Source organism: Pecten maximus, chromosome 8 (genome assembly GCF_902652985.1).
Source record: "Pecten maximus chromosome 8, xPecMax1.1, whole genome shotgun sequence".
Taxonomy (NCBI): domain Eukaryota; kingdom Metazoa; phylum Mollusca; class Bivalvia; order Pectinida; family Pectinidae; genus Pecten; species Pecten maximus.
In genome coordinates, this window is record NC_047022.1 from 5,471,287 (window position 1) to 5,609,501 (window position 138,215).

The following is a 138,215-nucleotide window of genomic DNA, read 5'->3' on the forward strand; positions in this document are numbered from 1 at the left end:
TAATTATTTCAAATCTATTCAACGTTTGTGAAACGTGGTTATCATAATCTTGAGATATAAAATATTGGAATCTAAGAGATCGCTTGCTCCCCACACCATTCCTGGTGACAAGGCAACCTCACGATCGGGAAATCATGGAAATTAGAATTTACTAAAAACTGGCGTGGTAATGAGTCTAGAATGCATTTCTAGCCCGAGTTTCCTCTGGCCCTGTGGCCTGGTGTCAGGGCCAGAGGACATGGTGTCAGGGCCAGAGGAAACTCCGGCTAGAATGCATCCAGCAGAACATGCCTCTTAACTTGGTGGACTAAAACCAGCATTCCGTGAAGTGATAGTGGTTGAGTCAAAGATGACATGGCGTGCAAATCCTTCACAGTCCTTCCAGTCATTGAAACATACACAGCACTAGTTAGATCATTCTAGAGTACAGTGACACAGTTTGGGGCCCATATCATCAAAACGAAATAGATACATTGGAAACAGTACACTCTGGTACAACGCAGGGCAGTCAGATTTATCTTCAACGATTATGGACGGAAATCAAGTATAACCACCATCATCAATGATTATGGAGAAACTCAACATCACTCTTCTAGCTGATCGACGTCGAGAACACGGCATCATAATGATGTACAGAATTGTAAATGGCCTGGTGGCGATCCCTATTGAAAACAACTGGGACTTGAGAATTAGTTACAGTCTACATGTATTTTCAGACTTTTTTTGTGTTTTTGTTTTTATTGTTGTTGTTTTTTTGGGAGGGGGGGGGGGGGGGAGGTAGATCAAAATTCGGTTAAAACGACACCCTTCGATCGTATATGAACACCGGGGGGTCATTTTTTTACCGTATTTTGATCTAGCCCTCAAAACGTCTGAAAATGTGCTATACACTTTAAAGAACAGTTTCTTTCCCCGCAGGGTCAAAGACTGGAACAACCTTAGTCCCTCCTATATGAATATCAACAATATTAGAAACATTCAATTCGTCCATCACCGCCAAAAACCACAGGCGCTTGCATTGAAAATGTGATTTTCAAAAAAAAATTATTTGACAGTGGTATGTGTAATCTGTTAACCTATTACACAGTACACATACCACTGATATCATTATTTTTTTTAATTCTCATTTTCTATGCAAGCGCCTGTGCCAAAAACTACAAACTTCTCGCAATCAGATACAGATACACATGAATGGACTAAGGGAGCTAACTCCTAATTTCATGATATTGTGCGTCAGGCATGTTGGCATTGTTCAAAGGGTTAGCAATAGACCAAATCATTTATTTAGTTCCATTCTTCATCATTTCTTATGTTACGTTTTATGAATAGATAGTTCATCTGATGTTTAATCTGATATTTTTTATTATCAAAATTGAAAAATCGCTGGTTACAGCTCAGATTGGCATCGTTGAAGGCCAATCCAGGCCTTACCGGGTGTAGGCGGTACCGCAGTACCCCTAACTTAGAAAATGGAGAAAATCGTAATGAAATCACATCTATATCTTGTCAGGGCATATGTGTTAGTGAAGAAAAAGGAAATGGGAAGCGATAAAAAAATCATATTATTAACATGTTTCTACTACCTAAGTGGCTTTCAGAATCAAATTCGGTAAGCAGGCCCTGGTATGATTTCATCATAGTTCTGTAAATTACTTTTTTTTCCATATCAAAGTATTACATAATTTAATCATCAGGGGAAATCATAGTAAAGGAACGTTCTTTAACTACTCTAATGCTTTCCAATGGAAAAAATAAGTTTAGGAATTGTAAAAGACCCCCTACTCCCACCCACACAAACACACAACACTCACCCTCAGACACCTACATAACATTTTAGGTATTTTCGTATTAGTCCGTTAAACGAGCGAGAAATCGGTTTTTGAACTTGTTGTCAATGTTATATATATATATGTAGAAATATAAGCAAATATGGAAGTACACCTGTTTTTTGGGGTTTTTTTTGTTTTTTTTATGCGACAATGCTTCGACCTACGGGTAGTGCCAACAGATTCGGGACTTGCGCGAAAAGGTCTACCGGAACTCAGACAGAATTCTTTTCTGGAATTCATATAGTTAAATCTAATGTTCCGTGATGTATAAGTGTTTATTATACTATATTTACATTTACACTGCAGCCCCACTATATAATTTTACCAAGCTCACTGGAAGGTTACGAGTCCATAACTTCCAAACCTATATTTTAACGTCATTATTATTGTGACGTCATAATTGTCACGTCGGCGATAACGAAAGATGGCTGTTGAAAAGGCTGTTCCGTCTTTGACGATAATAATTTGTGCAGTCATCGAAGGAGCAAAATTCTTGGATATAGTCTTTACAAATCATTGTCAATTGTAAATATAAGCATTGAACTACTTTCAGTTGGAAGTTATGGGCTGATGAATGCCAACTGGACAAAGGCAAATTCAACATGAAGCGCTAGCGCGCTTTATTAAATTTTCCTTTGTCCAGTTGGCATTCATCAGCCCATAACTTCCAACTGAAAGCAGTTCAATGCTTAAATGAGGGAAACTACAAATAAATAGTAATTATTTAACAATACTGACCTTGTATCTATGACCAAAGATTTCCCGATTCTGATAAATATCGTGTGTACAAAATGTACCTTCTTTCTTTTTTTGATACAACTATTGGACATTGATGAGCGTCCTTGTGACTTTGATTGTAACGCAACACCGATACATTTTATAATAAAACTATTGTAGCCTTTCGGTTAATACATTATTTTATTAACCTGAAAAGAATATCAACCTCGGACTTCCTCCTCGGTCGATATATTTTTTCTCATGTTAATAAAACGACGTATCGACCCTATCAGAAGGCTATAGTACAGAAATAAAAAGAGCCAAAAAAATGGTCATCTTTATGTCATGTGACGAGCCTATCAACCTGTTACAGACCTCATTATGAATAGACCTCGGTGGATTTATGACGTCATAATCATTGTGACGTCACAATGTTCAAGTGGCATTCATTAATCTTCAAGCAATCAAATTGAATTTGTACAAATCACACTATTGAATTATGAACTGTGCTATATAATGTCGATTGTGCAAATGACATTGATTTGAAATGAAATTTTACACGAATTGAATATAAAATTTTACACGAATTGAATATGAAATTATGTAGAAAATCGTATTTGAACTCTCAATGAACAGGATATCTATGTTCCTGATTTGAAGTATTCCCTTGGCAATTCAAAATGGATCTTGAAATTTAACACAAAAAATGATCTAATTGCCAAAATGTCTTATAAATAAACAATACTGTGGACTTACCCTTATTCATCTCGAGTGTCCTCACCTGAAGTCCACCATTGAACAAAAAAAATTCAAAGCTTTAGATCTATAACTATTTTTAAAATAAGCCTTGTTAAACGCCGATTAAATTTTGTATACATAATTAATTTTTTAATATCTATAGATTCCCTTTCTGATTTAAAGATGTCGGCAGCAATGTCGGCACATCAAACGCTTACTACAATGTGAAACAATGTATTTCAAGAATTCAGCCAATGTATGAAAGATGGGCCCATTTTTGACCTCGTTATTTTGACCAATGGGTATGTGGGAATATTTTACTGCAGGATGTTCATTTTCCGGTGACGTAATGAAGGACTTTTACTAAAGTTTTGAAAACTGAATGAGACGCAAGTTTGTGACGTGGACATGTACAGTAATTATATAGACTATGGACATTTGTTCTATGAGGTAATTATCACGCTCGTGGAGTAACCTACAAACTTGTGTGAAGTTTACGTCCCTTGTGAAGCTCCGGTTTTTACGGCGCATGCGTAGGCGTAGCCATATTGGAAGAGGAAAAAGAATACAGAAAGAGGTACGCTTGTAAACACTGTGAAAAGTGATGTTTTACGACCGTCGATCTGTTAATAATCTCATTAAGTTTATATAGGAATGGTATACTACTGATTAGCCAGGATAATATTCACACACGGTACCTATTTATTCAAGAATACGACACGGAAGCGATGGTAACCCTCCTCTCGGTCATTCAGATCAGCATCCATTCCTTGGAACGGGAGGGGGAGGTGTATTTGATGGTGATGCTGTTTTAGAATTGTTTACTTTTGCTTATTTGAACATGCATATTTGCATTTAATGTATGTATTCGCTGCAATAACCTATGCGTATTGGAGCTGAGTCACTGAGACCGTTTGACTTGTCGCATTGTCGAGACAGCCTAAGGGTATTTTTTCGTTTCGGAAGTTGAAAATGTCTGAATGTCCATCCCGTACCTGGTAATTTGCATTGTCGGCATAGCACACAGGTATATCTGGGCCACGATGTTTAACCATGTGTATCACTTTTTAACTTTAGACAATTTAAACATAATTTGTTTGGTCTCGTTTACATGTATTGTCGTCCACACATTGATATCCGGTTTGACACTAATCATACCCCACCCATTATAAGGTAACAATATACTTAGTCTTCTGATGGGCCGTTTGGGATGCATGATGTGCTATGTCATACTGACCATTGTTTGTAGGATTTAATTAATCATGTGGATAGTATGCATACATGTGCACCTGTTCGTCCTACAAGCTGCTGTCAAATTATGAATGCATTGACACACATATGCATTCAGGAATGTAGGCTTTGTAGCACATGGTCAATCCTGGCCAAATGACCTTATAAACATGTTTACTCCACTTTGATTTGAATTTAAGTCCCTCTCTGTAGTCACATTACATCTTGTATGATATTTTGATTGTATTGTTTCATATGTTATCCAGCCCTCAAAAAATTTGTTGTTTGCAATAAGAAGATAGGACTGATTTTTACCGTACCCTGTATTGATGATGGTTAGGGAAAAGTGACAGAATCGAAACTGAAGAAAATATTTATACCCTAACAGATATTTTAAATAAATCACAATTAATTTATATAATTCTTTCCAGTCATGAGTGCATTTAGCTTACATACTTTGCTGAAGCAAATATGTGACCATCTGAACTGAGGGTTGACTTTAGTAAATTAAGACAGAACTGGATTTGCCAACTGGTCAGATTTGTTTACGCCTTGTTAATGATCAACTTCCATATTTTGAGGAATGTTGATGCTTGGATTGTAAAATAGTGAAGGCTTCAGCAAGGAATGGGGCCCACATAATAATGCTGTATTCAGCCCAACATTCTACAAAAAGAAGCCTTGTATCTACTAGATATCCAAAGATTCCAAACATATAGGTCTTTTTTTATTTCAGCTGTTGGATATTGACATGCATCTTACACATCTGCATTCAAATTTGAAGCTAGTCAAGTATTTGTGGCACAGTGCTGGTAATAGACTAATACTTACGTTGCTAGATTTATGATTCTATGTATATATTCAGGGTTGAACTTAGACGTATGTTGGGGTACCAATGCAAGGTACCAGTTCCCAACACTAAAAATTAATAAAAGTTCTTTGAACTTTATATGCCAATTGTACTGTAAATGTGGAAATTTACGCGAGGGGGAATTTACGCTAATTATGTGGAGACCTTTTGATTACAAAAAAATCCCTATATATTATTTGGATATCATGATCAATTTGCATAATCTCAATCTACAAATGAAGGTGGAAATAACCACATTTACATGAACAGTAATAAGATTGCAATTATGAGTCAACTTCCCAAAACCAATACTTCTCAAAAACGACCACCGCGTGATCTTTATCATAGTAATAAAACATTTTCCAATACTGATCCGTCTGAATTCTGAAAACTGAACAGATTTTGTGTCCAGAATGGTTAAAATATAACTGAAGTTACCAGGGATAACTCTGGAGGGGGCCATTGAGCCAAAATGGCCCACCAAAACTCACAAATTTCATCAATTTTCTATGTTTTGGCCCATACGTTTTCTGAAATCTTGTCAAAATGGCCCATGATTTTTGGGTCCGGGGTGAACCCTGAGTTACTTCTGTAAACCAGCCTTACCTGAGCGAAAATAATCGACCGTGAAATCAACACTTCGATTGTCTTGATGCAAATGCATGTACTAGGTAAATTGGTAAGTAACACAGGAGCTACGACTAGAGGATCCCGAGCATTATGATTTAATTGTGTATTAATGAAAAGAACAAGATAAAACCATACAAATCAACATGCATCATCGCATTTGTATGGTCTGTTTTTAATACCTTAAGAAAAAAAAGTAGAGTTAGAAAGCTGGAGTTTCACATTTAATTTGCGTGAGGCCCTGAATGGGTTTTTTTCGCTGTGGAAAAGTTCCCATGCAATAAGGAAGCTAATGAAGTAGACCAGGCTTCGTTTCAAAAAGCAATTTGATTCCCTGAATGAGGGAAATAGGAACTGGTAAATGTTTAAAATTACTGTTCTGTAAAACCATTCTTGTTTGTGATGAAATAAATATCCCTTATTGTTCCCGTCAACATGCAGGTCACAGTACTAGTACCAATGACAGCATTCTGAAATGATAAGCGAAATGATATAATTATGGTATATGCTTCTAATCATTATTAGAACTTATCTAATTAGTTTACTTTTAATCAATTCTGCATTCTTTGTATTCGTTAACGTCCATAACATTATCAATGTTTTAAAGATATAGAAGGTCACTCAATCAACAGTTATCCCTGAATCCTATTGTATCACGGCCGGTCAAAATGGATCTTTTCTCCAAACCAAACCCTTTCTAAACTGGTCAGATATTCATGTACTCATGCATGATTGGTTTAGAAAAGTTCCATTGTAGATCTTAAAACAAAAATATTTATGAAAATTGAATTTGCGATAAGCACTTTTATTTGAAACCCATTGACAATTCCATTCAACAAAGCTCTCATGTTTTGTTAATGTTTCTTCCATGGTTTTCACATGTAAGAGAATTAAAATGGGTGGATAGGTGGCACGATGGTAATTCACCTGTCTTTCACCGATGGCGAGGCAGCCAGGTTCGAATCCCTGATTGGCTGTGAAAAAGTATGGGATCACCTAGGCCTGCGCATGCCCAACCTTCTTCTGGTTTCCTCCTAAAGTAAGACATCTGTTTATATAAGTTAACTATTTTCGCAGTTGTTGTAAAATAAATAAAATTTGAAACTGAATTGAAATTAAATCTGAAATTAATTCTGTGGGTTTCGTATTGTGTCAAGCTTAATTATTTCTGCCGGAAAAGGAAATGAATTAGTCGCATGAAACTTGATGGATATAGTACAGAAAGAGATAGGCTTTAATACTCGCAAGTCGAGGAAGGTGTTGGGATAGATACGTTTTGATACCACAAGTGGAGGGCGATATTGGGATAGATATGTTATAATACCCACAAGTCGAGGAAGATATTGGGATAGATACGTTATAATACCCACAAGTCAAGGAAGATATTGGGATAGATACGTTTTGATACCACAAGTGGAGGACGATATTGGGATAGATAGGTTTTGATACCACAAGTCAAGGAAGATATTGGGATAGATATGTTATGATACCACAAGTCAAGGAAGATATTGGGATAGATATGTTATGATACCCACAAGTCGAGGAAGATATTGGGATAGATACGTTATGATACCCACAAGTCAAGGAAGATATTGGGATAGATATGTTATGATACCACAAGTCAAGGAAGATATTGGGATAGATATGTTATGATACCCACAAGTCGAGGAAGATATTGGGATAGATACGTTATGATACCACAAGTCAAGGAAGATATTGGGATAGATATGTTATGATACCCACAAGTCAAGTAAGATATTTTGATAGATACGTTTTGATACCACAAGTCAAGGAAGATATTGGGATAGATACGTTATGATACCACAAGTCAAGGAAGATATTGGGATAGATACGTTATGATACCACAAGTCGAGGAAGATATTGGGATAGATTTAATCAGTCATCATTGTATCTGATCTCATGGATATATATAGTAATCATAAACAAAATACAAAAGAATTTAAACTTAAAAGATTTTTTTTTAAATATAAACAAGAGTTTTTATGTTTATTACTGGAAACCCCATGCCTGGAAGCTGATTTATGTGTGAGAAAATGATGGACCATATTGGGGAATTTTTATTCAGTGTAAAAATTAGAGTCCAATGGAAAATTGAAACAAAATTGCTTGGACGATTATGATCAAAGGATGTACACTGGTCTGTATACTTAGCTAGTAGAGCTGGATGGGTTTTGAATCAATAAAAAAAAAATGACAGAAAAATAAGATCGAAGTTAGGCTAGTAGAATTTTCCCCACTTTGCATGTTGTCTAGTACATGTATAAACTAAAATTTTATCTATTATTACATTTTTTAATTTTTTTTTTGTTTCAAGGTTGATTTTTTTGGAAGAGGGGATATGTAGTGGATTATTCCTACCAATGATTCATGCATTTAAGCCAAATTACCAAAATTTGCATTTTACTTCTGAAGATTTCCTTCCCAAATAATCACTTTCTTAAGGAAAGTATAGGAAAAAGTCTACTTGATATTCCAAACGAATGATGAGAAAAAACACAGGCATATGTACATGTGTACCTGGTGTTCCCTTAGGCGTGGATCTGGAGATAACTTATTTATGCCTTGTGAAACATGTTCTTTAGAAATGAATGGACTTTGGTATATCACAGCCAGAATAAGACTTGAGCATGAAATCCTACACTGGTTGTGATATATCAACATCTATTCACAACTTATTTGTGCATTTATAATTTTTTCAGTATTTTTGTGTAAAACAGCTGCTAGCTGTAGGTTTTGTGTTTTTCTTAGGTTCGAAATTCTCATTGAATTTAAGATGTAAAAACAAAATAGATTCTTTTCTACGCATCACCAACTTCTTTAGTCTCATGATAAATGGATAATAATTTATCAGGATCATTGATAGCTTCTTGTATCTTACAATGTATAGATTATATAACTAAAAAATCTACTGATGGACTGCAGGGCCTTTTTCTTTGGGATAAGGGACTCATTCTTAATTGAAATTGTTTCATATTTAAGCCAAATTCCCCAAATTTGCAGTTTACCCCTGGAAATTTCCGTCTCAATTCACCAATGTTTTCTTCCCAAAATGATGCAAAAAGTCCCATTCCCAAATCAGGGGTCGGGTGGCACAGTGGTAACACACTTGCCTTTCACCTAGACGGCCGGGGCTCTATTCCCCAATCAAATTAAACATAAAAAGGTATGGGTTGGTCACCTGCCCGACCTCGTGGGTTTTCCCTGGGTAGTCCGGTTTCCTCCCACAGTAAGACCCTTCGACACTTCCATCCAGACCAACAAACGTGATTAATATAAGTTGGTGTAACTTATTTTGCAATTGTAAAATATATAAAGTTTACATCTTATTAAATCTTGAAAAAAAGTTTTGGCCTGGCAATGATTTACTCTCCTAGATCTATCCAGGCAGCGATTTTTTTTTGGGTGGATTTGGGGCCGAATACAGGCCCCTTCCCCTAGAGAAATTTTGCTGTATTTTCCCAATTTTTAGTTCATATTTTCCCAGTCAGAAGTTGTAAGTTTCCTTGTTTGTTAATAAATATGAAGAAATGATGATCATAATACATTTCACATAATGTTTTCACAAGCCAATGTTATAATAGATTGATCATAGCTATAGTATGCATATTCAAATGATATTAAAGCATAGATTTGATGATTCTTTTAAGCTTGGAAGAAAGAACATTTTTTCCAACGTTAAAAAAATATGGCCTTATATATATTTTCCCAATGGAAAAGGTACAAGCCCCTGTATAATCAGGGTAAGGTAATCATTGCCGGGTACCTGTTTCTTATATACATGTGAATAATTCAATTGTGATCATTTGATACAATGCCAGAAGTCAATTATTCATAATCTATATTAATCATCTTCAGAATCTCCTCCAATGTCGAGATTCTTGCTCATTTCTTATTTATATACAGTAAAACCCTACAAACTCGAAATCCTAAGGACCATGTCAGTAATTCAAGCAATACAGGGTATTCGAGTTATCTGAGGTTTATCCTGGGCTCTTATATTGATCGTATGTCGATGGGTGCCTATAGCTACTTTAGTACGTAGTAGTTTTGATATATTTCTTGCTGCCGTTAGTTGTGATTTTAATATTTAGAATGCATATATATATATAACACATTTGAATACTGCAGTATGAAAACGAAAGACATATACAAAGGTATAAAATGAGCAATAGTCAGCCAATTTTATTGATATATATATGTATGGGTGATATTACAAAGACCTACAAGGACATTCTTTCATGGCAAATTCAAATTTACGGACAGCATAATACTCTCTAAACAAATGTAAAAAAAATGTAAAATTTTATTGCAATAGTTTCCCTGAATGGTTGCAGAAATGTAAGCGGTCTCAAAATATAAAATATTTATCCACAAAACACATATTCAATCAAAATTATGCTGTAAAGTGTCAAAATCAATATTCGTCTCCCTGACTGAGAAATTTACTGTGTAAATATACAGAATTTTATAGCATTTCCTGCATTACATACAGACAAACAAACTAAAAAGTTTCTTTTGTTTGACATCTTTTTGATGTTTTAAAAATATTTTTTGAAATAACGGTATTTGAAAATTATATTGCTATTATATAACATCTCTGAACAAAATATTGTGATAAACTTTTGGCAATATTACTCCACACACCTAACAATAAAGTAATATTTAAAAAATTTCAGTAAGATTTTTAGCAAAAATTTAGATAAACATCCACAAATCCTGTCGCTATATATATTCTAGTGGTTATAATACCTATAGCTGTTTAAATGGATGTGTCCTGCTAAAGAGGATGGGTGGTATTTATGCGTAATAATTAATTATGATGACATGTGTACAGTGCTATATAGCTATACACATAAGGAAATAAAAAATAAAAAAAATTCAAGGTAATGTGCTCTTTAATCAGGACACAATTTTGACAGATATAGACCCTGATACTAAGTAGTCAAATAAGTAACTTTGAACTAAATTGTGCATTAGATAATGTCAATGTTAGGCTGATAATCCCTTCCGCCAATTGACTGCACAAAGTACTTTCAAAAGTGGGTGAAAAGTCAGTGAAAAACCATCTTCCGGTTGTGTTACAATTGAAAGATAATTCTCAACACAGTGTATATAAATCAGTCTGGTTACTATGTATGCATCATAAATATCATAACTGTGCACTGTCGATATTACTTCATTGATCATAAATCTATTTTTAGTAATTATAATACTTTTGCGAACCAGCAGTTATCTCTTCGTTTGGATCCTGCACATGTACATGCGTATATTGGACCATATACTGTTTCTTGCATTTGTTGAAGAATATAGATATCTTTTAGATTTAAAAAATATATATACATTCAATAGTACGTACGTACACCTGGTAAGAACATTTTGGGCCCCCATATAGAAGTGCTACGCTTATAGTTGACTGAAATATCTCTGACTGGAGAAAACAATTTGAGAATTTATAGGCAGATTTTTATGACTGTCAAACATTCTTTTTAGTACACACACAAGCACAGGTATTTAGCTATAGGTGTATAAGATGCAGACGGCACACAGGTAAAACTGTCCTTATTGTGTCCAACTGCAGATAGTTTCACAAACCGAGAAATGTTATGTAAATAGATAAGTATATATATATGACAGGACATTTTAAGCTACGTTATTGTTTAAAGCAAAATTGATAATCTAGCTGAATTTTTGTCTGTCGTGCTGAGAATTGATTGTCAAAGGGAATATTGTTAAATGATATGAACACTTTTTCATTATCACATTTTGTACGTAACTGCTCTGTTTAGATATCATGGGGTTTTATTACATGTTTTTCTGTATTGTTTCCATACATATCTATTATGAATGTTTTCCTGTGAAATTCTTCCGTAATTTTTTTTGTCAATGATCATGCATATATGTGTATTATATTATGTGTCATTGATTGTCATTGGCCGACTCCGCTGGCTAAGTATTACACTGAGCCAAAGAAGATACATGTCAGGTTTTTAACATCCTATAGTACATACTATAGACTTAATTATAAGGAAGCTGAGGACGATGATTTTATACCCGTGTATATATGTTATTGTTATTGTCTCCCGGACTTTATTGAGGCCTGAGGAAGGAAGATATATGTCTGGGTTTTAACATCCTATGGTACATACTATAGACTTATTTAATTATAATTATAAGGAAGCTAAGGTTTTATACACATGTATTATGTTCAATATTGTTCCCTCTGTACATACTATAATTAGGTCTGCTACAGTCTGCAGGACTTTATTGAGGCCAGAGGAAGGAAGATATATGTTTTTATATCTCTGTATATATATGTTAAAGGTCTGCAGGACTTTTTTGAGGCCTGAGGAAGGAAGATATATGTTTTTATATCCTGTATATGTTAGGTCTGTAGGACTTTATTGAGGCCTGAGGAAGGAAGATACATGTTTTTATATCTCTGTATATGTTAGGTCTGTAGGACTTTATTGAGGCCTGAGGAAGGAAGATACATGTTTTTATATCCTGTATATGTTATAGGTCTGTAGGACTTTATTGGGGCCAGAGGAAGGAAGATACATGTTTTTATTCTCCCTGTATATGTTATAGGTCTGTAGGACTTTATTGAGGCCTGAGGAAGGAAGATATATGTTTTTATTCTCCCTGTATATGTTATAGGTCTGTAGGACTTTATTGGGGCCAGAGGAAGGAAGATATATGTTTTTATTCTCCCTGTATATGTTATAGGTCTGTAGGACTTTATTGGGGCCAGAGGAAGGAAGATACATGTTTTTATTCTCCCTGTATATGTTATAGGTCTGTAGGACTTTATTGAGGCCTGAGGAAGGAAGATATATGTTTTTATTCTCCCTGTATATGTTATAGGTCTGTAGGACTTTATTGGGGCCAGAGGAAGGAAGATATATGTTTTTATTCTCCCTGTATATGTTATAGGTCTGTAGGACTTTATTGGGGCCAGAGGAAGGAAGATATATGTTTTTATATCCTGTATATGTTATAGGTCTGTAGGACTTCATTGAGGCCTGCATGAGGAAGGAAGATATATGTTTTTATTCTCCCTGTATATGTTATAGGTCTGTAGGACTTTATTGGGGCCAGAGGAAGGAAGATATATGTTTTTATTCTCCCTGTATATGTTATAGGTCTGTAGGACTTTATTGGGGCCAGAGGAAGGAAGATATATGTTTTTATATCCTGTATATGTTATAGGTCTGTAGGACTTCATTGAGGCATGAGGAAGGAAGATATATGTTTTTATATCCCTGTATATGTTATAGGTCTGTAGGACTTTATTGAGGCCTGAGGAAGGAAGATATATGTTTTTATTCTCCCTGTATATGTTATAGGTCTGTAGGACTTTATTGGGGCCAGAGGAAGGAAGATATATGTTTTTATTCTCCCTGTATATGTTATAGGTCTGTAGGACTTTATTGAGGCCTGAGGAAGGAAGATATATGTTTTTATATCCCTGTATATGTTAGCTATATAGGTCTGTAGGACTTTATTGAGGCCTGAGGAAGGAAGATATATGTTTTTATTCTCCCTGTATATGTTATAGGTCTGTAGGACTCCAACTCAGATTTCATTCATCTGTTAAGTTATTGGTATATACTTTACTGACCAACTATACAATCTGTTTGTTATTTTGAAAAAGACAATGGGGGGGGGGGGGGGGGGGGGGGGGGGGGGTGGAACCCTGGTAGTTTCTGTGTACCTCAAACTTGTGTGCCAGATCAATTCTATTTCTGTCTACAATACATCATACAGGAGTAATAGATTCTTTTTCTCTATTTACATCATATCATATTCTATCTACATCATACAGAAGTGATAGATTCTATTTCTCTATTTGTATCAGGAGCGATAGATTCTGATTCTCACACAGGAGTAATAAATACATTCTATTAATGTACTGCTAAGGTTCCATGCTGAAAGATGAAAATTACATTATGAATTTGATTATATATTTTGAATACAATGAATAAACAGGATGCACAAGTCATAAATTGATCAAATATTATAATTTATACATGTTATGTTTAATGAAACTATTTTTTTTTCTTTTTTCTCAGATACATTTAACAGACAAGGGCAGATAACTTCATTCACATGATCAGAGACAGGCTCCTGTACCCTTTCAAAGACCTTGACCCTCGGTAGACCAGGCCAAGGTCAGAGTTGAGGGGTCATCATGCCCCATTCCAAGGCAGGAAGCCTCAAAGATCCTGATATTGCAGGACTCTTCTTTTTCAACGATGACCCAGAAAAAATATTTGTCGACCTGCGAGAAATTGGTCATGGAAGTTTTGGTGCTGTGTACTTTGTAAGTGTAATTTCAGAACACTGGGCAAGAAAATGTCATGCGTCTTACACATGGAAAAATAATTTCAGTAATATATATATACAGAAATGTATAACATGTTTATTTATAAGATAAAATATATTGTTTATTTTTAGTTTCTGTCACTGCCCGCTCTGATATTTGTGACATTTTTTCATAGGAATTTTCAATTCGTTCGTTCGTTCGTTCGTTCAATACAATATCATCTACATTTTATATCATGTAAGGGGATTGTGTTCACATGATATGAATAGCCTGTGGCAGGATCTATGAAGTAATATTTAATTATTTAACTAATGATAGGATAGTTGTCCATTTATAACAAAATATCATTAATTTTGTTGTTGAATTGTGACCCTGAATGTTCCAGGCCAGAAATATTGTCAACAAGGAGATTGTGGCCATCAAGAAGATGTCCTACAATGGGAAACAGGCCACTGAGGTGAGTTGTGATTACATTTAGCCCCAGAAAGCTTGTATTAATGATATGGAGTTATTTGTGTGAGAAATTCCCCTGAAATGGCACTTTCTACCCAGAGTGCACTGTGCTGTGCTGTTAAAAAGTCAAGAGATAGTTAAATTGTAGATCCTCAGTGTTCACGATTCACCAAAGTATTCCCTCAGATATAGAAATCCAACCAGTTGGCTTCTCGTTTCACTATGACTTTTCGTTGGAACGGTCCCTCTGACCATAATTCATGTCTTTCCGATACAGCAATACAAGTTCGGTTCAGGTGAATTGTATGTTAGAAGGTACTCTGAAGACAGAGAAAAAGTTTTCTACATTCTCCCTTATATATATTTCAATGACTCGGTTTTCATCAATATATCTTAACTTTGTATTTCAGAAATGGCAAGATATCATCAAGGAAGTGCGATTCCTGCGACAGCTTAAACACAGACATGTTATAGACTACAAAGGGTGCTATCTCCGTGAGCACACAGCATGGGTAAGTGGGTATCGCCCAACACAGACACGTTATAGACTACAAAGGGTGCTATCTCCGTGAGCACAGACATGTTATAGACTACAAAGTGTGCTATCTCCGTGAGCACAGACATGTTATAGACTACAAAGGGTGCTATCTCCGTGAGCACACAGCATGGGTAAGTGGGTATCGCCCAACACAGACACGTTATAGACTACAAAGGGTGCTATCTCCGTGAGCACACAGCATGGGTAAGTGGGTATCGCCCAACACAGACACGTTATAGACTACAAAGGGTGCTATCTCCGTGAGCACACAGCATGGGTAAGTGTGTATCGCCCAACACAGACATGTTATAGACTACAAAGTGTGTTATCTCCTTGAGCACAGACACGTTATAGACTACAAAAGGTGCTATCTCCGTGAGCACACAGCATGGGTAAGTGGTTATCGCCCAACACAGACATGTTATAGACTACAAAGGGTGCTATCTCCGTGAGCACAGACATGTTATAGACTACAAAGGGTGCTATCTCCGTGAGCACACAGCATCACTGGTAACTGTAAAAGTCTGAATTTTGGCGAAAAATCTGAGTTTTAAAATACATATCTGAATTTCAGCCGAAAAGTCTTAGTTTTTCAGATATACATTTTATATTCTGATAAGTTGGGGGGAACTCAGATAAGTATTATAAAATTCCGATTTGCATGCTGGAATTCAGATATGTTGGGTAAAATTCAGATGTTTTCTTATTTGTGCCCTCGGGCACCCCTTCTTGCCGGCGAGAGCAGCACGGGGTTTCACACCTCCCGCGGAGCCGGGATTTCATGGTCCACCGGCACCAGCTTACCTTTACCTGTGCTGTATAAATCATCCGCGTGTGACTCGATCGGTCACCAATATAGACTATCCTACATCGGTCGCTGTAAACTTCAACATTACGGCCGGTAAAGTGTTTTATTTGTGATTGTCTTCGTCTGTTTTCAGTGTAATGACCAGTGTCGTTGTTCCGTGTGTTGCGTGTGTTTGATACTTTTCTACCTCCGATAACAAAAGATCTGACTGGTGCAGTGATGCAATCGGACCGACGACGTTTTGTACAAGGGCATATCACAATCGACAACCAATATCTCTTATTTCCAATTGGTATCTAAGCTTAATTAAAATGATATTCTCAATAAATCTGTTCACGTGTTGTGATCTGTTGAAACAGTCGGTTCGTAACGTAAGTAGCCGCCCATATGTACAGTACTGTGCAGTGCGTAATTAATAAAAATCGTGTGTTGATACCGATATTCACACTGTTATAGACCTAATATTAACTATATATGCGCTGGTTAGCATACATTTAACGTAAAAAACGGACCCAATCCCACATTGTATCCTTATTTTTGTGTGTATTTTTCACCCGTTCGATAGCTTGTTGTCACATGACTAGTTATACGTCTGGCCGAACACAGCGCCAGCAGGCGGTCTATTTTAAGACCGATCAAAAGGCATACTTACGCAGTGTGTCGCCGTAAGTGTCGTGTTCTCTTTGACATTTTCATAATTGTCTTAGGGAGCAGGTTCGTTATATCATAATTGTGTTTACGTTAATATAACACTATTGCCATTTTCTTGTTTCAGGTGTCCGAGAACTGAAAACATCAAACCAACTTTCTTACCAGTTGCCTTTCCTGTATCTAGCCCTGGCGATTCTGACTATCTTTGTTCAGTTCAAACACACTCTTAGAATTTGATCATTTTTGAATAATTTGATATGTGCATCGTGTAAAATTTTGACAAATTTCTTGATATACTGGGACGTATATTCTAAATAAATGGTATACGTAAATATTATACCGACACATATAATGTATCATGCTAATTTTCTGAATAGTACTTGCATGTGTATCGTTTATCGTAATGTTAATACTTTTGTGAAATGTAACAGGACGGGATATATTGTTCATCAGGATAACTTTCTATTAATAATGGGCCGTATTTTACCATATTGGGTCACATTTTGATAATTCATTAAGCAGAACAGGACGAAGCGCACAGCGTACGACTATTAGATTATTTCTCTTATATATTTATATAACAGGATATGTGTTGCATAACATTTTGACAATTTTCTTCATATACAACAATTTGATAAAGCTCCACATGCTAACGATGTAATGTAATTGGTCTCTAGGCCAATATAAAGGAATGAAAACCAAAAGATTATTTTATGTAATGATTCGTCGATGCACAGGACTTAGAATATGCCGGTCAATTTGACAACTTCGTTAAAGCTGAAATAAATGCATCTTCCAAATCCGAAAATAATTAAGGAACGACTTAACCAAATGTTGGTATTTTTTTGTGAGTAGAGTAAACCACATCTGTATAGATTTACGGATACGAGTCGGAATGGGAACGTGTCGTCTGATAAATTAGTCGTATGGGATTTGAATATACAATAGGTTTTTGAATGTCTTTATTTATCACCGTTAGTTGTTACGTCAGTTGTTCCACGGTCTTTTGATTAGATACGTGTCCGTAATAGAACATTAAACATTAGAAACACAAATTAACTTGTCGAACTTGTTGAATTATTATAGTGTTCCATTTTGCAAGTATTATATGATCGATGTCGCAAATGTCCACTTTTTAGCCCACCATCATCAGATGGTGGGCTATTCAAATCGCCCTGCGTCCGTGGTCCGTCGTCCGTCCGTCCGTCCGTCCGTCCGTCCGTCCGTCCGTCCGTCCCTCCGTCCGTAAACAATTCTTGTTATCGCTATTTCTGAGAAAGTACTGATGGGATCTTTCTCAAATTTCATATGTAGGTTCCCCTTGGTGCCTAGTTGTGCATATTGCATTTTGGGACCGATCGGAAAACAACATGGCCGACAGGCAGCCATCTTGGATTTTGACAATTGAAGTTTGTTATCTCTATTTCTGAGAAAGTATTGAAGAGATCTTTCTCAAATTTCATATGTAGGTTCCCCTTGGTGCCTAGTTATGCATATTGCATTTTGGGACCGATCAGAAAACAACATGGCCGACAGGCAGCCATCTTGGATTTTGACAATTGAGTTTGTTATCGCTATTTCTGAGGAAGTACTGAAGGGATCTTTCTCAAATTTCATATGTAGGTTCCCTTTGGTGCCTAGTTATGCATATTGCATTTTGGGACCAATCGGAAAACAACATGGCCGACAGGCAGCCATCTTGGATTTTGACAATTGGAGTTTGTTATCGCTATTTCTGAGGAAGTACTGAAGGGATCTTTTTCAAATTTCATATGTAGGTTCCCCTTGGTGCCTAGTTGTGCATATTGCATTTTGGGACCGATCGGAAAACAACATGGCCGACAGGCAGCCATCTTGGATTTTGACAATTGAAGTTTGTTATCTCTATTTCTGAGAAAGTATTGAAGAGATCTTTCTCAAATTTCATATGTAGGTTCCCCTTGGTGCCTAGTTATGCATATTGCATTTTGGGACCGATCAGAAAACAACATGGCCGACAGGCAGCCATCTTGGATTTTGACAATTGGAGTTTGTTATCGCTATTTCTGAGGAAGTACTGAAGGGATCTTTCTCAAATTTCATATGTAGGTTCCCTTTGGTGCCTAGTTATGCATATTGCATTTTGGGACCAATCGGAAAACAACATGGCCGACAGGCAGCCATCTTGGATTTTGACAATTTGAGTTTGTTATCGCTATTTCTGAGGAAGTACTGAAGGGATCTTTCTCAAATTTCATATGCAGGTTCCTCTTTGTTCCTGGTTATGCATATTGCATTTTGAGACTAATTAGAAAACAACATGGCCGACAGGCAGCCATCTTGGATTCTGACAATTAAAGTTTGTTATCGCTATTTCTGTGAAAGTAATGAAGGGATCTTTCTGAAATTTCATATGCAGGTTCCCCTCAGTGCCTAGTTATGCATATTGCATTTTGAGACCAATCGGAAAACAACATGGCCGACAGGCAGCCATCTTGGATTTTGACAATTGGAGTTTGTTATCGCTATTTCTGAGGAAGTACTGAAGGGATCTTTCTCAAATTTCATATGTAGGTTCCCTTTGGTGCCTAGTTATGCATATTGCATTTTGGGACCAATCGGAAAACAACATGGCCGACAGGCAGCCATCTTGGATTTTGACAATTTGAGTTTGTTATCGCTATTTCTGAGGAAGTACTGAAGCGATCTTTCTTAAATTTCATATGTAGGTTCCTCTTTGTTCCTGGTTATGCATATTGCATTTTGAGACTAATTAGAAAACAACATGGCCGACAGGCAGCCATCTTGGATTCTGACAATTAAAGTTTGTTATCGCTATTTCTGTGAAAGTAATGAAAGGATCTTTCTGCAATTTCATATGCAGGTTCCTCTCAGTGCCTAGTTATGCATATTGCATTTTGAGACCAATCGGAAAACAACATGGCCGACAGGCAGCCATCTTGGATTTTGACAATTGAAATTTGTTATCGCTTTTTCTGTGAAAGAACTGAAGGGATCTTTCTCAAATTTCATATGGAGGTTCCCCTTGGTGCCTACTTATGCATATTGCATTTTGAGACCAATCGGAAAATAAAATTGCTGACAGGCAGCCATCTTGGATTTTGACAATTAAAATTTGTTATCGCTATTTCTGTGAAAGTACTGAAGGGATCTTTTTCAAATTTCATATGTAGGTTCCCCTCAGTGCCTAGTTTTGCATACTGGGACCAATACGAAAACAACATGGCCGACAGACAGCCATTATAGCTAAATCTTAAATTCTATATATAGGTTCCCCTTGTTTGAATAGTACTCGAGGGCTGTTTCTGAATTTACACAGATAAGTAAGACTTAGAGGAAGGGAAAAGTAGGGAAAAGATCAATCTGACATGGAACCTATAAAGATCATTCAATGGTGGGCGCCAAGATCCCTCTGGGATCTCTTGTTTATTAGTGTGAAGGGCTTTCGTCGTAGGGGCTAATGTCCCGGGGGCTAATGTCAAGTGCGGGCTTTTGTCCGTACCCCGTTTGAGTACATAGCAGGGAGCGGTAAAACGGCTGTAAAACGTCAACATTGAATTGTCTGATATATGTGAAAATATCCCGTTTCACAAATGATGTAAAACTAACAAAAATATGTTATTTTCGTGGTTATATAAATAACTTGCTGCAGTTACGAAAGCGCCAACGCTATCAAAAATTACATTTACATCAGGTCAGAAAAGAATGTCTACCGGACGTACCTGACACCTGCACATGGAAAAGAAAAGGTTAGAATTATTACTTCAATGCATGTGCTCATGTGTACACATACTTTTTAACATGTAATTACATAATCATAAATACATGAAACTTTGATGTAATGAATATAAAAATACACTCTCCAATCATCGTTGTTTATCAGCCGTTCCACGGTTGAACCTGTATATATATGATTTTGTGAATTATGTTAAATAATATGTCTGTACTCTAAACTGATGAGCTAATTCGCTCAAAGTCCTAAAGAACTTGAACTGGATGTACCTGACACCTGCACATGGCTAATGTGGCCACTCGTGGATAGCGCTTTGACAGGTAGGTAGAGTACCTTTCTAAAGGACGCCTCAAGTCCGTTTGATCTGATTCGAGTACAGGTAAGGGACATAGCTTGGAGCAATCAGATAATCAAGATGCTTATTGATTAAAACAGCAGTTGTTATTGATGATACGCAGGTGAGTTAAGCAGCTCGATATCAGCATCTCGTTTTCTTCTTATGTAACATTGATCAAAATATATAATCCACACATGCATATACATGACCCCTCCCCGGGTCCTAGATTTCGTTTGTCGATAATTAACAGTCGATTCAATTTACGTTAAAATGTACTATTTTCAGTCAGGAGTATGGAATTTGCCACCCGACATTGTCACTTCTAACCGCTGGCCTCAGGTTTGGCCGAGTTTTGTGGGGACTGTGGAGAAAAACAGAAACATTTGCTTCATAGCAAACTTTTTATTTGGCTATTTAGTTATATCATTTGTACACCACCCAAGATGTTTTCTAATTAATTACAAATTACAATAGGCGAATTAATAATCGACCGAAGAGTTCATAAACATAAGCAACAATAATGTTCCGTTGTTTATCTACTAAACTTGTGTAACTATTCCGTGTTTTATGTCTATATGTCATCGTTTATAATTTTAATTGTGTCAAGACAGAGACGCGTTATCTGATATTCACGTCTCGGGTCCAGGTAAATTCGTGCAAATTACAAGTCTTCATACACGCACTCTTTCTTATTCCATCACTGTCCCTAAAAAAATAAAAGATAATACTTAATACTGTTTAATCACTTAACAGTTCGCATTTATCTTAAGTATTTATCTCGGTTAAATACTTACTGTAGATTATCGTAACGAATGTTTGATCAAAGTATTACAATGGGTCCTTGCTATGGGAATCCACGATACATCCTTAATTTGTACCGGTTTGCATATCGGTCGTTAATCCATAATTCGTTTTACCAATTTTGCGAACTTTATTGTTAAGGTGAGGAGTTTTCATAAGCAAAACGTTCATGTACTAGATCATCGTTTCAAATATGGTGTGGTCACTGCCCTAGTCAGTTACAATACACAACCTCTGCTAGTCCAGATGACACTGATTACAGGTCAATTATCTTGTTCACTGGACCGTTGAGAAGTCGGCGTGCCATCGACAATGTCGCGGTGTCGAGTTCTACAATAATATAAATATAGGGACAATTGTATAGGCAGGAACTCATCACACACCCATGACATATGAATGCATATTTAAACAAATTTCAAGACCATGAGCTGTGACAAGACTACTATATTCTGTATGTATCCTGGAATCCTTCATACTGTGTTGCTTTTGGAAATGAATTGAATTACGTAATATCCTATCTCGAAGGTAAAATACAGAAGAGTCCTTGTTGAGCTACGGGGAGAAATGGGTACTTGCTGTGGCGACATCCCGTAGGGAATGGAGACCCATATTTTATCGACTAAATCAGTATCCCAGGGTTAAGATGAAATGTTCGTTCATGTATTGTATGAATAAAAAGATAATCTACACGTAACGTTTCGGATTTTATTAGAAGATTTGATATCGGTAAAATGATTCCGGCTATGATTTTATGAGTTTAACATTATGAGGGTCGGGAGTAAAACACGTAAAATGAAAGCAAAATGACGCTTATAAATCCAGATACATTTAGAAAATTATATAAAAAAAAAACGTTATACAATTTATACGTCCCATTCTATTTAGAAAATTATAAAAAAAAAAACAACGTTACACAATGTATACGTCCCATTCTATTTAGAAAATTATCGAAATGTTGCAGGATATATCAAGAACAAAATCTACATGGCACACCATTTACGTCTGTCCAATTATCTTAAGAAAATGATCAAATTTTCACCACTCTCTACCCTCGATTATATTAAAAATACAAAAACAAAAAACAAAACAAAAAAACGCCCCGCTATAAATCACGAAGAATTATCAAAATGTTGCCAATATATATTCGTACCGATACATTAAGAAACTTTGATGCTCGAGTTCTATTCAGAACATCATCAAAATGTTACACGATATATACGTGCGATTCAGAAAATTATCGAAATATTTTTCCACGATCTAAAATATATATTTAAATGTGTATCTCTGTTGTATTCGGCAAAGTATAAAACATATTGTACGACATACATGTCGTGAAATGAGTCCTGATATGCCCCATTATTTTATAAGCAGAGACGTATATAAAGGTCACATGTATGCGATATATACGTCTACGTATTTAGGAAATTATTAAAATGCTACAGGGTAAATATGTCAAATAATGTTAACGGATATAGGTATACAGTATATATCAAAGTCAATAAATAGCAAGCATCGTTCAGGCCAGGCACAAAGAAGAAACTGCAACTGGTTCGAAATTTGGTCTATTTTTTCTGCAACCGTATTACAGCCATGGGATACCTGAAACAAGAATATAGTAACTGTGTTATATATACGTCAAAACAAATATACGATTAAGTTGTTCACAAAGACTAACATTTTCCAATCTCGCCAAATAATCATTAACAAAACGATGGTTCTGTAAGAAATATAAAGAACAGCAGCGACACTTACGGTAGGTGATTCTGTTTGTACTGGTAGCTAGCTAGTAGCCCATGACAGACGTACGGCTTTTGATCGGTCCTAAAATAGACCGCCTGCTGGCGCTGCGTACGGCCAGACGTATGACTATCATGCGACCACAAGCCATCGAAAGTGTGCGAACAATTTATTTGGGTCTGATTTTTCGTCAAGTGCACATAAATAATGTTTGGTCTATAACAGTGTGAATATCGGTATCAACACACGATTTTTATTAATTACGCACTGCACAGTACTGTACATATGGGCGGCTACTTACGTTACGAACCGACTGTTTCAACAGATCACAACACGTGAACAGATTTATTGAGAATATCATTTTAATTAAGCTTAGATACCAATTGGAAATAAGAGATATTGGTTGTCGATTGTGATATGCCCTTGTACAAAACGTCGTCGGTCCGATTGCATCACCGCACCGCGCAGTCAGATCTTTTGTTATCGGAGGTAGAAAAGTATCAAACACACGCAACACACGGAATAACGACACTGGTCATTACACTAAAAACAGACGAAGATAATCACAAATTAAAACACTTTACCGGCCGTAATGTTGAAGTTTACAGCGACCGATGTAGGATAGTCTATATTGGTGACCGATCGAGTCACACGCGGATGATTTATACAGCACAGGTAAAGGTAAGCTGGTGCCGGAGGACCATGAACACCCGGCTCCGCGGGAGGTGTGAAACCCCGTGCTGCTCTCGCCGGCAAGAAGGGGTGCCCGAGGGCACAAATAAGAAAACATCTGAATTTTACCCAACATATCTGAATTCCAGCATGCAAATCGGAATTTCATAATACTTATCTGAGTTTCCCCCAACTTATCAGAATATAAAATGTATATCTGAAAAACTAAGACTTTTCGGCTGAAATTCAGATATGTATTTTAAAACTCAGATTTTTCGCCAAAATTCAGACTTTTACAGTTACCAGTGCATGGGTAAGTGGGTATCGCCCAACACAGACACGTTATAGACTAGAAAGGGTGCTATCTCCGTGAGCACACAGCATGGGTAAGTGGGTATCGCCCAACACAGACATGTTATAGACTACAAAGTGTGCTATCTCCGTGAGCACATACATGTTATAGACTACAAAGGGTGCTATCTCCGTGAGCACACAGCATGGGTAAGTGGGTATCGCCCAACACAGACATGTTATAGACTACAAAGTGTGCTATCTCCGTGAGCACATACATGTTATAGACTACAAAGGGTGCTATCTCCTTGAGCACACAGCATGGGTAAGTGGGTATCGGACAACTAGAGGTCTCTTGTCTGCAGAATATTGTAGTTTGTGTCAGAACGTATCAAAGTATCAAAATCAGAATTTACTCCCAAAAACTAACTACATGTCGGAGTAGGCATTGCCCTTTTTAGTTGATTTCACATTATTTGATAATATCTGAGTGTTAATCATTGTATTCGGACATTAAACAAAATGCATTTATCAGTATATAATTAGCAATGTATATATTAATGTATGTTTCAAGATAATTTACCATTATTTTTCTGTGTAAAATATTGCTTTGTTTGATATGATAATAAGATTTTGATTTTTCTACAACATAAATACCACCTTTGATGAAAAGCTTGGCTATATCTACCAGAACTGTCCACGTGTTTGTTGATTGGAAATGAATTGTATTGTATTGTTTGTGTTTATAGCTGGTGATGGAATACTGTTTGGGCTCGGCCTCGGATATCGTAGAAGGTAAGTAGTGTTTTAAGGATTAACATCAATTATTTTTTCTGTTATACAGTCATAACAGAAAAAACTGGAGTGTACTCTAAATAAACTGCGAAGCGGTTTATGAAGAGAGTACACTCCAGTTTTTTATGTTATGACTGTATAACAGAAAAAATAATTAATGTTAATTCTTATAATTTAATTTCGTCTTATACACACCAAGATATTTCACTTTCTTTGGCGAACTCTTTTCTGTGATGAATTATTACGCAACGTCATCAGCCAATCAAAAATGACGTTACATTTCGCAACGTCAAATGGCGGTATAACAAAATTATTTCAGCCAATGAAAATGCGTGTTTCATACAAAATTAAATTATATAATGATTAACACTGACTCACGCTCAATAGACATGGTTATTGGAATTCATACAATTATATTTTAAACGGTTGGGAGTAATCATTAGATATCCAGGGTAATAGAACCCTCACCTACCTTGAGGGTGTAACAAAGAAATCTCGCACCCTCGGCTCTAGGGGTGATAGCCTTGGTTGTCTGACCTCTTCTGTCGAGGGTTAGACAATCGAAATTTATCACTCCAGGGCTTGGAGATTTCTGTGTCATGTCCTCAAATGAGGGGATGATTATTTTCTCCCATCATGCCATTTTATATACACCAGGTTCGGTTGTTCAGATATTGAAAACATTTAAAACTCAACACATTCTCATGCCTTAGGGGTTGACAGAGAAGTTATACCCTAGGGGTTGACAGAGAAATCATACCCTAGGGGTTGACAGAGAAGTCACACCCTAGGGGTTGATAGAGAAGTCATACCCTAGGGGTTGATAGAGAAGTCATACCCTAGGGGTTGATAGAGAAGTCATACCCTAGGGGATGACAAAGAAGTCATACCCAAGGGGTTGACAGAGAAGTCACACCCTAGGGGTTGATAGAGAAATCATACCCTAGGGGATGACAGAGAAATCACACCCAAGGGGTTGACAGAGAAGTCATACCCTAGGGGTACATGACAGAGAAGTCATACCCTAGGGGTTGACAGAGAAATCACACCCTAGGGGTTGATAGAGAAGTCACACCCTAGGGGTTGACAGAAATATCAAACCCTAGGGGATGACAGAAATCACACCCTAGGGGTTGACAGAGAAATCACACCCTAGGGCTTGACAGAGAAATCACACCCTAGAGGTCGACAGAGAAATCACACCCTAGGGGTTGACAGAGACGTCATACCCTAGGGCTTGACAGAGAAATCACACCCTAGGGCTTGACAGAGAAATCACACCCAAGGGGTTGACAGAGAAATCACACCCAAGGGGTTGACAGAGAAATCACACCCTAGGGCTTGACAGAGAAATCACACCCTAGGGGTTGACAGAGAAGTCACTGCCTAGGGGTTAATAGAAAAGTCACACCCTAGGTGTTGATAAGAGAAATAACACCCTACGGATTGACATAGAAATCTTTGAGCTTTTAAAACTGGGCACAACTCTGTAAATGATGGGAGAAATGTGTCTTAGGAGTTGATATTTGTTGAGTAGACATGCCGTCTGATATCATGTTTCAGTCAAGTTAATTTTACTCAAATTTTACTTATTTTCAGTAGGTAAAGATGTGCAGTACTAGTGTTACTATGAGATTTTCGCACAGTTATAATTGAAGGCTTTTGTATAGATGTAAAGATATTTTGATAGTTTGTAAAGACTTGAGCCGTTTGTTACAGTTCACAAGAAACCATTGAAGGAGATAGAAATTGCAGCCATCTGTCATGATGCTTTAGAGGGGCTGGCCTACCTACATACTCAGGGCAAGATACACAGGGACATCAAGGCCGGCAATATACTGCTGACAGAAAACGGCACAGTCAAATTAGGTAACACCCGATTACAATGTCACTGAATATTTGGAAACTTGACGGTGGGTCGCAATTATCAATTATTATTAAGTAATTTCCAATCTGATTTTAAATGTTTTATGTCAAACTTGAAAGTGGGTCAAAATTATGAGGAAAGAACTTTCCACTCTTGTTTTGAATATTAATGTCAAACTTGAAAGTGGGTCACAATTATGAGGAAAGAACTTTCCAACCTGGATTTAACCGTTAATATCAACATGAACAATGACCACATAAGTGATCATTGTAGCTTTTATTGAGTTCAAATCTCATTAATTATTAAAACTATATGAATAAAGGTCATTAGTGACGTTCTGGGGACAATCAGGGACATTTTCCTGGCATCAGATTTGTAACGTGACAATCAGGGACATTTTCCTGACATCATATTTGTAATATAACAATTTGGGACATTTTCCCAACATCAGATTTGTAACGTGACAATTTGGGACATTTTCCTGTCATCAGATTTGTAACGTGACAATTTGGGACATTTTCCTGACATCAAATTTGTAAGGTGACAATTTGGGACATTTTCCTGTCATCAGATTTGTAACGTGACAATTTGGGACATTTTCCTGACATCAGATTTGTAACGTGACAATTTGGGACATTTTCCTGACATCAGATTTGTAATATAACAATCTGATATATTAATCTAACATCAGACTTGTAACTTAACAATCTGGAATATTTTACAAATGCTACGTTACAAATCTGACATCAGGAAAAAGTTCCAAATTGTTATGTTAGAAATCTGACATCAACCTTGTAAATTTGACATCAGATTTGTAAGGTTACAATCATTTTTCCGACGCCCTTTGTCCTTACTATATTGTCACCATTATGTTTTCCGACGCCATTTGTCCTTACTATATTGTCACCATTATGTTTTCCGACGCCCTTTGTCCTTACTATATTGTCACCTTTATGGATGTTTTGATGTATATCTGCTTTAACCGAGTATTTCTGTATCCTCCAGCGGACTTCGGTTCAGCCTCTCTGATAAGCCCTGCCAACTCCTTTGTGGGGACGCCTTACTGGATGGCACCCGAGGTGATTCTAGCGATGGACGAGGGTCAGTATGACGGCAAGTCAGATGTCTGGTCCATGGGTATCACCTGTATAGAATTAGGTAAGACTTAATTGGTCAAGTGAGTTTGTTCTTCAGAATTATTGGGTTCACTTCCTTGCTTTTCTCTCAAAATTTGTCAGGAAGTTTCTGAGATTAGCAAATTGTTTTTTTTTTGTTGTTTTTTTTCAAAGTAATTAAAAAAGGTAAAACTGAGAAAAAATACTTCCTCATTTAAGAGCATAATATTAAAGAAACTATGAAAAGAATTTTAAGTTAATGCCATTACTTGTTCAAAATTATAATTATGAAAATCATTTAAAGTTAAGCGGAAATATGAAAAGTTGAGGGCTTTTGATCTATTTCTTCCTTTTTTCTATGCCTCAACTCAGGGAATATTTCTATACACACATTACAATATTTCTGTACTTTCAATTCATTAAGCCTTGTCTGTGATGTATTTTAAAACCAAGTGAAAGCCACCTCTATAAGCTTGTGTCTATAATATATTTCACAGTCAAGTATAAGCTACCTCTATATGTTGATGACTATAATGTATTTCACAGCTGAGCGTAAACCGCCATTATTTAATATGAATGCCATGAGTGCTCTGTATCACATCGCCCAGAACGACCCGCCCACACTGGCGGGTGGGGAGTGGTCTGACGACTTCCGCCACTTCGTCGACTCCTGCCTCTCCAAACTTCCCTGTGATAGGCCTTCCTCCTCTGAGATTTTAAAGGTAAAACACCCTGGTTTTATCTACAAACAAAAATCAGGATTTTTTTGCAAGTTTATTAGTCCCCTACCAGTGAAAATGAGGATGGCGGGGACGAAAAGTTTCCTCCTGTCCGTCTGTCAGTCCATCCACCCAGTTTCAAGATATGTTGGTGAAATTTGGCATATAACTTCAGTATGAGTAGCTACATATCAAGTTAGAGTTTCAGGGGTTTTGGGTCTAGGTCAAGGTCACTGTTACTATTTTTAGCAGGAGCCAGTAGGGGACATGTATATCTGTAGCAATACTCTCAGAATGCTTGTTGTTCTAGTGATTGTGTTAGATGTATATTGTTATATGGTCAGAGTTTTAATTTCTGGATATCTTTGAGGAGTGCCTCATTCCTGGAAAATTCGTATGCGCTCTGAGAGAAGTGAATGTATGTCTTGAAAAGAGATCTTGCTTAGTTGATATTTGTAGGGATATCAGGTATTCAGAAGCTATATTCCCAGAATTTATCTGCTAAATGATTGGGAGTCCGAGATGGTGACTATTAATGTCTGAATCCCATTTAAAGTCAAGTAAAATGAATGTCTTTCTTTACTTTCTTTGATCTGAAATGTTGGAATACGAGATGTATTTGTCTGAATGATATGGTGCAACCAGCTTGCATTTATCCATTTTAAAGGCTGCCTGCCACTCTTATAAAGGTGTAAATTCAGAAAAGTCCTTTGTAGAAAGTGTTGAATCTCTTGTCTACCTGACACTCCTCTCATCCGAGTAAATTTGGAATAGTCCTTTGTAGAAAGTTTGAACCTCTTGTCTACCTGACACTCCTCCAATCTGAGTAAATTTGGAATAGCTCTTTGTAGAGAGTGTTGAATCTCTTGTCTACCTGTCACTCCTCCCATCGAGTACATTTGGAATAGTCCATCATAGAAAGGTTGAATCTTTGGCTCCATAGCAGCCAGGAAAACAGCAAAAATTTATATTCAACGAACATTTCATGTTATACAGTATGAAACAGGAAGAAATCAATTTAACGGTTTTTAGTCCTTTACACTTTTACTTTTATCGGGTACAGACTTAACTGAAAATAATTTGCAACTGTAAGAAATACTGTATTGGTGTTTGGTCTTTTCTACAGCATCATTTCCTAGAGGGGACAGGCCCTAGTAGTGTTATCATAGACTTAATTCAGCGCACCAAAGACGCTGTCCGAGAGCTCGACAACCTCCAGTATCGTCGCATGAAGAAGATTCTCATGGTGGATGTGATTGAGGGCGAGAACAGCTCGAACGGTCCAACATCAGATGATTTTACCACGGACGATTCTTCCCAGGTCAGTCCTTGTGACCCCTCTCTGGTAAGTCTCTTCCCTACTCAGCTTGCCCCGTTGCTGTGTGTCCAGTGGTTTTTTGCCTGCGGCCTGCATGCTGCCTGTCTGTGTGTTACCGTGACTCACTGACTGACCATTGTCCAGTAGGTATCAATAGTTACCAATGTACACAGACTGACCACTGTCAAGTATCCAATAGGTATCCATAGTTACCAGACTGACCACTGTCCAGTAGGTATCCATATTTTCTAGTGTACACAGACTAACCACTGTCCAGTATCCAGTACTGGATAGGTATCCATAGTTACCAGACTGACCACTGTCCAGTAGGTATCCATATTTACTAGTGTACACAGACTGACCACTGTCCAGTATCCAGTACTGTATAGGTATCCATAGTTACCAGACTGACCACTGTCCAGTAGGTATCCATATTTACTAGTGTACACAGACTGACCACTGTCCAGTATCCAGTACTGAATAGGTATCCATAGTTACCAGACTGACCACTGTCCAGTAGGTATCCATATTTACTAGTGTACACAGACTGACCACTGTCCAGTATCCAGTACTGAATAGGTATCCATAGTTTACCAGACTGACCACTGTCCAGTAGGTATCCATATTTACTAGTGTACACAGACTGACCACTGTCCAGTATCCAGTACTGAGTAGGTATCCAGTTACCAGACTGACCACTATCCAGTGGGTATCCACAATTACCAGACTGACCACTATCCAGTAGGTATCCACAATTACCAGACTGACCACTGTCCAGTAGGTATCCATAGATGTGTTTGGATTTCTTAATATTTGACAGTTGACCTTCCAGGGCTATTAAAGGAGCCTGTCACTGGACTGGTAAAATCTAATGAAACACACATGTACAAGCTGAATACCCCTTTATAGACTCACCAGAGGATTGTTACCATTTGTTTGTGTTGTATCAATTTTAGATTAATTCACCCCTAACAAATGAACATTAATTAATATCATTTGATTAATGAGAAATTGAAGTTTACTATATTTGGATAAAGTGAAAGTGAAAACAAGAGCTTGAATTGACCTCAAAATTGTGTTAATGTATTGATAAAGAGTTGATCAAATTCTGATAAAGTGATATTTTTGTGTATTCATGCGATACCAGGTTCAACTGATCAGCTATGAAATTCTATAAAACTTGTATTTGCCAACTCCTAAAATACTTTTTTTTTGCAAATATGATCAAAGATAAGATTTTACAAATAAATATGAATCAATTAGTGACGTAATTTAAAGACAGAATTCATTAATCTTTTTGAATATTAATGTTTGTTGGTTTTCAATAAGACCCTTGTACCCCTTTGCTGTTATAATGGACTGATCCACCCTTTGAGTTGGTCCTTCCTCATATACCAGTAAAAGGGGGACAGGCATGTGATTTATTTTGAAGAAGGAACAAAGTGAAAATGCACATAATGTTTTAATTACAAAACCTCAATATTGTATGCAGTGTTTTGATTACAAAACCTCAATATTGTATGCAGTGTTTAAATTACAAAACCTCAATATTGTATGCAAATTTTGTTTTGATTGATTTAATCAAATTGCTTTAAAAGTTTCAGATTTATATGCATTTTCTTGCTTGTTTGATATTGTTCATGATTTTTGAATTATAAACAATTGAGTTAAAATTTTGCAGATTTAGTGATCTCCTATGTGTGTTGTGTTTTGAAGTTTTTTGCATGATTTCGGTTCTGTTTGTGTTAACAGTAAAGAAGACAAGTGTTGGTAATCATTTTTTTCTGACATTTATCCAAGTTAGAAATCTAGTTGGCCGCATACAGATCAATCCTTATGCATGGATATATTGTAAAACTTGTTCTCCAAAAGTCATTTAAGATATTTTTATATTGTAATTGTTCTCAAAATACTTGAAATTACTAAATATTGTAAAGATTTCTCCATTGTTGTCGGAAATGTTGGCCATGTTGTTTGGTTTTCGTGTAAAACAGTGATTTGTTTCATTGTTTGTCTCTTGGTTGTTGTGCTCACAATCGGTATATGTAACATGGCCATTATCCACCTTAAGGTAATACTCTACCATTCTGCATTTTTTTCCAAAGAGCTTCACACTAAGGGAGTTAACTCTCATTTGAGTATAATGTTTAAAGTAGCATATGTTTTTGGTATTGTGTGTCTTTTTTCCTTTTCACAATAAGATATAAAATTTTCATCGACCATTTCATTTTGCTGTAGGACTGTAACTTTGGTTCGGAAAACCTGATGACAGATTACTGATCTATAATTAACATCAACTCAAATTACAGTCTTACTGAAAAAAAGTGAAAAGGTCATTTGTATGTCGGTACGAGCCAAGTTGATAAATTGATAGCCATGTTGTGTTTCCAGGATGACGACAACATTGACAGCAGCACGAGTAAGTCGAGCAGTATGACGAGTCAGCATTCGATGCCCAGTAGTAACCTCAGTAGCAAGTCGAGTAGCCAGAGCAGTCTCCAGGGCATCTCCACCGATGATAGTGCGTCCACCTTCCCCCGTGAACGCAGCGTAAGTATCTACCGACTACTAGCTGTCTGGAGGCACTTAACACAAATCTTATTCAGTTACTATTTCCAGAGTATTTGTTCATTTCCCATACATATGTGCAGTTATATTCATTAATTGTGATGAGATGAATAAGATTTCTTTTCTAAATCCTAGAAAGTCCTTTCCTAATAATTGTTGCCTCATGCGAATCGTTGAGCGACTGCATTTAACACAGTATATTAACATACTTCTTGACAATTCAATTTTTGTCAACAAGGAGTGATTAGGTGATCGTCAGTTGTAGTTGTGGCATTTTTAGATTAGGAAAGCAGTCTGATTGGTGCATTTTTCAATTCGTTGCCCAAGAGAGTTGTCATTTTGTAATGGTTTTATTAATATTAGAAATGGACACAAAAGCAAAGGAGACTTGGGTTGTCATAAAACTAATATTTCCTTTCCTGGTTTGAATATGAAATTTAAATCTAGTATATATATATATATATTTCCATGCTAATGAGTGACATTGGTATGTGTCCTTGTATTAAGAAATCTAGCCATTTTGTTTTAAATGAACACATTCATAAATACAAAACCATGCTCATTGGCCATTGAGAATGATATTGGGGGCTCATAATGTCGTTTGTTTGTAGTTTTGTTATACCAAGTAAATAAAATAATTTAAAATATTTTCAAGAAGAAATGTCTTTCAGTTTATGTTAATGAGCTACACTGCTCCCAACTGGATGCTACACATTACCCTTATGTAAATTTGCTTCATTGCCCTTTGACCTACGAATCCTAATGAGGTTAACCATTGTCTCTCTGTAGCCGCCTCCTACTCTTCAGTCCTACATTCTACAGGTAAAGAGGTCAAAGTTTGCATCGTGTCAAATTGAGTGTCCGTGTGTCTTGTGGTAGTGTTGTGGGGGTAAAATGCCCCAATGCATCATGGATCCTAACATTGTTGCCCCTGTCCATCTCCCTATCTACGAACTGTGTCGTATGTGTAGAACGTTATATGAAGGATGATTTTTGTGATGTTTGTAGAACTGACACTCAACATATTTTATTAACACAATAAATTTTTATCAGCAAATTATATTTTTAAGGATGATTTAACACTGCATCATTTTCTTCATTGAAGTGAGCTACATTGCTCTTTTGCCTATTATCATTTAAACTTTGTGTAGTTTGTGACCTAAAGTATTAAGAAGTAAAGACTTGTTGTCTTAATGTCCAGTGCACACGGCTTCCTCTGTCTGTATTGTCGTATTTGTAGCTAGGCGATTCCATTTCCATTTGTACTTTTCATCTTTCTACTTCTGGTTTGTTTGTTGATCTGTCCTCAGTTTGACTGTCCACTGTTTGTTAGTACGTCTGTACTCAGTTTGACTGTCCACTGTTTGTTAGTACATCTGTACTCAGTTTGACTGTCCACTGTTTGTTAGTACGTCTGTACTCAGTTTGACTGTCCACTGTTTGTTAGTACGTCTGTACTCAGTTTGACTGTCCAGTTTGTCTGGTTTGTTAGTACGTCTGTACTCAGTTTGACTGTCCACTGTTTGTTAGTACGTCTGTACTCAGTTTGACTGTCCAGTTTGTCTGGTTTGTTAGTACGTCTGTACTCAGGTTGACTGTCCACTGTTTGTTAGTACGTCTGTACTCAGTTTGACTGTCCACTGTTTGTTAGTACGTCTGTACTCAGTTTGACTGTCCACTGTTTGTTAGTACGTCTGTACTCAGTTTGACTGTCCACTGTTTGTCTGGTTTGTTAGTACGTCTGTACTCAGTTTGACTGTCCACTGTTTGTTAGTACGTCTGTACTCAGTTTGACTGTCCACGGTTTGTTAGTACGTCTGTACTCAGTTTGACTGTCCACTGTTTGTTAGTAGGTCTGTACTCAGTTTGACTGTCCACTGTTTGTTAGTACGTCTGTACTCAGTTTGACTGTCCACTGTTTGTTAGTACGTCTGTACTCAGTTTGACTGTTTCCTTTGTTGTCCTTGGTTGTTTGGGACTAATCTTGTTTGTTCCTTCACTGACCTGCTAGGATGGCACAAAGTTGTTTCTTTCTGAAAACTATACAAGAAGTTCTGTCCATTTCTGATATTGACTATACAGACCTTGTGGCCCTTTATACATTTCTGATACAAACTATATAAACTTGTCTATGTGGCTCTTTGTACATTGCTGATAACAGCTACATCTCTGATACCAGCTATATACAGACTTCTTTCCGTTTCTACATTTCTGAAAAACAACTATATAAACTTGTCAATGTGGCCCTTTGTACATTTCTGATACCAGCTATATACAGACTTGTGACCCTTTGTACATTTCTGATACCAGCTATATACAGACTTGTGTCCGTTTCAACTTGTCAATGTGGCCCTTTGTACATTTCTGATACCAGCTATATACAGACTTGTGACCCTTTGTACATTTCTGATACCAGCTATACAGACTTGTGTCCGTTTCAACTTGTCAATGTGGCCCTTTGTACATTTCTGATACCAGCTATATACGGACTTGTGGCCCTTTGTACATTTCTGATACCAGCTATATACAGACTTGTGACCCTTTGTACATTTCTGATATCAACTATACACATATTCCATATACTTGTTGACACTTTGATTGCTCATTGTAGGTTGTTTATTATTTTTGTAGATTGAAAGTTAACATGTGTAGTCTATCACTGATGGTTTGCATGGATTTTGTTTTGAGAAAAGCTGTATTTGTCAAAAAAACTTCCCTGTCCTAAAAAAACAACTAACAAAAAGTGCATGTTTTTAGAATTAGATTGTGTAGTTTTGATGTTGAAAGCAAAAATAAAGTTTTTCCTTTTATTGTAGTACATACTAGTATTTCAAAATTTATAGTTAAAGATTTTGTAATTAAACAGAAACTTTAAAAAAATTAAACTACCATTTATAGTAAAGATTGAACAATGTGGAAGTGAAGATTACTTTGTGTTCAGTTTTAACTTTTGAATGAATACAAGTCTTTACTGTGGAATCTTGTTTAAAGTTTTGAAAACAATTGATTAAAATCATAAATTGGTCAATGAATTTTTATCAGTCAGGTTGTTAGGAGGAAGTGTTTAATGAAGCCTGTCCAAACCAAACGGGTCAATATAGACAGGTCTTCGTATTACACAAGACCACATCGGGTGTAGTGGGCTGATAAAAGCATCATCACCTCAATGCAAAGCAGATTTGGAGTCCTGTTTGGTCTCCGTATTGCTTAACGGGAAATTATATGTATACAGTGGAACTTTGTTGATATTACGGTTTAAGCAGGTTGTCACGTCATTTAATTCATAATTCATGCTCATAAATCTTGTATTTATTAATGATTTTTAAATTTTTTTTAAATGCTGCGTTTGCTTGTTATGAACTGTCGTCGGATAAGATACTATTGACTGAGGTCAAAGTTCATCTCCATCATTTCATTGTCATCTTGTTTTTCTACCTACAAGGACTGGTCCCTGCCTCACAGGTCGAGTTATTACAGCAATGTCCATCCCAACAAGGTATGCCCCTCCCTCGGGGCTGACCCCAGAGGTCATGCCCTGCCCCCAGGGCTGACCCCAGAGGTTAAGCACTGGGTCCTAGCATGCCTGACATCAATATTGTATATATACAGCATGTTTCCGACACTCATCGACTGTGGGCACAGCATCGTTTGTCACAACTCGTCTGATTGGTTGAAATTGCTTTTATTACAGTTTAATTGGCTGTAAATTTGATGATTTTAATGAGGCTTAAATGTTTCTACTTTTATATTTTTACATGTATCAAAAAAAAAAAAAACAAAAAAAATTAGAAATGTAAAAAAAAAAAAATTAGAAATGTTTAAAAAAAATTTTTTAGAAATGTTTAAAAATAATTTTTTAGAAATGTTTAAAAAAAAAATTTTAGAAATGTTAAAAAAAAATAAATTTAGAAGTGTTTTAAATTGTTATTAAATCAGTTTGAAAAAACATATAATATGTTATGTGAAACCATTTCCAACTTTGATCAGACTGTGGGTTGTGACATCTCTGTACCCGTCAACATGGATACTGTCCAGTATTTGGATGCTAAATCTGCTCATTTTTACTTGGATCATTGATTTTTATACGTATATATAAGTAGCTGCTTTTAACTGTGACAACCAACAGTCCAGGATAACTCTCAAAGTTCAGACCCTGCTCATGATGCAAATGATTTGGTTGACTAGAAAACAGAAATGGTTAGATTTGAAACCGTGCTGTCTCTTTGTGAGCTGAAACATTAATTTTAGAGCAAATGAAAACGGCAGTTTTTCACTAGAGTTAAAATGATTACCGTAAGACTTTATGATAAGACAGAGATAAAATGATAATGATTTTTTTTTGTATTTTTCAAATTAAAAAAAATAAGCTTTCAAACAACTGCAATTGTCAAAAAAAAAAAATTTAAAAGAAAAACAACTCATCAATATACAATATATTTATTCTAAAAAAACCAACAAAAAAACCCCAACATTTTTGAGGTGGTGAGTAAAATGATTTTGGATACCGCCAGAAGAAAACATCTTGATTTAGTGATAGCGTCAGTCTTACAGTCACGTGACCACTAATATATATATGGTTCATGACAATAGTAATTCCTACATGAAAAAGGAGAATTAGAGGTTAATAGAGTGATTTGATTACTCCTTGTTTATAGGGTATAATGATTACGATTGCTGTTGTTCCTTATCCTGACCTGATGGTTGTCTGCTTTTCGTTGATATTTACACATTTTTTTTATATACATGTATATATATATATATATATATATTTTTTTTTTTTACATGGTGTCACGATGCACACTGATTATTGTCACATGTCACACCATATATATGTATATATTTATCACATGACTGTCACATGACTTTGTACTGTACAACTTGTCATTTGACAGAAGCCACCTACAGTAATTCCCTGACTACACTCCACAGGCTATACAATTTTTTTTTTTTTTTTTTTTTTACATCTTTAGAGGCATTTTGCAGGCTATCTGGTGAAGTGGGCTATCTATTTGTTTACTTAGATGTGTAGATTTTGTACACATGTAGATTTTGTGGGAGTTTCTTTATCATCATTTCCTGGTCTGCACATGAATGTTTGATGTAGTTAAATATAATAAACAGTGATACACACTTCTATCTGTTCATGTTCAGATGATCGACATACATTATAAGCAACAGTATATTAGTTAATCATCGGTGTAAGTAACTTTGTACAGGATAATGATCGCCAAAATTATTTAATTGCAGAAGCAAATTCAGCGTATTACCCACCGGTAATCTGTCAGTGCAGGTCATCTCAAAATATTTTTCATAACATCCTGGGAAAAAAACTACATTTCGCTTACTGCAGGCTTTCCCCTGGAGCAAGTAACATGCAGTTAATTATGGTAGTAGTTTATACAATATATCACATGATAGTCACATGACTACTCAATCATGTGACATAATTTTAGACAGAATACTGTACAAATACTATTATGTACTGGGATGAAAACCTAATATTTACTCAGCAGAATTACTAGCAAGTGTACATTATTATACAGTTATCATATATCAACAGCCTCATTATCATCCGGAAGCGCTTCATTTGTTTAAACAATAATGTAGGAATTATCGCCTGATTGAATTTTGATTTTAAAAAAAGTAAACGTTTGATTCCTGCTCTACTGTTGCTGCCACCTGGTGGCTGTGTACACTGTTGATGCCGCCTGGTGGCTGTGTACACTGTTGATGCCACCTGATGGCTGTGTACACTATTGATGCCACCTGGTGGCTGTGTACACTATTGATGCCACCTGATGGCTGTGTACACTATTGATGCCACCTGATGGCTGTGTACACTATTGGTGCCACCTGGTGGCTGTGTACACTATTGATGCCACCTGGTGGCTGTGTACACTGTTGATGCCACCTGATGGCTGTGTACACTGTTGATGCCACCTGGTGGCTGTGTACACTGTTGATGCCACCTGGTGGCTGTGTACACTGTTGATGCCACCTGGTGGCTGTGTACACTGTTGATGCCACCTGGTGGCTGTGTACACTGTTGATGCCACCTGGTGGCTGTGTACACTGTCGATGCCACCTTGTGGCTGCGTACACTGTCGATGCCACCTTGTGGCTGCGTACACTGTCGATGCCACCTTGTGGCTGCGTACACTGTCGATGCCACCTGTTTGCTGTGTACACTGTCGATGCCACCTGGTGGCTGCATACACTGCTGATGCCACCTGGTGGCTGCATACACTGTTGATGCCACCTGGTGGCTGTGTACACTATTGATGCCACCTGATGGCTATGTACACTGTTGATGCCACCACCTGGTGGCTGTGTACACTGTTGATGCCACCACCTGATGGCTGTGTACACTGTTGATGCCACCTGGTGGCATTCACATCTTGCCTTAGTATCAAACCATCCAATGGTAGACGTTCCAGTTAGATGCTGTGTATATTCATGGGTGTGCGGAATGTCCTGTGTCTGTGCTGCCACCTAGTGGTAGATTTTCTGTAATTAAATGTTGTTTTGTTTGTTACTAGATGTTTCAGTCTCCCCTGCTCTTTCTCAACCTGGTATGAACAATTTTATTTACCAAATTTTCAACATGCATGGTTTATGTTGTAACCTCTGTATTGAATGAGAATTTGGGTGTGTAATGGCAGAATGAAAAAAAAAGCCATTTTGTTTTCAATTTTTTTACCCCTCACTTTGGCATCAATTTGATTTTCTGTAATTTTGGGTATTCTTAAGCTTGCTCCTGCAAAATCTTTGCATGTTTGATATATACATATATAATGTAGGAAGGTTAGATAATTAGCATGGAATAATAATCAGCTAGATATTCATAGTCCTGATAGTCACAAATAGCCTTCATGAAATTCCAAGGTCATGTGACTTTAATCTAATGTCAAGGTCATCAATGATCATTACTGTTTAATGGCAGCAGGGATAAACATTTTATGCATAACTTGTATCTTGTACATCTAAAATTATTGGGGTGTTTTGTGGGAGATAATTATCACAATACAGGGCTCAAAGAGGATATTCTTACCATGGGGACTATTTGGCTACCAAGACATAAAATCTAGGCGCAAATTGGAAAAGTTAGTGGCCTGGCCTAGTTGTCTTAAATAATAACAAAAAATTTTGTTTTAACTCTTTAGATAAGTATAACATCTCTCTGTAACTTTTTCGATTGTGAACGTCATTTTAACATTGACTGTAACATTTGAAAGACCAAATCGCAAATCTACAGTTTTTTTAGTCGCCATGCAGGCGCCTTATAGGTGAATTTAAGGCGCCATGGGCACTAAAATAGGTGGCGCTTTGAGCCCTGCAATATACATGTAGTGTGAAGTACTCACCAGAAATTTCAAGATACGGAGTCTGATCCACATTTGTTCATCACAGACCTAATGTGTACACCTGCACCTATAAGCACACCTCCCAAGAAGATGTGTGCATTAATTAAAACATACGAAAAGTTTACCTCCAATTATCTGTTAATATAATCTTCAGTCTTCTAACCAGAGACTCAGGATAATTTTTGCTACATTAAGATGCATAAATGGGGAAAAAATATTATTTTTTTCACCCAGATTTTATTTGCAAACTTTCCCTTGTATATGATTTGATTAAGGTCACCCCTTTTGAGATTTTTTAAGTGCACAGTGGGCTTATTAAGTTAAATACATTACTTTATATTGATCACTTTAGACAGTCCTATGAACTAAAACAAATTACTTGTACAAACTAAAATTTACACCAGAAAATCTTTGTCACTTTGAATACATTTTTGTCGCTTTGTATAAACTCCAAAATATTTAGTAAAAAATCTTGTCACATTTTTGTCAATTGATAAAACATGGATTTTCTTTGTATTTTTTGATACAAAGAAAATCCTTTTTTTATCAATTCTTAATTATTTTATTTCAGCTGATGTCATCAAAAATTTGATTTGATTTTTTGAGCCAATGTTTGTAATGTTTTATAAACAGTTAATGGTCTGTGTAATTCTTAATTCAGTCTGTTCATTGAAGCAGAAAACAAATTTAGTTTCAGACTTCAGTATAAGGTTATATCTTGCCCAGATGTTCTCATAATTCCTAGTTTCATGGATTTCATCTTTGGGACTGAGACTGAATGCTTTGTATAGCTATAAGGCCAAACAAAAAAATTTGTTTGTTGGGATTTGAGAGAAAATATTTCTTTGAAAAGGTTAGCAGACTGGATGGCAGATCTAGAGGTTACAGTTTGAAGTCTGCAACAATTTTTCGGTTCTGTGATATAAATTCAGGACAATGATTATAAATATTTCTTAAACATGAACAAATCAGCCACTGATCTGACCAAAGTTGATTTACATTAACCAGAAATTTAAAGTGGAATAATTGATAGGAAACAGACAAAACATTTTGTTTGGCCTCATATACCTATCTATGTTTGTGAAACCAAGTGGAATGAATGCATCTAAAAAAGGGGAGATAATTAACGAATGTGTGCATCCCATAATTTCCAACATAGCATGGACTTAGGAGAGTTTTGTTAAGGAGAAATGGCAATAAATTGTTGTCATGTTCAACTCTGGCAGTAAAATTAACGGAACTTTCAATATTTAAAATTAATGAACCTTTCAATATTTTCCACAATGCTACTGCTTTATTTGTGTTTTAATATTGATATGTTTGTTATGGTCAGATTTACTCCATCATCCTTGGGGAAATTTTTTATTATTTTTTTTTTTTATAGTTGAAATTCTGTCAAATACTTCATAAAGAACATCCAAATGACCATAGAGGTACCACTGAGAGAACCAGGTTCTCTACCAGTTTCTAGATGTTCTCATCAGACTTCAAGTTCTCTACCAGTTACTATATGTTCTCATCAGACTTCAACACAGCTTGTCACCCCACATTGAACCGCCAAGGAGACTAGCCTCCATTTATATCTTAGCTGGAGAATCATTTACACATCATGTTTTTCATCCTTCATAGTAAATTCTTAATTTCTTTCATCTTATTTCATATAGAGCTTTGATGTCATTTACATTCGCTTCATTATTGTATTATTGGACCTTTACTGGAGGGGAGGGGGGTTGATTGTTTAAAATTCCTGTTTCAACATTGTGAAATTGTCTCAATTTTAAGGTTAAAAGTCGTATGATTGGGGAAAATATTACAGTTGTATGATTGGGGAAAATAATACAGTCGTATGATTGGGGAAAATAATACAGTCGTATGATTGGGGGATATAATACAGTCATATGATTGGAGAAAATAATGAAGGCGTATGATTGGGGAAAATAATACAGTCGTATGATTGGGGGATATAATACAGTCATATGATTGGGGAAAATAATACAGTCGTATGATTGGGGAAAACAATACATTTCTTTTTTAAAATTCTCCAGTTTTGGACCAACATTTTGTATCAGAAATTGCCAAATTTATGTAGATACACTGGAAGCCTCAATCATTTCTAAACTAGAGACTTGAAAAGTAGAATGGTACGCAGTGACTGAAGGTATCAGCTAGTCTGGCTAGAGTTGCTGCCTGGAAGCTTTAAGCCAGAGATGGTGTACAAACCTTGTAATAATGCTTTCAAGTAAAATGAAGTTGAAGGTCAACATGTTGTCATTGTAGAGTACTGGGCAAGAAACATTATCAACCAGAGTTTTGTCACTGGAACATTCATTCTTTGTTCATATTATAATTTCTTTCAGTATGACCCAGAACTCAGTTTTCTGTTAAAATTTTGTACGACTGCTTCATTTGTTAAGTAAATGATAAATTGCCTTATGACATCATGTAGAAAAGTTGAAATGTCGTCTCACAGATCAGGGGAGTTAACTCTTATCTGGAAATGTGTTTTATTGGCTTCATATTCACTAACTCATAATTCTCATCTCACATGCTTGTTTTCTGGATATTGCTACTTTACGACGAAATACATCTCTAACACTAAGAAAGCTCTGAAATGAATACAAAACAGAACTTTATATCAAAATGCTTCAATTAGGCCAAATAGAAAAAAAATGTTGTGTTTCCGGTTTCTTTATCTACTGATTTTTGGTGTCAACCAGAAGTTTTATTGCAATTATCAAAGAAGTTCTATTAAAGTCAGAAGATCTCTCTAAGTAACCTTAGTCAAAGAATAATAAATTGAAAAAAAGATCCTTAGCTTACTAACCATATTTTTGTTGGAGAGGAATCCCGAAACACAAATTATTTTTTATTTGCCGATAACAGTTCTTCAATACAAAGAAATACTACTTTAAACAACTCAATAACTCTTTAACACTAATATTCACTAATATGATTTAGCATTTGATCCATCTCTTCATCATGTATGTTTCATCGTTATCGGTATCTGATTTTCTTTGTGATATTTTCAGATAATTGGAGCGGTTCACTTTAATATCATTGATAATAGTATTCTGAAAACAGTTTGAATTAATCAAATCTGTACTAATAAAACCATTTACATTGTTTTAGCCTTCAAACTCGAGTATAAACCGCATGGAGGCTGGTGCCAACAACTTTGCCACGATCCGGACGACCCATCTTGTCACAAAACAGATGAAGGAACACGAACACGCTAACGATATGAAGGAACAGTTCACTGGCTACAAGAGAATGAGGAAGACCCATCAAAAACAACTACAACAGGTAATATTTATATTTCCACTTAATTCAGACTCAATGAACCTACCACAGTTAACTCAAGTCATTTTTCAATGAACTATATCAAGTCCGGCGTAGGAATACATTTGTCGAGCTTGGACTATATTTTTTAATTCCTTTTCAAAATTGATCATATTTATATGAAAAAAAAATCCATTAAAAAATAATATTTGTTTTAATTCGTTATTAAGTTTGTTCACGAAAGAAATTCTGAAAGTAATAACCATATGTAGACGAAGAGTGATGACGTACATTTCAGTAAGTTCCGTGGTAGACTTGCACAAGTCCCTATTTATCAAGGACAAAATATTATACAAAAATATAAAAAAAAAAATATAAATATAGGGATTGAATAAAGTTATGTTGAGGTGTATGGGGGCATAAACCTCAATAGGTCTTGAGACAAATTTTAAAAATTAATTAATAAAGAAAAAATGATTTCACAGTTTACAGAAATGGGGAGAATATAATTTTCAATTTTTTTTTAGAAATGATAATGATAATCTTAAATAAATTTGATATTGTGTTGATGTGCTTATTAGTTATAATGTTAATATTTTTGACATCGAAGCTTTTTAGCTCGCCTGCCTGAAGGGCAAGTGAGCTTATGCCGTCATCCATCCGGCGTAAACTTTTTCCTTTAAACAACCTTTTCTGAATAACTATGAGGCCAAGAGACCTGATATTGGTCCTGTAGCATTCTGGGGGCGAAGGGCTACGAAGTTTGTTCAAATGTATAATCTTGACCTACATTCAAGGTCACAGGGGTCAAATAGTCTAAAATCTTTAAACGTCTTCTTCTCAATAACCAAGGGGCCTGGTGACTTTATATTGGGCCTGTAGCATGCTTGTTTGAAGGTTTCAATTATTTAAGATCATTATGTTGTGTTTGAAGGAAAGTTAAGATATGTCGGTGGATGGTGTACCGATGCACAATATGGTATTTATAACACTGATATTAATTTGAAATTTCTGTTTACTCTAATTATGTTGGTAAATGTTTGAATCTTGGCGTCAGGCAAGTGGACATCTCTCGAATCTCTTGGCATCTTAGTGGTAATATACATCTCTGATTTTTCGCTAGCTTACACATTCAGAAGCTGCAGGACCTTTCGGATCTCTTTACATATTGTATAATTAAGCTGTGAAGGAAATGTAATAGTAATTAGAATTTTACCTGTACCTCTATTTTTGTTACAGAACGAGACAAAGTTCCAGACGGAGATGGAGGAGCACAAACAGAAGCTAGATAAGGAGTATGATAACCTTCGACAGAAATTCCTCATCGAGATGGAGAAAATCCGAAAGATGCAGGTTTCAGACCAGGAGAAGATGGTGAGCTGGCACAAGTCACAATAAGCCTTAATTAATATGAAATATGAGCTTGTTTGTCTGTCGGGAATTTTGTCAACCTAATGGCGGAGTGTTCAGTCATTCTCACATTATGTCGTATTTATATAAAATCAAGTTGAGTTGTCTCCCTTCCAATGCTATACAATTTAAGCAGCTTTTGTTTTCAAATAATGTTTTGATACTAATGAAACTATATATCTTAGTCAGATATTAAATTATTGAATACCAAACACTTGAGATTGCTTGACTTTCTATGTAGATTGTCTTTGTTACTGTTATTGAGATTGTCTCCCTTGTCTCAGGCACGCAATAACCAGGGCATGGAGAAGAAACTGGTGAAACAGATATCAACGTCACATGACACAGAAAAGAAGACGTTCTCAACTATGCAGAAAAAGGAGTATAAAGTCAACAAGGAGCAGATGAAGAAGGTAAGTGTTCATGGCCTCACGTCTGTGCCTGCTGGCAGTGTTCATGGCCTCACGTCTGTGCCTGCTGGCAGTGTTCATGGCCTCACGTCTGTCTGTCTGCTGACAGTGTTCATGGCCTCACGTCTGCCTGTCTGCTGGCAGTGTTCATGGCCTCACGTCTGCCTGTCTGCTGACAGTGTTCATGGCCTCACGTCTGTCTGTTTACTGGCAGTGTTCATGGCCTCACGTCTGTGCCTGCTGGCAGTGTTCATGGCCTCACGTCTGTGCCTGCTGGCAGTGTTCATGGCCTCACGTCTGTCTGTCTGCTGACAGTGTTCATGGCCTCACGTCTGCCTGTCTGCTGGCAGTGTTCATGGCCTCACATCTGTCTGTCTGTCTGTCTGTCTGTCTGCTGACAGTGTTCATGGCCTCACGTCTGTCTGTCTGCTTATAGTGTTCATGGTCTCACGTCTGTCTGTCTGCTGACAGTGTTCATGGCCTCATGTCTGTCTGTCTGTCTACTGGCAGTGTTCATGGCCTCACGTCTGTCTGTCTGTCTGTCTGCTGATAGTGTTCATGGCCTCATGTCTGTCTGTCTACTGACAGTGTTCATGGCCTCATGTCTGTCTGTCTGTCTGTTTACTGGCAGTGTTCATGGCCTCACGTCTGTCTGTATGCTTATAGTGTTCATGGCCTCACGTCTGTCTGTCTGCTGATAGTGTTCATGGCCTCATGTCTGTCTGTCTGCTGACAGTGTTCATGGCCTCTCGTCTGTCTGTCTGTCTGCTGACAGTGTTCATGGCCTCACGTCTGTCTGTCTGCTGACAGTGTTCATGGCCTCCTGTCTATCTGTCTGTTTACTGGCAGTGTTCATGGCCTCACGTCTGTCTGTCTGCTGACAGTGTTCATGGCCTCATGTCTGTTTGTCTGCTGACAGTGTTCATGGCCTCATGTCTGTCTGTCTGTTTACTGGCAGTGTTCATGGCCTCACGTCTGTCTGTCTGCTGACAGTGTTCATGGCCTCATGTCTGTTTGTCTGCTGACAGTGTTCATGGCCTCACGTCTGTCTGTCTGCTGGCAGTGTTCATGGCCTCACGTCTGTTTGTCTGCTGGCAGTGTTCATGGCCTTACGTCTGTCTGGCTGCTGACAGTGTTCATGGCCTTACGTCTGTCTGTCTGCTGGCAGTGTTCATGGCCTCACGTCTGTCTGTCTGTCTGTCTGTCTGCTGGCAGTGTTCATGGCCTCACGTCTGTCTGTCTGTCTGTCTGTCTGTCTGCTGACAGTGTTCATGGCCTCACGTCTGTCTGTTTACTGGCAGTGTTCATGGCCTCACGTCTGTCTGTCTGTCTGTCTGTCTGTCTGTCTGCTGGCAGTGTTCATGGCCTCACGTCTGTCTGTCTGTCTGTCTGTCTGTATGTCTGTCTGTCTGCTGATAGTGTTCATGGCCTCACGTCTGTGTCTGTCTGCTGGCAGTGTTCATGGCCTCACGTCTGTCTGTCTGTCTGTCTGCTGGCAGTGTTCATGGCCTCACGTCTGTCTGTCTGCTGGCAGTGTTCATGGCCTCACGTCTGTCTGTCTGTCTGCTGGCAGTGTTCATGGCCTCACGTCTGTCTGTCTGTCTGTCTGCTGGCAGTGTTCATGGCCTCACGTCTGTCTGTCTGCTGGCAGTGTTCATGGCCTCCTGTCTGTCTGTCTGTCTGCTGGCAGTGTTCATGGCCTCACGTCTGTCTGTCTGTCTGTCTGTCTGTCTGCTGGCAGTGTTCATGGCCTCCTGTCTGTCTGAAATATGAAACACCAAGCAAATCAGAAACATTATATATCAGTTTATAGAAAATTTAAAGTTTGGCTATATAAATGTCCTTAGAAGCATGAATGAAACTTCTGCATCATCTTAAAATGATGCTTATGAAATATTTCTGCAATGACCATTGATCTGTACTGAATTGATAAATAAACCCACAATCAAACAAAGGATTGTCATTCTAGTAACAGTTGACGCATTGTGCCAAAAGTGAAAAAAATTACTTGGATCACGTGTTTACAAACACCTTGTGTCGTGTGAGTTTGTTTACAGTTCACTAAGGACGTCTCTAGTTTTTGCGTAGAATGGTGCATATTTTTGAAATGTAATCAAAATAATTTTACATGGTTAAGACACATAAATTTTGACTTGACAGGAGATTGATGGCAGCACACCTAAAAAAGAGAGAGAGGACTTGGTGCGGACTCACAAAGACCGCCTCCTTCAGCGCCAGAGAGAGGCAGAGGTCGGACTCGAAAAGCGACACAAAGATTCCATGGAATTTGAAATCCGCAAGTTCCGGCGACGAAAACTTGTGCAATACCACCAAAAAGAGGAGGAGCATTTAGCCGAGGTTTGAGTTTTGTAATATAAAGAATCCCCCCAACTTTGATAACTTTACACTCTATGACGGGCAAAAGTCAATCACAGCTTTAATCAAGTAGATGTTACTAGTCCCCTCCAAGTGAAACATGGGGTTACTATAGATTTCCTCTCCGTCTGTCTGTCGGTCCATCCACTCAGTTTTCTGCACTTTTCGTAGCTGTGCTTCAAGATATGTTGGTGAAAGTTGGTATTGTAACTTTAGTATGAGTAGCTACAGATCAAGTTAGAGTTTCAGGGTGTCTGGTTAGTTTCATTGTGTCTGGTTCAGGTCAGGACATGAGTTGCTTTAGCAATACCCAGCACACTTGTTTGTTGTTGCAGTTTGAAAATGAAGTCTGCCAAGCTAAAGGAATGCAGAATTAAAATTAGTATTGTAACTGGTAAATCTTAATGACTTAGGATACAGATTTAAAAAAATAAATTAGAAAATTTCCTAAAAGCCAGTAACAGAGGAAAACTTTATGATTAGCTGTCAAATATTTTGGTTGGGTATACTGGCCACAGATTTACAGACGTTTCTTCTCTGACTCCGCCTCATGAAGCAAAGCTTTAATGTAATTTGAAAAAAAAAATATCTTGAGGAAATTTGCTAAGTCATGAAATTAAAGAGCATTGTTACAACGTCAAGTATGGAATTCTACAACTCGGATAGGGTTGAATCGTAGGAGGTTGCTGAATCTGGTTTCTATAGTGAAACCTGACTTATCTGACACTGTATGGGACCAAGTCAATGTGTCGGATAGGACAGTGTGTCGGTAAAGTAAAGTGTCGCCAAAGACAGTGGATCATGTTTGGTGGGATGTTGCAGAATTAAGTCAGGGCCGTGGTGGCCGAGTGGTTAAGGTGTCCTGACACATTATCGCTAGCCCTCCACCTCTGGGTTGCGAGGTTGCGAGTTCGAAACCCAAGTGGGGCAGTCGCCTGGTACTGACCGTAGGCCGGTGGTTTTTCTCCGGGTACTCCGGCTTTCCTTCGCCTCCAAAACCAGGCACGTCCATAATGACCCTGGCTGTTAATAAGATGTTAAACAAACAAACAAACAAATCGTTAAAGTTTGTGGTCGGTAAAGGCAGGTTTCACTGTATATTAATTTTATATTGTTTGGTTCCACATTGACAGTTAACAAGTCTTTACCTCAGTATTTGTGTGTTTCTATGTGTTGATTGTGTCTGACAGGAGCTGAGTAAGCGACAGGCCCAGCTGGAGATGGAGCATGCCATGCTGCTGCGTCATCACAGCAGCACGCAGGATCTGGAGTATCGCCAACTTCAGACGCTACAAAAGCTGCGCGACGACCACCTCAAAAAACAGCATCAGACAGAACGAGACAATCAGAAGGAATACAATGCACATGAAGAGCAGAACCTCCGTAAGAAACATCTGCTGGAACATAAGCAACAGCCCCGCAGTCTTAAGGTAAGACAGGAAGAGTTATCTCCCCTTAAGGGTACTAAACATGTGATGGATCAGATGCTGAATCAATCCTACCTGATACAGGAAAACAATTGGAAGGTTGATACCTTGGTGAATCCATTTGTCCGTGCATCTGTCGGTCAGAGCAGACAAATTTTGTTCTATTAATTATATGTGATATCGCTTTCGATGAAGATTTAATGGAAGGTAGATTTTCATGTCCATTTCTTGGTATTTTTGTGCCAAAGTCTACAGGTTGAAGTTTTGGTTGAGATAGCCCAATTTGTATCATAATTATGCAATTTGTGTCTTTTTTTAATTTGAATATTTTCATAACATTACAAAAAATATTAATCAGAAAGGTGTAATGAGAGAATTAGTCTGGTGTCCATCAGGTTGGTCTGTCACCCTCTATACTAGTTTGACCAGTCTGTCACCCTCTATACTAGTTTGACCAGTCCGCCACCCTCTATACTAGTTTGACCAGTCTGCCACCCTCTATACTAGTTCGACCAGTCTGCCACCCTCTATACTAGTTTGACCAGTCCGCCACCCTCTATACTAGTTTGACCAGTCTGCCACCCTCTATACTAGTTCGACCAGTCTGCCACCCTCTATACTAGTTCGACCAGTCTGCCACCCTCTATACTAGTTTGACCAGTCTGCCACCCTCTATACTAGTTTGACCAGTCTGTCACCCTCTATACTAGTTTGACCAGTCTGTCACCCTCTATACTAGTTTGACCAGTCTGTCACCCTCTATACTAGTTTGACCAGTCTGTCACCCTCTATACTAGTTTGAGTAGGGGCGTTCATAACTGAAGCCTCAGAAATAACTGATATAATTTGGTTTGTAGCAAAAGGAGGTATTGATACGAAAACAGTTCCACGAAGCCGTACAGACACAGAGGAGACAGTACAAGGCACTCAAAGAACATATACTGCAAAATACACCTAAAAATGAGCAGAAGGCTGTCGTCAAGAAACTCAAGGAGGAACAGGTCCGCAAACTCAACATCCTGGGGGAACAGTACGAGGCCAGTATAGCCGAGATGCTTCAACAGCAAAATGTAAGTCCTCCGGGAAATCAAGATCTATTATTACGTCACATTTTGAGTGGCTCTAGTGTAGTCACACAGAATTTGTTTTAAATAACTCCTCTTAGGGCCTTTACCAACCAGATGAATACTCTGGGGTCTTTTACATTTATTACCGACCATATTGGTGGTCAATTCTTTTACCAACTTCTCTGGTGGCCAATTCTTAAAATTTACCCACCAATTAAATAACAGATCTAGTGTCCAATTCTTAAAATTTACCCAACAAATAACTCCTCTTAGGGCCTATACCAACCAGATGAATACTCTTGGGGTCTTTTACATTTATATCCGACCATATTGGTGGTCAATTCTTTTACCAACTTCTCTGGTGGTAAATTCTTAAAATTTACCCAACAAATAACTTCTCTGATGTCCAATTCTTAAAATTTACCCAACAAATAACTTCTCTGATGTCCAATTCTTAAAATTTACCCAACAAATAACTTCTCTGGTGGCCAATTCTTAAAATTTACCCAACAGATAACTACTCTGTAGATAAATGCTATAATATAAACCTAAAACTAGTTCTTAAAAATAAGAATTCATCAAATGTTAAACTTTTTTATCCAAATTTTAACAAATTCATATAGAAATAAAGACGTTGACTAATATGTGCTGTTTAAGATGCGACTGGACGACTCACAGGAGACAGAAGCCCAACAACTCAAACAACGACTGCAGCAGGAGCTAGAGTTACTAATGGCTTACCAAAGCAAGATCAAAATGCAAACAGAAGCCCAGCACCAGCGAGAGCGCAGACAGCTTGAGGAACGCGTCTCTCTCCGGCGCGCCCTTCTAGAACAAAAAGTAGGTCATACGGTCGCATTTTCCTAGGTGTTCGATTGTTATAACATATGCCGTAAATGGTAACTGTAAAATTGTGGTAAATATTTCACTGTGAAATTTTGGTAAATGTGTCGCTGTGAAATTGTGGTAAATGTTTCACTGTGAAATTGTGGTAAATGTTTCACTGAAATTGTGGTTAATGTTTCACTGTAAAATTGAGGTAAAAGTTTCACTGTGAAATTGTGGTAAATGTTTCACTGAAATTGTGGTTAATGTTTCACTGTAAAATTGAGGTAAAAGTTTCACTGTGAAATTATGGTAAATGTTTCACTGAAATTGTGGTAAATGTTTCACTGTAAAATTGTGGTAAATGTTTCACTGTGAAATTGTGGTAAATGTTTCACTGTGAAATTGTGGTAAATGTTTCACTGTGAAATTGTGGTAAATGTTTCACTGTGAAATTGTGGTAAATATTTCACTGAAATTGTGGTAAATGTTTCACTGAAATTGTGGTAAATGTTTCACTGTGAAATTGTTGTTAATGTTTCACTGTGAAATTGTTGTTAATGTTTCACTGAAATTATGTACTGTAAAATTGTGGTAAAAGTTTCACTGAAATTATGGCTAATATTTCACTGGAAAATTGTATTAAAGAAAGTCAGAGAGTGAAGTGGATAAACTGTAAGACTTAAAGATTGAAATGATAAATATTTCATATTACAGATGGATGATGAGAGGAACAAATTGTCGACAGAGAAGAAAGAAAAAATTCATAATTTAAAAAAGCGACAGGAACACGATCTTGACGAGTTTGACCAGGAGACCGGAGACATGGGGATGAGTCCGATGGAGGTCGCCCAGGCTTCGCTGGATACAGCGTACAATGACGATGTGTCAAGTTTACGGGGGAGCATGATCAGCTTAACGGCTAGTAGCAGTAGCTTCTCATTCTCCTCACAGACATAAGTACATGCTCCTCAGGTGTGATAAACTCCTGGGGCTAAAATATTGAACTCCTGGTGTGTAGACAGCTCCTAAGGTGTGACAACATGGCCGACTACACCCCTGGGGAGTATAATCGTATAGACTCTCCCAGCCTGCAACTCGTCGACCATCCACTCCAAGGATGTGATTAGGACACATTGGCTCCTTGGAGGTGGCCACCTGTTGGGACGTCTGTGTGTCCCAACACCGGTTGGGACATCTGTGTGTCCCAACACGGAAGTTTGCCAGACAGGAGTGATAAACATGATGGCCCCTATTAGGGACGTTTGGGGCCGAGGGATCAGTGTGGCCCATGTTGCTGATTATTAGAGCCCCATTAACGGCCTTTTGTGGCCCCCTAGACTATATAGGGAACTTTGCAACCCACTAGAATCGTGTGATGGACAGCATTGGATGTGATATATGGACGTGAGGGTGTCGTGATGTAACCCGTACAAATATATGAATATAATTAATTCTTGGGCGACCACAAGGCCAGTTATCTCCACTCAGCTTGTGGACGTAGAATTATAGACCTTCTGACACACACTAACTCAATAACGACTTACTCAAATGTTCACGACTGTAGTTTATATGTACAGGTCTCGGTGGTGGCTGAGAGCTTGTTACACGTCACATAGGGCAGTTTGCCCCTGTTCTCTGATCACAGGTCGCGCGGAAGGGAACAGACCGCCTACGATTATCCGGTGTCGAGTTTCTTATGTTATGTGCACACAGCATATTGATCTTGTACTTACCAGCAATACTATTAACAAAAAATCTAGGATATTCCAATTTCAGTCACCCCTTTTATGTCCTGTACACCCTTCTGTCTAGTGTTAAATGGGCAATGCCACTCTGAGAGATTGGGGGAGGTAGGTCCCGAACACTTAAATAATCATCCATAACTTGAGTGATTAACTCACATGTCATTATATAGTTATCAAACTTTCTTCAAATTTTCAGATCTATTTTCTTTTTTTTATTGTAAGCTTACAATGCTTGTTGAATATGTTACAGGCCATTGTTCATTGTGATTGGTGCTTAAATATGGGGCTAAAATACATCTCTTGTTCAAAAGTATGATCAGCTTAATATAACTAACAGGATTTCTCTAAAGCAGTTCTAATAAGGAAACTTTAACTTCCAATATAAATCGTTCTTCATTCACTCAAAATATGCTGTGATTATGCTTTGTGCATAATTCTTTTAAGAATTTTTTGTTTTGTTTTGTTCGTACAATGGTCACTGCCTGTACCTATCCCATAAGTAGTTTTCCATTATCCTTTGTACATCCGGTCGGAGTTTTACATCTGTCCGTTTGTCCGTTACACACATATACTACTATAATTATCGTTACAGTATAAGTGCAACACGATCGGACATATTTCCCCTTTTCTTTCTGTGTCAAAGCAATAAATTATCGACCAAAAATGAAAACATCATCTATTACACTGATTCTATATTTGCTATTATCATGGGAATGTCTAAACAAATTATTTGAAATTTAATAATCACATCCAATTGTATTAGCTTGATTTGAGAAATAAATGTGTGATTTTTAATCCTTGTTTTACAATATATATATGTTTGATGGTTATAAAATCTAAATTATTTTTGTTTTCATTTAAGAGGGGAAAAAATTGATTTTATTTTTAAACTTTTTGTTTTATAATATAACTATTGATGTAACAGTGCTTACAGGATTAAAATGAATGTAAAATTACATGTTGTCTACCAGTAGGGCTGGAAACAACTGTATTTGTCAGGTTTTAAGTTTTGTTAAAATACTCCATTTACCAATCAAAAGCTATTGAGCATCTGTGAAAGTAGGACTTGATAGAATTTGGTGGTAACATACATCACATGAAAATCCAGCGATATCAGGGACAACAGTTCTCAAGGATGGCTACACACAGGGGCTAGGTAAATGGATTTGAAGGAACGATATATATAATTGTGATTAAATGGCATTAAATTCAATACTGTTAACAGTTACCGATCCCTGTGATTTTAAAAATTTGGCTGCAACATTTTTTTTTTTTTTTTTAAATGCCAATCACAAAAACTGTCAGCTAGTGTTTCTCACCTGTTTCTACCTCATCAGTAAACAGGTAGACTTGTTACCGGTACAATTACTTTCATTGGGATTAAAATCCAAATACATGCGACACACGACAAGACCAACTGAAGTTTAAAGCGACTACCAAAACTCAAATCCAGACCAGGTATTTGTGAATGGTAGACTTTCAGAATTGATTTCAGAATTCAGATAAAAAATTGCATCATTACATATCCATTTTACACTACTTGTGATCGATGTAGCCGGAGATCTGTCGGTCCCATGTCGATTCGGGTTTCATCATTAAGTTGGATCCAATACCAGCTTTGACCACAAATAATCCCCTCCAGCACCTTTCCTATTTTTCTGTTTCTGTATTGATGACTTTGAAGTTACAGTGAAACCTGACTTAAATGAAATGTGTCAGATTTGAAAGTTTGTCGGTGAAGTCGGTGTCGGCAATGACATTGGAGTATGTCGTCATTGTGGCGGATACGGTCAGATATTATAGGGTGTCGTTAAAGTCGGTGGTTTGTCAAGTCGGTGTCGGCAATGACAGTGAAGCATGTTGTCGTTCTGGCGGATATGGTCGGATGTTACATGATGTAGTAAAAGTCAGTGGTTGGTAAAAGTCATTGGGCTGGTAAAGTCGGCTGCACTATACCGTATCTATTTATAACCAATTATACACTGATTAAATGCCTTCTTGTGCAGTAAAGTATGAAGATTCGCCCTTTTTAAAAAAAAAAGAGAAGATAAAAACTTGACAAACCATATGATAATCATTTGGAATCTTGGATAAACTGTAACCTGTCCAATCAGACACCTCGTGACTCAGCATCTTGGGTTAAACAAGTTGTTGAAATATATGTCTGTCTGAAGCTTTATGTTGGATCTGACGAGATGACAAGAAATTGGTCACATAGGACAGGTTTCACTGTACAGCAGGGGAGATAACTCATACATCCCCTCCCTTAAGTACTGGGACGTGAATCTGTCCAGAGAAAATCCATTTAGCTGCTGCCTGTTGCCCCGGTAACATATCAACTGAATTTTATGATCCATTTTATCATGGCTACATATACTACTCTCTCCCATATATTTATATTGAAGCAGTTTCTTGTGTACAAACCAACTCGTAGAGTACCCCCACAGGGAAAATGGGCGTGTGTTTTAAAGGGTTGCTATAGTTTTAACCCTGTGTGTACATGGTGACTGTTTAAATGTTGACCAAAGTGAGAAGTGACAGAAGGATTTTTTTTTTTATGATCTGTTGCCGAGGTAACGACATATTCTGTTATTATAATATACAAGTTATTAACGTATAGACTATTCATCATCCCTCCTGTGAAAAGAAATCTACTGAGAAACCTGTATGTCAAGGTTTCTTGTGTACAGTGAATCCTGTCTAATCCGAAACCCTGTGACTCGCTGTACATGTCAGATTACACAGGTTTGTGTCTGACAAACGGGAGCATTATGTATGATTTAGATAATGTCGGTATAGTCAGGGGTCGGATAAGACAGAATGTCGGAATACCAAAGGGGTCGGATTAGGAGGTTTCACTGTACATGGATTATTCTAACATAAATATGTATGGTACACAGATACCAATTCACACTATGTTTATAAATAACATGGCCAGCCACTCGTCTACCTTAACAGGTAGATAAATATGCAGTCTTCACTCATGTATTCCTGGACGGTAGGGAGTTTTATGAGAAGGACCTGTTTGCCAACTTTTAACAAATGTGTATGTAATATGAAACATAGAATAGATATTTAACTCTTGTGATCAAATGTATTTTCATTGAACAGTATACATTGGTAATAATAATGACAACAATAACAATAAAAACCCATTACGAAATGTTGACATGTGTTTGAGTTTTTGTAGTCTTCATACATAACACTGGTCTGGTGGGTATTGTCAGCATCACCTGAAGGGGCCGCGGTGGCCAGTGGTTGAGGTGTCCCGACACTTTATCACTAGCCCTCCACCTCTGGGTTGCGAGTTCAAAACCTACGTGGGGCAGTTACCAGGTACTGACTGTAGGCCGGTGGTTTTTCTTTGGTTACTCCGGCTTTCCTCCACCTCCAAAACCTGGCACATCCTAAAATGACCCTGGCTGTTAATAGGACGTTAAACATAAACAAACAAGCATCGCCTGAACACTGATGAAAGGAGAAATCAGTAACCACCCCTACAAATATTTTCAGATCCCAGACTCTTCTTCTGGGTATCTTAGCTGGAAATAGCAGCTGCAACCACTCTTTCTGAAACTCATCAAGGCTGAAGTATCTCCCTGGTTGAAGGTCTAGGTCACTGTTACCCAGATTAAATATTGTATATCATTTCACAAGAACTTCCAGATAAGGTCGCTAGGACGAAGCGGAACTATTGCTAGACCCCGGGCGTCATCCCAGTGACAGTTAGGTTAAAGTTTTTATAAAAGTGTTGTGTAAATACTATTGAGGATGCAATTTAGATATTTGACACACGTGTGATCCTTGTAACAAGACTTTTCCATTTGTACTACATTTGTGGACCTTGACTATGACTATTGACATACTTTTACAAAACTTCAACCTTGGCCACAGTATCCTAACTATATGAGATAGAGCTGTAATACTTGACACTGTGGTCCTTTGGTCAAGACCTTTCCATTGGTTTTACAGTTGTGGGCCTGCTGGCCTTGACCGTGAACTTTGACCTTTCTTAAAACACTAATTACGAAATTAAGCCCTCTTGGTGAGCTATGTTTTTCTCTGACAACTCTTATATTAAATCTGGAATCTTAGAGTTAAAAAAAATCCTTTTGTGGGAAAATGGTTTTTAGAGAAATTGTCTAACTGTATCTGTGATTGGACAATAATTACACCATGAAAAACTCCAACAAGATAAAACTCTGGGCTTCTAAAAACTGTATGCACAAAAAATCTCAGTAACATATAGACTTATGTATAAGACAGTTTTATTGTGATTTAATGATTTATATGGCCATAAAGCATGTAATTTAGCTACTTGAATTTACCAGATAAACCGGTTGTTTTACAAAGTCAAGAGGATATCAAAACAATCTTGAACATTCAAACTTTTTAGGGTCGAATAGATGAATTTATGAACTATTGTTTGTACTTTGTCCTCTGCTTAGTCGCCAGTTACCAATGTATAAGTATGTCCTGTCAATGCTCCCTGTTCTAGTACTGTTTATGTGGATCATTATATCATAGCCGATTCCAGGGGGCGATAGCCCAGTAGGTTAGATTGCTGGCTATATAGATCGTTGGCCATGTCACTGGGCTATAGATTTCCGGCCATGTCACTGGGCTATAGATTTCTGGCCATGTCACTGGGCTATAGATCGCTGGCCATGTCACTGGGCTATAGATTTCTGGCCATGACACTGGGCTATATATTGCTGGCCATGACACTGGGCTATATATTGCTGGCCATGACACTGGGCTATATATTGCTGGCCATGTCACTGGGCTATAGATCGCTGACCATGTCACTGGGCTATATATTGCTGGCCATGTCACTGGGCTATAGATCGCTGACCATGTCACTGGGCTATAGATCGCTGGCCATGTCACTGGGCTATAGATCGCTGGCCATGTCACTGGGCTATAGATCGCTGGCCATGTCACTGGGCTATAGATCGCTGGTCATGTCACTGGGCTATAGATCGCTGGCCATGTCACTGGGCTATAGATCGCTGACCATGTCACTGGGCTATAGATCGCTGACCATGTCACTGGGCTATAGATCGCTGACCATGTCACTGGGCTATAGATCGCTGACCATGTCACTGGGCTATAGATCGCTGACCATGTCACTGGGCTATAGATCGCTGGGCTATAGATCGCTGACCATGTCACTGGGCTATAGATCGCTGGCCATGTCACTGGGCTATAGATCACTGGGCTATAGATCGCTGGCCATGTCACTGGGCTATAGATCGCTGACCATGTCACTGGGCTATATATCGCTCACCATGTCACTGGGCTATAGATCGCTGACCATGAAGCCTCAGGTGAAGGTGCTTGGGTTCGACGCTCCCTATCCCTGTCAGTTTATGTTTCTCGGGAAGCTGATCGGGAAAACGGACCAGTCTTTGCTATCGTGGTTGTGTCCTTGGACAAGACACGTTTTACCCTAATTTATCTGGATGACATGCTACGGGCCTCCCGTATGTCATCCAGTGAGGTAGTCACCAACTACTACAAGGATACCACGCCTCAAAATGACACTGACTGTTCACAGGGCGATAAACCCAATAAAGACAAAAACTTTGCTGATTCCATTTTGAACATTGAACATCTGGTATTATGATAATTTGTATTAATTAAGCTGCAAAGGAATAAGATTATTTATAAAAGAGTTTGTTATTTTTATATGATTCAGCTAAGTATGTCCATGTAAGATAAGTTATGCAATGTGATATTGATCCAGAAGCGGCCATCTTTGATTTTAATGTTTGAAATATGGTATCACTTTTTCTTGCATGTGGAAAGTTTTTTTTATCTCATTCATATATAGGTTCTTGGTCTCTAGTTGTGATAGTTTGATTTTTAGTCTGATCAAGAAAACAAATGGTCGTCAGGAGACCATCTTTGATTTTGACAGCTGAATTATTTCATCTCTATTTTTTGAGAAGTAAAGGTGACATTTTTGCTCAAACTTTACATGCATGTTCCCCTTGGTCCCTAGTTGTGCCGTTTTGATTTCGTGTCTGATCCAGGGATGGAACTAGATCTATATGTCTCGGTATTATTATGATAGACCAAATACATATAAATTTCATACATTATTCAATTACGTAACTACAAATGAGTTTATTTTATTGGCTAAATTTATTATTGATATAAATGAGATAATTAATTTACAATACTTATGTCCATTCTGTTTTACGATGTATCATTGTTATCCATTTGTTAATATTCATATTCTCTGCACTGTACTGTTTACGAGAATAAACTGTTGTCGGGGAACAGTTGAAGCTTAGCACTGGTAATTTCTAATTCACAGATCGTCCTTCATAGATCTCTCTTAGATTAATTACTTCTTGTTATCAAACCATTAAGAAGAGAAAAGATCAGTCTTGCATAGAATCAGTAAAGATCATTCAATGGCGGGCGCAAAGATCCCTCTTTGATCTTTTGTTGACTTTTAAGAAATTAAACACACGAAAGAAGTTCAATGGAATTTTGCACGAATCTTCATCATGAGGTTGTTGTGATTACGTAATAGGCTGTTGTGATTACGTCATGAGCTGTTGTACATGTAGTAACGTCATAGTATAGTTTGATTACGTCATAAGCTGTTGTGATTTCGTCATAGTATGATGTGATTATGTCGGGCTGTGGTGATTGCGTCATAATATGTTGTAGTAGCGTAATAAGCTGTTGTGATTACGTCATGAGCTGTTGTAGTAACGTCAAAGTATATTTTGATTACGTCATAAGCTATTGTGATTACGTCATGGGCTATTGTGATAACATTATAGGCTGTTGTGATTTCGTCATAGGTGTTGTAATTACCCCATGCGCTGTTGTAGTAACGTCATAGTATAGTTTGATTACGTCATAAGCTGTTGTGATTTCGTCATAGTATGATGTGGTAATGTCAGGGGCTGTGGTGATTGCGTCATAATATGTTGTAGTAGCGTTATAAGCTGTTGTGATTTCGTCATAAATGTTCTGATTACGTCATTGGCAGTTGTGATTACGTCACGGGCTGTCGTGATCACTTCATAGATATGAATATGCCATGGCCTGATCTTGCTGACATACTATGATGGATAAAACAAGTATGATGGATAAAACAGACACAAACAAACAAAAGAGTAAATTTAATAAATGATAAAAATGAAATTGAAAAATTATAGAATCACGTAATGAAAGCGTTTCTGGCAATTCTGAGTTTGATTCTAGATAGAATCTAGTAAAAGCGAATAGATACATGTTGGTTTAAATAAAATAAAAAAATAAAAAGGTTTCTGATTATACTGTTTTAGCAGGCAAACATTGACAGGCTTAGCTAGGTTCGATTCTGTGTTTTACTGAATCGCTTCTACTGGGAAAAACAGCACATTTCATCATTCTTTCTTTCTGTCTTTCTTGTCCATTCTTTTCAAAGTGGTGATTTAACGAACTTCTTTGGTGTATACTGTAAATCACTTATATTTCACGTGGGATTTATTTTCGCGTTAATAAGCGAGGTAAGTCAATCGCGAATTCAAAGCATTCGCGATTATTATCGTACGAAAACAACACTTGGATGGCGGCCAAGAAATATCGGTTGCGTCTAAATGAGTCTTGTGGAGTCCATGAATCTAATAGCTCATCATTTGCGAATTTAAAGTAATTTCTAGACAAGGATTCGCGAAATTATGGATTCGCGAATATGTCTGAAGAGATAAGTTCGGCGAAATAAAGTATTTGCGAAATCTAAGTGATTTACAGTATAACTATGCGGGGGGTAAATGGGAGGTAACTCTAATGTAATGAAAACCTTACAAACAGGGTACTTTACTTTAACCCTTTCAACCCTATGAAACTTGAGTGGACTCTGCCATTCATTTATCATTTGAAGTCCAATATGGTCAGTAGGGGTGAAAGGGTTAATAGATAACAGCATTTTTTCGTGATGTCTTTCTTCCAAAAAAAATCTAACTTCTACAATCTTACATTCTCGGTCTATTCTGCCAGATTCAAAAGAATCATAAAGAATGTGTTAGGATGCGGGCTGAATCTTCATGGATATGGCCAATGACTTATAATTCACATGTAAGCCTTCCGATGACTAGTTTTCTTGCTATCCGAGATTCTCGGCAAGTTCCGAGAAAAAACGAGAACGCTGATGACGTAACTAATATAGTGACGTCCTAGTTAAGGCGTGACACTGATAATTGGTGTGGCACATAGTTTCAATGGTCGTTCAAATGTATGACGTCACAAGTATCTCAACTCGTTACCTTTCCTATTTTTACATGTGCCATAGACGTTGTTCATTTATTCTGCATTTCCTTAACATACTGTTCAATTTCACAACATCTCTGACTCAAATAGACTCGTGGTTTTATTGGATAACCCGCATACCTTGTCGACGAAATAAATCCCATATACCGCCAGTATTTTTGGTCAAGGAATTCTACATTGATTATGACGTCATTATCGAAATTTGGACATCGTGACGTCAAAAATAGATACGCTACTGTATTCATTTTTTTACCTCTGATGCAAACGACTAGCGCTTCGGACAGTAATGTAAGAAGCTACCTCGGCGGCAAAAATAAGAATTTGGTTAAGGCTCTATTCGACAATTTGTGGTTTTACCTCCGACACAGAAGAGTCAACATCGTCCATCTGACTCTCCTCGTTTGAAGACACATTTACGTCTTTCGCTTTGATGTGATTTTGTTTTTTCTGACTGTTATTTGCATCATCCACCGCTGTGAAAATAGCGTTGTCATTCAAAGGATTTTCTGTATCCAAACCGGAAGTGGTTGGTTGTTCTGAACCCACATCCGGCATGTTCAAAGGGGTCACAGAATTAATTTTCGGTGTTTTGTCTCCAGTTTGCATCAAACCGTTCATCATTGTCTTGAACCCAGAATGTCCCTTATCTTCTGTTTTATTGAATTTTATTTTGAACACAGTAGTAGACATCAATTTATTCCATCTTTCTTTCTGAAACTTCCTCTTCCGTTGTTTGAGTTTTTCTCGTGACTGCGCATGTGTGTAATACAAAGTAAAATTGTTGACAATGGCGGGAACGGACAGGGCAATAACAAGAACACCGGAAATGGCACACAAGGACCCAACAAGAAAGCCAAGTCCAGATTTTGGCGTCATGTCACCATAGCCAACGGTTGTCATGGTGACGATAGCCCACCAAAAGGCAAGGGGGATGTGTTTGAAGTCGCTTTCCTCTGTTGAAAAAATCTCCATGTAATATTCGATGCAAGCAAAGATGACTACTCCAATGATCACGACTAGAAGCAACAGGAACAACTCTTTGGTGCTCGCCTTGATCGTGTAAATCAGGATTTTCAAAGCCAAGAAATGCTTCATCAAGATAAAAATCCTGAATATTCGAAGAACGCGAAATGCGAAGAGCACTCGTATGAATGTGAACAGTGTGATGGGGTCCGGGTGGAGGAAGACGATAGCCACTGCGATGTAGTACGGGACAATACAAATGGTTTCTATGATAGTTAATGGCGTAGTGAGAAACTCCTTCTTTGATGGTGCAGTTAGAAGCTTCACCAAAAACTCTGTGAAGAAGAAAACATTACAGGAGTTGTCAATTATCAGCAAGGTATCGTATGGTGTGATGTCATAGAATATATCCAACTCCTGACGTAGCATTTCGCTCGTGATGTTGGAACGTGCGCTCGTGGCATGGACGGTGAGTGCCTCAAAGTAAGGAAGCGTCTCAAGGATGAAGACGGAAATTGACAAGAGTACAACGAGCAGAGAAGTAACGGCATACATCTGTGGACGAAGAAGAAAACGGATTGTATTAAGGAGTATATTATGTTAAGTAGCATGTACATTTTTGTACACACATCAAATATGCCTAGATGAGTATATTTCTGACTTGAATCATAGGTATCGTGTGTGGTTATTTACATCTTTAAAATACAAAAAAAAAAAAAAAACAATGAAAAATATCCTAGCATACACCCTTAACACAAATAAGGGTTAGAGTGTGTAAGGTACCATACACCATTTACACAAATCAATGTTAACAATGTGTGAGGTACCATACACCCTTAACACAAATCAGGGTTAGAATGTGTAAAGTAGCATACACTCTTAACACAAATCGAGGTTAACAATGTGTAAGATAGCATACATCCTTAATTTTATCAGGGCAATATAAGGTAACATATATCCTTAACTCATTTTTTATGATATTATATAATGCAGCATATACCCTTAATATAATATGATATAATCAATCCTCCGAACAGTGGCGCCAATGACTGATTGCCATTCTGTAGAGATGGTGTCGTGCAAAGAGTTTATAAATCCATTTGAGACATTCACGGCTCGTTATAAAGATAAAACAGTAATCAGTTTTCACTATTAAATTCTGAAAATGATTCTATAGTGATGAAATCAACATGCCCGTATTCGACCTAATAGGCGCACTATGCGCTTGTAAAAATACAAAAGCGATGCGCTTAATAAAACCGTATGCAGGGAAAATTTTCCATTTGAAAACTGAGTGGAAAAATAACAGTTATTTTTTTCGTCTATAAACATTTGTGTAGCGAAAACAATCAAGAGTTTTTGGTTAAAAGACTTGAGATTCAATTGGTAGATCAGATTTTATGTTTTGATTAGCGCATCCATTCTTCTGAAAAAAGTCGGGGTGCGCTTATATAGGGCAGGTGCGTGCACATATGAGGTCAAATACGGTATAAGATATCGGTGAGGCACGGCGCTCCATAAATCAACATTAAGTCGATCGTCTGAAACAAGAATACCTTCATATTTTGTATACGACTCCACATACATGCACAGGGAATAACGACATACCTGGTCTCCTAGAAGATTCTTTAAATTTAGAAAATATTTATTAGACAAACAGCACGTAACATACCACAACATGCATCTATGTCACTCAGACATTTAACTGTTAAAATGGCGTCAAAACCCGGCGTTATGTAATTTCTCCGTGGAAGACTCCCGACTTGCGTCTCGCAGCTATAAAGTCACGCATAAAGTAAATAGTTTACAGTAGGTTAATGTTCAGATTTAGAAAGCAATAACCGATCACGGATTTTGGACACAAGTCAAGACTTTGTCTGACTGGGATTACATGGTTTACGACGAGTATGACCATCAGCCTTTAATACCGTGATAAACGATATCCATCGGCTCTTATGGGTTACTAATGAATTATAGCTGCACGATGCTTTCTAGTCCCCTTATGACGACATGTTATCGAGTCGTTTTCCCTTACGACGACACATTGTCTAGTCGTGGCTCCTTACTACGACACACTGTCTAGTCCTGTCCCTTTACTACGACACATTGTCTAGTCGTGTCCCCTTACTACGACACATTGTCTAGTCCTGTCCCTTTACTACGACACATTGTCTAGTCGTGGCTCCTTACTACGACACATTGTCTAGTCGTGGCTCCTTACTACGACACACTGTCTAGTCCTGTCCCTTTACTACGACACATTGTCTAGTCGTGGCTCCTTACTACGACACATTGTCTTGTCGTTTCCCCTTACTACGTCACATTGTCTAATTGTGTCTCCTTACTACGACACACTGTCTAGTCCTGTCCCTTTACTACGACACATTGTCTAGTCCTGTCCCTTTACTACGACACATTGTCTACTTACAACGACATATTGTCTAGTCGTGCCCCCTTACTACTAAACATTGTCTAGTCGTGCTCCCTTACTACGACACATTGTCTAGTCGTGCCCCCTTACTACTAAACATTGTCTAGTGGTGTTCCCTTACTACGACACACTGTCTAGTCGTGTCCCCTTACTACTAAACATTGTCTAGTCGTGGCTCATAACTACGACATATTGTCTAGTCGTGTCCCCTTACTACGACATATTGTCTAATTATGTGTCCTTACTACGACACATTGTCTAGTCGTGTCTCCTTACTACGACACATTGTCTAATTGTGTCTCATAACTACGACACATTGTCTTGACGTGTCCCCTTACTGCGACACATTGTCTTGTCGTGTCTCCTAACTACGACACATTGTCAAGTCATGTTCCCTTACTACGACACATTGTCTATGATGTCTCCTTACTACGACACATTGTCTAGTCGTGGCTCATAACTACGACACATTGTCTTGACGTGTCCCCTTACTACGACACATTGTCTTGTCATATCCCCTTACTACGACACATTGTCTAGTCGTGGCTCATATCTACGACACATTGTCTAGTCGTGTCTCCTTACTACGACACATTGTCTAGTCCTGTCCCCTTACTACGACACATTGTCTATGATGTCTCCTAACTACGTCACATTGTCTAGTCCTGTCCACTTACTACGTCACATTGTCTAGTCATATCACCTTACTACGAAACATTGTCTAGTCGTGTCCCCTTACTACGACACATTGTCTTGTCATATCCCCTTACTACGACACATTGTCTAGTCGTGGCTCATAACAACGACACATTGTCTAGTCGTGTCCCCTTACTACGACACATTGTCTAATTGTGTCTCATAACTACGACACATTGTCTTGACGTGTCCCCTTACTACGACACATTGTCCCCTTACTACGACACATTGTCCCCTTACTACGACACATTATCCCCTTACTACGACACATCATCCCCTTACTACGACACATTGTCCCCTTACTACGACACATTGTCACCTTACTACGACACATTATCCCCTTACTACGACACATTATCCCCTTACTACGACACATCATCCCCTTACTACGACACATTATCCCCTTACTATGACACATTGTCCCCTTACTACGACACATTATCCCCTTACTACGACACATCATCCCCTTACTATGACACATTGTCCCCTTACTACGACACATTATCCCCTTAATACGACACATTGTCCTCTTACTACGACATTTACAGTGAAGTCGATGCACGGGATTTGGCTGTGAAATGATTTATGGCTGTTACACAGGAAGTTGTTAACCTCTTGAAAGTGAACCTTTACACAAAATTTACAATGGTTATCAAGAATCTAGTCATTTGTTGAGATTAGAAACCTGGATAAAATTTTACCAATATTTCACGACTTCCTGATAGCAGCTCCGCTATATAAGTATACTGTCACAATTGAAATGAAATATATTTTTTCATATTTAACTCGACGTGCTTTTCAATTTATTTTGGCTTACTGACCCACTAAATGATCTATTTTCAATTTAATTTCAAGTTTCTTTTCTATAGATTAATTCTATAGAGCGAACGAATACTCCGTCATAATTCATACACGAATATTAAATGGACTGATCCGATTAACAATTTATTTAAATACGCCCGTTTACAAAAGATTAATAGCATGTGAACAAACTAACGTGTTCTGCATACCAATAAATATACACTATTGTGTTAGAACGATTAACAAGGGTTTATTCCATTCACGCTCAAATATTTTGTGTTTTAGTATTATTTCCACAACCCGTATGTTTGGATTCAACATTTGCTGTTAAATCATGTTTTAACAGTCCGTTAAACACTGTTTGTGGTCATAGCTGTTATCCGGAATAGTCTAGAAACTAAAAAACACAGATATTGTGTCTGCGGACCCTTCCATGGGGGTGGGGCATTATATTGAGGTTGTAATGTATAAAGAAGGGGTGGGGCATTATATTGAGGTTGTAATGTATCAAGAAGGAGGGGGGCATTATATCGAATTTTTGTTATTTTTGAACATGAACGAGAGACAGAGGCATTGTACAGAGATTTTACCTGTACTATTATATAAACAGGAGGTTCCCGTACATCAGTATTTTTACTGAATATGAACCACGGCATTATATCGAGGTTTTACTTAATATAAATGAAGGTCCTTATATCGAGGTTTTTACTTTGGAGAATTAGAAATTGAATTACGCATGCTACTAAATTATAATGACTTGCACCTCCATTTCAAAAGAGTTCCAAACTGAGAAATGTTTTTATATTTTGGTTATCAGTGCGTTACAATTACAGAAACGGTATATAGCGTTTATAGCGAACGTTATGAACAATAAGTATGGCATGTCATTCAAGGGAGATAACTCGAGTACAAATAAATGATGTAATGTGTGAGGTAGTATATAGCCTTAACTGAGTTCTCCAAACACTAGTATATACGAGTGGGCTAAGACTTACCGTGGCCCCTTTAGATGAATAAGGATCTTGTAGAGCCCTCCATACTTTCGGTCTATGACGATACCAACAAGGATCATTGGGTCCAACATTTCGTGCTGAGTTCTTCGTGCGCTTGTCATCTTGTTCAAATTTCTCTATCATATCAAGCGTGTCCTCGAAACTGATGTAATGAACCCAGCAACATTGCTCAATATCCTTATCGTCAATTTCCCAAAAATCGAGTTCCTCCCTTAAAAGGGGTCCACACAGACTAATCGGCACGTGTAATTTCCCTACTCTGTAGAAATTCAAAATGTATCCAAATAAAGTTGGGTGCCTGTCAAAGAAATATTCCCGTTTTCCAGTCAGTCTAGCCGAATCGGCCAATTTAGCGAGTCTGGTACTTGGGAATTGAGAAATGGTTTCTATTTTTGTTTGGTGTTTAAATCCTCCGATATTTAAAGTGATTATTTCAGCGCCAACATCGTCGACATTGCTTCCTTCGCTTGTCGCTGATTGTGCTCTTTTTGGTATCTTTATCCGTCCAGTTTCGTCCGTCGTGACATGGGGTATCTTCGTCCGTCCAGTTTCGTCCGTCGTGACATGGGGTACCTTCGTCCGTCCAGTTTCGTCCGTCGTAGCTTCGGGTACCTTCGTCCGTTCAGTTTCGTCCGTCGTGACTTTGGCAGGATTTGTCCGGCCATTCTCAGTTCGGTAGTCATTTTTGTCAGGATTTTCACTGTTGACCGGAACGTTCAAGTCCGAGAAGGTTGTGTCTGATTTATCCGGAACTAACTCTTCTTGACCACTTTCCGTCCTGTCCAAATCTATTTGTGTCCTATCAATACGATTCAACTCACTACTAGTGTCCTCTTTGTATTGTTCGGTTCGAGTTTTGTTTGAATCTGTCCGTTCGTCCACACGTCCGTCCGAACTATTCTGAACCGAAACTAATTTGGACGAATTTCGTCTGTCTGAGGCCGATTTAGCTTTTTTCTTGACTTTCTGGTCGGCAAATTTGACCCTTCCTTTCTTTCCGGCATCCATTTGTTTTTCGATTTTGAAAAGTCAGATCACCGTTTTTAGATCTGCATTCATTCCAGCATCAGTTCAAAGTCCTATCTAATAATGGGTTGGCTATCTTGTATGTCTGGACTTTCAAACGTGACATTATTGATATAGATAGGGATTAAATATATTAAATATTTAATATTTAGGAGCCCGACGTTTGCTATAGATGTTTGTAATCCTTTAAATGATTCCAAAGCTTCGGTCCAAACCCGGGAGATAGAGCCGTTTAACAATGGCGAATCCTTCACATTAAATTCTTCTCATATTGTACTTTAAAAGATTAATCCTTGATGGAAACGGATTTCAGATCTCTCAAACAGCGCGGAACTCAATTTTGTTTAAGTTCCTAATTCCACAACACAATGTTTCACTGCTCACATTCCCGAATACGAGGTTTTAAAATCCACTAGGTATATGTCACTGGTTAAAAAAACTCGGCTTCCTTTTCTGAAGTTGACTCATCGAATAACGAGTGTTCAAGTAAATATCATTCGTCAAACAGTTTATTTTTTCTTATTTACACCGGCATAATAATATAAACCTGCCTTTTTAACGGTTCCAAATAGTAAACTGTATTTAATCCCTATAGAAAACTACATAATGAGTGTTACAATGACTGGCCCTACGCGATACTTATGACGAGTAATGCCGAGTGGCTTACCTGTCCAAAAGGTCTGACACACAATACACCTGTAACCCGCAATACACAACAAACACCGGGATTCCGCAATACACAATAAACACCAGACTCCGCAAAACACAACACACACCGGGCCTCCGCAATACACAACAAACACCAGGCCTCCGCAATACTCAACAAACACGTGACTCCGCAATACACAACAAACACCAGGCCTCCGCAATACACAACAAACACCAGGCCTCCGCAATACACAACAAACACCAGGCCTCCGCAATGCACAACAAACAACAGGCCTCCGCAATACACAACAAACACCAGGCCTCCGCAATACACAACACACACCAGGCCTCCGCAATACACAACACACACCAGGCCTCCGCAATACACAACAAACACCGGGACTCCGCAATACACAACAAACACCGGGACTCCGCAATACACAAGAAACATCAGGCCTCCGCAATACACAACACACACCGGGACTCCGCAATACACACAAACACCAGGCCTCCGCAATACACAACATACACCAGGCCTCCGCAATACACAACAAACACCAGGCCTCCGCAATGCACAACAAACACCGGGACTCCGCAATACACAACACACACCAGGCCTCCGCAATACACAACAAACACCAGGCCTCCGCAATACAAAACAAACACCAGGCCTCCGCAATACACAACAAACACCAGGCCTCCGCAATACACAACAAACACCAGGCCTCCGCAATACACAACAAACACCGGGCCTCCGCAATACACAACAAACACCGGGACTCCGCAATACACAACAAACACCGGGACTCCGCAATACACAACAAACACCGGGACTCCGCAATACACAACAAACACCAGGCCTCCGCAATACACAACAAACACCGGGACTCCGCAATACACAACACACACCAGGCCTCCGCAATACACAACACACACCAGGCCTCCGCAATACACAACAAACACAAGGCCTCCGCAATACACAACAAAAAAAAACAACTATTCATGAAATAATATCTATACATAATTTCTCACTGACGGAAGACACCAAATTTGAAACATTTCGTTTCCCTTTTAGTAAGGTAATATATTACAATTATACGGAAGACTGATGAAACAGGACGAAATACGTCCCAGGTGTATCAAAGGGAGCATAAAAAAGTCCGTGGTCCCAAAAAGTCTTTAAATGGTTTGCTGCTGACCTACCATTGAACCATAGATGGCCAGTCAAATCCCTGAGGGGCGAGACCGAGGGCCCTATACATTTTTACTTGGCTCTGTAGTTGGTCAGTAGTCAATTTACCATATAAGGTAATAATGTCTGCCTGGTGTCGATGAACCTATCTACGTCAGACCAATAAAACAAGGTTGGTAAAGTGTCTAATTCTGACTATTGACCATCAGCTATATGGAGATCAGCTTTCAGCCAAGTCCAGTTCAAAGAATAGGTCAAACCATTCTCCTTTGTCATTTGTCCTCATGTCATTATTTGTCATCATTTGTCCTCGTTTTGTTCTCATTTGTCATCATTTGTCCTCGTTTGTCGTCATTTGCCATCATTTGTCCTCGTTTGTCCTCCTTTGTCACCATTTGTCCTCGTTTGTCCTCCTTTGTCACCATTTGTCCTCGTTTGTCCTCCTTTGCCACAATTTGTCCTCGTTTGTCTTCCTTTGTCATCATTTATCCTCGTTTGTCCTCATTTGCCATCATTTGTCCTCGTTTGTCCTCCTTTGTCACCATTTGTCCTCGTTTGTCCTCCTTTGTCACCATTTGTTCTCATTTGTCATCATTTGTCCTCGTTTGTCGTCATTTGCCATCACTTGTCATCGTTTGTCCTCCTTTGTCACCATTTGTCCTCGTTTGTCCTCCTTTGTCACCATTTGTCCTCGTTTGTCTTCCTTTGTCATCATTTATCCTAGTTTGTCCTCATTTGCCATCATTTGTCCTCGTTTGTCCTCCTTTGTCACCATTTGTCCTCGTTTGTCTTCCTTTGTCATCATTTATCCTAGTTTGGCCTCATTTGCCATCATTTGTCCTCGTTTGTCCTCCTTTGTCACCATTTGTCCTCGTTTGTCCTCCTTTGTCACCATTTGTCCTCGTTTGTCCTCCTTTGTCACCATTTGTCCTCGTTTGTCCTCCTTTGTCACAATTTGTCCTCGTTTGTCTTCCTTTGTCATCATTTATACTCGTTTGTCCTCATTTGCCATCATTTGTCCTCGTTTGTCCTCCTTTGTCACCATTTGTCCTCGTTTGTCCTCCTTTGTCACCATTTGTTCTCATTTGTCATCATTTGTCCTCGTTTGTCGTCATTTGCCATCACTTGTCATCGTTTGTCCTCCTTTGTCACCATTTGTCCTCGTTTGTCCTCCTTTGTCACCATTTGTCCTCGTTTGTCCTCCTTTGTCACCATTTGTCCTCGTTTGTCTTCCTTTGTCATCATTTATCCTAGTTTGTCCTCATTTGCCATCATTTGTCCTCGTTTGTCCTCCTTTGTCACCATTTGTCCTCGTTTGTCCTCCTTTGTCACCAGTTGTCCTCGTTTGTCCTTCTTTGTCACCATTTGTCCTCGTTTGTCCTCCTTTGTCACCATTTGTCCTCGTTTGTCCTCCTTTGTCATCATTTGTCCTCGTTTGTCCTCCTTTGTCATCATTAGTACTATTTTTTTCCTCCTTTGTCATCATCTGTCCTCTTTTATCATCTTTTCCCTTCAATTTCAAGAAATAAAGGTTGTATCGTATCCCCCTTCCCGAAAAAGTTGTATTTTCAAATATAAAAATAATTAAATTTTGAATATGTTTTACCTATTTATTTATTCATTTATTAATTTATTTATTGTTACGAAACTTAATACATTATAGAAAGTTGTATTTTGAAACGAAGAAAGGTTGTTTTTAAGCAAAGAAATCGTTTTTTGATGTGAAAAAATACGTTGTCCTTATTTGTCCTCGTTTAGTCCTCATTTGTCCTCCATTGTCCTCATTTTTAATTTTCTGTCTTTTGTTTTCATTCTCCGTGACAGTATCTCGCTCATCAAGCCAATGAAATCGGGCGAATTACACGATTATTTATAACTAGTAAAGATATATTAAAAAGTAAATAAAAAATAAAAAATGTGCAAATGTAAAAAGGCTTGTAAGATTTGTCTCCCTTGGGAGCTGGTTACCGGGCACGACTGCGTTGTATTGATTATACCTCCCTGCATTTTTAGTTCTCTGGCTTGATTTAGATATCAAGAAGCACAGCAGGCGCACATTCTCGCCTGCTAATCTTTACCTTGTTGTGGAAATCCTGTCAACTTTGTTCAGAGATTTGTCACTGTGGATGAAACATGGGTCCGTCATTTTACCCCAGAGGCTAAGAAATAGTTGAAACAATGGGAGTACTCTGGCTCTCCCTCGCCAAAGAAGGTTGTTCCATCAGCTGGGAAGGTTATGTCCTCGGTTTTCTGGGATGCAGATGCTTTCTGTTGATAGATTATCTTCAAAACGGACAAACAATCAATGGAACATACTATGCTTCACTTCTGAGGCAGTTACGGTAAAATATTAAACTTAAGCACCGCGGAAAGCTTACTAAAGGTGCTTTATTCCATCAGGACAAAGCTCCTGTTCACAAGTCTGTCATTGCCATGGCTGCCATTCACTAAAGTGGCTTTAAATTGATTGAGCATTAGCCTTAATCACCTGATCCCGCTCCATCAGACTTTCATCTATTTCAAAAACTGAAAACAGTTATTTCAGGCAACCACTTTCAGTCCGATGATGACGTCGTACATGCGGTGGATGACTTTCTGAACACCCAAGAAAAGGATTTCTATAAAAGTGGCATAGAGGCCCGTTAAACATATTTTGCAAAATTGTATAGATACTGAAGGGGATTATGTTGGAAAATAATACAATATGTACGGCAAAATTCAAATCCTTCAACATGAGGCTCACAACATATCAATCAGCTCTCGTAAAAGCTGGATAACTGATGTTTTTTTTAAACCAAAACGTTTTTGCTAGTCGGTACCAATATAAGTGTGACCGTTTTCAAAATAGCTCCGATTACATTGCGATTGCTGCCGAACTCAAATCAGGAATATTATCTGGGACGATGCAGAAATATCTCGGAAACCAAACATCATAAATTTTCATTTATTATATAATGCACGCAAATTATCAAATGAACCCTTTAAGTTGATTCAGAATATTTTATACACAAATGATAAGATAATTTGTTAACTTGATTAATATCAAAAGTAATGACTTTGCTGTCAAAAATTGTCACCGGATGCGCTGCTACACAAACTACTTAAGCGCATGTCTAGCGCAAACTCCGACTTTCCTCCACCTCCAAAACCTGACACGTCCTTTAATGACCCTGGCTGTTAATAGGACGTTAAACAAAAGCAAACCGAGCTTTCAGGACAAGAAAGCCGGAGGTCCCGGGTTCGATCCCTAGTGGAGGCAGATAATCAAATGTGACGTTTCTAGCAATGTTAATTTCCAATAGGGGTCGGCGATTTTTTTACACTTTGACCACTTAGACACCAGTCACTGATACATAGCTTTGTGCCATCAAAGTTAGCTCCCATTGGCTATAGCACTTGCCTAATTAACTAATTACATAACTAAATTACTAAACTAAGAACGCAGTCAAAAATCAATATCTATGTTAACGCAATCACACGACAGCATTAAACTATCAGAATTTATTGCTTGTCAGTGCTTTTGTTTAATTTTGAAAAAGATGACACTACTTGGACCATCGTGACCTCATCTGCTGCAAGTTAAATTAATTATTTAAAAAGAACGACAAAATTTGCAATCATATTACTCATATGGGATTATTTTATCTAATTTTCTTTTTAATATGACGCATTTCAAATATTCCATTTCAACTTAAAGCATGATACGTCAGTTTGTGTATGATAAAGTCACTGTAGCGATACATACATCTATTGCTCCATGTCTCATTACATGTTCAAATATAAATGAATCGTTTGTAAACTTGTTATTGATCAACACAGATATATAGAATGTTCATTTCCAATCAAAATTAATTAATTTATGTCATTCCATGAAATACATTTCTATATGAAATTGACTATACACTCTCTACCTTGACTAATGATAGCTCGCTAGAGTGCTTATAAGCTGAACTGCTGCTTGGAATGCACTATGTGACCCCGCCCCCTAAGCCCCTCAGCCCCCATGGTCGGGCTTAATCAGAATACCGGGTATGTGCTTGCAGCACCAATCGCCAGGGATCGCTGCTACTTGTTTGATTAAAATCAGACTTGTGATCTTATAAACGAAGATTATTAATTCTGAAATGCACTTGGTGACTCCTTCTGGGGCCTCGCTAGAAGGATTCCCTGGCACTGAAGGGTTAGCACCTTGCAGATATAGATTATTATATCAATGCAGGATATGGTTACTACTGAAAAGTTACTAGTGTGTTGTCCATGTGAGCTTCTTGGTCATCTATTTGAGACCAAAACAGACAAGACGTTAAATTAAGTCACTGTGACCTATATTCTCAGTTTTTGACATTTTTGTCAACTTTTTGTTTTATTCCGACCCTAATGTAACAGTAACGTAACGAAATATCATGTTAACTCTAATATTGAATTTGTATAAACTCGAGCAGTTAAAATTTAATGTCACACCATGTGACCTTGACCCCATACATTTTTACTATCAGCCCACAAAAAAAAATGTTTTCAATAGCATACAATATGCAGCTTACCCTAAAGTATCATTTGCAAAATATTACACTTATCACCGAGAGGCCACAGAATAGCCCAAATTGGCAACCGGCCTTTGTACATATACCCGGGTATCTTATAAGCGTCCAAAGGGACACAACGTCATAGTCCGTATATATGTGTAACAGTTATTTGAAACTCTTTAAAGAAGAGTTATGGCAAGCCGTTTTGATATTTAATACATAATAGCTTAAGGTAAACAGGTTTTTTACTTAAGCTAAAAAGATTTTGACTTAAGTTGAAAAACATCTTTTTGCATTATGTATTATTTCAGCTTAAGTTAAAAAGGTATCGACTTAAGTTGACAATGTTTTTTAACTTAAGTCAAAATCTTTTTTACTTAAGCTAAAATAATACATAACGCAAAAAATGCGAGGTCGAATGCAAACATCCTTACTGGACTGTTCCAACATCCACTGAACGTTCAGGGTTTAGTTATAGCCAGGGTTTGAAGACCCCCCCCCCCCCCCCCCCATAAAGTTATACCCTATATATAGTATATATATAACCCCATGACAGTAAGGATAGGATTTATTTACTTTATAGTTTTTTTTATATTTTATAGAAAAAATATTAATCAGACAGCCAGGATATTGACAATATACACCCAAATACGTGTCAAGTTAACTGGAAAGGTAGTTGTCTTCTCATTTTAACAATGGGCATAGGAAGTGTTGATACAGGTAGCGAACAATAGGTACTATATAATTACAGGTAAGGCTACATACATGTATAGTCTGTTTTGGGAAAGTGGCTTATTCTCAGGTAGTCATTTACCTGTGTAAGTATATCACAGCGAAAATGTTTTTACTTGCAATAATTAAAATTTTCAATATATGTCATGACATTAATACAATAATATATTCAAAACTGGAAAAGGGCATTTTGATAACTGTACTCTCTTTACTTCATTCATTCATGTAAAAGGCATATACAAGAAATATGTCACAAATACAAATGATGTAAATACAGCAACACAATTAACCATTACATCCATATAACAATAAACCCTTTTTTCAGCTTAAGCTGAAACCTTTTTGACTTAAGTTGAAATAAAGTTTTTTTTAGCTTAAGCTGAAATCTTTTTGACATAAGTTGAAATGAACCTTTCTTTTAGCTAAGCTAAAATCTTTTTGACTTAAGTTGAAATAAAACTTTATTTTATTTTAGCTTAAGCTGAAATCTTTTCGACTTAAGTTGAAATAAAACTTTTTTAGCTTAATTTGAAATCTTTTCGACTTAAGTTGAAATAAACCTTTTTTAGCTTAATTTGAAATCTTTTTGACTTAAGTTGAAATAAAACCTTTTTTTAGCTTAAGCTGAAATCTTTTTAACTTAAGTTGAAATAAAGTTTTTTTTTAGCTTAAGCTGAAATCTTTTTGACTTAAGTTGAAATAAATGTTTTTTTTTTAGCTTAAGCTGAAATCTTTTTGACTTAAGTTGAAATAAAAGTTTTTTCAGCAGGTGGCGGATGATCATTATGCAAACATACCGCTCATTTTAGCGTAATTTTTGACGCTCACCTTTGCTTTTTAAAAATTTATGTGTTTTTATGTTAATTTTAATAAAATACGGAAGGCCACTCACAGAGGTGAGCAAAAATATTTTGCCGTGATTCTGTGTCATTGTCATCTGTATGTAAAGCAAACAAAGCTCGCAGCATTTAAAGTGCATTTGTTTTATATATTACATGTGCCGTATATAAAAAAGAAGTGCATGGCTTGCATAATCTGTCAATCTGTTTCAAGTTATTTCATCCTAGAAAGCATTATAATACTCATGCTGTACCGAAATGGTTAGCTTCAGATGCATGATGTGACGAATGGATGAGATCGATGACATCAAAAAATTGTCAGTTTGACCTGAAAGTGAAATATTGAGGTAACACAGGTCACCCTGACGTGATGTTGTTGGATGTTCATGTAACATTGTAAGAATGACCATCTAGATTTTAATTAGATTGGTAGTAGTATTTATTAGGTCACGTGCACGAAGGACAAGTAAGCTTATTATACTGTCCGTTCGTCCGTCCGTCGTCAACATTTCCATTTTTACAACTTCTTCTCAATAACCAAGAGGTCCAGAGACCTAATACTGGGCCTGTAGCATGCTGGGATGAAGGGCTACCAAGTTTCAATCAAGGTCACAGGGGTCAAATAGGCAAAACTCTTTTACCAACTACTTCTCAAAATAACCAAGAGGCACAGGGACTTCATATTGGTCATGTAGCATGCTGGGTGAAGGGCTACCAAGTTTGTTCACATAAATGACCTTGAACCTTATTATAGGTCACAGGTCATGAAACAATATATTTATTGATAGCCAAAAGACACTGAGATCTGATATTAGGCCAAAAGAATGAAGGACTTGTAGAAAAATGTATTCACATGAATTAGCCAAGTCTACTCCGATATATATAATTAAAGTGGTAATCGGCATAGTATCTGCAGAAATGACCTATATCAACGTCAAAGCTGCTGTAGAGCCAGGTGAGTGATACAGGCCCATTGGGCATGTTGTTAGCTTTAATAGTGAGTGCATCAAAGTATAACAGTTTGTCTTTACTTTCACAATTCGCTCACCTTGTTTCACGAGATATGAAACAACAATGCTGCTTAAGTATATCTGTCACTGGTATTGCTATGTTAATATATCATAAGCATTTTATATGGGTATATGAACATTGCTTTTATTGTAATTCTAAAAATGTCAATTTAGCCAGATTGATCCCTTTTTGGCCCCCCCTCAGCCCTCCGGGGGGGGGGGGGGGGGGGGGGGGGGGGGGGGGGGGGGGGAAGGGGGAGGGGGGTTCAGTCCCACCATTTGTTCAATTTGAATCCCCACTCCATAGGGATGCTTCCAGGCAAATTTGAGCGATATCCATTGCTTAGTTTCAAAGAAAAAGTTGTTAATGTCAATTTATCCAAATTGACCCCTTCTGGCTCAGCCCCCAGAAGGGTCAGCCCTTTCATTTGCACAATTTTGAATCCCTACCCCTAGGGGATGCAACCAGGCAAATATGAGCGATATCTATTGCTTGGTTTCAGAGGAGAAGTCGTTTATATCAATTTAGTCAAATTGACCCCTTTTGGCCCTTAAGACCCCCAGGGGGTCAGCCTAATCATTTGTACAATTTTGAGTCCCCACACCATAGGGATGCTTTTGACCAAATTTGATCAAATTCCGATCAGTGGTTATGAAGAAGTCAGTTGTTGATGTACGGACGGACGGCCAACAGACAGACGACGGACGCCACAGTATGGCATATAAGCTCACCTTGGTCCTTCAGACCAGGTGAGCTACTAATACGACAGCTTCCCCCACCAAAATTCCTCAAATATCAAGTCATACACATCTTTAGTCACCAATAAATGCCCCTTTATTTACTTGCTATAGTACATAATATGATGTCCTTAAGGTAGTCAGATGACCATTAAGGCCATTGGGCCTCTTGTTCTTAATTATGTTAATGTATACAAAGGATCACTGGATAGCAGGTGAGTGATACAGGCCCATTGGACCCTTGTTCATTTGCATATGCTACTACAGCCTAATACAGCCTTATAGTTGACAAGAAATGAAAGGAAAATGAGTATACTAAAGGGATAATGTACAGAGTGAAAGGAGAGTCTGGGTTAGAATGAAAAGGGAGGAGGAGTCTGATCTAGCTATCTAACCTACGATGTTATTAAATTTAGGTGTTTCCCAGATCTGAACACTGCCATGCAGGTAGTGGAGAGTAAGATTAATTGTACAGTAGCAACTACCTTTAATTTGGAATCTGATCTCTTCTTTATAACAACTGTGTGACTCCTTAGGTCTCCCTTGACACTACCTCACTCTTGGCTTTTAGTTGATCATTCATAGTTTATTCCAAAAAGATTTAAACTTCAGCTTTATTTCAACTTAAGTAAAAGTGATTTCAACTTAAGCTAAAAAAACACCTTAATTTCAACTTAAGTCAAAAAGATTTCAGCTTAAGCTAAAAAAGCTTTTATTTCAACTTAAGTCAAAAAGATTTCAGCTTAAGCTAAAAAGGGTTTATTTCAACAAAGTCTACGAGATTTCAGCTTAAGCTTAAAAAAAAGGTTAATTTCAACTTAAGTCAAAAAGAATTCAACTTAAGCTAAAAAAAACTTTGTTTCAACTTAAATCAAAAAGATTTAAACTTAAGCTAAAAGAAAATTTATTTCAATTTAAGTCCAAATGATTTTGACTTACCAGGTAGCTAAAGGAAACAAATTCATACCTATGCAAACTTAGACATTTCACTGTTGATACACATGAAACCATTAATGATATATTTCTTTTCAGGAGAATACAACATCAATGAACCAGAGGCCCAATGGGCCTGTATCACTCACCTGGTTCTAAAGCAAATGATTGAGGTCATTTCTACAGATACTATGCTGATAACCAATTTATTCAATGCATATTATTGGCCTAATATCGGGTCTTGGTGACTCTTGGCTATCACAAGATTTAAAAATAGTTCACCCCTGTGACCTTGAATGTAGATCAATGTCATTCATTTGAACACACTTGGTAGCCCTTCACCCAGCGTGCTACAGGCCCAATATCAAGTCCCTGGGCCTCTTGGTTATTGAGAAGAAGTTGTTTAATTGAAAAAGTTGATGCCGGACGGCACTTTATAGAACTTAATATAACCATTGCCAAAAACATATATTGAAATTTAAAAACAAATCAATATAAACAAAATATGTTTATATATTTTATGAAGGTGCTTTTGTCCACTTTTTGATTAGTGTGAAGGGGCTTTTGGCTTTTGTCCTAGGGGCTAATGTACGGGGGGTGGGGGGGCTTTTGTCCGCACCCCACAGGTCCGTCTTAAGTGGCGGATTCAGAGGGGGGGGGGGTCTTTCAAAACTTTAAAAAAGGCATATATGCACCGATATCTTATTCATTGGGATCAGACCAATTATCTCCAACTAAGTCCTCTACATGCATAAAACTTAAATTTATCAGATACACCAAGATGATTAAATGATTAAATATAGCATAACCGAAAGAATGTACGGTTAAGTCTATATAGCTTTTAGGCTTTACATGCAAGCGGAAACTTCTCGTACCGTAAAAAATGGGCTAAACGGATGAAGAACATATTGTGTGCTCATGGTTTTGGTTATGTTTGGTTTAAACAAGGAGTTGAAGATATTGATGTATTTTATATCATTATTCCAGTCAAGGGTACGAGACATATTATTCATACAATACCGGCATAGAGAGCTTGTAGACTCACCACGAGCCAGATGTTATAGACTTTTCTTAAATGAATTTGGTTACAAGAGATATCTTGATATTGTAAATATGTATATATATAAATAAAAAAAAACAATTAACAAGGTTTCGGGTATCTTCTCATAGATTGAACATAGAAGCGGAAGATGGCATCGCCCGATTTCAATACCTCTAAAAATGCGTTATGGCAATTTTTGTAGTCAAATTGAAACCGAATATCATTTTATTATGGAATGTCCCTTATTACTTCGGAGAAGGTTAACGGACTTGGAGGGCGCAGGACTAGTGTCCCCTTGCATTAGGGGGCGCGGCGACGCACTCAGAGGCTTATACTCAGAAATAAGGTCATTTTTTGTATAGGAAATATTATGTTAGACTTAATATGTTTAGATTTATAAATGTTATGACATCAGAGAACTGTATCATCATTCAAGACGGCTGTGTATATTTACAAAGCAAATGCATTAAGAAATGAAATACTATTTAACAAAGAGACATATGAAATTACGTGTACCGGTTTATTATCATTCGCTTACTTTATTGTAATACTGTTTTTCATGCTTTAATATTCTGTCGTGGATCTTGTGATTCATTGGCAGCAGGTCATATGATAGTACTTTTTTACGACCAGCTGGGATGGGGAACCCAGTCTGTCTCCTAGGCTAAAGTTATCTCTTATCAAATTAATTGATAACACCTTGATATTCAATTAATTTGCAAAAGTTATGTTTGTAGAATTTAAGTAATATTTTTATTGTACTCGCACATACAATATTGTGTAATAATTGGGCTACTGTAATTATGTATAGCTATTCCTCAACCGAAAATCAAGGTATTGTAATTGGCGTTTGCTTAACATTCATACAGTTTTCACAGGGCTTTGGATCCAGCATCCGTTCTCTTTGATATTTTGCAAATACATATATGTAATAATAATAAAAAAAAGATTTACAAACTCAGGCTATTTCCAATACCTTGTCCAATAAGTATTTTACAACGCTGCAACTTGCAAGTGATTACATAGTTGTACTAGTCTATTATCTTATTATTTGTTAGAATCACGTCACTTGATAAATATACTTTTGGGTGACAATGAATAAACTTGTACATTTTTTTAATAGAATTAGCCCATTATTGTTCAACTAATAAATTTACTACCTGGATTTTTTTTTTGCAGGCAATATTTAGTCCAGATTAGTCTATTATCATGCAAACCTACCACGACTTAATAAAATATGTTACCTCTAACTATCTCCCCAAACACAAAAAAAAAAAAAAAAAAAAGAACGTCATCAGTCTATTACCTGCACCACAGAGCTTTATATATTTCATTTTTTCGGGGGAGCACACCCCGACACATTCCGCACAAAGAATATTTTTCATTCAAACATACAATTTATTGTGTCATATATATATATATATTATTAATGTTTTGATTTTAAATGATTTAAAGTAACATCATTTTCACTGTGATATGTAAATATAAATCGTTTACAGTATATGTGCGATATCAGCCCCTTTCCCAAAACAGCCTTATCTGTGACGAGTCCATCCCCCACCCCATCTTCCTGCAATTAGTCCCCATTGTTCTCCCACTCTTAACACCATAAACATTACCTGTACCCTGTGTCAGCAGAGGATATGATGGGGTATAACCATAGATGCAAATGGTTCTGGCAAGCCTTCACAGGTAATATTGTATCTGAATCACTGAAGCATAACGTTACAATACACAGCCGATTAGATTTTCAAGGTCAAAATGGGCGATTCCATGTCATAAAGGGTAGACAGTTATTCATTTAATCAAAACAACATCTTTTAAGCTTAATTCTTTTTACATTATGATGTTTTTTTTTCTTTTCGGCTTAAGTTGAAACATTTTTAACTTAAGCTAAAAACAAATTGGGATTATGTCTTTATTCAGCTTAAGCTGAAATGATTTCTACTTAAGCTGAAAAGAAAAAAAAACATCATAATGTAAAAAGAATTCAACTTAAGCTTAAAAGATGTTGTTTTGATTAAATGAATAACTGTCTACCCTTTATGACATGGAATCGCCCATTTTGACCTTGAAAATCTAATCGGCTTAAGGTAAAAAGATTTCAACTTTAATTATTAAAACGGCTTGCTATAAAGAGTAACAATTTGTTTCAGAATCGTGAACGACTTCTTCTGTAAAATATCTGTTGAGTAGGGATACAGGTATTGTACATCAAGTACGGTCGCCGTACTTACGACACACACATTACACCGGCGCCTCGTGGATCCAACAAAGTTACTGAAGCACAGGGACTTGAGAATTAGTTAAGTGTACTTGTATGTATGTATAGCACATTTTGATACTTTTTTTGGGGGGGGCGGGGGGCGGCTAGATTCAAATTTGGCAAACATGACATCCCGGTTGTCATATATACCATGACTTAAATCTGCAATACACACTAGGCGTGGTCCAAATACATGTAGAATGTAACTAATTCTCAAGTCCCTGTGATAATACACATATTTGCCGTTTCAGGTTTGAACTAGTACATGGAAAAGTTCAGCAATCGTGATTGGTTGATATGACAATTAACATAGCAGACGATTGATTTCGTCCAATGCATGCTGGATTATCACACAGCACATTTCTAGCGTTATCCTTAACGACAAGACGTGTTATCAACTGTGATATCAGTCGTGAGCATAACTGTGATATTAGTCGTGAGCATAGTTGTCAGAACCGTTGGTCAGAATCGACTGCCAGTGATGGCGGTGAAAGGTCTATACAACATAACGAGGACGTTATGGTGGACAGTTTACGCAGTGTTGTGTTACTATTACGCAGGTAAATCAAACTTTCTTATTTACGTATTTTGCTGTCACAGACCAAATAATTAATTTTTCTTTAGATATTTGGAACATTTTTTATTATCAAATCAGACGAAGCAGGTGCTTTAAGGTTTGACAAAGGTTTCATTTAACGCACTTCAAGTTATATTTCTACTTTGTAACCTACATTTACACCAATTAATGGATGTCATTTTTTATATTTTTTTTGTAGAACGCTTCCATATCTTAAGTGATTTGTTTGGCTTTCCATCCGTTATTTGATCCAAAAGTTAGAAAATTAGAGAATATATCTATTTTATGCAAATACTTTAAGAGATAACATTGCATTATGAGAGTTGAGGTATGTTGGGAACTATTTGTATTTGCTAATCGTATCATTAACTTGGTTATCATATTGAAAGCAAAACACTTTTATCATAAACTCATATATTTCACACCTTGTGATTGGTTAAAACAGTGTCACGTGATAGCGGTCACATATAATTGAAAAACATCATGTCATTTACAAGGAATGATTGATATGTTGTGAGCCTCGTACTGAGGAATGTTCTCAGTGATGTTCTTTTTCAGTCTTGCTATTTTCTGAATATATAGGACCGTGTACCCAAAGACTGGTCTCATTTGGTTGGTTTATATAGACGAAGTAACACTTTAAGTAATTAAGACAAGCGGTTTTTTGCAGAATCGACAAAATTTGTAATTACCTAAGGATATCCATAATGATATGGTAGCAACACTATGGAATTATGTCCCTTCATATGCTACAGGGAAAGGGTGGGTGACGGAATTTAAGCGCGGCCGACAGAGGCATGATGACGACTACCGTCCTGGAAAGCCTGTCTATGCTACAACCCCCAGAAATGGCCAATACATTTCATGAAATTGTCATGACTGACAGACGAGTCACAGAAAGATATATAGCCAGTAGAGTTGGCATTTCACAGGAAAGAGTCGTGCCATTCTTACCGAGGATCTTGTTGATCAGAAGCACAGCAGGCGCACATTCTCGCCTGCTAATCTTTACCTTGTTGTGGAAATCCTGTCAACTTTGTTCAGAGATTTGTCACTGTGGATGAAACATGGGTCCGTCATTTTACCCCAGAGGCTAAGAAATAGTTGAAACAATGGGAGTACTCTGGCTCTCCCCCGCCAAAGAAGGTTGTTCCATCAGCTGGGAAGGTTATGTCCTCGGTTTTCTGGGATGCAGATGCTTTCTGTTGATAGATTATCTTCAAAACGGACAAACAATCAATGGAACATACTATGCTTCACTTCTGAGGCAGTTACGGTAAAATATTAAACTTAAGCACCGCGGAAAGCTTACTAAAGGTGCTTTATTCCATCAGGACAAAGCTCCTGTTCACAAGTCTGTCATTGCCATGGCTGCCATTCACTAAAGTGGCTTTAAATTGATTGAGCATTAGCCTTAATCACCTGATCCCGCTCCATCAGACTTTCATCTATTTCAAAAACTGAAAACAATTATTTCAGGCAACCACTTTCAGTCCGATGATGACGTCGTACATGCGGTGGATGACTTTCTGAACACCCAAGAAAAGGAGTTCTATAAAAGTGGCATAGAGGCCCGTTAAACATATTTTGCAAAATTGTATAGATACTGAAGGGGATTATGTTGGAAAATAATACAATATGTACGGCAAAATTCAAATCCTTCAACATGAGGCTCACAACATATCAATCAGCTCTCGTAAAAGCTGGATAACTGATGGTTTTTTTTAAACCAAAACGTTTTTGCTAGTCGGTACCAATATAAGTGTAACCGTTTTCAAAATAGCTCCGATTACATTGCGATTGCTGCCGAACTCAAATCAGGAATATTATCTGGGGCGATGCAGAAATATCTCGGAAACCAAACATCATAAATTTTCATTTATTATATAATGCACGCAAATTATCAAATGAACCCTTTAAGTTGATTCAGAATATTTTATACACAAATGATAAGATAATTTGTTAACTTGATTAATATCAAAAGTAATGACTTTGCTGTCAAAAATTGTCACCGGATGCGCTGCTACACAAACTACTTAAGCGCATGTCTAGTGCAAACTCCGACTTTCCTCCACCTCCAAAACCTGACACGTCCTTTAATGACCCTGGCTGTTAATAGGACGTTAAACAAAAGCAAACCGAGCTTTCAGGACAAGAAAGCCGGAGGTCCTGGGTTTCATTCCTAGTGAAGGCAGATGATCAAACGTGACGTTTCCAGCAATGTTAATTTCCAATAGGGGTCGGCGATTTTTTTACACTTTGACCACTTAGACACCAGTCACTGATACATAGCTTTGTGCCATCAAAGTTAGCTCCCATTGGCTATAGCACTTGCCTAATTAACTAATTACATAACTAAATTACTAAACTAAGAACGCAGTTAAAAATCAATATCTATGTTAACGCAATCACACGACAGCATTAAACTATCAGAATTTATTGCTTGTCAGTGCTTTTGTTTAATTTTGAAAAAGATGACACTACTTGGACCATCGTGACCTCATCTGCTGCAAGTTAAATTAATTATTTAAAAAGAACGACAAAATTTGCAATCATATTACCCATATGGGATTATTTTATCTAATTTTCTTTTTAATATGACGCATTTCAAAGATTCCATTTCAACTTAAAGCATGATACGTCAGTTTGTGTATGATAAAGTCACTGTAGCGATACATCCATCTATTGCTCCATCTCTCATTACATGTTCAAATATAAATGAATTGTTTGTAAACTTGTTACTGATCAACACAGATACATAGAATGTTCATTTCCAATCAAAATTAATTAATTTATATCATTCCATGAAATACATTTCTATATGAAATTGACTATACACTCTCTACCTTGACTAATGATAGCTCGCTAGAGTGCTTATAAGCTGAACTGCTGCTTGGAATGCACTATGTGACCCCGCCCCCTCAGCCCCTCAGCCCCTCAGCCCCCATGGTCGGGCTTAATCAGAATACCGGGTATGTGCTTGCAGCACCAATCGCCAGGGATCGCTGCTACTTGTGTGTTGTCCATGTGAGCTTCTTGGTCATCTATTTGAGACCAAAACAGGCAAGACGTTAAATTAAGTCACTGTGACCTATATTCTCAGTTTTTGACATTTTTGTCAATTTTTTGTTTTAATCCGACCCTTATGTAACAGTAACGTAACGAAATATCATGTTAACTCTAATATTGAATGTGTATAAGCTCGAGCAGTTAAACTTGAATTTTACAACTTGTGACCTTGACACCATACATTTTACTATCAGCCCAGAAAAAAATAATGTTTTGAATAGCATACAATATGCAGCTTACCCTAAAGTATCATTTGCAAAATATTACACTTATCACCGAGGGGCCACAGAATAGCCCAAATCGGCAACCGGCCTTTGTGCATATACCCGTGTATCTTATAAGCGTCCAAAGGAACACAACGTCATAGTCCGTATATATGGGTAACAGTTATTTTAAACTCTTTAAAGAAGAGTAACAATTTGTTTCAGAATCGTGAACGACTTCTCCTGTTAAATATCTGTTGAGTAGGAATACAGGTATTGTGCATCATATCCGTACCTACGACACACACATTACACAGGCGCCGCGTGGATCCAACAAAGCTACTGAAACACAGGGACTTGAGCATTAGTTAAGTCTTCATGTATTTGGACCTCCCCTAGTATGTATAGCACATTTTGAGAAGTTTTGGGGGGCTTGATTCAGATTGGCAAAAATGATATCCCCATGGTCATAAATACCTTGACGTTTTGGGGGGCTAGCACACACATCATAAATTTTCATTTATTATCTAATGCACGTAAATTATCAAATGAACTCCTTACGTTCATTCTGAATATTTTAGACACAAATGATAAGATAATTTGTTAACTTTATGAATATTTAAAGTAATTACTTTGCTGTCAAAAAATGTCACCGGATGCGCTGCTACACAAACCTTTTTAAGCGCATGTCTACCGCAAACGCCGGTCTTTATCGAGGTGTTTTTTGTAAACTCCAATGTTGAAACACAGCTATGAGAGAGGGTTTTACAGCGTGATTTGTCAAGTCAAATGCACCAAAGCGACACAGCAGCCGATATTTTGTCTTGTCATAAAGACTCAATACCAAGCTGACTGCAAACACATTTCGTACATATCTCGAACTAGGACGTAGTATCTTTCGCTTCAAATCATTTATGTAATACCTCTCGGTGTCATATGACTATCACGATAATTGAGTTTTATTTGTAGCACTATATACTACTTTCGTACTTGACAGAAAATCAATGATTAAAGTCAAACTTCGAGAAGAAAAAGAAAAGATATTGACCTCCGTGTGGTGTAGAGAAGTGGATCAATACTCAGAGGAAAGAAAAGTCCTCAAAAATCTTGAGACTGGATTAGATGTCTTCATCACACATAATGAGACTTTCCGTATCTACTTTATGTTTTAGTATTCTTAAAATATTCATTTTCTGTAGGCATGTTCATGAATATAGTTGATTTGCTCCCATCACTCCTGAAAGTTAGCCATAAGTGTTTGTGTACTAAGATAGAATTGAATATATCATCAGGATTAATAAGTTCTCTTTTCTCGAAAAAAGTATAGATTCTGTTTCCAGTGCATTGAAATTGACACCCCACCCCACCCACCCTCCCGCCACCTTTTTCCCAAGGTACCTATATCACTCAAACCATTTTAAGTTTCAATGCAATTTCATTTTGATTATATATCATAAAGAGAAACATCATCAGGAAAGAGTTTAATTTTGCTTGTACAGTCAGTTATATCATTAACATATATTAGAAAATCAAGGTCGATAAATGGCAAAATCTACGTTTAAATATTGGAAAAGGGTCTTTTCTTTCGTACAAGGAGGAACCAACGGTTTTTTTATTGTTTTTTTTTGTTCGTTATGTTGGTTTGTTTATTGCTTTTTTTGTGATTTTGTTGGGGTTTTTTGTTGTTTTTTTGTTGTTTTTTTTGTTTTTTTTGTTTTTTTTATTTTGTTATTTATTTGTGTGTTGTTTTATTATTATTATCATTATATTTTTTGTTTGTGTTTTTTGTGTGTTTTTTGTTTTTGTTTTTTGTTTTTTGTTTTCATCTCTCTTATTTGTTTTGATTCAGTCCATGGCCACTTCTCAAGTCGCGTCATTTCTAACGTCGCACTGAACAAGCCAACTACCCAATCATCGACCTATCTCCCTTCCTCGCTGGCTGTGGACGGATTTGTCGACCCTCCAACCTGTATGTCTACTTCCGAGACTGGCTATCAGTGGTGGCAGGTTGACATAGGATCAGTCTACACGATAACAAACGTGTCCATTCAGACAAATATTGGTAAAAATAAGTATTTATAGCATTCTCATGGAAATGGTTTTATTGTATATAAGTTTTGATAATCTTGCATTAAATATTTCATATCACATATGAAACAAGTCAAAGACGACAAATATCTGAAGCGTTAACTTAATTCTATATGAAATGGATGCGAAGCATTATTCAATTCCTTTGTAAGTTGTAGAGGCGACATATTGCCTTAGGATCTCGAAAATCATCAATTTCAATGTAATGCGATAACAAGAGATTTTAAAGGATTAACTTTCATTTTGTAGGAAGTTTTGAAGTCGTACATTCCGTGATTGATTTTAATTAAATCAGTCTATATATTTAACGAAAAGTGATACGCATCGATTGATTATATAATATATACAGTATAAGTTATAGAAATATATTACAAAATGTATGATTAATGGAAGCGCCGTGAGTTAATTACTCTCTCTTGTTGTCGTTGTAGACAAAAGATTGAAAAATTTCACCGTAGAATTGTCCAAAACGAACACGTCTAACGTGGGAAGCCATCTACTGGACGCCATTTTGTGCTACAACTACACCGAGTCACCAGTTCCCGGTGATGACGTCATCACTTTACCATGCCCACGTGACACGACCGGCCGCTTTCTAAGGATCTCCAAAATGGTTGAAATCCTTGACGACGCTTTGACCTTCTGTGAGGTTGTTGTTGAAGGTACGTTCCATGTATCCTTAAATTAAAAACAAATACTGTTCTGAATATCATCTTGACATATAAGGATCGGTGTTAGAAACAATATGTTGCGAGTATGTCTTTTACGCGATAGGCAACAAACGATATAAATAAATCATTCGGAACTTTTCTCGCTAACTTATGATTTATTTTGCAGACCTGACTGATATAGAGAACAGCAAACTACATTCCTGAAAATATGTCAGATGTTTGGGTTCTATTGATACATATACAAATGTATCGTTTGTGGAACGATCATCTGCAACGTTATGAAAAACTCTCTCGGAATCATTAAAAGATTAAAACCATAAAATCTCGGTTTCAAAATAATACATGCTCCATGTGTTGTTGCCCTGACTCGGTCAAGGTGATTTATTATGTATCTGATAGATCTACTAGAGGTACATGTTTATTCAATCTTTCGTTTGATGAAAGCAAAATTCTGTCAAAGTATTACGGCTTACCGATGGACATACAGACAAAATTGACTTATGGGGTGCAGTCTTTTGTCTGCGAACTTGTGGGGTGCAACGCACAAGTTTAATAAGCTATGGACATCACACTTATTTTACGTTCATTCCGTCGCTAAAAAAACACATGCGCAGTGAGGTTTAATGATGAATTATGGGAAAAACACAAAATTATATTAAATTTCATCTCCTATAGGCGACGAAGATATTTGTACGGAATGATTCGTTAATTCTCCCAACAAGTACAAGTATATCGTAGTGAGTACGGACGGACGGTTGTAATGTTTATAATGATAGGGAGCACATTAATAATTAAATAATAGTAATGAACTTTTAGTTTGATAATAAACAAATACGGGGCTCTTTGTTGTAATCTTACCCTGATTTTAAGAAAATGGCGTCTTCCGCCTGACTTAAAAATGAATACTTCAAAGACACCAATTTTTAATTCTTCGTATCAGTTTAGTCAATAACAATACCAACACATAAGGTTACCTATTACAATCCTTTTGTTCATGCTTTGATTTTTTGGGGATAGCCGTATAATATTCATTTTGTACAGAATATGACGCGACAGGCGGCGTTACTGGTCAAGATGAAGCATGTGATTGGTCATGGCGGTAAATACAAAATGCAGATAGACAGTTAAAAACGAAACAAAGATAAGAATGGATGCAAGCTGAATAAGTGGATGTATCTTTCCAAATGACACATTAGTAAAATTATATTCCTGATTTAAATGCATTCTTATTATCACCAAAAATGATTGAAACTGATATAATGTTGTTATCCGTGCTGAAATGCATTAGTTTGTCACTAGCCCTCCACCACTGGGTTGCGAGTTCGAAACCTACGTACGTGGCCGGTGGTTTTTCTCCATTTCAGAAACCAGACACGTCCTTAAATGACCCTGGCTGTTAAAAGGACGTTAAATAAAACAAACCAAACCCAAGCATTAATTGGTTCATTAAATGATTTCACAAGCAGTTTTACATTATAACTACCAGCATTAAAACTATGGCGTTTATCTTTCTTAAAAGATATTTCTTGTTAAAGATATTTCATGTTTATCATTATTATCATGGATATTTCTTTTAAAGTATCCAGGGATGAATGCAATTTGGCTGACATAGCATTAAATAAGCCGACCATCCAGTCGTCTGTGGGATGGGAAGGGGTCGCAAGTCGGGTCGTGGACGGGAATCTAAATCCCTACTACAATGCCCGGTCATGTTCACACACGAACCCCACAGACAAAAGACCGTGGTGGCAGGTGGACTTGGGGGATGTCTACAGCATCAACCGTGTCTCTATTCAAAATAGAGTAGCCGTTGGTAAGGAATGGATTTATAACAACCTGCAAAATACATGATGTTACTGGTCTGTGAGACATCTTATAATATTACGGTCTAAGGGGAAATAACTCCATTCCGGATATTGTTGTTTCTTTCTATTTTTCCTGAATAAATCAGAGGAAACACGCTGGTCCTCGCATCTAATTGTTTTATATTTTCCCCTCACGTCGTGTCAGCACCGACTTACAACATCAAATAACCCGTGACCCAGAACAAAAGAATAGCGCAGCATTGCACAAGTCTAAAAATATTTCTTATATTCAATAAATAATGTGATAATGATGTACAGATGTATGCTGTGCTAGCTTTTACAGATTTGATACACATTTCTTATAATACATGAAATTTTCTCTTGTAAATGGAGGCAATATATATATATATATTACCAAGGATGAAATTATGTTCCAATGAACACAGATACAATTTTAACCTTGAAATAAAAAAAAGGAATCAGCGAGATTTCATCGTTATCAGAGACATATATAGATCTATATATGTCTCTATCGTCATATTACATTTGTTTTGTGATTTTATATAATAGAGCACGAGCTGGAAAATTTCGTAATAGAAACATCAGAGACGAACGCCAAAGGGCTAAATGGTCACCTTAAAAACAGCAAGCTGTGCTACAATTACACTGAAGCTCAAGTACCTGCTGGTGAACTGAAGACACTGCACTGTCTCCCTGACACTGTCGGTCGCTACCTCAGGATCATAAAGTCATTGAATGCCTTAACCATTTGTGAAGTCATCGTAGAAGGTGATTAAATACTTTATACATGTATATATATATATATATATATGTGTGTGTGTGTGTATGTCAAGTAGTAATAACGACAGTACAGACAAATACAAACAACAAAAAATATCGTAATGTTGTAAAAACGAGTATCGGCCGAGGGGGATCGTTTTTACAACATTACGATATTTTTTGTTGTTTATACCTACTATATTTGTGTAATTATTCCATGTTCTATGTCTATATGTGATCGTATGTAATTTACCTGTATCTTGATAAAGGGGCAGATTGCCTCGAAATTTCGACAATTTACTTGTCTGTACTGTCGTTATTACTACTTAACATATATCAATTTCTAGTACAGCGATATCGTTTATAGAAGGTTATCAATACAATAATCATGCATATTAATGACTTACCGTCGTGGAGTTTTCGGGAACACTGCATGTAATAACATTATCAATGAACATATTGATTGTTCGTAGACTGAACGTTACCAAACACAATAATACATGTACATATGTATATCGAAATCCCAAGTGGATTTTAAAATGCTCACAGTCAGTTCCACCGAGTAAAACGATAATATCATCAAATAGAATATTTGTTTTATATATAACTGGATTTTTTCTACAATTACAGGTAAACCGGTTTCCTGTCTCGACCCTACCTGTCATAAGATGCCAACGATCAGACAACGTGACGACCAATCTCTGACAGAAATCGTAAACGAGTTGAAAAAACTGATGTCCGGAACCGGAAGTAGGTGCAACTTCAAGAGGAAATGGATCGGTGGAAATTGGTATTGGTCTGTGTGGTTCCCGACTTACTGATTGGACTCCCGACAAACATGGCACATCATTTCACTGTGACAGCAACAAGGATAACACTGTGACAGTGACAAGGATTACACTGTGACAGAGACAAGAATTACAATGTGACAGCGACAAGGATTGCACTGTGACGGCGACAAGGATTACACTATGACAGTGACAAGGATTACCCTGTGACAGCGACAAGGATTACATTGTGACAGTGACAAGGATTACATTGTGACAGAGACAAGGATTACACTATGACAGCGACAACGATTACACTGTGACAGCGACAAGGATTACATTGTGACACTGACAAGGATTACATTGTGACAGCGACAAGGATTACACTATGACAGTGACAAGGATTACACTGTGGCGGCGACAAGGATTACACTATGACAGTGACAAGGATTACACTGTGACAGTAACAAGGATTACAATGTGACAGTAACAAGGATTACAATGTGAAAGCGACAAGGATTACACTGTGACAGCGACAAAGATTACACTGTGACAGTGACAAGGATTACACTGTGACAGCGACAAGGATTACACTGTGAAAGTGACAAGGATTACACTGTGACAGTGACAAGGATTACACTGTGACGGCGGCAAGGATTACACTGTGACAGCGACAAGGATTACACTGTGACAGCGACAAGGATTACACTGTGACAGTGACAAGGATTACACTGTGACAGTAACAAGGATTACAATGTGATAGCGACAAGGATTACACTGTGACAGCGACAAGGATTACACTATGACAGTGACAAGGATTACAATGTGACAGTAACAAGGATTACACTGTGACAGCGACAAGGATTACACTGTGACAAACAAGGATTACACTGAGACAGCGACAAGGATTACACTGTGATAGCGACAAGGATTACACTATGACAGTGACAAGGATTACAATGTGACAGTGACAAGGATTACACTGTGACAGCGACAAAGATTACACTGTGACAGCGACAAGGATTACACTGTGACAGTGACAAGGATTACAATGTGACAGTCACAAGGATTACACTGTGACAGTCACAAGGATTAAACTGTGACAGCGACAAGGATTACACTGTGACAGCGACAAGGATTACACTGTGACGGCGACAAAGATTACATTGTGACAGACACAAGGATTACACTGTGACAGTGACAAGGATTACACTGTGACAGCGACAAAGATTACATTGTGACAGACACAAGGATTACACTATGACAGTAACAAGGATCACATTGTGACAGATACAAGGATTACACTGTGACATTCACAAGGATTACACTGTGACAGTGACAAGGATTACACTGTGACGGCGACAAGGATTACACTGTGACAGCGACAAGGATTACACTGTGACAGTGACAAGGATTACATTGTGACAGTAACAAGGATTACACTGTGACAGCGACAAGGATTACACTGTGACAGACAAGGATTACACTGAAACAGCGACAAGGATTACACTGTGATAGCGACAAGGATTACACTGTGACAGTGACAAGGATTACACTGTGACAGCGACAAGGATTACACTGTGATAGCGACAAGGATTACACTGTTACAGCGACAATGATTACACTGTGACAGTGACAAGGATTACACTGTGATAGCGATAAGGATTACACTGTGACAGCGAAAAGGATTACACTGTGACGTCTACAAGGATTACACTGTGACGGCGACAAGGATTACACTGTGGTAGCGACAACGATTACATTGTGACAGTGACAAGGATTACACTGTGACGGTGACAAGGATTACACTGTAACAGTGACAAGGATAACACTGTGATAGTAACAAGGATTACACTGTGACAGCGACAAGGATTACACTGTGACAGCGACAAGGATTACACTGTGACTGCGACAAGGATTACACTGTGACAATGACAAGGATCACACTGTGATAGTAACAAGGATTACACTGTGACAGAGACAAGGATTACATTGTAACAGCGACAAGGATCACACTGTGACGGCGACAAGGATTACATTGTAACAGCGTCAAGGATTACATTTTAACAGCGACAAGGATTACACTGTGACGGCAACAAGGATTACATTGTAACAGCGACCAGGATTACACTGTGATAGAGACAAGGATTACACTGTGACAGTGACAAGGATTACACTGTGACAGCGACAAGGATTACACTTTGATAGCGACAAGGATTATACTGTGACAGCGAAAAGAATTACACTGTGACAGTAACAAGGATTACACTGTGACAGTGACAAGGATTACACTGTGACAGAGACAAGGATTACACTGTGACAGTGACAAGGATTACATTGTAACAGCGACAAGGATTACACTGTGACAGAGACAAGGATTACACTGTGACAGTGACAAGGATTACATTGTGACAGCGACCAGGATTACACTGTGACAGAGACAAGGATTACACTGTGACAGTGACAAGGATTACACTGTGACAGTGACAAGGATTAAATTGTGACAGCGACAAGGATTACACTGTGACAGAGACAAGGATTACACTGTGACAGTCACAAGGATTATACTGTGACAGTGACAATGATTACATTGTGACAGCGACAAGGATTACACTGTGACAGAGACAAGGATTACACTGTGACAGCGACAAGGATTACACTGTGACAGCGACAAGGATCACATTGCAACAATGACAAGGATTGCACTGTGACAGAGACAAGGATTACACTGTGATAGCGACAAGGATTACACTGTGACAGCGACCAGGTTTACACTGTGACAGAGACAAGGATTACACTGTGACGTCTACAAGGATTACACTGTGACAGCGACAAGGATTACACTGTGACAGAGACAAGGATTACACTGTGGTGTGAAAAGGATCACACTGCAACAATGACAAGGATTACACTGTTACAGCGACAAGGATTACACTGTGACGGTGACAAGGATTACACTGTGACAGCGACAAGGATTACACTGTGACAGTGACAAGGATTACACTGTGACAGAGACAAGGATTACACTGTGACAGCGACAAGGACTACACTGTGATAGCGACAAGGATTACACTGTGACAGAGACAAGGATTACACTGTGACAGAGACAAGGATTACACTGTGACAGCGACAAGGACTACACTGTGATAGCGACAAGGATTACACTGTGACAGTGACAAGGATTACACTGTGACAGAGACAAGGATTACACTGTGACAGCGACAAGGATCACACTGTCACGGTGACAAGGATTACACTGTCACGGTGACAAGGATTACACTATGACAGAGACAAGGATTACACTGTGACAGCGACAAGGACTACACTGTGATAGCGACAAGGATTACACTGTTACAGTGATTAGGATTACAATGTAACAGAGAAACAACGATTAAATTATAAGAATTTAACTTTTACTGAAAAATAATTAAATTGTAATATAGAAAAAAGAAACTGTAACTGAGAAAGAATGATTAAATTCTTACAGAAAAAAAACAAGGATTTTATCTGAACTGGGAAGGAATTATTTAACTAAAGAACAAGGGTTAACTTGTTACATGGTAACAAGGATTAAACTCTTTCAGAGAAACAAGGATGGCACTGCAACTGACAGACAATGATTCTAGTAATATCAATTGTCGTTAAGGCGAGAGAATGGAGCACTCGCTAGTCTAGTGACGAATATATTTTCTCAAAGAACTTGGAAACACTAGGGTATGATAAAGAAAAGCCATGATACGGAGTGTGAACATAGACTTGATGCATGCATTTGGTAAAATCATACAATTCGTGTTGTGTGGTTCCCTTCAAATATTGCGTATTGCTGTGTGGTGCCTTTAGACTAAGTTTCATCACAACTGTACATAATTTATAATGTGTGTCGTTTGTACATTCTGAACGACGTTTTAGAAGACAGCATTTATCCGTTTTAGCACAACCCGTTCCAGAAGAAATGCTAATTTGTTTGTTTGATTGTTTGTTGTTGTTGTTGTTTGTTTTTTTGTTTTGTTTTTTTTATCTTTTTTTTTTTCATTTATTTTTTTTTATTTGCTCTTTTAATAAAAAGATCTGACGTTCATACCTACTATGGGTGAATTACACACAACATTATATGGGATTGACCGTTATCGGTGGCTAAAGAGACAGGCCATTAATTCGAATTAGAAATCATATTACCGTGTGATTTTTCGGCATAGCCGTGTAATATTCTTTTGGCCCGGATATGACGCGACAGGTGGCGTTACTGGTCAAGATGAAGTATGTGATTGGTCAATGTAGCGGTAGATGCAAAATGCAGATATACAGTTAAAAACGAAACAAAATTAAGATTGAATGCAAGCTGAATAAGTGGATGTATCTTTTCAAATGACACATTAATAAAATTATATTCCTGATTCAAATGCAGTCTTATTATCACCAAACATGATTCAAACTGATATCATTTTGTTATCCGTGCTGAAATGCAGTAGTTCGTTGATTTATTTCACCAGCAGTTTTACAGTATAACTACCAGCATTACAAATATGTCGTTTATATTTTTAAAGATATTTCTTGCTTATTAATTACTTCCTAAGAGACAGCTCATCATAATTCATTCAGACAGGCTTTTTAAAGTTTCCTTGTTGGGGAATGCCTTGAAATCTAGAGACAGTCGCTTGACCGTGGGAAAAAATACCCTTTGTAGAACACGCCATTTTTTAATTACCATAATACAGGTTTCTTCGTTACACCTACATGTATTATAATACGTACAGTTATACAGACTTGCAAGGTTTAATAACATCTGATGAAACAGGGCCTCCGCCTACAGAAACTTCTGCTTTTTTTTTTTATCTTTTTATTAATCAAACAACATAATAACATATTTACAAATACATATAAACAAGAATACATGCATATAGTTTACAGACATAAAAAAGAAAGTATCACAATTGATCACATTAACCTACTACGCCAAGTTCGTCGTTATGAAAATGGAGAATTTTTTTATATATAAAAAGCTATTTAGCTATAAAAAGCTAATCAGCATAAAATTTGTATTCTTTTCTTTCAAAATTCGTCTTTATACTATAATCTTATTGCAGAATAAGTTTACAGAATAATTACAAACTTGACCGTCTTGCATATTTGTGCAAAATTGCTACCATACATATCACAGCTACAAGTAATTTCACAAAACACCAGCCCGTGGGTGGGGGGTTAAAAAGCTTGCTAAAACAGGAAATAGACCCACATCTGATTCAATCGTTTCACACGTCATATTTTCAGTATATTTTCCTTTCGCTGGACAAGTCGGTTCTCGTTAACCTTTTTGTCGGGCCGATATCTACATGCTACACCTATTATTCTTTAAATCAAGGGACGTAGCGCGAACTTAACTTTTTCCTTGAGTCGGCTCAAAACCGAATTTTCTTTAGAGGATTTGACACATACTTACATTATAGGTAAATTCCTTTCGGTGGACAGTGTCAATCAGTTTCAATTAATGTTCTGATCAGGCCGATTACTACATAAGTCATTAATATCAATAACATTATTCAAAGGATATACGTAGCTCGAACTTTATGTTCTCTCCGGGGTCGTCTCAAAACTTAATTTACTTGAGAGTGCGTACACTGCACAGGGACCCGACACATATAGAAGTATTTCGAACCCACGGACCTTAAATATAAGTTGACAATTTATGCCAAGTCCCTGTGGTCCCGTATATAAATTTTGATTGAAATCGGTATTTTAAAACGGCACCTTCATCCCATTGCTCCGTTAAAAAAATATGCATGTAAATGTATCTGCATGGTTCCAGAGAAAAACAAGAGGCCAATGGTCTTGCAGGTCTCTGGTCTATACTGCATAGTGGCTTTATTTCGCGTGCGCATCTTTTTCAGCACAACTATAACACGTAGAGTATTTTGTTTATTTGACAAGTTTTAACAATGCGTGCGACTTGATGCACAACAACTTAAATTAAAAAAAAAATAATAATAATAAAAACTCTTAAGAAGTGACTTTTGAATATATTCTATTCATTGTTTTTCTCATTTTTTTCTTCTTGATATCTAAATCAAGCCAGAGAACTAAAAATGCAGGGAGGTATAATCAATACAACGCAGTCGTGCCCGGTAACCAGCTCCCAAGGGAGACAAATCTTACAAGCCTTTTTACATTTGCACATTTTTATTTTTTATTTACTTTTTAATATATCTTTACTAGTTATAAATAATCGTGTAATTCGCCCGATTTCATTGGCTTGATGAGCGAGATACTGTCACGGAGAATGAAAACAAAAGACAGAAAATTAAAAATGAGGACAATGGAGGACAAATGAGGACAAAACGAGGACTAAACGAGGACAAATAAGGACAACGTATTTTTTCACATCAAAAAACGATTTCTTTGCTTAAAAACAACCTTTCTTCGTTTCAAAATACAACTTTCTATAATGTATTAAGTTTCGTAACAATAAATAAATTAATAAATGAATAAATAAATAGGTAAAACATATTCAAAATTTAATTATTTTTATATTTGAAAATACAACTTTTTCGGGAAGGGGGATACGATACAACCTTTATTTCTTGAAATTGAAGGGAAAAGATGATAAAAGAGGACAGATGATGACAAAGGAGGAAAAAAATAGTACAAATGATGACAAAGGAGGACAAACGAGGACAAATGATGACAAAGGAGGACAAACGAGGACAAATGGTGACAAAGGAGGACAAACGAGGACAAATGGTGACAAAGAAGGACAAACGAGGACAACTGGTGACAAAGGAGGACAAACGAGGACAAATGGTGACAAAGGAGGACAAACGAGGACAAATGATGGCAAATGAGGACAAACGAGGATAAATGATGACAAAGGAAGACAAACGAGGACAAATGGTGGCAAAGGAGGACAAACGAGGACAAATGGTGACAAAGGAGGACAAACGAGGACAAATGGTGACAAAGGAGGACAAACGATGACAAGTGATGGCAAATGACGACAAACGAGGACAAATGATGACAAATGAGAACAAATGGTGACAAAGGAGGACAAACGAGGACAAATGGTGACAAAGGAGGACAAACGAGGACAAATGATGGCAAATGAGGACAAACGAGGATAAATGATGACAAAGGAAGACAAACGAGGACAAATGGTGACAAAGGAGGACAAACGAGGACAAATGGTGACAAAGGAGGACAAACGAGGACAAATGGTGACAAAGGAGGACAAACGAGGACAAATGGTGACAAAGGAGGACAAACGATGACAAATGATGGCAAATGACGACAAACGAGGACAAATGATGACAAATGAGAACAAAACGAGGACAAATGACGACAAATAATGACATGAGGACAAATGACAAAGGAGAATGGTTTGACCTATTCTTTGAACTGGACTTGGCTGAAAGCTGATCTCCATATAGCTGATGGTCAATAGTCAGAATTAGACACTTTACCAACCTTGTTTTATTGGTCTGACGTAGATAGGTTCATCGACACCAGGCAGACATTATTACCTTATATGGTAAATTGACTACTGACCAACTACAGAGCCAAGTAAAAATGTATAGGGCCCTCGGTCTCGCCCCTCAGGGATTTGACTGGCCATCTATGGTTCAATGGTAGGTCAGCAGCAAACCATTTAAAGACTTTTTGGGACCACGGACTTTTTTATGCTCCCTTTGATACACCTGGGACGTATTTCGTCCTGTTTCATCAGTCTTCCTAGCGTTCAGGTAGAAATGCATCGTAATTTTCTCAAGTTCTCATACTCTACACCCGGTCCCTTTTGGAAGCCAGTTAGGGTCACGGCGAAAATTTTTTTATGTCGTAATAACGACTTAATTATGTCGTAATAACACGACATAGTATCTCGTAATAACGACTTAGTTATGTCGTTATAACGACTTAGTATATATCTCGTAATAACGACTTAGCTATGTCGTAATAACGACTTAGTATCTCGAAATAACGACTTAGCTATGTCGTAATAACGACTTAGTTATGTCGTAATAACGACATAGTATCTCGTAATAACGACTTAGTTATGTCGTAATAACGACTTAGTATCTCGTAATAACGACTTAGTTATGTCGTAATAACGACTTAGTATCTCGTAATAACGACTTAGCTATGTCGTAATAACGACTTAGCTATGTCTTAACTTGGAGCAAGTCATGTGTGGTATTATTGCGTACGGAAGCGTATAGGGGACACGACATACTTATTTATAATACATTATGTATAGTTATCATATCCCGTTTTACACACATATTTACTGTTATCTTGAGATAGATATGTCGACATAACAGACTTTATCTTCACATTTTACAGTTAAATAATCCAACTTATACATATAAAATCATCTATCTAGAGTAAACATATGTCGATATACATAATGTCATTATAAGTCCTTATAACACTATCTTGAATTATCCATATACTTAGTTATTTCAATATCTAATTTGTTGTATTAGAGCCTTGTACTTTCACATTTTAACTTAATGTTTGTGGTTTTTATAGTTTTTTTTTCATATCTCAAAATACTATAACTCGTGTTTACGAAATATATCTTGCCATCCCAAGAAAAAAACCGGTAAGAATAAGGTATAACATTTGAACACGATTTATATTATCTCGAATTTTAAGTTTGAAAGTTCATGTTCGACGTAGGTGTTGTTGAGATATTAACTTATACTCGGCTACATTTAGGTAAACTTCTCGACTTGGCAAGTTAAATCTTAATTGCTTAATTGTAGTAAAACGATTTGTCTGGTTATACAATAGCTCATACTGATGTATTTCGATTTAGTACTGTTGATGTTTTCCTCTACAAAAGAACAATAAAATTAATAAGATACAAGGGCATTTGCATTGCGTTTGAAGAAGGGAGAGCTGCTACTATTGAGTGTGGACGTACAACAATAATTTTGGAATATGCTGCCACTGAAGCAGGTAAATATAATAAGCAATAATTATTATATTTTTTAAATTATCACGGCACATGATTCTGCCTTGGATAACCTCTGAAAAATCTTGGAAGTTAGAGGACCAAATTGAGACTAAACAACAGAGTTGCTGAATCAGTACTTTATACCGGTTTGGCCTCTCAGTTAAAAAGGATTTTAATGGCCGAGAGCGAAAATAACAGGGGGCGACATTTCCTTCAATTGCATTAAATTTATTTGTATAATCGAGAACTGCTAATGAATTATTTTCCATAATGCATATCCAATGCATAGACATTGGTATCAATTTTAATTATTCTAAATAAAGAAAACTTACTGGAATGTTATTATAAATAATAAGAACAATAAGTGTCTTTTACCGAGATGTTGAAGTTTTCAAGAAGATCCATTGCGAAACATGTTTACACCAATTGTTATTTGAGATAGTATTGTGGTCATTTTGTATTTTACAGATTGTACTGGTGTTGTCAATCTTCCTTGTGGTGGCAGTAGACGGCGCAGATGACCCTGACATATTCATAAATGATGATTCAAATCTGGACGAAATGGTCACGTTTTACTTCAATGATGGTTATACGTATTATGAAATCCTTGGATTTCTTTTGATCCATCATGATGTTGTTTTGAGTTTACGGCAGCTGAAAAGAATACTTCGTAGACAACGACTGCGTCGTTCTAACGCAGGAGCTCCGGCTCGAGATGTCATACGGGGAATCCGAAGACTCCGGGATGCAGGTCTAATTGACGTCGGGTACAGAACGGTATGGAAACTGCTGAATACTAGGTGTGGATTGCGTGTTACACAGTTAATGATTCGACATGCACTACGACTAATTGACAATGAAGGCGTAAATAATCGCAGAAGTCACAGACTACGGAGACGGTTATACTACAATAAGGGATCGAATTTCCTGATGCACATGGATGGATTCGATAAGCTTAAACCTTACGGTATTGCGATACATGGTTCAATCGACGGATTTTCGCGACGAATTGTTTGGTTGAAAGCTTGATTCACCAACAACAACCCACGATATGTTGCACGGTTTTATATAGATGAGGTTTTACGAACCATGACTGTTCCTAGATGTATTCGTTCTGATAACGGTACAGAAAATGTAATAATCGAAGACTTGCATAAAACTCTGCGATCACGTCATCCGGATGCAGTAGCAGGCCAGCCCGTATTTCTGAAAGGACGTTCCACAGCCAATCAAAGGATCGACATGTTTTGGGGTTTCCTTAACAGACATGTAATACAGTTTTGGAAGTCACTTTTCAAAGGCCTGGGTGATTCTGGGATACTGCAAGATACATATCCTATTCATATTGAGTGCGTAATATTCTGTTTTATTGGCGCAATACAGAGACAGTTTGATGAGTTTAGATACATGTGGAACAGGCACCGCATACGACAACAGCATTTAAGTGACTGTTACTGTGGAATACCAAATGTACTGTATTTCCAACCAGAATTATTTGGTACAATTAACTATTCTCTCCCTGTTCCCTTTGAACAACAAGACGTGGAACGTGTTGCTGATATTTATACCGTCCCATTTCCAAAGTTTGACTGCAATGACAATTTTCTGCAAATTGTGGAATTACTTTCAGATACAAATCGCGACGAGCTTGTGCAACCAAGGACGGCCAATGAAGCAATAAGAATGTTTACAGCTTAACTAGACGTTTTGAAGTAATGTTGTCTCCCAAAGTCCAGAATAATGAAACTGTGGTAACGAGTGACTATTTATACATACTAGTACATGAATAAATACAATGTCGCGATACTATTTAGTACTACAAAGTGATTACTTGTATACATTGTGTGTATTGCATTAAAATGAAACAAAATAAACTCTGTTTCAAATGCGGTGTTGTTTTTAACATTGTGCTTTGACCATTCTGCTGAAAATATCTTTGTTAACGCCTAATTTAAAAAATCTTAACAGTAGGTACAAATGTACTGCCTAATTTCACCTTTGGTTAATAATATAGAAATGAACATTTCAATAACATTGTACATCAATGTTCGTCGCCGCTATTAACTGATCTGACATCGCATGTGAGCAAGATATTTGGCTTATCGACCTAAATTATCCTTTAAATAATCACTGAGAAAAATGAATTTAAAGAAAACCGGACACTTTATCATAATTATCATATTATAACGACAATAAAACACACACACTTTGTCCAAAAATCACACTGATGAAATCATTACATTTTCTAAAAATTCATCATTGTTGCATTGTACATATTGTTACATGTTTTGTCAACTCTAAATTCCACCGCGACCACCAGTGTTGCAAGTTTTGTAAACTCTAACAATTCGTCCACTGGTACCAGTATTACGTTTCTGTATCTCGCCGTTTGTCTTTACCGCTGCCACCAGTTCAAAATTAATTGAACAAAAGTTATCTAAGATTATATTTACACTTTATTTACATCATAAATCATATAATAAATTCATCAGTCAATATCAAGGCACTCCACACTAGTCTCCAATCGTTCTCTATTACTACCTGTACATCTACTCAGTTGTTAACTCCAACTACTAAAACTACACACTATTATTCACACTATCTACCACAAACTACTCTTAAGACTACTATAACTATCCAATCTCTGGAATATATTCTCAACTCTCAGATCTCCTCGAATCTGCTCACTTCTATTCTCTACTATAAAACCCTAACCTCCAGACCTCTTTACTGTCTGATCTCCAACTCACTAGTCCTACGTACTGCTCACTACTGACCGCTGGCTACCGACTAACTAACAACTGACCGCTCTTTCCGAAATCCCTAGTCTAAATGTGCTCCCCTTTGTCAGAATACTGGTACCTAAAACGAGGCTGCTGATAAGGATAACTTTAGATTGACCTACAGGTCAGCTCATTCGGCCTCCCTAACAAGTGATGTCACAGACTAGACTTCTCCACACAAGATTTCACACGGTCACTCTAATCTACAGCTTCCGAACCAAAACAATTATCTATGGCTACTTAGCTGCCCAAATACCTCTTTAACTCTGTCCACGAGCAAAGGCTAATAAAATGCATAACAAATTATATACAGAATAAACAGTTAAATGACCCCTAAATACATGACACTATCTCCCACCTGTTTATGCGAACTCCCGAGAGCATGATATCATTCATTTACTGATTCACACTATACACAATCCTCAAGTAATTAAAGTCATAAAGAATTCAATTGAATTACTGTTGTCAATGTTCTCATGATAATCCAATTTCAATATATGTCTCTATTTACATTTAGCACAGTTCCATATATTTTTCATAAAATCACTTATTACACTTAATTTGTTAATTCCACGGAATGTCACTCAGTAAAACACTGTTCTTTACTGTTATATTAATTCCACTCACAGGGATATTACTTAGTAAACACAGTTCTTTACTGTTATGTTAATTCCACTCACAGGAATGTTACTCAGTAAACACAGTTCTTTAATGTTATGTTAATTCCACTCACAGGAATGTTACTCAGTAAACACAGTTCTTTACTGTTATGTTAATTCCACTCACAGGAATGTTACTCAGTAAACACAGTTCTTTAATTTTATGTTAATTCCACTCACAGGAATGTTACTCAGTAAACACAGTTCTTTACTGTTATGTTAATTCCACTCACAGGAAGGTTACTCCGTAAACACAGTTCTTTACTGTTCTGTTAATTCCACTCACATGGATATTACTCAGTAAACACAGTTCTTTACTGTTCTGTTAATTCCACTCACAGGAATGTTACTCAGTAAACACAGTTCTTTACTGTTCCGTTAAATCGATCAACAGTAAGATTACTTAGTAAACACAGTTCTTTTCTGTTCTGTTCATTCCACCCACAGGAATATTACTTGGTAAAACACAGTTCTATACTGTTCTGTTAATTCCATCAACAGTAAGATTACTTAGTAAACACAGTTCTTTTTACTGTTAATGAAACTGCAATCATTTCCCGTCTCCATAGCTCGATCCGGTTGTCCTTGGTCCTTCCAGGTCATCATTCGGGCAGGCATGTCAAGTGGTTAGTTCCTTGTACCATATACCCCCTCCTTTTCCCATTATGAACACAACTATGACTGTGAAATTGACATCATTTTCCAAACTAATCCAGACTATAGAATACATCTTATACGTTTCCTTTTAACCGCACAGCCCACATGATATAAATCCATGCGATATGAAAAATGGCATTATTATGGCCAGTTTCAAATCGAGTGTTTCCTTTAAAGTATCCCAAAACAGTTATCTCCATGGAAGTGTTTTCAAATGAATCAAGGAAATAATTATTTTACATCCAAACTATTCACAAACTGTTTTACTTCCACCACACGTACATTGCACAAGTGAATTGACTTTATTATGGTCAATTTAAAACTTAAAAGTTAAAATTACACAAACTGTAAAATCCCAGAAATAATCACTTTAAATCCAAAATATCTAACTGTTATATTGCCAAAACACTTACTCGTAAACTGACATTATTGTGGTCAGTTTTATAACACTGTTACGATTTTTTTTTCTTCCCGTAACTCATTTTTTTCCCCATTTGAATACACTGATCCTTGGCGGAGAGCTGTTCAAGCTCTGTCGTCATATGCTGCATGATTCCCCAGAGACTTGATAATAGTGACGGTGCCCCATGTGGAGAATCTTTGATCATCTTTATTGCTGTTAACACCTTCTGTATATCCTTTTGTACGGTGTTGGCGATGTTCTTATGGAACTCTGCCGATGTCTTTGTTTCTTCTGAACAGGAGTCTCGTATCAATCCTGGCAAAGTTAGTTGAAATTGTTTTATTTCCTTTATGTCCTGTTCAATTCTCTCCAATCTTGAGCTGATAGTACATGTAACTTGCTCTGACGCCTCAAGACGGAACCTTTTTGGTGTATTAGATGGCACCTGTGGCAACTCCGTTACTGTCCAAGGATGGTCCTGTTCCCCGTCTGTGACACTTATCGGAGAAAATTCTCTGAGTGCCTCTCTTATTGCTTCGTCCACTATCGCTCCTCTTTCATCTTGAAGGGGAGTTCCAGGACAATTAGATCCAAATACTCTGTTGCTATCCATTTTCCCCTCTAGATCTGTATCCCTCTTAACGATGGTAACTCTAACTTTATATCAACCAAAAGTTATTTACATCTGCTTTTCTCGAAGTCTGGATCAGGAATGAACCAAAATACACATGTTCTGACTAATGTTCAATTTGACTTTTCCAGAACTAATTTCACAAAATTTATTTTTAAATTGGCCAAGTTAAATGGCGACACTAAAAGCTGTTTACTTTCCCAAAGCTGTGTCTGACACGACGAACACTGGCTTAAAATGTTCCAACAATTACTTTCGACACTTGACACTGACACACTAACACCCTGTCTCCAAAAGATGTTGGATTGACCATGAAATCAGCTACCCATCAGTCCTCCAACCTGCTCTTCCTTAATGTCCTAATCCCGTCAAACTCAACCCCAGTAGAACATTGAACAAAATATACGAGTTTACTTTGGCATTGCCAACACTACATTTAGACAGTTAATCAAAGCCAAACCGGACTGGGGGCCTTCTGTTTCTAACGCCTTTTCGTAAATAATCACTGTTATTCAGTTCCTGTACCAGTTTTTCCTTGTTTCCCTTGAGAGTACCCCTGTCAGTTTTTGACTCATTTCTGCACTTCTTTCTTCCCATCTGTTCTTTATTTACATGTTCTGTCTTTCCATTAACACAATTTTCTCTGGGTTTGTTTATCTCTGTCCTCAAGTTTGCAATCCAATCGGGAATTGTATAACATTGATAAGGTTTGAGCCTGTCATGATGCACTAATTTTGACTTGGTTTTCTCTGATACCTTTACTTCATATAACAAAGCACTGATTTTCTTTAAAACCAAAACCGGTCCTTTCCATACCTTTGGATTCAGCTTACGACACTTCGCAACTTTTCTAGCACTTTAAAATATGAACACAATCTCCCTCTTGGTAACTATGTGATTCTGTTCTGGTGTCATAACTACGTTTTTGTCTCTCTGCATTTTTCTCAAATGCGGTCTCACATGCTCCTAAATCGCGTCCGTTTACTCTTGGACATCACTCACATAGCCAACTATATAATCTAGGCCCATCCTAACTTCTGAGTGACTTAACACAATACGATCGGATGCGGTGATTAGACTTGGCATACAAACTCCTAGTGAAAATACAGACAAACTTCACATACAGCACCTCCTCTCTAAAGCAATAAATCCAACCAAATCCAGATATCTCTCTTTACTGGACTTTCTGCAGCGACGTTATCTCTACCCGGACACTTCCATGTACAAACACATTTCTAATATAATTCCAATATTATATTAGGATCCTCTCTCTGCACCTTAGCATCCCGGTACTACTATATCCATCCTGTTGATTTATTCTCGGGTGCTTATGAACTCTTGTTTATCTATCATTTTATCTGTCAACTTCTCATATGCTGATCTCCCACCTAGATCAGTCCCAGGGTCACATTTCTAGAAATCTAGTATTTTCTCCACAGAATATCGGACATGAAGTGATCAAACACCTCGCCTACGTGAACCGGCAAGACTTAGGTTGACATTTATTAAAATCAACACAAGCTTGTTTGTCAACAACGTCACGGATATAGAAAATACTACATGTATCTAGTTACAAAATTAATTCATCCATAGCTTCACCCTCATGTTTCTGACTTCTTTTTCAGAGTCAAAAACTGAACCATTCCTTTAATTGCCATGAAATCAATTGAAAGATATTCCCTTATTGTCTCCTATCAAAATCATCGAACCAATCAGGATCATGAAGATGCACAATGAATCCTCAATACTCGTGTCAATCATGAGCGATGCTGTAATTTGAAATCTCCGACAATATACCTATCTTAACTGAAGTCATTCAGCATTCACAATATCCAAGTTTCTTATCCTATCTCACTATTATATTTAAACAATAATTTCTGAAGTAATTCCTTATGCACAGTATATGTGTCCATTCTAATTTCAGATTACCATAGCACAAACAACATTGTTCTATCTTGTTATATCCCTGGGTCCCACAATTTCACTAATTCTGGAGTACTACTGTTCTCAAATTCCAATGAATCACAATGTGTTTCTGGAAGACATTGTTCTGTTCTTTGTAAGAATAAATAAGTGTTTGCTTCATTATATTTGCCAATGTCATTACAAATTGAGGAATAAGAACAAGAAGAACCACACTATTGTGTTGATTTCCATACTTAATTCCTGAGGATGTGGTGGATCCAGTAATTCCAAATGTAATAAATCATTTATTCGGTATCAAAATATTTCCTCGATATTTCTGACTCCACATACAAATGCATCAGACATCTGTAAATTAGAAAATGAAGAATCACGTAATTTCAAGCCAAACGTGAATTCAATTCCGGGTTTGCGTGTTAAAGTCCTAATCCCTCCGCTGCACACCAGTGTTACATGTTTTGTCAACTCTAAATTCCACCGCGACCACCAGTGTTGCAAGTTTTGTAAACTCTAACAATTCGTCCACTGGTACCAGTATTACGTTTCTGTATCTCGCCGTTTGTCTTTACCGCTGCCACCAGTTCAAAATTAATTGAACAAAAGTTATCTAAGATTATATTTACACTTTATTTACATCATAAATCATATAATAAATTCATCAGTCAATATCAAGGCACTCCACACTAGTCTCCAATCGTTCTCTATTACTACCTGTACATCTACTCAGTTGTTAACTCCAACTACTAAAACTACACACTATTATTCACACTATCTACCACAAACTACTCTTAAGACTACTATAACTATCCAATCTCTGGAATATATTCTCAACTCTCAGATCTCCTCGAATCTGCTCACTTCTATTCTCTACTATAAAACCCTAACCTCCAGACCTCTTTACTGTCTGATCTCCAACTCACTAGTCCTACGTACTGCTCACTACTGACCGCTGGCTACCGACTAACTAACAACTGACCGCTCTTTCCGAAATCCCTAGTCTAAATGTGCTCCCCTTTGTCAGAATACTGGTACCTAAAACGAGGCTGCTGATAAGGATAACTTTAGATTGACCTACAGGTCAGCTCATTCGGCCTCCCTAACAAGTGATGTCACAGACTAGACTTCTCCACACAAGATTTCACACGGTCACTCTAATCTACAGCTTCCGAACCAAAACAATTATCTATGGCTACTTAGCTGCCCAAATACCTCTTTAACTCTGTCCACGAGCAAAGGCTAATAAAATGCATAACAAATTATATACAGAATACACAGTTAAATGACCCCTAAATACATGACAATATCTTATAGCCGATATGCTGATGTGCTTTTGAAGCAGAGCCCATGCACAGGGTAATAAACTGCTCAAGATGGTTAATGTTCAAAAACAATGATATGATTAGATCATACATATTTTTTCAATATATCATTAAAGATATAGAATACCTCACTAAAACACTATCGCAGGAAGGCTTTTGCACTAATATACGGGTCCGCCGGATGTAAAACATAAATCTAAATTCATAGAATATAGATATGCTCCGATTTTCCTCAATTCTCATTGGCTAAATCCTAGTCATGTAGATGTCGATATTTTGATATCTAAAATATTGACTTCGGGCTTCGCTCTCGGCTAATATTTCACTCTACTAGGTCGGTATAACACTATATTGACCTCATCATAGACTGAAATATCATTTCCAAACTCAATAGCTACCATGGACCTATAGTTGACATCATCATTATAACGACGTTATAATTGTAACGTTGGAGACCACATACCCTGATGGACGATGGCTGTTCCAACTGCACAATCACAAATGATGCAGTGATTTTTTATGTGATGAACATATTGCAAAAATTGTAAATATAAGCATTGTTCTTGATTCGTTGGATTTGCCTTTGTCTAGTTGGCATTCATATACCCATTAATGGCAACTGAATGCAGTTCAATGCTTAAGCAACTACTGTTTAATATAATGAAGCCCACTTGCTAATTAAATACTTATGAAAATATACTGAAAAATAGCAACTGGAAAGACCTGTCCGCATGGTCACACTCACTATTACCAATTCTGTCAAGTCTCTAATGAGGTTTGAATACCGATGTTTCACTGTAATTAAATCGATATGTTGTATTGCTGGGCTCTTCGACTTATTTGGAAATTTTCTATACCATTTCGTTATTTGAAGGGATAAGATTTTAAGTATGCTCATAAGATCCCCATGATTTATACATGTCTAGGACATTAACTTGGGCATGAACAAGATTTATATGACGGTAAACTCGGTAGAACCTTTCAATATGATTCATAAGTGAATTTATATGGTTATCTGCCCTTGTTTATGCATCCCCATACCTGGCACATTTCCCCCATTTGAGCATGTTTAGCAACACTGCGCTGAAGATATATGTAGTCTACTAGTAAAATTTAAAAAACTTTTGTTTTTGAATTGCCGTTTGTAGAATGTACACTGTACAGCTTAAAATGTAGCCCATACTATACCCCGTACAGTAATTGTTTTGTTGAAAGTATCACACATGATGGTTTTATGGAAGCAATGTTATTACTTCGATTCAATCTGTACTCAAGTTCTCGTCGAATAGATAAAATTACTGGGCGTTTCTCGGGATTCTAATATGCAGACATTTAGCCTCTTACTGGCTTTAGCCTTTCAATTTTACCGGCCCAAACTATAGCCATCTCACTGCCAGGATCATACACCTCCAATACTCTTTTGTAAAGCGTTCTTGCATCAGAAATTCCCTGACTTATCCTCCGACTATCTGGTTTGGAAACTACTACGGTAGTAAAGGTTAGATGATATTAAGAAAAATCTTCATGATTTTGAGAGGGGCGGAGCTGGGCGTCTGTCAGTTTGACACAATTAGAAACTTTTATTCCAACACTGAATTTATCGGCATTTAGAACTGATGATGCTCAAGTATCGAGGAATTCCGAAAGCTTTAGGCCCGCGTTATCGTCGGAGGATGTGGCTAAAAAACACATTGACAGGATTCGAAAGAAAACAAGATCAAATACTAAATGGTGTGTTTCGATATGGAACGACTTGGTGGTTCACCGGAAAACGTTGCCGGAAACATATAATGAACAGTACGCACTTCCCTTGGATTTGAGTATGACCGATACAAAAGCATTAGATTTCTGGCTGTCCAGATTATTATCGAAATTATGAGGAAAGACGGAACGCCGTACCCTCCCAACACTCTAGCTCAGATTGGATCTGGAATTTAGAGACATTTGCGCGACGAATTGAATCGTCAGGAAATAAATTTGTTTCAGCGTAACAGTGCTACATTTGATAACTTCAGAAAATCACTGGATTCCCGTATGAAAGAGCTTCTTTCTCTTGGAATTGGTGTACACGTTAAAACAAAGGATTCTGTGTTACCTGGAGAGGAGAATACATTCTGGGAATCAGGAGTGTTTAATTTCAATACGGCGGAAGGTTTATCAAATGCAGTATTTTTTTTACAACTGCAAGGCATTCGGAATTAGAGGCATGGAGGAGCACAAAAACTTGGAAGCGGAACAGTTCAAAATTGAAACGGATCGTGAAAACGGACAGGAATACATTCTTTACGAATCCAGAGTAACCAAAAATACTCATAGGGGGACTGAACCACCGAAAAGTAGCACCAAAAAAGGTAAAACATTTTGCTAGTACAGAAAATCCTAGGTGTTTGATAAAATTGTACTCATTATACCTGTCCCTTATTCCTGGAAAAGGAAACTTTTACAAGAAACCATTACCATTGTCTGACAAATACAAATATCCTCGATTTGGTGCCGCAGATATTCCCGAGAAAGACATGGGAAATAGGATGAAAAAATTCTACAATGAGGCCGGTATTGATACAAGTGGTAGATATATTTCCAATCATAGCGGACGTGTCACATGTTGTACTACACTCTATAACCAGGGGTTTGATGATAAAGCTGTAACTTCAAGATCCTGGCACCGCATCTCTGCTGTAAATCTATACAAGCGCGAACTCAGGCATATGCTCAAGGATATCAGTAACTCTCTGAATCCCCCTGTTAGAAACACAGAAAACCAGAATATTGAAAACTCTGTTGCTTTACAATCAAGTTCAAGTACAGGTGCTACCCCTAGTTACTCCTCAGCGATAAAGAACCCGGACGACGGATCTAAGGAAAATATGTTTGAAAATGCAGTGCCAGTGAACTCGAACGACTCTTTAACCATTCATGTTCCGGACAGTGTCGGTATGGTCATCGTCGTAAATAACGGCAAAAAGGTTAAGATTGAAATTTAAGTGTATGTATTTGTAAAATAAAGTTGACCTGTGTGAAAAAAGTTTTTGTGTATTTTTATCGTCATGATTAAGATTTGTTGTAAATGTGGAAACCCTTTTCATACGAAAGAAATCCCAGGGACTTGGCGCGATTTCTTAGCCTACAATATTGTTTTAACACGCATGTATGGATCGTAAGCTGGGAAATTATGTCCCCGTGGAAGAAATCTGAGCGTCTACTCGACTGTGATTGGGCTTTTACATCAGCCAATCACAATCGAGAACTGCACCTTTGTATGAAGAAGTTTCCTCATGGTTAAGACTAATCTTCGTCATGAAGATCACTTTCTATAAGATTATGTTTGGACCAATACTTGGCTCCGATTGGCTAATATACCAGAAATTTTCCAAATCGCCGTCTAAACCTAGCTACAAATGTATATAAAGAACGCCAGGTAATCTTCTCGACATACATTACCGTACATATATTATTCCCGCATTATTTTATGTCAAATTGTTGTGTCTGTTTAATGAATTTGACTTACGTCAACTCAACTTGTCATGATGTTGTAGAATTTCTCGAAATGTCAAACTCGAATTGTTGATATAGTTGTTGTAAAAACGATTCCACGTTACTCGAATAGCCATATTGCAAAACGATTTCTCGATATTACACATCTTGATAAAACTAAATATGTCACGAAAACTCGATAAAAAGATTCAACTTCAGGGTAAATATATATACAGGTCGATTTCGGTAAAATTAACATATTAGATATAATGCAACAAGTCGAGATAGTGTTATAAGGACTTATACTGACATTATGTATATCGATGTATGTTTACTCTAGATAGATGCTTTTATATGTATAAGTTGGATTATTTAACTGTAAAATGTGAAGATAAAGTATGTTATGTCGACATATCTATCTCAAGATAACAGTAAATATGTGTGTAAAACGGGATATGATAACTATACATGTATTATAAATACAGTCAAACCTCGATGATTCGAACTTCGTTGATTCGAATTTCTCGCTGTATCGAACTTTTTGCTTGGTCCCGAATTTTCTCACTATATAACACTACTAACGAAACTATGTATGATTCGAATTTTTATAAATCGAAGTTTTCGATGTATCGAACTTTTTTCGTGACCCGTTAGCTATGATATTATAGGTAATTGACATCTCATGATTCGAACAAAAAATTCACCTGTACTGACCACTGGACAGGTGTTTGTCGTGACCCCTGCGGCAAGATTTCACACCTCTCCCCCAAATGCCCTGACTGACAATAGGGATAACGATAGCGTGTGTTGTCACTCCCGGTCATGGGGTTAATTAATAATCAGACCAAATTGATAGATAAAAGGTGTATTTAGAAGCCATGACATTTAATCACTCCGGTAAAACATTTCGGACCAATTTTAAACACAAACAGTTAGCGATGGCTTCACTCATATTCAAAGTGTCACGTTTCAAACTTATACATAAATATCCAAGTAAATCGATTATTTGTCATTCAATCATGCATTCTCCAACCGATCGGCATTCCGTATTTTATATGCACATAACGTAAACCCACGTGTCTTTAGCAGAAAAGCCTAACGACTTACGTAAGTGTGCATTGTACTTCTTTTGCTTTATCTGTTAAACGCGATATAAGTGTTTTGTAACCAATACATATTTTGTTTAATTAATAAAATGCTTAGGTATAATTAATGAAAAGAATTTTTATTTTGTTGTGTTTGAGGTATACATTAACTAAACTTTTCGATGTGAGCCTGACAGGCGACGATCAACACGTACGAAGACATTGAGGACATGTAACGTTAACAGATATGGTCATTATCAAGAAAACATCGATCTATTGTCAACCATGAATAATTCGAAGTCCCGCTGTTTCGAAGTTTTTCTGTTAGTCCCTTGAACTTCGAAACATCGAAGTTTGACTGTAAGTATGTCGTGTCCCCTATACGCTTCCGTAGTTGGGACATGTGACTTCATTGGATTGATCAGTTTCAGCTTTTGAATGCTTATTATCAGAAAATATTGCACATAACTTTTTCAAATCCCATTTTAATTTAGTTGTACATTCTAATGTAGTAGAATATAGTCCTTGTGCATTTTACTGTTTGGGACTGACCAGAATCATAATATCGCCACCAAGTGGCCATCTCGGGTTTTAAGAGTACACAAAAACTGGTAATGTTCAACTGGACTCTACAAGTTTGGTACATTATATGCATACATTAAAAGTTCATCTTGGAATAGTGGAGCGCAGTGTAAAATATGGCTTAGTAAGTCATTTAGTATCTAAATATTATATACGTTGTTGTCATTTTGGCAAGGAACAATTTGAAAGATCATCATTGGTGAGAGGTAAAGATGAAGCTCTTTGTTCCAGTGCCACTTTCAGACATGATTTTAGGTTGCCCTTTGTCCATCGTTTTCCTTTGTGCGTTTGTAAACAATTTACCTGCGACAAAATTCGATGAATGTTCAACCAAAACTGTGAAATATGTGGTCCCCACCACCCGGGAGCCTGAAAGGCGGGGCCAGAAAAGGTTAAAATGACATATATTTCAAAAATCTGCTTCTCAACTCCGAAACATGATAGAATATAGATGGTCCAACGTCCATCAAGTTAAAAACAATCATTTGTACAAACTTGTTATGACAAAATATGTAACTCTTTTGTTCCTTATTTCTTTCAAAATGTAACAGTTTGTTACTGTAGCATCAACTTGATCGGTTTAATGCAAACATCGTTGAATTTGTAAAATGTTTACACACTAATAGCTACAACCACTTGACTCGCGCAAACGTTTTGTGAAACGGCTCTTACTCTTTGAACATGGATTGAGTAATGCAACAATGAGACCGGTGTTTGGGACTCACTATGAATGTACTTGACTATAAAGTGATTGAACTATCAATGTTTAAATTTTCGTGAAATCAACGAAATGATTAAAAGTAAGAAATACATGTTAGCTTGATGTTCGTTTTGGTATTGCTAAGTACCATCCGGTTAAAGATATATGTCCATGGGATTGAGTACTTCAATAAGTTTGTACTATGGTGTTCATGGTAAGCACACTCAGAAATGAGTAGAACGAACATCATATTGCAACTGTTGAGACATGAATTCTGCTTAGCACCGACAACAGTGTTACTCATCACCTACTATTTCGATGGTTTTACACAGCAAGTGTATTAAAATATATTATACGTACAGCCATAAATATGAGTTTCAAGGTATTATCATTGTCGGTAAGTATTTTATGGTCCTCATTAAACCAAGACGGTCACGAAGACCCGAAGTTTTGAACCTGTATCTTAATGTTTTGACTTTTTGTATGGCAAGTCAAGTTGTCATCCAATAATCAACCAAATCACTGCATTTCAATCAAACTTCACCGATCTAAATTTTATCGAATTTTTGTTGTATGCATATTGCTACATTAAAAAACTACGTATCTAAATGTAAACTATGTTTATCTTGTTCAGTTATTACGTGAATATTCTGTTAATATGTTTAAATGAAAGCATTATTAGACATACATACATACATTTGTTCATGTATGCTCGATATGTGAACGGCCATGTGTGTAGTTTATGTGCAGTGCACGTTGTTATACAGATGTAGTAGCCTCGTTCTCGGCTCCGTGACAAATCTCGCAATAAATATTTGTATACACTGATGTCTCAAGGACTCCCCCGGTCAAGCGTCCAGGCCAGTGGTCATTTTAATGTTAGGAGAGAGTGAATGAGCATCTTGGATTGCTATTAATACATGTGTGCAACTAGAATTTTAGATTGTTTGGGAGTATGTTGCTTTAACCCCAGTCGTTGTTGATCTGTTGTATATCTGTACACGCAATAATACCACACATGACTTGCTCCAAGTTAAGACATAGCTAAGTCGTTATTACGACATAGCTAAGTCGTTATTATGAGATACTAAGTCGTTATTACGACATAACTAAGTCGTTATTACGAGATACTAAGTCGTTATTACGACATAACTAAGTCGTTATTACGAGATACTAAGTCGTTATTACGACATAACTAAGTCGTTATTACGAGATACTATGTCGTTATTACGACATAGCTAAGTCGTTATTTCGAGATACTAAGTCGTTATTACGACATAGCTAAGTCGTTATTACGAGATATATACTAAGTCGTTATAACGACATAACTAAGTCGTTATTACGACATAATTAAGTCGTTATTACGACAAAATATATATTTTCGCCGTGACCCTAACTGGCTTCCAAAAGGGACCGGGTGTAGAGTATGAGAACTTGAGAAAATTACGATGCATTTCTACCTGAACACTAGGAAGACTGATGAAACAGGACGAAATACGTCCCAGGTGTATCAAAGGGAGCATAAAAAGTCCGTGGTCCCAAAAAGTCTTTAAATGGTTTGCTGCTGACCTACCATTGAACCATAGATGGCCAGTCAAATCCCTGAGGGGCGAGACCGAGGGCCCTATACATTTTTACTTGGCTCTGTAGTTGGTCAGTAGTCAATTTACCATATAAGGTAATAATGTCTGCCTGGTGTCGATGAACCTATCTACGTCAGACCAATAAAACAAGGTTGGTAAAGTGTCTAATTCTGACTATTGACCATCAGCTATATGGAGATCAGCTTTCAGCCAAGTCCAGTTCAAAGAATAGGTCAAACCATTCTCCTTTGTCATTTGTCCTCATGTCATTATTTGTCATCATTTGTCCTCGTTTTGTTCTCATTTGTCATCATTTGTCCTCGTTTGTCGTCATTTGCCATCATTTGTCATCGTTTGTCCTCCTTTGTCACCATTTGTCCTCGTTTGTCCTCCTTTGTCACCATTTGTCCTCGTTTGTCCTCCTTTGTCACCATTTGTCCTCGTTTGTCCTACTTTGTCACCATTTGTCCTCGTTTGTCCTCATTTGTCACAATTTGTCCTCGTTTGTCTTCCTTTGTCATCATTTATCCTCGTTTGTCCTCATTTGCCATCATTTGTCCTCGTTTGTCCTCCTTTGTCACCATTTGTCCTCGTTTGTCCTCCTTTGTCACCATTTGTTCTCATTTGTCATCATTTGTCCTCGTTTGTCGTCATTTGCCATCACTTGTCCTCGTTTGTCCTCCTTTGTCACCATTTGTCCTCGTTTGTCCTCCTTTGTCACCATTTGTCCTCGTTTGTCTTCCTTTGTCATCATTTATCCTAGTTTGTCCTCATTTGCCATCATTTGTCCTCGTTTGTCCTCCTTTGTCACCATTTGTCCTCGTTTGTCCTCCTTTGTCACTATTTGTCCTCGTTTGTCCTTCTTTGTCACCATTTGTCCTCGTTTGTCCTCCTTTGTCACCATTTGTCCTCGTTTGTCCTCCTTTGTCATCATTTGTCCTCGTTTGTCCTCCTTTGTCATCATTTGTACTATTTTTTTCCTCCTTTGTCATCATCTGTCCTCTTTTATCATCTTTCCCCTTCAATTTCAAGAAATAAAGGTTGTATCGTATCCCCCTTCCCGAAAAAGTTGTATTTTCAAATATAAAAATAATTAAATTTTGAATATGTTTTACCTATTTATTTATTCATTTATTGATTTATTTATTGTTACGAAACTTAATACATTATAGAAAGTTGTATTTTGAAACGAAGAAAGGTTGTTTTTAAGCAAAGAAATCGTTTTTTGATGTGAAAAAATACGTTGTCCTTATTTGTCCTCGTTTAGTCCTCGTTTTGTCCTCATTTTTAATTTTCTGTCTTTTGTTTTCATTCTCCGTGACAGTATCTCGCTCATCAAGCCAATGAAATCGGGCGAATTACACGATTATTTATAACTAGTAAAGATATATTAAAAAGTAAATAAAAAATAAAAAATGTGCAAATGTAAAAAGGCTTGTAAGATTTGTCTCCCTTGGGAGCTGGTTACCGGGCACGACTGCGTTGTATTGATTATACCTCCCTGCATTTTTAGTTCTCTGGCTTGATTTAGATATCAAGAAAAAAAAAATGAGAAAAAAAATGAATAGAATATATTCAAAAGTCACTTCTTAAGAGTTTTTATTATTATTATTTTTTTTAAATTTAAGTTGTTGTGCATCAAGTCGCACGCATTGTTAAAACTTGTCAAATAAACAAAATACTCTACGTGTTATAGTTGTCCTGAAAAAGATGCGCACGCGAAATAAAGCCACTATGCAGTATAGACCAGAGACCTGCAAGACCATTGGCCTCTTGTTTTTCTCTGGAACCATGCAGATACATTTACATGCATATTTTTTTAACGGAGCAATGGGATGAAGGTGCCGTTTTAAAATACCGATTTCAATCAAAATTTATATACGGGACCACAGGGACTTGGCATAAATTGTCAACTTATATTTAAGGTCCGTGAGTTCGAAATACTTCTATATGTGTCGGGTCCCTGTGCAGTGTACGCACTCTCAAGTAAATTAAGTTTTGAGACGACCCCGGAGAGAACATAAAGTTCGAGCTACGTATATCCTTTGAATAATGTTATTGATATTAATGACTTATGTAGTAATCGGCCTGATCAGAACATTAATTGAAACTGATTGACACTGTCCACCGAAAGGAATTTACCTTTAATGTAAGTATGTGTCAAATCCTCTAAAGAAAATTCGGTTTTGAGCCGACTCAAGGAAAAAGTTAAGTTCGCGCTACGTCCCTTGATTTAAAGAATAATAGGTGTAGCAGGTAGATATCGGCCCGACAAAAAGGTTAACGAGAACCGACTTGTCCAGCGAAAGGAAAATATACTGAAAATATGACGTGTCAAACGATTGAATCAGATGTGGGTCTATTTCCTGTTTTAACAAGCTTTTTAACCCCCCACCCACGGGCTGGTGTTTTGTGAAATTACTTGTAGCTGTGATATGTATGGTAGCAATTTTGCACAAATATGCAAGACGGTCAAGTTTGTAATTATTCTGTAAACTTATTCTGCAATAAGATTATAGTATAAAGACGAATTTTGAAAGAAAAGAATACAAATTTTATGCTGAATAGCTTTTTATAGCTAAATAGCTTTTTATATATAAAAAAATTCTCCATTTTCATAACGACGAACTTGGCGTAGTAGGTTAATGTGATAAATTGTGATACTTTCTTTTTTATGTCTGTAAACTATATGCATGTATTCTTGTTTATTTGTATTTGTAAATATGTTATTATGTTGTTTGATTAATAAAAAGATAAAAAAACCCCAGAAGTTTCTGTAGGCGGAGGCCCTGTTTCATCGGATGTTATTAAACCTTGCAGGTCTGTATAACTGTACGTATTATAATACATGTAGGTTTTATACATTGTAAATGTTGAACTGTTGATGTAACGAAGAAACCTGTATTATGGTAATTAAAAAGTGGCGTGTTCTACAAAGGGTATTTTTGACCCTTGGTCAAGCGACTGTCTCTCGATTTCAAGGCATTCCCCAACAAAGAACTTTAAAAAGCCTGTCTGAATGAATTATGATGAGCTGTCTCTCAACTTAGGAAGTAATTAATAAGCAAGAAATATCTTTAAAAATATAAACGACATATTTGTAATGCTGGTAGTTATACTGTAAAACTGCTGGTGAAATAAATTAACGAACTACTGCATTTCAGCACGGATAACAAAATGATATCAGTTTGAATCATTTTTGGTGATAATAAGACTGCATTTGAATCAAGAATATAATTTTATTAATGTGTCATTTGAAAAGATATATCCACTTATTCAGCTTGCATTCGATCGTAATTTTGTTTCGTTTTTAACTGTATATCTGCATTTTGCATCTACCGCTACATTGACCAATCACATACTTCATCTTGACCAGTAACGCCACCTGTCGCGTCATATCCGGGCCAAAAGAATATTACACGGCTATGCCGAAAAATCACACGGTAATATGATTTCTAATTCGAATTAATGGCCTGTCTCTTTAGCCACCGATAACGGTCAATCCCATATAATGTTGTGTGTAATTCACCCATAGTAGGTATGAACGTCGATTAACCAAGGCCAAATAATATATAGGATGATGTTTATATTCAGAACTTTTTATCAAAAGAGCAAATAAAAATAAAAAAAAGGAAAAAAAAATAAAATGAAAATAACAAAACAAAAACAAAAAAACAACAACAACAACAAACAATCAAACAAACAAATTAGCATTTCTTCTGGAACGGGTTGTGCTAAAACGGATAAATGCTGTCTTCTAAAACGTCGTTCAGAATGTACAAACGACACACATTATAAATTATGTACAGTTGTGATGAAACTTAGTCTAAAGGCACCACACAGCAATACGCAATATTTGAAGGGAACCACACAACACGAATTGTATGATTTTACCAAATGCATGCATCAAGTCTATGTTCACACTCCGTATCATGGCTTTTCTTTATCATACCCTAGTGTTTCCAAGTTCTTTGAGAAAATATATTCGTCACTAGACTAGCGAGTGCTCCATTCTCTCGCCTTAACGACAATTGATATTACTAGAATCATTGTCTGTCAGTTGCAGTGCCATCCTTGTTTCTCCGAAAGAGTTTAATCCTTGTTACCATGTAACAAGTTAACCCTTGTTCTTTAGTTAAATAATTCCTTCCCAGTTCAGATAAAATCCTTGTTTTTTTTCCTGTAAGATTTTAATCATTCTTTCTCAGTTACAGTTTCTTTTTTCTATATTACAATTTAATTATCTTTCAGTAAAGTTGAATTTTTATAATTTAATCGTTGTTTCTCTGTTACAGTGTAATCTTTATCACTGTCACAGTGTAATCCTTGTCGCTATCACAGTGTAATCCTTGTCGCTGTCACAGTGTAATCCTTGTCGCTGTCACAGTGTAATCCTTGTCGCTGTCACAGTGTAATCCTTGTCGCTATCACAGTGTAATCCTTGTCTCTGTCACAGTGTAATCCTTGTCATTGTTGCAGTGTGATCCTTGTCGATGTCACAGTGTAATCCTTGTCGCTGTCACAATGTAATCCTTGTCACTGTCACAGTGTAATCCTTGTCGCTGTTACAGTGTAATCCTTGTCGCTATCACAATGTAATCCTTGTCGCTGTCACAGTGTAATCCTTGTCGCTGTCACAGTGTAATCCTTGTCACTGTCACAGTGTAATCCTTGTCGCTGTTACAGTGTAATCCTTGTCGCTATCACAGTGTAATCCTTGTCTCTGTCACAATGTCATCCTTGTCGCTGTCACAGTGTAATCCTTGTCACTGTCACAGTGTAATCCTTGTCGCTGTCACAGTGTAATCCTTGTCGCTGTCACAATGTAATCCTTGTCGCTGTTACAATGTAATCCTTGTCGCTGTTACAGTGTTATCCTTGTCGCTATCACAGTGTAATCCTTGTTGCTGTCACAGTGTAATCCTTGTCGCTGTCACAGTGTAATCCTTGTCACTGTCACAATGTAATCTTTGTCGCCGTCGCAGTGTAATCCTTGTCACTGTCACAGTGTAATTTTGTCGCCGTCACAGTGTAATCCTTGTCACTATCACAGTGTAATGCTTGTTGCTGTTACAGTGTAATCCTTGTCACTCTAACAGTGTAATCCTTGTCACTGTCACAGTGTAATCTTTGTCGCCGTCACAGTGTAATCCTTTTCACTATCACAGTGTTATCCTTGTCGCCGTCACAGTGTAATCCTTGTCGATGTCACAGTGTAATCCTTGTCGCCGTCACAGTGTAATCCTTGTCGCTATCACAGTGTAATCCTTGTCTCTGTCACAGTGTAATCCTTGTCGCTGTTGCAATGTGATCCTTGTCGCTGTCACAGTGTTATCCTTGTCGCTGTCACAGTGTAATCCTTGTCATTGTTGCAGTGTGATCCTTGTCACACCACATCGTAATCCTTGTCTCTGTCACAGTGTAATCCTTGTCGCCGTCACAGTGTAATCCTTGTTACTGTCACAGTGTAATTCTTGTCTCTGTCACAGTGTAATCCTTGTCGCTGTCACAATGTAATCCTTGTCGCTGTCACAGTGTAATCCTGGTCGCTGTCACAGTGTAATCCTTGTCGCTGTCCCAGTGTAATCGTTGTCGCTATCACAGTGTAATCCTTGTCTCTGTCACAGTGTAATCCTTGTCATTGTTGCAATGTGATCCGTGTCACTGTCACAGTGTAATCCTTGTCGCTATCACAGTGTAATCCTTGTCGCTGTCACAATGTAATCCCTGTCACTGTCACAGTGTAATCCTTGTCGCTGTTACAGTGTAATCCTTGTCGCTGTTACAGTGTAATCCTTGTCGCTATCACAGTGTAATCCTTGTCTCTGTCACAGTGTAATCCTTGTCGCTGTCACAGTGTAATCCTTGTATCTGTCACAATGTAATCCTTGTCGCTGTCACAGTGTAATCCTTGTCGCTGTTACAATGTAATCCTTGTCGCTGTTACAGTGTAATCCTTGTTGCTATCACAGTGTAATCCTTGTTGCTGTCACAGTGTAATCCTTGTCGCTGTCACAGTGTAATCCTTGTCACTGTCACAATGTAATCTTTGTCGCCGTCACAGTGTAATCCTTGTCACTGTCACAGTGTAATCTTTGTCGCCGTCACAGTGTAATCCTTGTCTCTGTCACAGTGTAATCCTTGTCGCTGTCACAGTGTAATCCTGGTCGCTGTCACAGTGTAATCCTTGTCGCTGTCACAGTGTAATCCTTGTCGCTGTCACAGTGTAATCCTTGTCTCTGTCACAGTGTAATCTTTGTCACTGTCACAGTGTAATCCTTGTCTCTGTCACAGTGTAATGCTTGTCGCTGTTACAGTGTAATCCTTGTCACTCTAACAGTGTAATCTTTGTCACTGTCACAGTGTAATCCTTGTCTCTGTCACAGTGTAATCCTTGTCGCTGTCACAGTGTAATCCTGGTCGCTGTCACAGTGTAATCCTTGTCGCTGTCACAGTGTAATCCTTGTCTCTGTCACAGTGTAATCCTTGTCATTGTTGCAATGTGATCCTTGTCGCTGTCAGTGTAATCCTTGTCACTGTCACAGTGTAATCCTTGTCGCTGTCACAGTGCAATCCTTGTCATTGTTGCAGTGTGATCCTTGTCGCTGTCACAGTGTAATCCTTGTCACTGTCATAGTGTAATCCTTGCCGCTGTCACAATGTAATCGTTGTCGCTGTCACAGTGTAATCGTTGTCGCTGTTACAATGTAATCCTTGTCGCTATCACAATGTGATTCTTGTCGCTGTTACAATGTGATCCTTGTCGCTGTTACAATGTGATTCTTGTCGGTGTTACAATGTAATCCTTGTCGCTGTCACAGTGTAATCCTTGTCTCTGTCACAGTGTAATCCTTGTGGCTGTCACAGTGTAATCCTTGTCGCTGTTACAATGTAATCCTTGACACCGTCACAGTGTAATCCTTGTCGCTACCACAGTGCAATCCTTGTCCCTGTCACAGTGTAATTCTTGTCGCTGTCACAGTGTAATCCTTGTCGCTATTACAATGTAATCCTTGTCGCTGTCACAGTGTAATCCTTGTCACTGTCACAGTGTAATCCTTGTCATTGTTGCAGTGTGATCCTTGCCGCTGTCACAATGTAATCCTTGTCGCTGTCACAGTGTAATCGTTGTCGCTGTTACAATGTAATCCTTGTCGCTATCACAATGTGATCCTTTTCGCTGTTACAATGTAATCCTTGTCGCTGTCACAGTGTAATCCTTGTCGCTGTCACAGTGTAATCCTTGTCGCTACCACAGTGCAATCCTTGTCGCTGTCACAGTGTAATCCTTGTCGCTGTCACAGTGTAATCCTTGTCGCTGTTACAATGTAATCCTTGTCGCTGTCACAGTGTAATCCTTGTCGCCGTCACAGTGTAATCCTTGTCGCTATCACAGTGTAATCCTTGTCGCCGTCACAGTGTAATCCTTGTCGCCGTCACAGTGTAATCCTTGTCGCTGTCACAGTGTAATCCTTGTCGCTATCATAGTGTTATCCTTGTCACTGTCACAGTGTAATCCTTGTCTCTGTCACAGTGTAATCCTTGTCATTGTTGCAGTGTGATCCTTGTCACACCACATCGTAATCCTTGTCTCTGTCACAGTGTAATCCTTGTCGCCGTCACAGTGTAATCCTTGTCGCTGTCACAGTGTAATCCTGGTCGCTGTCACAGTGTAATCCTTGTCGCTGTCACAGTGTAATCCTTGTCGCTATCACAGTGTAATCCTTGTCTCTGTCACAGTGTAATCCTTGTCATTGTTGCAATGTGATCCTTGTCGCTGTCAGTGTAATCCTTGTCACTGTCACAGTGTAATCCTTGTCGCTGTCACAGTACAATCCTTGTCATTGTTGCAGTGTGATCCTTGTCGCTGTCACAGTGTAATCCTTGTCTCTGTCACAGTGTAATCCTTGTCGCTGTTGCAATGTGATCCTTGTCGCTGTCACAGTGTTATCCTTGTCGCTGTCACAGTGTAATCCTTGTCATTGTTGCAGTGTGATCCTTGTCACACCACATCGTAATCCTTGTCTCTGTCACAGTGTAATCCTTGTCGCCGTCACAGTGTAATCCTTGTTACTGTCACAGTGTAATTCTTGTCTCTGTCACAGTGTAATCCTTGTCGCTGTCACAATGTAATCCTTGTCGCTGTCACAGTGTAATCCTGGTCGCTGTCACAGTGTAATCCTTGTCGCTGTCCCAGTGTAATCGTTGTCGCTATCACAGTGTAATCCTTGTCTCTGTCACAGTGTAATCCTTGTCATTGTTGCAATGTGATCCGTGTCACTGTCACAGTGTAATCCTTGTCGCTATCACAGTGTAATCCTTGTCGCTGTCACAATGTAATCCCTGTCACTGTCACAGTGTAATCCTTGTCGCTGTTACAGTGTAATCCTTGTCGCTATCACAGTGTAATCCTTGTCTCTGTCACAGTGTAATCCTTGTCGCTGTCACAGTGTAATCCTTGTATCTGTCACAATGTAATCCTTGTCGCTGTCACAGTGTAATCCTTGTCGCTGTTACAATGTAATCCTTGTCGCTGTTACAGTGTAATCCTTGTTGCTATCACAGTGTAATCCTTGTTGCTGTCACAGTGTAATCCTTGTCGCTGTCACAGTGTAATCCTTGTCACTGTCACAATGTAATCTTTGTCGCCGTCACAGTGTAATCCTTGTCACTGTCACAGTGTAATCTTTGTCGCCGTCACAGTGTAATCCTTGTCACTATCACAGTGTAATGCTTGTCGCTGTTACAGTGTAATCCTTGTCACTCTAACAGTGTAATCTTTGTCACTGTCACAGTGTAATCCTTGTCTCTGTCACAGTGTAATCCTTGTCGCTGTCACAGTGTAATCCTGGTCGCTGTCACAGTGTAATCCTTGTCGCTGTCACAGTGTAATCCTTGTCTCTGTCACAGTGTAATCCTTGTCATTGTTGCAATGTGATCCTTGTCGCTGTCAGTGTAATCCTTGTCACTGTCACAGTGTAATCCTTGTCGCTGTCACAGTGCAATCCTTGTCATTGTTGCAGTGTGATCCTTGTCGCTGTCACAGTGTAATCCTTGTCACTGTCATAGTGTAATCCTTGCCGCTGTCACAATGTAATCGTTGTCGCTGTCACAGTGTAATCGTTGTCGCTGTTACAATGTAATCCTTGTCGCTATCACAATGTGATTCTTGTCGCTGTTACAATGTGATCCTTGTCGCTGTTACAATGTGATTCTTGTCGGTGTTACAATGTAATCCTTGTCGCTGTCACAGTGTAATCCTTGTCTCTGTCACAGTGTAATCCTTGTGGCTGTCACAGTGTAATCCTTGTCGCTGTTACAATGTAATCCTTGACACCGTCACAGTGTAATCCTTGTCGCTACCACAGTGCAATCCTTGTCGCTGTCACAGTGTAATTCTTGTCGCTGTCACAGTGTAATCCTTGTCGCTATTACAATGTAATCCTTGTCGCTGTCACAGTGTAATCCTTGTCACTGTCACAGTGTAATCCTTGTCATTGTTGCAGTGTGATCCTTGCCGCTGTCACAATGTAATCCTTGTCGCTGTCACAGTGTAATCGTTGTCGCTGTTACAATGTAATCCTTGTCGCTATCACAATGTGATCCTTTTCGCTGTTACAATGTAATCCTTGTCGCTGTCACAGTGTAATCCTTGTCTCTGTCACAGTGTAATCCTTGTTGCTGTCACAGTGTAATACTTGTCGCTGTTACAATGTAATCCTTGACACCGTCACAGTGTAATCCTTGTCGCTACCACAGTGCAATCCTTGTCGCTGTCACAGTGTAATCCTTGTCGCTGTCACAGTGTAATCCTTGTCGCTGTTACAATGTAATCCTTGTCGCTGTCACAGTGTAATCCTTGTCGCCGTCACAGTGTAATCCTTGTCGCTATCACAGTGTAATCCTTGTCGCCGTCACAGTGTAATCCTTGTCGCCGTCACAGTGTAATCCTTGTCGCTGTCACAGTGTAATCCTTGTCGCTATCATAGTGTTATCCTTGTCACTGTCACAGTGTAATCCTTGTCTCTGTCACAGTGTAATCCTTGTCATTGTTGCAGTGTGATCCTTGTCACACCACATCGTAATCCTTGTCTCTGTCACAGTGTAATCCTTGTCGCCGTCACAGTGTAATCCTTGTCGCTGTCGCAGTGTAATCCTGGTCGCTGTCACAGTGTAATCCTTGTCGCTGTCACAATGTGATTCTTGTCGCTGTTACAATGTGATCCTTGTCGCTGTTACAATGTGATTCTTGTCGGTGTTACAATGTAATCCTTGTCGCTGTCACAGTGTAATCCTTGTCGCTGTCACAGTGCAATCCTTGTCATTGTTGCAGTGTGATCCTTGTCGCTGTCACAGTGTAATCCTTGTCACTGTCATAGTGTAATCCTTGCCGCTGTCACAATGTAATCGTTGTCGCTGTCACAGTGTAATCGTTGTCGCTGTTACAATGTAATCCTTGTCGCTATCACAATGTGATTCTTGTCGCTGTTACAATGTGATCCTTGTCGCTGTTACAATGTGATTCTTGTCGGTGTTACAATGTAATCCTTGTCGCTGTCACAGTGTAATCCTTGTCTCTGTCACAGTGTAATCCTTGTGGCTGTCACAGTGTAATCCTTGTCGCTGTTACAATGTAATCCTTGACACCGTCACAGTGTAATCCTTGTCGCTACCACAGTGCAATCCTTGTCGCTGTCACAGTGTAATTCTTGTCGCTGTCACAGTGTAATCCTTGTCGCTATTACAATGTAATCCTTGTCGCTGTCACAGTGTAATCCTTGTCACTGTCACAGTGTAATCCTTGTCATTGTTGCAGTGTGATCCTTGCCGCTGTCACAATGTAATCCTTGTCGCTGTCACAGTGTAATCGTTGTCGCTGTTACAATGTAATCCTTGTCGCTATCACAATGTGATCCTTTTCGCTGTTACAATGTAATCCTTGTCGCTGTCACAGTGTAATCCTTGTCTCTGTCACAGTGTAATCCTTGTTGCTGTCACAGTGTAATACTTGTCGCTGTTACAATGTAATCCTTGACACCGTCACAGTGTAATCCTTGTCGCTACCACAGTGCAATCCTTGTCGCTGTCACAGTGTAATCCTTGTCGCTGTCACAGTGTAATCCTTGTCGCTGTTACAATGTAATCCTTGTCGCTGTCACAGTGTAATCCTTGTCGCCGTCACAGTGTAATCCTTGTCGCTATCACAGTGTAATCCTTGTCGCCGTCACAGTGTAATCCTTGTCGCCGTCACAGTGTAATCCTTGTCGCTGTCACAGTGTAATCCTTGTCGCTATCATAGTGTTATCCTTGTCACTGTCACAGTGTAATCCTTGTCTCTGTCACAGTGTAATCCTTGTCATTGTTGCAGTGTGATCCTTGTCACACCACATCGTAATCCTTGTCTCTGTCACAGTGTAATCCTTGTCGCCGTCACAGTGTAATCCTTGTCGCTGTCACAGTGTAATCCTGGTCGCTGTCACAGTGTAATCCTTGTCGCTGTCACAGTGTAATCCTTGTCGCTATCACAGTGTAATCCTTGTCTCTGTCACAGTGTAATCCTTGTCATTGTTGCAATGTGATCCTTGTCGCTGTCAGTGTAATCCTTGTCACTGTCACAGTGTAATCCTTGTCGCTGTCACAGTACAATCCTTGTCATTGTTGCAGTGTGATCCTTGTCGCTGTCACAGTGTAATCCTTGTCACTGTCATAGTGCAATCCTTGCCGCTGTCACAGTGACATCCTTGTCACTGTCACAATATAATCGTTGTCGCTGTCACAGTGTAATCGTTGTCGCTATCACAATGTGATCCTTGTCGCTGTTACAATGTGATCCTTGTCGCTGTTACAATGTAATCCTTGTCGCTGTCACAGTGTAATCCTTGTCTCTGTCACAGTGTAATCCTTGTGACTGTCGCTGTGTAATCCTTGTCGCTGTTACAATGTAATCCTTGACACCGTCACAGTGTAATCCTTGTCGCTACCACAGTGCAATACTTGTCGCTGTCACAGTGTAATCCTTGTCGCTGTCACAGTGTAATCCTTGTCGCTGTTACAATGTAATCCTTGTCGCTGTCACAGTGTAATCCTTGTCGCCGTCACAGTGTAATCCTTGTCGCTATCACAATGTTATCCTTGTCGCTGTCACAGTGTAATCCTTGTCACTATCACAATGTGATCCTTGTCGCTGTCACAGTGTAATCCTTGTCGCTGTCACAGTGTAATCCTTGTCGCTGTCACAGTGTAATCCTTGTCACTATCACAGTGTAATCCTTGTCGCTGTCACAGTGACATCCTTGTCACTGTTACAGTGTGATTCTTGTCGCTGTCACAATGTAATCCTTGTCGCTGTCACAGTGTAATCCTTGTCAGTGTTACAGTTGAATCTTTGTCACCGTCACAGTGTAATCCTTGACACTGTCACAGTGTAATCCTTGTCACTGTCACAGTGAAATGATGTGCCATGTTTGTGGGGAGTCCAATCAGTTAGTCGGGAACCACACAGACCAATACCATCCTCCATCGATCCATTTCCTCTTGAAGTTGCACCTACTTCCGGTTCCAGACATCAGTTTTTTCAATTCGTTTACGATCTCTGTCAAAGATTGGTCGTCACGTTGTTTTATCGTTGGCATCATTTGACAGGTAGTGTCCAGACAGGAAACCGGTTTACCTGTAATTGTAGAAGAAATCCAGTTATATATAAAAAAAAATTATTTGATGATATTATCGTTATACTCGGTGGATTTATTGACTGTGAGCATTTTAAAATCCACTTGGGATTTCGATATACATATGCACATGTATTATTGTGTTTGGTAACGTTCAGTCTACGAACAATCAATATGTTCATTGATAATTTTATAACATGCAGTGTTCCCGAAAACCCCACGACAGAAAGTCATTAATACGCATGATTATTGTATTTATAACCTTCTATAAACGATAACGATGTAAGTCAACTGACAAAGAAAAGTAAGAAGGAGGAAACAAAAGAAAAAAGAAAAATGTCATGGATGCAATTAAACCTGGAACCATGCATGTTGTGTATGCTCTGTCTGTCCGTCCGTCCGTCCGTCCGTCTCTATCTCTCTCTCTCTCTCTCTCTCTCTCTCTCTCTCTCTCTCTCTCTCTCTCTCTCTCTCTCTCTCATTACTCGCAAAACCATGCTTAATGGGGAATTAGGGAAACTCCGTTGTTATGGGGAATGGCATTTCCCGCTCCATTACCGCTTCAAGGATAACACTTATTAATTCCATGCGCTAGATTGGACGGTTTCACTCAACACATTTCTTAAGTAGCTGCCAATAAATGAGATACTGTGTGTGTGTGCTAATTATCCAGTCAGTATGTGTCAGACAATTGAACAGAAGTCATTTCAATTTCAATTTATTTTTATAATTTTAAATTTTGGCGGGAAAAGAATAAACTTATCGGCCAATGAGGTGGTGTTTCACGTGAACAAAGTTCCTTAAAGTTTTAATCTGCTGATGTTTGTGTGGATTTATTTGAGGAATTAACGTTTGAATTAGGTACTTCATTGATACCAGAATGAAGAGTTATAGCTAAAGATTCGGAAAACAAATACATACGTTCCTATTAGTTTTGTATACAAGGGATTATTATGCCCTTGAAATATACTTCATGAATACATAAAATCTTTCCATAGATTCGGTGGTTTCTTTCGTCGTGCTGACCTCCTGATGCTTGGTTTATCATCCATGTTTCTTTCTTCCTCCTCCTCGGGGCATTGTTCCGATGGTGGTGTCATAACTCGTTTGAAAAATGAAGAATTTCTGGTAATTTGATGATTGTTTCTTTCAGCGGTCACCATGGATCCTTTCTTAGATTTTATTCGGTATGGTTTTGGATCAGATAGGGTTGTCAGCTTGTCATGTTTGTTCTGTTTAACAAGAACGGTGTCACCTACTTTTAGCTTTGATTCAGTAGCATGCCTTGTGCTGTCTGATTTCTCCTTCATCTTTTGTTTTCTTTTGTTGTCAGTTTCTCTCACAATGGAGTCATCGCTAGTTTTGACTTCAATGCACGGTATCTTGACGCGAATGTTTCGTCCAAACAGTAATTCTGAGGGCGATACACCTGTTGTAGTGTGAGGTGTTGCTCGATAATTACGTAAGAAACGGAATAGTTCTTGTTTCCACACACGATTTTCAGCATGAGCAGCGCGAATCGACTTTCCCAGAGTCCTCATGAAGCGCTCTACTTCTCCATTTGCTTGAGGCCATAATGGTGTAACCTTTTGATGTTTGAAACCTAAATCCTCCGCAAATTTCTGAAATTCGTTTCCATTAAACGGCGGTCCATTGTCCGTTTTGAGCTTTTGTGGAATTCCAAACATTGCAAAGATTTTGTCTAGTATTGGTATGACAGTACGTGCTGACACGTTTGATAGTATCTCAACCACTGGATACCTTGAGTAATCATCCACAAGTACCATTAATTATGATCCGAACAGGAATGGTCCACAAAAATCCATGCTTACTCTAGTCCACGGAGCTTCTGGAAGTTTTGTCGTCCTTAATGGTTCAGTAGTTGTCTTTGGTACTGATGCAAGGCACGGAATACATCCCTTACACATCTCTTGGGACTTTTTTGTCTATACCGTTGAACCAAACTTTTTCCCGCAGTAATTGTTTTGTTTTCACAATTCCCTGATGTCCCTCATGGGCCAGTTCTATTGCTCGCTGATGTAGAGTGTTTGGAATAACCAGTTTGTTTTCACATAATAACACTTCACCATCCTTTGTAGTAACAACTGTCAGGTTACTGCGTACTCTTGGCAATGTTTCCAGGGTTTTGCTGTTGTAATGTTTTTTCCATACTCCCGATTTGACAGATTGTATGATCATTTGAATTTCCATATCCTGCTTAGTAGCCATACATATTTCGCAGAGTGTCATTGCCTTTGGTACTGCGTTTGTTGCGATATAGCGTATATAGCTTTCCGCTATTTCAGAATGTTTACCGCTTTGTAAACTTGTTGGGTGTCTTGACATATAGTCGGCTGCATTAGATTTGCCTGGTTTGTATAAAACCTTGAAATCATATTGTTGAAGTCGTAATCGCCATCTCTCGATCCTTGCTGGTGGTTTTGATTTTGGATTATTAAAGATGCACTCTAGTGGTCCATGGTCACTGATGAGTGTAAATGCATGTCCATAGAGATACAGATGAAAATGTTCACAACTCCACACAATAGCTAGTGCCTCTCTCTCTGTCTGTGAGTATCGCTGTTCAACATCTGTCAAAGCTCTGCTTGCGTATGCGATAATCTTTCCTTCTTGAGATAAGATAGCACCTAATCCAACGGGACTTGCATCCACTACAAGATTAGTCAGCTTCGTCTGGTCGAAATACGACATCACAGTGTCACTAGTCAGGTCTTGTTTGAGCTTTTCAAACGCTTTTTGCTGACTGTCTGTCCATTTCCATGGCGTTGTACTTTTTGTCAATCTCCTTAGCGGTTCTGTTGTAGTAGAATAGTCGGGTATGAATCGTCCAACGTAGTTTGTCATACCTAGGAAGCTTCGTATCTCTGATATGTTTGTTGGAGTAGCAGCGTTCTTGATTGATTCAACCTTTTTTGGATCAGCAGATATTCCTTCCGCTCCAAATATGTACCCATAAAATTCTAGCCTTTTCTTGTTGAATTCGCACTTGTTTTTGTTAAGTGTTAAGTTCTTTTCCTTCAACCTTTGAAATACTGCTTCGAGATTTCTGTGATGTTCTTCTTGGGTCTTGCCAAAAACAATGATATCATCACTGACATTTCTTACACCTTTGAGATCTTCCAGACATGTCCGTAACGTATCTTGGAAAATTTCTGCTGCTGACGATACACCAAAACTCGAAGTCCAACGTGTGTTGATAATGTTGTGATATTTCTGGCCTTTTCTGTCAACTCTAGTAGAATGAGAGGAATCCCCATAAAACCGATTATTCCCCACAATGTTGGTCAAAAGTCCAATTATATTCCCCATAGGCATGGTATTGCGAGTGCTCTCTCTCTCTCTCTCTCTCTCTCTCTCTCTCTGTATTTAAAGTATTTAATCACCTTCTACGATGACTTCACAAATCATTAAGACTTTCAATGACTTTGTGATCCTGAGGTAGCGGCCGAAAGTGTCAGTGAGACAAGGCAGTGTCTTCAGTTCACCAGAAGGTACTTGAGCTTCAGTGTAATTGTAGCACAGCTTGCTGTTTTTAAGATGACCATTTGGCCCCATGACGTTCGTCTCTGATGTTTCTATTACGAAATTTTCCAGCTCGTAACCTATTATATAAAATCACAAAACAAACGTAATATGACGACAGAGACATATATAGATCTACATATATCTACAGAGACATATATAGATCTATATATATCTACAGAGACATATATAGATCTATATATGTCTCTGTTAACGATGAAATCTCGTTGATTCCATTTTTTTAATTTCAAGGTTAAAATTTTATCTGTGTTCATTGGAACATAATTTCATCCTTGGTAATATTATGCCCTTCAGCACATAAATCACACGGCATATATATATATATATATATATATATATATATATATATATTTCTCTTGGTACAACTACGACAGGAAATTCAAATCTTTATCTTCGGATCACCAACACATAGTGTATATGATACATTGTGCTAATAAATAGATATATAGCTTCGAAGCACAAATGACGAAGGAACACAACTTTTTGACTCATGCCCTGACCGGGCCTCGAACTCACGATCCGTCATTTGTGTTTCTAAGCTATATATATATATATATAAATATTGCCTCCAGTGTCCGTACATTTACACCAATTTCCTTTCAGAGTCGTTGATCTAGAGAATATTTCATGTATTATAAGAAATGTGCATCAAATCTGTAAAAGCTAGCACAGCACACATCTGTACATCATTATGATATTATTTATTGAATATAAGAAATATTTTTAGACTTGTGCAATACTGCGCTATTCTTTTGTTCTGGGTCACGGGTTATTTGATGTTGTAAGTCGGTGCTGACACGACGTGAGAGGAAAATATAAAACAGTTCTTAGATGCGAGGACCAACGTGTTTCCTCTGATTCATTCAAGAAAAATAGAAATAAACAACAATATCCGGAATGGGGAGTTATTTCCCCTTAGACCGTAATATTATAAGATGTCTCACAGACCAGTAACACCATGTACATAACATTGTTGCAGGTTGTGACAAATCCATTTCTTACCATATTTTACTCTATTTTGAACTGAGACACGGTTGATCCTGTAGACATCTCCCAAGTCCACCTGCCACCATGGTTTATTGTCTATGGGGTGCGTGTGTGTACATGACCTAGCTTCGTAGTCTGGATTGAGATTCCCGTCCACGGCCCGTCCTGCGGCTCCTTCGTATCCCACAGACGACTGGGTCGCCGGCTTATTTAATGCTATGTCAGCCAAATTGCATTCATCCCGGGATACTAAAAAAAAATATCCATGATAATAATGATAAACAAGAAATATTAAAAAAAAAATAAACGGCATAGTTTTAAAGCTGATGGTTATAATGTAAAACTGCTGGTGAAATAAAAACAAAAACTAATGCGTTTCAACACAAATAAAATTTTTTATATCAGTTTGAATCATTTTTGGTGATAATAAATAAGACTGCATTTAAATTCCGGAATATAATTTTATTAATGTGTCATTTGTAAAGATATATCCACTTATTCATCTTCGCTAGCCAAGGCTTCTGATTACGTTACACTCCACGAACCCTTGGCGGATATAGTCGTGTTCAAACCGTCGCACCCTGGAATCCCAGGGCACACAATCAAATCGCGTTTTACATTCTGGCTTGGTTTCGCAGTAAACAAAAAATGCGGCACCCAGTACAGAGCTACATTGCCGACTATGTCATGGCATTTTACCTAAATACAAAATCACAATCTTTAATTGGGGGAACATTCGCAGTGTTTGATCAATTCATATAAGTCATTGATCACATATCTCATCGAAATGACACCAAACCTCGATGTGTGTTTGTAAACATCACCGATGAAGTAAATCGGTAACGCTTGTTTTGATTGGTCGAAAATTTCATGCGTGAAGGGTGGTAATTTCGAATCATCGCCAGAGGGCCAGAACTGACGCCTATATCTGCCAAGGGTTCGTGGAGTGTAACGTAATCAGAAGCCTTGGCTAGCGAAGATGCCACTTATTAAGCTTGCATTCAATCTGAACTTTGTTTCGTTTTAAACTGCATATCTGCATTTTGCATTTACCGCTACATTGACCAATCACATACTTTATCTTGACCAGTAACGCCACCTGTCGTGTCATATCCGGGGCAAAAAAAATATTATACGCTATGCCAAAAAAAAATCTAAGCATGAACAAAAGGATTGTATAAGGTAACATTATGTGTTGGTATTGTATTGACTAAACTCATATGAAGAAGTAAAAACTGGTGTCTTTTACGTATTCATTTTAAAGTCAGGCGGAAGACGCCATTTTCTTAAAATCAGTGTAAGATTACAACATAGATCCCCGTATTTGTTTTATTATCAAACTAAAAGTTGTTTACTATCATTTAATTATGAATGTGTTCCCTATCATTATAAACATTACAACCGTCCGTCCGTACTCACTACGATATACTTATGGGGTGAATTAACGATTCATTCCGTGCAAATATCTTCGTCGCCTATAGGAGATGAAATTTAATGTAATTTTGAGTTTTTCCCATAATTCATCATTAAACCTCACTGCGCATGTGCTTTTTTAGCGACAGAATGAACGGAAAATAAATGTAATGTCCATAGCTCATTATACTTGTGCGTTGCACCCCACAAGTTCACAGACAAAAGGCTGCACCCCATAACTCAATTTTGTCTGTATGTCCATCGGTATGCCGTAATACTTTGGCAGAACTTTGCTTTCAGGCTAGTATTTTCAGCAAATGCAAGATTGAATAAACATGTATCTCTAGTAGATCTGTCAGATACATTATAAATCACCTTGACCGAGTCAGGGCAGCAACACTTGGAGCATGTATTATTTTGAAACCGAGATTTTATTATTTAATCTTTTAATGATTCCGAGATAATTGTTCATGACGTTGCAGATGATCGTTCCACAAAAGATACACTTGTTAATGTATCCATAGAACCCAGAAATCTGACATATTTTTTAGGAATATGGTTTGCTGTTGTCTACATCAGTCAAGTCTACAAGTAAATTATAATTTAGCCAGAGAAGTTCCGAATGATTTATTTATATCGTTTGTTGCCTATCGCGTAAAAGACATACTCGCAACATATTTTTTCTAACACCGATCCTTATATGTCAGGATGATATTCAGTACAGTATTTGTTTTTAATTTAAGGATACATGGAACGTACCTTCAACAACAACCTCACACAAGGTCAAAGCGTCGTCAAGGATTTCAACCTTTTTGGAGATCCTTAGAAAACGGCCGGTCGTGTCACGTGGGCATGGTAAAGTGATGACGTCGTCGCCGGGAGCTGGTGACTCGGTGAAGTTGTAGCACAAAATGGCGTCCAGTAAATGGCCTCTCACGTCAGACGTGTTCGTTTTGGACAATTCTACGGTGAAATTTCTCAATCTGTTGTCTACAACAATTAGGAGTAATTAACTCATGGCGCTTCCATTAAAAATACATTTTGCAATATATTTCTACAGTATATATATAAAATCAACCGATGCGTATCATTTTTCGTTAAATATATAGACTAATTTTATGAAAATCAATCACGAAATGTACGACTTCAAAAACTCCCTACAGAGTGAAAGTTAGTCCTTCAAAATCTCTTGTCTTTCCGCACTTCATTGAAATTGATGATTTTCGAGATCCTAAGGCAATAGGTCGCCTCTACAACTTACAAAGGAATTGAATAATGCTTCGCATCCATTTCATATAGAATTCAGGTAACGCTTCAGATATTTGTCATCTTTGACTTGTTTCATATGTGATATGAAATATTCAATACAAGATCACCTATATCTTATACAATAAAACCATTTCCATGAGAATGCTATAAATACATTTTACCAATATTTGTCTGAATGGAAACGTGTGTAATCGTGTAGACTGCTCCAAGGTCAACCTGCCACCACTGATAGCCAGTCCCTGAGGTAGACATACATGTTGGAGGGTCGACAAATCCGTCCACGGCCAGTGAGGAAGCATTAAAGGTCGATGATTGGGTAGTTGGCTTGTTCAGTGCGACGTTAGAAATGACGCGACTTGAGAAGTGGCCATGGACTGAATCAAAACAAATAAGAGAGATGAAAAAAAAACACACAAAAAAAAAAAAACACAAAAAAACAAAAAACAAAACACACCAAAAAGAAATTAATAATAATAATAAAAAAAAAACCCACACAAATAAATAACAAAATAACAAAAAAATAAAAAATAAAAATACAACAAAATAACAAAAAAAAAAAAAAACAAAAAAAAAAAACAAACCAACATAAATAAAAAAAAAACAATAAAAAAAACATTGGTTCCTCCTTCTAAAAAAAAACAAAAAAACAAAAAAACAAAAAACCCCCCAAAAAAACAACATAAATAAAAAAAGAAAGAAAAAATATAAAAAAAACCCCATTGCTTCCTCCTTCTACGTAAGAAAAGACCCCTTTCCAATATTTAAACGTAGATTATGACATTTATCGACTTTGCTTATTGAATAAGAAGTCTTTGGTCCATTTCTAATATATGTAAATGATATAACTGACTGTGTACAAGCAAAATCAAACTCTTTCCTGATGATGTTTCTCTTTATGATATATAATTAAAATTGAAATTGCATTAAAACTTAAAAATGGTTTGAGGTGGTGGTGGTGGTGGTGGGGGGGGGGGGGGGGGGGGGGGGGTTGTTGAGGTGTCAATTTCAAGATATATTCAGTTCTGTCTTATTACACAAACACTTATGGCTAACTTTTCAGGAGTGATGGGAACAAATCAACTATATTCATGATCATGCCTACAGAAAATGAATATTTAGAGAATACTTAAACAAAGTAGATAGGAAAAGTCTCATGACATTGTAAACGTCTTTTATAACTCCAATATTTTGGTTTGTTTGTTTTGTTTAACAGCCAGGGCCATTTAAGGCCGTGCCAGGTTTTGGAGGTGGAGGAAAGCCGGAGTATGTACCCCACAATGTAGAACTGAAAATTACTGAAGTGTTTTCCGTTGCCTGTTGTACGTATGTCTTAACTCCTAAACAAACCTTAACAATGTCTGTTGTATTCCTAAACAAACCATAACAATGTCTGTTGTATTCATAAACAAACCTTAACAATGTCTGTTGTATTCCCAAACAATACATAACAATGCCTGTTGTATTCCTAAACAAATCTAACAATGTCTGTTGTATTCCTAAACAATCTAACAATGTCTGTTGTATTCCTAAACAAATCTAACAATGCCTGTTGTATTCCTAAACAAATCTAACAATGTCTGTTGTATTCATAAACAACCTTAACAATGTCTGTTGTATTCCTAAACAAACCTTAACAATGTCTGTTGTATTCCTAAACAAACCTTAACAATGTCTGTTGTATTCCTAAACAAACTTTAACAATGCCTGTTGTATTCCTAAACAAACCTTAACAATGTCTGTTGTATTCCTAAACAAACCTTAACAATGTCTGTTGTATTCCTAACAACTTTAACAATGTCCCGTTGTATTCTAAACACAATCTGTTAATCAT

General features: G+C 37.7%; 4 protein-coding genes across 14 annotated transcripts in view; 2 read left to right on the forward strand and 2 right to left on the reverse strand.

Moving 5' to 3' along the window:
• Positions 1–3,626: 3,626 nt before the first annotated feature.
• LOC117333602 (serine/threonine-protein kinase TAO1-like) lies at positions 3,627–55,814 on the forward strand. Of its 11 annotated transcripts, none has more exons than XM_033892967.1 (21): positions 3,627–3,861; positions 14,085–14,335; positions 14,724–14,795; positions 15,202–15,303; positions 25,109–25,154; positions 26,874–27,023; positions 28,027–28,179; positions 28,683–28,858; positions 29,982–30,200; positions 32,565–32,723; positions 33,531–33,563; positions 36,184–36,237; positions 39,281–39,313; positions 43,235–43,408; positions 44,624–44,758; positions 45,079–45,207; positions 47,365–47,562; positions 48,771–49,010; positions 49,865–50,077; positions 50,732–50,914; positions 51,617–55,814. In XM_033892967.1, exons 2-21 carry the CDS (start codon positions 14,204–14,206, stop codon positions 51,857–51,859), a joined length of 2,844 nt encoding a protein of 947 aa, XP_033748858.1. In that variant the 5' UTR covers positions 3,627–3,861; positions 14,085–14,203; the 3' UTR covers positions 51,860–55,814. The 11 variants fall into 11 exon arrangements, with proteins under 11 accessions (XP_033748858.1, XP_033748861.1, XP_033748859.1 ...); XM_033892968.1 differs by having other exon boundaries at positions 3,628–3,861; positions 29,982–30,176; XM_033892970.1 differs by lacking the exon at positions 39,281–39,313.
• A 3,966-nt stretch (positions 55,815–59,780) lies between these two features.
• LOC117333547 (potassium voltage-gated channel protein Shaw-like) lies at positions 59,781–67,970 on the reverse strand. Its single transcript, XM_033892882.1, has 2 exons — positions 66,811–67,970; positions 59,781–62,442 (listed from the first exon to the last, which is right to left on the reverse strand). The coding sequence occupies exons 1-2, from the start codon at positions 67,834–67,836 to the stop codon at positions 61,258–61,260; spliced, it is 2,211 nt and encodes a 736-aa protein (XP_033748773.1). The 5' UTR covers positions 67,837–67,970; the 3' UTR covers positions 59,781–61,257.
• A 1,102-nt stretch (positions 67,971–69,072) lies between these two features.
• Positions 69,073–69,513, forward strand: LOC117332924 (histidine-rich protein PFHRP-II-like). Its single transcript, XM_033891996.1, has one exon. The coding sequence runs from the start codon at positions 69,073–69,075 to the stop codon at positions 69,511–69,513; it is 441 nt and encodes a 146-aa protein (XP_033747887.1).
• A 63,034-nt stretch (positions 69,514–132,547) lies between these two features.
• Positions 132,548–138,215, reverse strand: part of LOC117332925 — a 6,492-nt gene continuing 824 nt past the window's right edge. Inside the window, exons 2-5 of the mRNA XM_033891997.1 lie at positions 136,639–136,758; positions 135,875–136,105; positions 133,718–133,951; positions 132,548–132,774 (exon numbers count right to left, since the gene is read on the reverse strand). Coding sequence (XP_033747888.1) covers positions 132,548–132,774; positions 133,718–133,951; positions 135,875–136,105; positions 136,639–136,758 — 812 coding nt within the window. The remainder of the gene's footprint in view (positions 132,775–133,717; positions 133,952–135,874; positions 136,106–136,638; positions 136,759–138,215) is intronic.

Coding starts and splice junctions, on each gene's coding strand:
- LOC117333602 (XM_033892967.1), top strand. CDS start 14,204: ATGCCCCATTCCAAGGCAGGAAGCCTCAAAGATCCTGATATTGCAGGA. Junction 44,759..45,078: donor TTTCAGACCAGGAGAAGATG/GTGAGCTGGCAC, acceptor CCCTTGTCTCAG/GCACGCAATAACCAGGGCAT. Junction 50,078..50,731: donor AGATGCTTCAACAGCAAAAT/GTAAGTCCTCCG, acceptor GTGCTGTTTAAG/ATGCGACTGGACGACTCACA.
- LOC117332924 (XM_033891996.1), top strand. CDS start 69,073: ATGCACAACAAACACCGGGACTCCGCAATACACAACACACACCAGGCC.
- LOC117333547 (XM_033892882.1), bottom strand. CDS start 67,836: ATGGATGCCGGAAAGAAAGGAAGGGTCAAATTTGCCGACCAGAAAGTC. Junction 62,443..66,810: donor ATTCATCTAAAGGGGCCACG/GTAAGTCTTAGC, acceptor CTTCGTCCACAG/ATGTATGCCGTTACTTCTCT.